A 144179-nucleotide genomic window follows, 5' to 3' on the forward strand; every position below is an offset into this window, starting at 1 on the left:
ACCCCACCTCTTTAAGGAATACCTAGGATAGGTTAAGTAATCCCTCTCACCCCACCCCCCCCCTAGTTTTAGATGCACTATTGTTAAGTGACTGTCCCACTGGATGTCATAAGGTGATTGCACCAATTTGTAAGTCGCTCTGGATAAGAGCGTCTGCTAAATGACTTAAATGTAATGTAAATGTAAATCTTGGCCAGGTCTCAGTTGCAAATGAGAACTTGTTCTCAACTAGCCTACCTGGTTAAATAAAGGTGAAATAAAAAAATAAAAAAATAAATAAAATCCTCAATTTTTAAGTCACCAACCTCCACTGGTATAGATTCAGATTCAGACCCAACATTAGGCCTGTACACCACCCACCCAGGACAGAAAACAACCCTACCAGCATGGAGAAAAACAACAACAAAAAAACAGATACTGCACTGTTTCCTCATCCCCACAGAACAGACAGCAACTTCCCAGGATCAAGGGACTGTTTGTTCCCCTGCAGCAGCGGTAGGTCAGTGTCATTTGTGGTTAGATGTTCCAGCTCTGACACATCTCCCCATAATCAGACCCTCACTCTTCTCCCAGTTCACCTTAGCTGATGCTGCCCCCTCAAACAACACTAAAGTCCTGGTAACCTCTTCTACATCTCCCTTCCCTCTAACAAACACTGTTACATCATCAGCATAAGCTGACAATGAAACCGACTTCCCACCTACTGCCCCTGGAACTGACAACCCCTGCAGCATCTCCATCGGCCTACACAGCAGGGGTTCTATGGCTAAACAGTAGAGCTGATCCGAGAGTGGACACTTCTGCCTAATCGCTCACCTAACTGGGACTTGCCGGCTCAGCCCACCTTCCACTTTTACATAACAGAAGCCCCACAGTACAATCACTAGACCCATGATCTAAACCCACTACCCAGGCGAAATACTTCCATGGTCCTAAACAGATATGCATGACACACTATCAAAAGCTTTTTCTTGACCTATCGAAATGAGTCCCCGATCCTGATCATACATCCTAGTAATGTCTATCACTTCTCTCAGAAGAAACAAGTTGTCCATTATTGTCCGCAGAAACACACGGTATGCCTGGTCCCTGTGAACTATTGTGTCCAAACAACCTTTCAGCTGATTTGTCTAACACTTGGACAGTATTTTGTAATCCAAGCAGAGCAAGGACAACGGCCTCCAGGTTAACAATAGAGCTAAGTCCCCCTTCTTTGGCAGTAGTGACAGCACTGCCTGCTGGCAGCTGATTGGTAGTATAGAGTTTTCAAAGGACTCACAAAGACCTCAAAGGTCCCTCCCCAATAGAAACGTTTCTGGGGTCTAACTCAGCTGTCAGTCCATTGACCCACGGTGCACGGCCTTGGGAGAGCTGCTGCACAGCCACTGTTAGTTCTTGAAACGAAAGATCACCATCCAGCCCAGCACTCTTCTCAGGCCCGAGCTTAGGCAGCCCCTGTAGAATCTCCTGAGCACCCTGAGGATCAGTGTAGGATCATATAGGTCTGTGTAGGAAACCATAGAAATCCTCTTCTCTGCTGGTTCGATGTGTGAGACTCTGAAGGACGCCGTAGATGGAGCTTCTGCTGCGCCGACTTCCTCTCCATTAGGGGTGTGCCGACTTGACCATACTCTTATTCGTAAACATATCCGTAAATTGGGTGGTGAGGGTAGGTAGCAACACATCTGCCACACTGATCCTCAACACTGGAGCCCCCCAGGGGTGCATTATCAGTACTCCCTGTTAACCCACAACTGCATGGCTAGGCACGACTCCAACACCATCATTATGTTTGCAGATGACAACAGTGGTAGGTGGGCCTGATCAACAACGAGACAGCCTATAGGGAGGAGGTCAGAAACCTGGACGGGTGGTGCCAGAATAACAACATATCCCCTCAAAGTAACCAAGACTAAGGAGATGATTGTGGACTACAGGAAAAGGAGGACAGAGCACACCCCCATTCTCATCGACAGGGCTGTAGTGGAGCAGGTTGAGAGCTTCAAGTTCCTTGGTGTCCACATCACCAAGAAACTAGAATGGTCCAAACACACCAAGATGGCCATTAAGGGGGCACGACAAAGCCTATTCCCCCTCAGGAGACTGAAAATATTTGGCATGGGCCCTGAGATCCTCAAAGTTCTACAGCTGCAACATTGAGAGCATCCTGATCGGTTGCATCACTGCCCGGTACGACAATTGCTCGGCCTCCGACCGCAAGACACCAGAGGGTAGTGCGTTTGGCCCAAGTACATCACTGGGGCTAAACTGCCTGTCATCCAGGACCTCTACACCAGGCGGTGTCAGAGGAAGGCCCTACAAATTGTCAAATTGTCCATCGCAAGCGGTAGTGGAGTGCCAAGTCTAGGACAAAAAGGCTTTTCAACAGTTTTTACCCCCAAGCCATAAGACTCCTGAATAGGTAATCAAATGGCTACCTAGACTATTTGCATTGTGTGCCTCCCCCCCACCCCCTCTTTTACGCTGCTGCTACACTGTTTATCTTGTATGCATAGTCACTTTGACTATACGTTCATGTACGTACTACCTCAATTGGGCCGACCAACCAGTGCTCCTGCACATTGGCTAACCGGGCTATCTGCATGGTGTCCCACCACCCGCCAACCCCTCTTTTACGCTACTGCTACTCTCTGTTCATCATATATGCATAGTCACTTTAACCATATCTACATGTACATACTACCTCAATCAGCCTGACAAACCGGTGTCTGTATATAGCCTCGCTACTGTATATAGTCTCGCTACTGTATATAGCCTCGCTACTGTATATAGCCTCGCTACTGTTTATAGCCTCGCTACTGTATATAGCCTCGCTACTGTATATAGCCTCGCTACTGTATATAGCCTCGCTACTGTATATAGCCTCACTACTGTATATAGCCTCGCTACTGTTTATAGCCTCGCTACTGTTTATAGCCTCGCTACTGTATATAGCCTCGCTACTGTATATAGCCTCGCTACTGTATATAGCCTCGCTACTGTATATAGCCTCGCTACTGTTTATAGCCTCGCTACTGTATATAGCCTCGCTACTGTTTATAGCCTCGCTACTGTTTTTCACTGTCTTTATACTGTTGTTTTTATTTCTTTACTTACCTAATACCTTTTTTGCACTATTGGTTAGACCCTATAAGTAAGCATGTCACTGTAAGGTCTACACCTGTTGTATTCAGCGCACGTAGCAAATAAACATTGACTTGAAATTGACAGTTGATAGTCAGATTGGATGATACTCATGATCTGACGTTTTCTTTATATGGTTAAGTAGATGTTGGCAAAATATCTCCTTGTACATTTATATGCCGGACAAGCTGCAGATTAGTTGTCTCCTCAACTTGCAATGGGTAGACAAGTTTGCTTCAGTTATAATGCACGTCGGCGTTTCATATTTTACCTCGCCCCACTTCAGACTACTTGTGGTCACATAAACCATGTAGGCTTTCCCCTCATACCTCACCTGATACTAAATGTCTAAAGTTTTTGTTGGTGGGTTTTTACATCCAAGTAATACCTCTGAGGGACTGGCACATTTCTTGTAACGTGCAAGCTACCGCATCAGGTCACCATCAGGAATGAACGTTGGATATAGTAGCCGTGGAGAAAAGTGGCATAAGTTGCAAAAAAATCCCAGCCAGGTCAGCTGTGATAAAAGACAGTATTCGACATCCATTCATGTCTGAGGATGTCAAGAGTGAGCGCTGTTACCTTCAAGTAAGTTTCGGTTTTGCTAAGGCAGTGTCAGTGGGGATGGTTTTGTTTTAAGTTAGCATTTCCTGCACATTTAGTTTCTTGCCCTAGCGCTACACAGTGGATACAAATAATTAGCTAATCATCCAGCTTTGATTATTTGAATCAGCTGTGTAGTACTAGGGGAAAAAACTGTTTTTAAGCTTTCCCTAACCATTACCTTAACCATTTGGAGTTAATGCCTGAACTTAACCTTAATTCGAGGTTAATGCCTAAACTTAACCTTAAACACCTTGAAATTTGACATTTGGAACAATTTAGGAATTTGACGTTTGAGAAACATGGATGAACATCTAATTCTGACGTAAGACTGAGCTGGTAGAAAAAAAACATTAATTTAGAGTAACACTTGTCTCAACCAGCCAGTTGACAGGTACTCCTGTTTCATAAACACAACCACTGCTTTATTAATTTACGAAGCAGTTGAACGATTTTTAGTCAATCTGGAGGAAAATCCTCCACCATCACATTTGGCTCAGGCATACACCTTAAACCGTGGCGGAGAGACAGGGACAGCTTCTCCATGTGAGATCCCATACCCACTCCCACCAAACAAATACCACCCAAGCAACTAACTCACCCTACAACGTAGACTATGTAACCACTCAAATAAAGCACTTACCCTAAATCAAGCAGGTGACAAAGAAATAAGAAAGAAATTACCAAAAAAGGGACCGCAAACCATCTCACCACCCACAGCACCCTCACAGAAGAGATTTATTTTTACTCATACAAAGCTGTTAATTTTAGTCTATTCAAACAGACCCCATTTCAAAGGAAACACTGTGCCTTTAAACAGCTTGGAAAATTCCATAATATTGTCATGGCTTTAAAAGCTTCTGATAGACTCGAATGATGTCAATTAGCCTATTGGAGGTGTGGATGTATTTCAAGGCCTTACCTTCAAACTTAGTGTCTCTTTTGATTTTCTCATGATGTCAAGCAAAATAATTTAAAATTGCAAATCAATCCCAGAACAACAGCAAAGGACCTTGTGAAGATACTGGAGGAAACGGGTACATAAGTATCTATATCCACAGTAAAACGAGTCCTACATCGACATAACCTGAAAGGCCGCTCAGCAAGGAAGAAGCCACTGCTCCAAAACCGCCATAAAAGCTAGACTATGGTTTGCAACTGCACATGGGGACAAAGATCGTACTCTTTGGAGAAATGTCCTCTGGTCTAATTAAACAAAAACAGAACTGTTTGGCCATCATGTTGTGGGGGTGCTTTGCTGCAGGAGGGACTGGTGCACTTCACAAAACAGATGGCACCATGAGGATGGAAAATTATGTGGATATATTGAAGCAACATCTCAAGACATCAGTCAGGACGTTAAAGCTTGGTCGCAAATGGGTCTTCCAAATGGACAATGACCCCAAGCGTACTTCCAAAGTCGTGGCAAAATGGCTTAAGGACAACAACGTCAAGGTATTGGAGTGGCCATCACAAAGCCCTGACCTCAATCCCATAGAACATGTGTGGGCAGAACTGAAAAAGTGTGTGTGTGTGAGCAAGGAGGCTTACAAACCTGACTGTTACACCATCTCTTTCAGAAGGAATGGGCCACAATTCACCCAACTTATTGTGGGAAGCTTGTGGAAGGCTACCTGAAATGTTTGACCCAAGTTACACAATTTAAAAGCAATGCTGCCAAATATGAATTTCATGTATGTAAACCTCTGACCCACTGGGAATGTGATGAAAGAAATAAAAGCTGAAATAAACCATTATCTCTACTATTATTCTGACATTTCACATTCTTAAAATGTGATGATGCTAGCTGGCCTAAGGTGTATGTAAACTTCAGACTGTAACAAGATGGAGGACAGAGTGTTTTGTTGATTCTGAGATCTGAATGTATATGCTTCTTGTGTTTTTTTTAATGGAAAGTTTGCTTCATTTTCTTAGAACAATTTGAGAACTACTTTAAATAGAACCATGAGGAAACCTGTAGGAAACGTAATGCTGAAGTACTGAAATACCCACTAAAGAAAGTAGTTTTTAACATTCTCTGATCTTTTGAAAACATTCACAATGTCAAACTAGTTGGAGATTGTTCATAGAACATTACCAAAAGTGAAATAAAATGTTACCATGTTTGAGCATTTAGGAAACATTCTGTTAAAGTAATGAAATGGCAAGTTTTTTTTGTATTTTTTTGTAAAGTTTCTTAAATGTGCAAAATATAAATAAAAGCCAAGCAACTATCATGCACCATTCAAAGAAAGTTGTGGGAAGGTTGTATGCATGATAACCAAAGGACAACCACTCTCTCACCAAACTTTAAGAAACATATGGTTTTCAGAACGTTATGTGCTTGTTGGCTAGTTAGGAATTCACCTCACCTGGTTGATTATACTGTATCTTAATTGAACACAAATTGAAAGAAAAAAGAAAAAACAGCAGACACACAGCCCTCCAGGAATTGAGTATAACACCATATCATTGCATGGCTTCACCACCAAGACCCCCTGTACAATTGAGTCCTGGACTTCCTGATGGGCCGCCCCCAGGTTGTGAAGGTAGGAAACAACATCTCCACTCCACTGATCCTCAACACTGGGGCCCCACAAGGGTGCGTGCTCATTCCCCTCCTATACCCCCTGTTCACCCATGACTACGTGACCATGCACGCCTCCAGGCTTGATTACCAACAATGACGAGACAGCCTACAAGGGGGAAATGAGGGCACTCGGAGTGTGGTGTCAGGAAAACAACCTCTCACTCAACGTCAACATAACAAAGGAGATGATTGTGGACTTTAGGAAACAGCAGAGGGAGCACCCACCTAACCACATCGACGGGACAGCAGTGGAGAAGGTAAACGTTTTAAGTCCCTCGGTTTACACATCATGGACAAACTGAAATGGTCCACCCACACAGACAGAGTGGTGAAGAAGGCGCTATGGTGCCTCTTCAACCTCAGGAGGCTGAAGAAACCCTCACAAACTTTTACAGATGCTCAATTGAGAGCCTCCTGTTGGGCTGTTTCAATGCTTAGTACGGCAACTGCACCCCCCTCAACTGCAAGGCTCTCCAGAGGGTGGTGCGGTCTTTACAACGCCTCACCGGAGGCAAACTACCTGCCCTCCAGGACACCTACACCACCTGATGTCACTAGAAGGCCAAAAAGTTTATCAAGGACAACAACCACCCGAGCCACTGCCTGTTCACCCCGTTACCATCCAGAAGGCGAGGTCAGTACAAGTGCATCAAAGCTGGGACCGAGAGACTGAAAAACAGATTCTATCTCAAGGCCATCAGAATGATAAACAGCCATCACTAACACATAGAGGCTGCTACCCTCATACAGACTTGAAATCATTGGAAACTTTAATAAATGGATCACTAGTCATTTTAATAATGCCACTCTAATAATGATGTTTACAAATCTTTAATTACCCTTCTCATATGTATATACTGTATTTTATGCCATCTATTGCATCTTGCCTATGCCACTCTGTCATTACCCATCCATATATATATATATATATATATATATATATATATATATATATGTGTATATTCTCTTATTCCATTCCTTTACTTAGATTTGTGTGTATTAAATAGTTGTGCGGAATTGTTAGACTACATGTTAGATATTGCTGCACTGTCGGGATTAGAAACACAAGCATTTCGCTGCATTCAAAACAAGATCAGCTAACCATGTGTATGTGACCAATACAATTTGATTTGATTGATCTGACCATAGTCATTGAGATTGTGTCTTTGCTTTGAGGTAACCCTGCAAATATGGTCAAAATGACCACCAGGTGTCAGTAGGGCTCTGCTAAAACTTCTCCATCATTTTCCAATCTCTCAGATTTAATGAATAGGACTATTGGGAAACCTGAATGACAAGCACATTCACAAGGATCTCCACAAATGCTAAAACATACACCTCCCAACCCCCACTCCCTATCTAGGATATGTGTTCTTTGATCATTTTTAGATGTAATTAATAATGTAAACCCTCTAAACAAGCAGTCAGAGAAGGTTGAAAAGCAACAAATAAAACTAGAATTACCCGATTGTTCCCAGTTGACAAGTATCAGTGGTAGATATTGCAGAACAGGAAGGACAGCCACCCAGACAGACAGATGGACAGTCATATGGGTGCAAAGCTTTGAGTCTGCCTGTCTGTGTGTCTGTGCTAGTACAATCGAGTTGATGACAGGTTTTCTAAAGGTAGAAACAATTGCCTACCCTCTCAGTCCTCAGTTGCCATGGCAACAAGCTAGGCTCTGGAACACAGGGGTAAGTTAGTCCCAGGAGTGGTCTGGTCCCAAAGAGGCGGGACGTAGATGGGACCAGACAAGCCACACACACACACATAGTTGTCATCTAGAATCAGTTGACTATTTTAGAGACAGAGCGGACCGGAAGGCACAGCTCTGGTCTGAGAGGCCCATTGGGAGTATTTCTTTGAAGGATTTTAAAGATATAAAGGAGGTTTGTCTGCGAGTCAAAAAAAACAATCACAAAGTCTGCGTCTCTAATTCTATAGGGCTGGTCAAAAGTAGTGCACTTTGTAGGGAATATGGTGCCATTTGAAGGATGATTTTGGGACGTAGGGAAACTTGTCCAGGGATTGAATTACTTGGTGCATGGTGGTTGATACTGTTTCTGGAAAGATCTTTATTTATTTAAACCTCTGGCTCACTCTATCCTTCTCTCTGTATCATCTCTCCAAGCTATACCAGCCAGCCAACCCCTCTCTCTCTTTATGTCTGTCTGTCTGTCTGTCTGTCTGTCTGTCTGTCTGTCTGTCTGTCTGTCTGTCTGTCTGTCTGTCTGTCTGTCTGTCTGTCTGTCTGTCTGTCTGTCTGTCTGTCTGTCTGTCTGTCTGTCTGTCTGTCTGTCTGTCTGTCTGTCTGTCTGTCTGTCTGTCTGTCTGTCTGTCTGTCTGTCTGTCTGTCTGTCTGTCTGTCTGTCTGTCTGTCTGTCTGTCTGTCTGTCTGTCTGTCTGTCTGTCTGTCTGTCTGTCTGTCTCCCAGTGCTGCTCTACAAATAAATCATTCTCTTTGATATGGGTGAACTTGGATTACCTACACCCAGAGTGGGTCCAGGTATACCCATGATGCACCACTGCCTGCCAAGGCACCCCCTGGCTCTGCATCAGACACCTGTGTAATGCGCTGGAGACACAACAGGAAGGAAGGAAGGATGTTTAGCACAACTTCCAGGGGACACCCCAAGGATTGTTGGGAATTTTACATATTTAAATATCCGTTTCCTTACCTTGAAAGCATTTGACTGAACTTAACCCTCACCTTCAAATTCAGAGTTAATGTCTAAACTGAACCTTAAACACTTTAAAACTTGACATTTGGAACAACTTTGAAATTTGAAGTTTGAGAAACATGGATGAACGTGTAGTTCTGAGGTGAAACTGTGAGAGCTGGTAGGGTTTTCTACCAACCGACGTAAATGTACTCCAACACATTCAACCATCCAGTTCTTTTATCCTTTCATCCATTTCTATCCTTTACATCCCTTTCCTTTAGCAAACCACTGAGGATGTATTATTAATGTCATGGAGGCATTAGCGACCATAATGAATTTAGTGTGATTCTTCAAGCCATATTAGTCTCTTGCCCTGGTCCCTTTTACCACACCAAGGTGCAGCTGTCTGACTGGGTGCTTCAGCCGGGTGGCTGGGCCATCAGACAAAGGTGTGTTTGTGCATGTGTGTGTAATGTGTATATCTTGCTCATTCAGTAGCAAATTGTGCTGCTGTTCTCCTGAATAATAGAAAATAATGACAACCATCCCCCCTCCATGTTTCCTGAGGTGAACGGTAGGCAAGTTAATGACATTGGGTCTCTCCATCCTCGCTTGGCTGGATCCCCGCTGGTAATTACTGGCTTGATTGTTACGGAATCGCCAGCTAGCGCTCAGCACACACACACACCACTACCCCTCCACCCCCTACAAGATGAACAGCCCAGCCGAATTATCTTTAGTATGCCTGGGCCCTGACATTAACTAACCTGAATTGAGTAATTACAATTTAGCTTTCAACCGATAGGCGCAGTCTGGGTTTTAATTTGCCATGCCTTAAATCTTTCGTGCAGTTTCTCTTTCTTTATTAAAGGTCCATTTAGCTGTGGCTTAGCTAGAGGGGGAAAGGGTTTAGCTAGAGGGGGAAGGGGTTTAGCAAGAGGGGGAAGGGGTTTAGCTAGAGGGGAAGGGGTTTAGCTAGAGGGGAAAGGGGTTTAGCTAGAGGGAAAAGGGGTTTGGCTAGAGGGGGAAGGGTCTTGGCTAGAGGGGGAAGGGTCTTAGCTAGAGGGGGAAGGGTCTTGGCTAGAGGGGGAAGGGTCTTGGCTAGAGGGGGAAGGGTCTTGGCTAGAGGGTGAAGGGTCTTGGCTAGAGGGTGAAGGGTCTTGGCTAGAGGGTGAAGGGTCTGGCTAGAGGGGGAAGGGTCTTGGCTAGAGGGGGAAGAGTCTTGGCTAGAGGGGGAAGGGTCTTGGCTAGAGGGTGAAGGGTCTTGGCTAGAGGGTGAAGGGTCTTGGCTAGAGGGGGAAGGGTCTTGGCTAGAGGGGGAAGGGTCTTGGCTAGAGGGGGAAGTGGCTGCAGGTAGGCAAGTGCACAGTAAGTGTCATCATGCAGTGTGTGTGTCCTGCATGGGAGTGTGCAGGTATGTGTGCACACGGACATGTCTTTAGGCCTGAATACAGACCATTTACAGGCAATTGACAGGTGTATTATAATAAGTATAATGTATCTGACAGGAAACTTATGGATTTTACAGACAACATATGTACTCCATATTTCTGTATTTTCCCCCATATTGTTCTTCACTCCTTCTGTTTACTGCTGCTCTCCCCTTAAGTAGAATTTATTCCATTTACTTTGTCTTGACGGCATCAAGCTTATATTGTATGTCATGAAGTCATCATTTATCATCTATATTCCTGTCTTTTCAGTGTGTTAAACATTTACCTAGAACTTCCTCATTCTCTTCTGTTCACTTCTTCATTATATCAAGCACAATGCAGGGAGATGTAATCAGTTGTACTAATTGATGGCTCTGATGCTGTAAGCCTGAAACCCACCTAGCATCTGTTCGTGAAGCCAGTACATCACACAGACACTCCACACGCCTTCTCTAAGACTCCGCACTGCCTCAGCCATTTCCATCATCCTATTACCAAAATGTTACAATGTCTGAGCTGGCTCTTTTAAGACACCGTAGGGTCACCGGTAGGGGGAAGAACTTGAGTTACAGGTTGCTGCATACGGCACTTATTGCGACGCCTACGTTCAACCTTTAATCACCCACTCAAAAAGACAGCGAGAAGTTTTCTGGAGCTCCCAATGTGTTGTCATTATCTATGATTTCAACCATCTGAAAGCACAGCCAAGTACAAATGGGAATACAATGTCAGATATTTAGTATTTAAACAACAACTTCATGTTTTATCACCGTGCTTCATCTAATAGCGCAACCAAATAACCTGGATTGCAGTTGAGATTACATTAAAAGTACATAGTGCAAGGGATCAACGCTTTTTGAGATTCTGTGCAGATTATAATAGCAATTGTGAAGATCTCCACAGACCTGTGACCTTAGCATGCTATCTTGAACATGCAGACTTTCTATGATTACATTAGAAGACATTTACAGTTACAGTAACTTCAAAATGTGGCAATATACTTTGTGTTATTTTAAAGTTGAATGAATTAATTCCAGTTTGTCTACAAATGAATCATTTCTATGTTGGATTCATGTCTCCTTCTCAACCAAAACTCTAAGTTAAAGAATAGGACTGAATCAAACTGTATTTAAAATGCATTTCATGTTTTGATTTGATATGTTGGATTTACTTCTCCATCTCAACCGAAAATCTAAGTTAAAGAATAGGACTAAATCAAATAAAACTTCCAAATAATATTTAATGAGTCTTTTACATCTTGGTTCTAATTGTTTTTTTGTCAGAGATTGTCAGTTGGATAAGTTCTCTGCAAGGCTTTGCATATCCTCCCTATCATATGAATATCCTTATCTGACTCAAATACGATTCCCTCAATATCACTCTAATGTCCAAAATATTTCAAATATACATTTTGTAATATGTAACTTTTAAATGCCATATTTTGGAAAGTATTTTCATTAGTCAGTCCAAAATTGCTTTTAATTCTACCACATTCTGAAGTAATTTTTGTCCCCCCCAGTTTTATAATTGGAATGTAATACAAAACTAGGCTTGGGTGTGCTTTAGAACCATGCAGACACCTCTGAGCGGTCGGGCAGGCTGTTTGGAGTGTTTATCCGACTGGAATAATTATAATAATTATGCCGCACCCCAACTTCTAAAACCAAAGTTGCGCCCCTGATTGGTATTACCGAAAATAAATACTAAAACTTTGGGAGCCAGGCCATTCTGAAGAGGTTTATTGTAAGATGCATTTGAATATTGTTCCATTTAATTAGATCTGCTTTCATAAGGTTGAGTAATGGAATAAAGTTATCTTTATATATTTGTTGTTTATTGTCACTTTAAGTATTTTGTCTTTTTTGTGGTCCACTTAAGGATTGATGTAGATTGTGAGTTGTTCTTTTTCTTTTCATTATTGCCATTATTTCATTTTTGCAAATAACTTTAGTTTATATTCATGTTTACTAACACTGATACCTGTTCTGTTTGGGTCGTGTCTAATTCTTTCTCCAAGGGGTTCAAGTGCCAGTGCAAACAGGAGGGGGAGAGGCGACATCGCTGTCTTGATAAATGCACTATAAATCAAGTTTGACTTGTTAAGTCCTATTCTTTAACTTACTTTTTAGGTTGAGATGGAGATGTCAATCCACCATATTAGTTATTAACTGGAAGATTGAATTTGAAATCAACCAAAGCTGAAAACCCTGGGCCTATATGTATTGTCTATTTGTAGTTGAACCGGGTCTAATTTAAACCCATGACTCCTCAAATACTATATATAGGCCTAAATAGTATCATTAATGATATATGGTTTATAAAGTATGCTTACATTTCATTGCTCTGTTAAAACTTTCCTTTGGAATTACTTCGATAGAAACAGTGAATATATTTAGTTATTATGCGATCTTTCAATAATCATTCTCATGATAGCACATTGGTAATAGTCAGTGACAAATATAAAAGCTGGGCTTGGTTGAAACTCTGGATGGGAGATCAAATGGATGAGGATAGACATCTCCAGTAGGAGGTGCTGCCCAGGCCATAGTTTATTTTTCTGATAGTGTATATACTGTTGAAGATCTGACATTTTTTCAAAGGTACAAATCCAACATATTTTATATAAGGGTTGTCTATGTTGAAAATTGATGACAAAATCCGGTGGTTGAAATGTTACCCTCAAAACAACAGTTGATGTCGATGACTTTTTTTCAAATCCAATGTATTTTCCACATAGATTCCACGTTACAATACGTTGACAAATGACATTGAAACAACGTTCATTCAACCATTTTGTGCCCAGTGGTTTGTCAACATCCTACTCTCTCCATACTCGTGTAGAGCGGTCACAATGGTCTGTCTAACAGGATGCAGCCTGCCTACCCTTAGCTCTAGCGGGGTATTCATGACACACACACACACACAAAATGCTTTTCCTGTTGGACAACGGCACCAATTGTATCACATGACGAACGCGAAAGATACCTTGTCTGTCTCCCCTTGAAATGTCAATGGGTGCATTCCAAATGGCACCCTGCTGCACCCTAATCCCTATATAGTGCACTCATTTTGCCCTAGTGGCCCGAGTCAAAAGTAGTGCACTATGTAGGGAATAGGTTGCCATTTGGGATGCAGACAATGTTGAAGAGATCTGAGATTTCCTGAAAAGGGAGAGAAAGAAGTTGAAACAGAAACAGAGAATGAGAGAGTTGTCTTACCAATAAGTGCTGATACATATTTTAACAGACATGAAGGACAGTGGCAGTTGTAAATGATAAGGACTGTTTTATATTTCATGACATCTAAAGACAGATCCCAGGTCCTTGGGGAGAGAGAGAGAGAGAGAGAGGACAGAAAGAGAAGACAGAGAGAGAGAGACAGGAAGGTGTAATGTGATGAACTGAATACATATACAGTTATTTCAGGATACAAAGCTGACTCATAATAACGTTAATGGTATTCCAAATAGTTTTTCCATTCATAATTATTTCTAAGCTTATCTCTAACTTAAGAGAATTGAGAGAAAGACCGGCAGAGAGAAAGAGAGGGAGACAGAGAGCAATAGAGGAGGATGTGAGTGAGACATAAACGACACCTATCCAAATAGCCACAGGTAATTTATCTTGTCTCATCAACTCATCATATTTCCGTGTTCCCTCATTCCTCACACCACAGACTGTCTGATGCCTACCTCTAAACCACACACAGTTCCTGTACACGTCATACTCTGCATGGTGTCCATATTAGGACAATCTAAGGAACATGGTGTTGATGAGGAATCACACAAACTCCTTGTGATTCTGTATCCAATATGGCTGCTGATGAGAAAGCTCTCTCTCACCCCCAATCCCTCATTGCAACAGACCGATGCCAAAAGAAGCCCTGAGATGATGGTGCCATTTCTCCCACAGAGCAGATTCAGCCTTATTGGGATAATTGCACCTGCAGGGATGCGTAATAGAATGATCAGACAGTGTTAGGATGGAGAGACACAGGTGTGAGCAGGCCAATTTCGAACGATTATACACCTGCACAAAACCTGCAAACGCTGTTGGAACATCTGGAGGAAGAATTTCAGCAGGGGCAAAACTAACAGAACATTCAGATTGAAGTTATTTGTAGGATAGCAAGGCTCATGGTCTTCCACAAGCAGTGTCAAGGTTTTATGGGAAAGATTGAACAAAACACCCTGTTGTAGTATTCGACGCTGTGGTAAGAGTTTGGTACAGATTCTTTGATACAGTTGATACGGTGGATAGCAGCGCTCATGGTCTAACACAAGCAATGTCAAGGTTTTATGGAGAATATATACAATACAGGGAATAGAGTACAGGAAGCAGAGTGATTCATACATACACTAACACATAATAGATGATTTCTCCCATATTATATTGAACATTGAAAGGTCAGAGGTTGTTCGAGGTTTGGAATTCTTTGATATACAGTTGCTGCTGAATCTAAGGAGCAAGGTTTCAAGGTTTCATCAGGAAGAGTGTACAATAGAGGGACTGGTCAGAGTGAACCTATATCAGTTGTTGTAGAAAACGTTTCACTCATTCTCTGCAAATACAGAGCATTTCTCCCTCATCATTAACATTTCCTCGTGCAATCTCTGAGAGTTTATTTACCGTGTTCCTTCTGAAACACAATTGTTTGGTCTCAGGTACTCTTGGCTGAAATTAGTACTTCACTCATATTTCATTATTTGTAGTATTTGTGCATGTAATCATTTACATGGAAATGCTCTTTATCCATTGGGGTTGTATTCTGTTTAAAATGGTATCACTTATCTTTCCAGCTCGAGAGAACATGTTAGCCATTCTGTATATATATCCCAAATAAACTGTGTGTGTGTGTGTGTGTGTGTGTGTGTGTGTGTGTGTGTGTGTGTGTGTGTGTGTGTGTGTGTGTGTGTGTGTGTGTGTGTGTGTGTGTGTGTGTGTGTGTGTGTGTGTGTGTGTGTGTGTGTGTGTGTGTGGATGGGTGTGGATGTATCAGGGTTGGTCTCAATTCGAATTGAAGGCAGTCAATTAAAGAAGTGATAAGAATTTGAAAACTCAAAATTGAAAAATTCATGACATATCTTCTCCTTTTCAGTTAATTGAGAAGTCATTCAAAATGGACGTCCCTTTTTCAATCACTGAATTTGAATTTCTGTTTACTTTCTGAATTGACTGGCTTCAATTCAAATTGAGCCTAACCCTAAATAATTAGGTGTGTTTGTGTGTCTCACAATTCTGAACCATACTACTGACTTCTGATTCCAACTTGCAACCTTTGGAATCAGAGGCAGATGCTTACAGAGGAATCAAAGACATGCTTATAGAGGAATCAGAGACATGCTTATAGAGGAATCAGAGACATGCTTATAGAGGAATCAGAGACATGCTTATAGAGGAATCAGAGACATGCTTATAGAGGAATCAAAGACATGCTTATAGAGTAATCAGAGACATGCTTATAGAGGAATCAGAGACATGCTTATAGAGGAATCAGAGACATGCTTATAGAGGAATCAGAGACATGCTTATAGAGGAATCAAAGACATGCTTATAGAGTAATCAGAGACATGCTTATAGAGGAATCAGAGACATGCTTATAGAGGAATCAGAGACATGCTTATAGAGGAATCAGAGACATGCTTATAGAGGTATCAGAGACATGCTTATAGAGGAATCAGAGACATGCTTATAGAGGAATCAGAGACATGCTTATAGAGGTATCATAGACATGCTTATAGAGGAATCAGAGACATGCTTATAGAGGAATCAGAGACATGCTTATAGAGTAATCAGAGACATGCTTATAGAGGAATCAGAGACATGCTTATAGAGGAATCAGAGACATGCTTATAGAGGAATCAGAGACATGCTTATAGAGGAATCAAAGACATGCTTATAGAGTAATCAGAGACATGCTTATAGAGGAATCAGAGACATGCTTATAGAGGAATCAGAGACATGCTTATAGAGGAATCAGAGACATGCTTATAGAGGTATCAGAGACATGCTTATAGAGGAATCAGAGACATGCTTATAGAGGAATCAGAGACATGCTTATAGAGGTATCATAGACATGCTTATAGAGGAATCAGAGACATGCTTATAGAGGAATCAGAGACATGCTTATAGAGGTATCAGAGACATGCTTATAGAGGAATCAGAGACATGCTTATAGAGGAATCAGAGACATGCTTATAGAGGAATCAGAGACATGCTTATAGAGGAATCAGACACACACACACACTGGTGAGGCCAAGTTGTTGAGGGTATGGGCTAGATCGATGGGAGTCATAAGGCTTTTTGTGCTACTGGTGTGTAGCTATATGGTGCGTGTGTACAGCTGACTTCTCAACTGTCTCAATGTCAGCACTAAAAGTATCTTTCTATTGAGTTGAATTTGCATAGCCTATATACTATCAAGATTCCTCCATTTTAAAAGTAACTGGGCAATTCCACGATAACAGGGTGATTATTTACGTTAAAATGTACTGTATGTCAACCAACAACCAATGATTGACTAGTAGTGCAGATGCAACCTTTGGTAACAGAATGGCAGCACAAACAGTCATTCTCTTCCCAAATGTTGCATCTGCACGGTTCTTCAAGTTAATGTGTTTTGTACAGTTTTCTGTGGAAATTGTTAAAAGTGGTCACATAGGGTTGTACTGTATGATTTGTTTAACTTTCAAATGATTGTTTTTTTTTGTTTAACATACATTTTAAAATGGAAACTGGGTCTCAGCATCACTGGGTTACCTGGGATTTGCCCACCTCGGACGAAGATAAGCAGTCATTTACAGTTACATTATACAGTGCTGTGTTAAAACCAATGTGGTGGCCTGTGGGTCTGTCGGGCCACAGAGTCCTTGTAAAACATAAAACCAATCTAAAGGTGAGGTTTGATTTGGTCACAACTCATAAATCTACTACTCCAGGAGGACAGGACACCTCAGCAGCTACCAGGACAAACTCATTACTGCACGCACGCACACACGCACGCACGCACACACACACACACACACAGTATATTACTGACTGGGTCACATTGGAAAACAGACGTTTTATGCAGACATGGCTCCTAGCTTCTCTGGCTTTCCAGAATGTACCAAAGCAGCATGCTCCTCAGCGGATAAAGTGTGTGTTTGTGTTGTGGTCAGGTCCTAATTTAGACCCATATATTTAGGACCTTAGCTTCTGAGGGAGTGCCTGTCGCCACAAGATTGATCTGATCCAGTCAGTGTGTGTGTCTGTGTATGTGTGTGCGGGTGTGTGTCTGTATGTGTGCATGAATGGTTACGCACAGTTTGTTTGTGTAGTTATGTAAATGTCTGTTTGTGTGTGTGTGTGCGTGTGTGTCAGTCTGTGCACAGGCATGTGTAGGAGTTTGTGTGTTCCAGGGTCTTTTTAGGACCATTGGGATTTTCTCTGACCCTTACCATCTGGTGGACGCAGTCAATACGTCCCTAAGCTACGTGTAGGACTTGCTGTGTGTGTGCGTGTGTTTGTGTGTGTCCATGCGTGCTTGTGTGTGTTTATGTGTGTGTGTGTGTGTGTGTGTGTGTGTGTGTGTGTGTGTGTGTAGGACTTGCTTGCTTCCCCCCCCCCCCCAGTTGACTCTAAAAGGTCACATACTGACCCATCAGGCATGATAAAACCATCAGTACAACCTGTACATCTAACAGAATGCCAATAACATGGCAGCCATTTTGAGCAGTTATCTTGGTTCACTGGTCATTGCCATGCGTTCAAAGCTCACAAAGGTCTTCAATGTTTCATCTGAATTTTTCTGACCTTGGATTGACTGCCTGGACCTTGAAATGACAGTAAATGTTACGAGTGTAGTAGTTCTTGTAATGTCATTGCTGTTGACAATGTCTCTCTATCCGTTCAATGCATTTTTTTTTTAGCAAAAGTTGGGTAAATGTTTTTGCAAATGAAAAAAGGTGTGTAAATGGTGTCTTAGGAGAGGGCAGCCTGCCGTCAACTGCAGAGGTAGACCAAGTAGTTTTCTATACTTGAAGGTGAGAGTTATGGGTATAAAGCATGGCAGCATGCCCCCCCCCCCCAGTAGTGTTATATATAGCCAGTTGCTGTTTGTGTGTGTGTGTGAATGTGTGTCGGTGCAGCGTGTGAGACCAGAACACTGTGCTAATTAATAACCAGTGGTTTTCTCTGGAGATGCATTTGAATATTCATAGAAAACTTGATCATTGAGACAACTGCTGCTAGTGACAGAGACAGATACCCTAACAATAATGGCTGGAACGGAGAGAATGGAATGGCATTAAACACATGGGAACTAGGTGTTTGAAATATTTGATACCATTCTACTGATTCCGCTCCAGCCATTACCATGAGCCCGTCCTCCCCAATTAAGGTGCCACCAACCTCCTGTGAAATACACAATGAGTAACAATAACTTGGCTATATACACAGGGTACCAGTACCGGGGTCGATGTGCAAGGGGTACAAGGTAATTGAGGTAGACATGAAGAAATAACTAGAAATAAAATGACAGATAAAGAACAGTAGCAGCAGTGTATGTGATGAGTCAAAAATGTTAGTCAAAAAGGGTCAATGCAGAAAGTCCTGGTAGCTATTTTGTTAATTATTTAACTAACTGTTTAGCAGTCTTATGGCTTTGGGGTAGAAGCTGTTCAGGGTCGTGTGAAAGGGAGCTTGGCCCCAGTGACGTACTGGGCCGTATGCACTACCCACTGTAGCGCCTTGCGGTCGGATGCCGAGAAGTAGCCATAGCAAGTGGTGATGCAGCCAGTCAAGATGCTCTCAATGGTGTAGATGTAGAATGTTTTGAGGATCTGAGGACCCGAGAAGTAGCCATAGCAAGTGGTGATGCAGCCAGTCAAGATGCTCTCAATGGTGTAGATGTAGAATGTTTTGAGGATCTGAGGACACTCTAATATCTAATAAGACGGAGACAACTACACCCTCCCCCCTCCAAAAGAGACAATGATTTGATATCCTTGAAACAAGGCTGGAGTTTTATGTGAATGAGGAGAAAGAGCATGTAGGTGCCAGATCTGTGGTGGAATGTTAACTGAAGACTCTGTTCCCAGGCTGTTGGACTTTTCATTTGTATTCAATGTGATTTGAATGCACTTCGAATTGTCCTCTAATACCTGATAAAATGAATGAACCCCATCAGAGCCCCACTTCCCCTCCCCTTCCTGCCTCAACCTCATCAGAGCCCCACTTCCCCTCCCCTCCCTGCCTCAACCCCATCAGAGACCACCACCCCTCCCCTTCCTGCCTCAACCCCTTCACAGCTCCACCTCCCTCCTCTCCCTGCCTCAACCCCATCACATCCCCAGCTCCCTTCCTCTCTCTGCCTCAAACCCATCACAGCCCCATCTACCTTCCTCTCTCTGCCTCAACCCCATCACAGCCCCAGCTCCCTTCCTCTCCTCTCTCTGCCTCAAATCCATCACAGCCCCAGCTCCCTTTCTCTCCTTGCCTCAACCCCATCACAGCCCCAGCTCCATTCCTCTCTGCCTCAACCCCATCACAGCCCCAGCTCCCTTCCTCTCTCTGCCTCAACTCCATCACAGCCCCAGCTCCCTTTCTCTCTCTGCCTCAACCCCATCACAGCCCCAGCTCCCCTCCTCTCCCTGCCTCAACCCCATCACAGACCCAGCTACCTTCCTCTCTCTGCCTCAACCCCATCACAACCCCAGCTCCCTTCCTCTCTCTGCCTCAACCCCATCACAGCCCCAGCTCCCTTCCTCTCTCTGCCTCAACCCCATCACAGCCCCAGCTCCCCTCCTCTCCCTGCCTCAACCCCATCACACCCCCAGCTCCCTTCCTCTCTCTGCCTCAACTCCATCACAGCCCCAGCTCCCTTTCTCTCTCTGCCTCAACCCCATCACAGCCCCAGCTCCCTTCCTCTCTCTGCCTCAACCCCATCACAGCCCCAGCTCCCCTCCTCTCCCTGCCTCAACCCCATCACAGCCCCAGCTCCCTTCCTCTCTCTGCCTCAAACCCATCACATCCCCAGCTCCCTTCCTCTCTCTGACTCAAACCCATCACAGCCCCAGCTACCTTCCTCTCTCTGCCTCAACCCCATCACAGCCCCAGCTCCCTTCCTCTCCTCTCTCTGCATCAAATCCATCACAGCCCCAGCTCCCTTTCTCTCCCTGCCTCAACCCCATCACAGCCCCAGCTCCATTCCTCTCTGCCTCAACCCCATCACAGCCCCAGCTCCCCTCCTCTCTCTGCCTCAACTCCATCACAGCCCCAGCTCCCTTTCTTTCTCTGCCTCAACCCCATCACAGCCCCAGCTCCCTTCCTCTCTCTGCCTCAACCCCATCACAATCCCAGCTCCCTTCCTCTCTCTGCCTCAACCCCATCACAGCCCCAGCTACCTTCCTCCCCTGCCTCAACCCCATCACAGCCCCAGCTACCTTCCTCTCTCTGCCTCAACCCCATCACAGCCATACAGCACATAAAGAGAGAGAGGATAGAGAGAAAGAAAGAAAGAGATGTGTACAGCTAAGCAGCTGTTCGCTCCAGAGCCCTCAAAGGGATACTTTCTGAAGCATCCATTTTTTATGTACGATCGCTTACTGTGACAGATACACATGTGTACAGGCTACAGTACAGCCACAGTAGTGGCACGATGAGCTCACAATGAGAGAGAGAGAGGAAGAGGGAGAGGGAGCTTGGAACATTATCAGGATGGAGTGAACAGTGTATCATGATGCAACAATATCTAATTACTGCACGAGATGAATCTTCAGCATGTAGACCACCTGACGTGGAGTTTAAAGCATTGCTGGGACATACAGAATTGACTCCTGTTGCCTGGATATTAAAATCCTGAGTTTCAATCATTCACTATCTACTTTTGCAATTTGATGGAAAGATGTTGTTGTGTGAGCTGTTTTTTGTGTATGATTGCGTTGCCTTCATAGTCATACATTGAATAACAACATCCCTTCCTTCCTTCCTTACACCACAGACAGGCAAACAAAACAACCAGTAGTTCTCCTGTTACACTATTTATATTTCAGTGAGAGATTTGATGTTACAGCTTCTTCCTCCTTCAGATAACTGGGTCCTTACAGCTTGTCTTGTGAGGTGGACTAGAAAGGTTTGGGGAGAAGCAAGAACAGAAGACTGATCCTGTAGCCTGGAAGATAAGGAAGCAGAAGGAGCACAACACGCCTCGCGTGGAAAGACAACTGGGACCTTTTGGGAGGTAGAGGAGAGGAGAGAAAGGGAGGCAGAGGAGAGGAGAGAAAAGGAGGCAGAGGAGAGGAGAGAAAAGGAGGAGAGGAGAAGAGGGCAGGGTTGGAGAGAGGAGATTAGAAAAGAGAGGAGGTTTGAAGAGAGGAGAAGAGGGGAGGGTTGGAGAGTAGAGATGAGATGAGATGAGAGGAGGGTTGGAGAGAGGAGATGAGCAGAGAGGAGGGTTGGAGAGAGGAGATGAGAAGAGGGGATGGTTGGAGAGGAGATGAGAAGAGAGGAGAAGAGAGGAGGGTTGGAGAGAGGACATGAGAGGAGAAGAGAGGAGGGTTGGAGAGATGAGAAGAGAGGAGAAGAGTGGAGGGTTGGAGAGAGGACATGAGAAGAGAGGAGGGTTGGAGAGATGAGATGAGAAGAGAGGAGAAGAGAGGAGGGTTGGAGAGAGGAGATGAGAAGAGAGGAGAAGAGTGGAGGGTTGGAGAGAGGACATGAGAAGAGAGGTGAAGAGAGGAGGGTTGGAGAGATGAGATGAAGAAGAGAGAGGAGAAGAGAGGAGGAGGGTTGGAGAGAGGAGATGAGAAGAGAGGAGGGTTGGAGAGAGGACATGAGAAGAGAGGAGAAGAGAGGAGGGTTGGAGAGATGAGAAGAGAGAAGAAGAGTAGAGGGTTGGAGAGAGGACATGAGAAGAGAGGAGGGTTGGAGAGATGAGATGAGAAGAGAGGAGAAGAGAAGAGGGTTGGAGAGAGGAGATGAGAAGAGGGGAGGGTTGGATAGAGGACATGAGAAGAGAGGAGAAGAGAGGAGGGTTGGAGAGATGAGAAGAGAGAAGAAGAGTAGAGGGTTGGAGAGAGGACATGAGAAGAGAGGAGGGTTGGAGAGATGAGATGAGAAGAGAGGAGAAGAGAAGAGGGTTGGAGAGAGGAGATGAGAAGAGAGGAGGGTTGGAGAGAGGAGATGAGAAGAGAGGAGGGTTGGAGAGATGAGATGAGAAGAGAGGAGAAGAGAAGAGAGGACGTCTCATTTGGATGCACTTAATTAGCCAGGCTGATTGATTTGATGATGGTGGCAGGGTGGGCTGGGAGCCTGGGACAGAGTGGAGGGGAGCAGCAGGGCCAAACTCACTGGACTGTGAAGGAGGCTAACGTTCCGGTCGATATTTACCTTTTAATAACAACATTAAAGGAAGGCTCAGTGAAGAAGACTCCAGTTCTGTCTGTCTATTGTTCTCTCTCTCTTTCTAAGTCTCAATCTCTCTCTCTTTCTAAGTCTCAATCTCTCTCTCTTTCTAAGTCTCAATCTCTCTCTCTTTCTAAGTCTCAATCTCTCTCTCTTTCTAAGTCTCTCTCTCTCTCTCTCTCTCTCTCTCTCTCTCTCTCTCTCTCTCTCTCTCTCTCTCTCTCTTCCTTTTATTTTTATTTTTACATTTTTGGGGGGTTTACAGGCCAGAGTGGACACCACATGTCAACAATTACGTCCTGTTGTTCAGTTGGAGACTGTCCAGTAGCGTCATAATCTGCTTAAATATCACCGGTCATCGAGGCTACTTATAAAAACGTTGTGCAGCACTTGACTGGACTTTTGTTTATTATATCTTATTTTAAGCCAAATTAAGGCCAGTATTCTATCCATAGCACAACACGCTAGACAGCCGACACTGCAGTTTTTAAAGGTAATATCTAATTGAGTTGACGTATACAGCGTTTTACTGTGAATGCAATCTCAGCGAATGCGGGAGCATAGCGTTTAAAAGCTGCATTGTGTACAACTCACGATTGGACTGAATCCCGGCCCAACAAATTTCAGATGGGCTGAAGATGTATTTTCATGCAAATTCATGTTTTGTGTCAAAGCTATTACTACGGCTTACTACAGATTGTATAGTAATGTGGTTGACGACTAATTTTCGCAAGCTTGCGTACTAACAAATATGCACTGCTTCTGTGACTACACACATGCTAATTGTCAACCTGAATGCGTATTGATGAACTGGAATACATTATCTATCAGTATAATTAGAATTGCCTGCTTTATCTGACCATTTGCTAACAGAATTTGCAGTTGGTGATGTCTCACTTTAGTCAGCATTCTACAGTCACTCTGTGATTGCATGCTAATTGTCAACCTTATACTAATTGGCAACCAAATTCATCAATGTGTATTGAAAATACACAAATGAAATACATTCTTTATCATTAAAATGAGCTTTTTCTGCTTTAGTTTACATTTGCTAACAGACTTCTCAAAGCTTTCTCTCATACTGCATTCCCAGAATGAACATTGACCACTCCGCAATCCTCACCATACAATTCTGTCATATTTTTTGGACATCTGAATTAAAACCAAGCGCCTTCCCAGAGGATTGTTTTACCAGTGTGGTATGTGTTCATGGCAGCTTTATCATGACAGTACGGGATACAGAGCAGAGCCTGGGGGAAACCCATCATTTACCTGAGGAAACATTCAATTGTTTTCTTTACATCAATCACACACACATGCATGCATGCATGAAAGCAAGAAGGCGTACACACACACACACACACACACACACACACACACACACACACACACACACACACACACACACACACACACACACACACACACACACACACACACACACACACACACACACACACACACACACACACACACACACACACACACACACACACACACACACACACACACACACACACACAGTAGTATTTGGGATTATTTCCCCAATCAGTCATCAATCAGAAGACACACCTCCTCTTTCAGGGGTGCAGGGGCTTGTGTTACCGCTGCCTGAGCCTTTTACCCATGTAGGGGATGTTGCTGCTCCTGTAAGCCCGTTGGTGTCTGATAATGAGGGCGAGGCTAAAGCTCCAGCCACATTGCCCCGTTTTATCCCCACTCCCCACTCTCAACCGGTGATGCCAGGAGGGATTTCCGTTCACTACAGTTCCAACTGGAGGCGGAAGAGAGCCCAAATTAGGCGAGAGAATCTCCAGTTGGAGATGTGTAAAATTGAGGCAGAAAGAACAGCGGCATTTGAAAAAGGGGAAAATTAAGGCAGAAAAAGAACGTCAGATGGAGTTCAAAATGCGCCAGATGGAACTGGAGGCAGACAGCGAGGCTAGCCTCCATTCCTGCTGTGCCTGTTAGTGAGGCATCCTCACCAGCTGTAGATTCCAACACTTTTCACATTAGTAGGCAGATTGCCTTAGTACCTTTGTTCAGAGTCAGAGGTTGACTCCTATTTTTGTTTTTGAACATGTAGCATAGAAATGGCCTGAAGAGATATGGTGCCTATTACTTCAGTGTAAATTAGCTGGTAAAGCCCAAGAGGTTTTGTCAGCGCTACCTCTTGAAGAGTTTGAATTATGAAGTGGTCAAAGCTACTGTTCTTCGCGCCTATGAGCTTGTGTCTGAGGCATACCGACAGAGATTTAGGTCTCATAGAAAGTCTTTTAGTAAGACTTATGTGGAATTTGCTAGAGACAAGGGAAATCTGTTTGATAAATGGCATGCTGCTAGCAAGGTAACTGATTTCAACTCTCTCCGGGAGTAAATCTTGTTGGAAGAGATTCAAAATTGCTTACCTGAACGCATTGTAGTTTACCTTAAAAAACAGAAAGTATCTTCCCTGACAGAAGCAGATGAGTTTGTGACGCACAGGAGCGTGTTTTCGGCTCATACTGAGTAGAGCCACTGAGTTGCCTACTTTTAGCCCTAGTTGGCCAGCAGTATATCAAGCACGCCAGAAAAATGAGCATCCCTGTTTCTATTGCCATAAGGTGGGACATATGATTAATGATTGCTTCCTGCTAAAACGCAAACAAGGGATGCCTCTACGTGCCAAGCCGCCAACAGGTGTTGGGCTAATTCGTACGGTTGTGAGGTCTGAAACGAAACCAGTGCCTCAGGGTAACTGTAATTTGAAAGTCCCAGACCCCGGCCGCAGTTATGAACCGTTCATTTTGGAGGAGTTTGTGTCCCTACCGAATGACTCAGCGTCCGGTTAAAATCCTTAGCGATACTGGTGCGGCACAGTCGTTTATATTGTCTGTGTTGCCCTTATCCGATGATACATACTGTGGTTCCAGTGTGTTATTTCAGGGTTTTGAAATGGGTTTTGTCCCAGTGGCATTGCACTTTGTGAGTGTACACTGAGTTAATCAGTGGAATATTCAGAGTGGGGGTACGTCCTATGTTGCCAGTAAAAGGTGTGACCTTTATAATGGGAAACGATATTGCCGGAAGAAAGGTCGTACCCGTAATGGATAAAAGTGACCATTCTCTCTCTAATGAGCTGGCACAGAGTTATCCACGTGTTCCCCGCTTGTGCTGTCACTCGTGCTCAGGCATGACGAGGGTGACGTGATAGATTTGCCGAACACTGTTCTTTTCAAAGAGGTTGATCAAGAGGATGGGAAGCTCTGGGAAGCTGATCACTTCTGACAAACAGCCCAGGGAAGAATCGAAGAATGTTGAACTTATTGCTGATGCAATACATTTACCAGTCACTCATGATCAGCTGATTGTTAACCAAAAGGTTGACAACAAGCTTGCTAAATGTTTTTCTAAGGTTGTCTCATTGGAAGAGGTAAAGAAGAAGAACGTGGCTTACTTCATTGATGGTAAACTCCTCATGCGTAAATGAACATCCCATGTTGACGCGGACGGAGATTGGAATGCTGTTTACCAAATAGTGATTCCTACAGCCTTTCGACAAAATGTGTTATCCCTTGCTCATGATCACCAGTGGTCCGGTCAATTAGGAATCACCAAGACTTATGATTGGATCCTTCGACATTTCTTTTGGCCGGGTTTAAAACAAGATGTGGCTCAGTTCTGTCGGACATGCCACATGTCTGATAACAGGAAAACCAAATCAGGTTATTCCTCCCGTTCCTCTTTGTCCAATACCTGTCATAGGTGAACCATTCGATCAAGTGGTGGTTGATTGTATTGGACCGTTCCCGCAAACTCGGGCAACCAGTTTCTGTTAACGGTTGTGTATGGCAACAAGATACCCCGAGGCCATTCCTCTGCAAAGGATTACAGCTCTGGTAGTAAGTAAAGCCTTAATTAAATTATTCACGACATTCGGGTTACCTAAGGTGGTATACAGTGATCAAGGTACTAATTTCCTATCAAAGCTATTCATGCAGGTGTTAAAATCCTTGTCAATTACGCACCGTGTGGCAAGCGCCTATCACCCAGAGTCTCAGGGTGCGCTTGAACGATGGCATCAGACACTGAAGTCTATGCTATGTAAATATTTTTGGGAATCTGAGAAAGATTGGGATGATGGAGTTCCTCTAGTTATGTTTGCTGCTCGTGAAACTGTACAGGAGTCCCTAGGGTTCAGCCCGGCTAAACTAGTGTTTGGTCACACAGTGAGAGGACCAATGAAAGTCCTTAAAGAACAGTTTTTGTCCCAGGAGTTGTGAGGGAGAGATGAGAATGTGTTGGACTACGTTAGTTGCTTTCGTGAGCGCCTACACCAAGCCTGTGCTCTCGCAAAGGAAGCTCCTCACAGAGGAGTATGAAAAGACACTTTGATAAACAGGCTGTTTCTCGTCCACTACAGCCAGGTGACCAAATACAGGTGTTATTGCCTATTCCAGGATCTTCACTGTCACCTCGTTTCTCTGGTCCTTATTTCATTGAAAATAAATTAAGTGAAACTGATTATGTGCTTCAAATTCCTGATAGAAAACGGCAATCTCGTGTGTGCCACATTAAGAAGTCTCTTTAATTCTGTGAATAACACTTGTATCTTTTATCAATGTTTATTATGAGTATTTCTGCAAAACCACCAGATGTTTTTTAATCAAAATATTACTGCACGTAACGCGCCAATGTAAACTGAGATTTTGGGATGTAGATATGCACATTATCGAACAAAACATACATGCATTGTGTAACATGATGTCCTATAAGTCATCTGATGAAGATCATCAAAGGTCAGTGAATCATTTTATCTATATTTCTGCTTTTTGTGACTCCTATCTTTGGCTGGGAAAATGGCTTTTTTGACTTGGCTATGACATAACATAATCATGTTTTGCTGTAAAGCATTTTGAAATCGGACATGATGGGTAGATTAACAAGATGTATATCTTTCATTTGCTGTATTGGACTTATTAATGTGTGAAAGTTTATATTTCTAAAAAACATATTGTTTTTTAATTTCGCGCACTGCCTTTTCAGCAGAATGTTGTCGCACGGAACCCCTTCGCTAGAAAGGTTAATGCAACCGCTGTGTCAGATTTAAAAAACTTTACGGAAAAAGCATCATCTGAGAACGGTGCTCAGAGCCCAAAACAGTCAGAGAAATATCTGCCATTTTGTAGTCAACAGAAGTTAGAACAAACACTAAATATTCACCTACCTTTGATCTTCATCAGAAGGCACTCCCAGGAATCCCAGTTGGACAATAAATGACTGTTAGCGTGTTCAGCCCAGTAATCCATCTTCATGAGGCGCGAGTACTTAGTCCAGACAAACTCAAAGTTCCATTACAGGTTGTAGAAACAAGCCAAACGATGTATGGAATTAATCTTTAGGATGTTTTTAACATAAATCAAGGTTCCAACAGGAGAATTTCATTGTCTGAAGAAAAGCACTGGAACGAGAGCAAACTCTGTCGGGAGCGCACATCACAAACCTGAGACACCCTGCCAGACCTGACTCAAAGAGCTCTCATGAGCCCCTCCTTTATAGTTGAATCCTCAAACCAGTTTCTAAAGATGTTTGACCTCTAGTGGAAGCCCTATGAAGTGCAACTTCATCCATATCTCACTGTGAATTCAATAGGGACTGGGTTAAATTGACCAACCTAAGATTTCTCACTTCCTGTTTGGATTTCTTCTCAGGTTTTTGCCTGCCATATGAGTTCTGTTATACTCAGACATCATTCAAACAGTTTGAGAAACTTCAGAGTTTTTTATCCAATACTAATAATAATATGCATATATTTGCATCTGGGACATAGTAGGAGGTAGTTCACTCTGGGCATGCTATTCATCCAAAAGTGAAATGCTGCCCCCTATCCCAAAAAGGTTAACATGTTGAAGGCATACCACACCCGACCCATCACCAAGTTAGATAGTAGTACCTTCTGCTGTTTTTGAACTCTCTGCTGCTATCATAGTGGTCTGTCATATTGATGTTGATGATGGATTATAGTTGTGCAATACTCAGCAGCAGTGTGTTAGATTGCCCAACTCAGAAATGCTGCTGTCTCTCCAATCAGGTCTGGTTCATTTAACAGACGGACAGACTGATATGGTGAGGCTACTACAGTTGTTCATGTCTCTTTAATGACATTCCTACTCGCACAAAGGTGTTGGAACATGACATTAATGTTGGAAATGCTGCCCCTATCAAGCAACACCGATATTGTGTCAAGGCTTCTAAGAGGAAGATAATGATGGATGAGGTGAGATATTTTTGGGAAAATGACCTGGCGATGCCAAATTCAAATTCATCCTTGGAGTTCTCCTTGCATTCTGGTTCCTAAACCTGATGGTACATCCAGGTTATGTACGGATTATCGAAAGGTAAATTCTGACACAATGCCAGATTTGTTCCTGTTACCCAGACTGGACGACTGTCTCGACACTGTTGGTCCTGCTAAGTAACTCAGTTGGACCTCTTAAAAGGTTAACCTCACGTGCTTCTGAGATTTCTGTCTTTGTGACCCCAGACAACTTCTTACAATACTCAGTCATGGCTTTTGGGATGCGGAATTCACCAGCCACTTTCCAACAGCTGGTTAACCTCTGAGCATGGAACCCGGTAGCGGGCTGAAATTCCACAACATTCGGTGATCGCTACATAAATAGTCATATTAAACATTCATGAAAATACAAGAGTCTCAAATGAATCGAAAGCCTAGAATCTTGCTAATCCAACTGCGTTGTCAGATTTAAAAAATGATTTTACTGCGAAAGAATACGATGCGATGAACTGCGTATAGAGCCCCATAAAAACAACAATTTCAACCAGCACAGGCATAACAAAATCACATACTGCATTAAAATAATAATCTTTGACGATCTTCGTCTGTTTGCAACCCCAATGTTCATTGTTACACAGTTAATGATCTTTTGTTTGATAAAATCCGTTTTTATACTCTAACACAAAACATTTTGTGAACCACTAGTGTCGTGAATTCCGTCTCATTCCATTTTTGATGCCACATTCCAGGTAAATAACCCACACAGAACGTGACTTTTCCAGTCATGTTTGGTTTCACTGCAATCAACTGCTTTGTTTGTAACACAATCAAACCTGATGGGTCATTTCGCAGGACGTATTGACTGAAAGAAACTGAAGACAACAAGTAATGACATCATTGTGCACCAATGATTTGCCCGCTGTTTCGTTGATTGACTGTATTTTAACCCAATGACCACTGATCGTCTTGAAATCTAGCCGGGTCGATGTTCAATGAGCTGAGGTAAACGGTGTTGCAAGACCAACCCATGTAGTAAGCTCCGGTGTAAAGAGAGTAATTCGCTATTGAAGTTTCATACCGGAAGGAGAAACACATTTTACGCACAGCATTGTTTTGCATATTCAGCATTTTATATATCAATTATTATGGTGACTAAGTCAGGGAAAGCTAAATCTAAGTCTAGATATACAGATGTACACACAATTTTAGAATAAATTGATTGGGAAAGTGAGACAGAGATTGTTGTAGAATGATTCATTTAGCGATTGTGGAGGAATATTTTTTTGAACACGAGAGGACATTGTTTTGGACTGGTAAGTTCTTCTCATGCTAATGCGATTGTTGGAAATTAATCATCTAAAATATTATTTATTATTTATTTTAATTTTTTAGAAGCAATATGTAAACATGTAATGTCATGAAATGTGAGATGCGTGTGTCTGCAGCCCCACCCCAACCCACATGAAATAGCCTATTTGAGGCTGTTGAGGGGAGGGCAGGCCCACAACAATGTCCAAAGTGAAATGGAGACAGTAGATGCAGCTGGTCTGTTGTAATATAATAAAGACAGTAGATCTAGCTGGTCTATCATAATATATTCAACCTTATGTTATACCTGTTGATACAGGGCTCATATGTGAAACTATTCTAACTGAACATTTTCTTTCACAGTGACACTGACTCAGAATGGCAGCCCCCAGGGCCAAGGTGCCCATCCCCCACTGGAGCTGGTTCATCCAGCTCCTGCCACAAGTGGTGTTCATCTGCCCAAATGTATTTCTGCAGGCATGGATGTGCCTCTGGGCCAAAAGGGCACAGCATGGAGGTGTCGCTGTGTTCTTTGGTAAATTAAGTCCCCCCTCACCTGCGCCACATGCTTGATGACCCTCTGCTTTACAGCAGAAAGAGACTGCAATGGCACCTGGCATCAGCAGCACAATATTGTGTAGAGCTTTGGCAAAGTGGGTGGGGTTATATCCTGCCTATTTGACCCTGTCCGGGGTTCTCATCGGATGGGACCACAGTGTCTCCTGACCCCTCCTGTCTCAGCCTCCAGTATTTATACTGCAGTAGTTTGTGTCGGGGGGCTAGGGTCAGTTTGTTATATCTGGAGTACTTCTATCTTATCTGGTGTCCTGTGTGAATTCAAGTATGCTCCCTCTAATTCTCTTTCTCCTGTCCTTGCTGCTGTTCCAGTTTCAACTGTTCTGCCTGCGGCTATGGAACCCTAAACTGTTCATATTTACTCTTGAGGTGCTGCCCTGTTGCATCCTCTACAACTACTGTGATTATTATTATTTGACCCTGCTGGTCATCTATGAACGTTTGAAAATCTTGGCCATGTTCTGTTGTAATCTCCACCCGGCACAGCCAGAAGAGGACTGGCCACCCCTCATAGCCTGGTTCCTCTCGAGGTTTCTTCCTAGGTTTTGGCCTTTCTAGGGGAGTTTTTCCTAGCCACTGTGCTTCTACACCTGCATTGCTTGCTGTTTGGGGTTTTAGGCTGGGTTTCTGTACAGCACTTTGAGATATTAGCTGATGTACAAAGGGCTTTATAAATACATTTGATTTGATAGAGGACTGAGGGTCTTCCAAATATTGAAAGTGTGTAAATAGTTACCCATGTTTTTTTGTAAATGTATATATATTTTTTCTTATTTTTTGGAGGGTGTGTTAGAATACCATTTTGGTATTTTGTATATAGTTATTTGTTTCAAAATGTATACCTTCACCAATTTGGCCACTTGGGTACATTTGGGCTACTTGTGTGGGACACCTGGGTGACTTCATGATAAAGGTCATGTAGCACACTCATTTTGGAAGTTATCATTCTGACACTTTGCACAAGTACTGTTGCCCTCTTATGTTTTTCACTGAAATTGTCCCCATCATCCTATCTGAATGTTTGTTTTTATCTTGTTCATTTTAAAGATTATATAAAAAATGTATGTTTTTTTCATTATATTATCTAAACCAGATCTATTGTGTTATATTCTCCTACATTCACATTTACACAAACTTCAGAGTGTTTTCTTTCAAATGGTACCAAGAATATGCATATCCTTGGTTCTGTGCCTGAGCTACAGGCTGTTAGATTTGTATATGTCTTCAGGCGCAAATTGAAAAAAGTAGGGGGGGTAGCTCTAAGAGGTTTTAGCTGGCGTTCCCGATTGTAGTGCCTGTCTTGATGATCTTGTAATTTATTTGTCTGAGTGGTCAGATCATGTTGACTCTAAGGGTAGTATGTGAATGTTTGGCAGCTGCTTCTCTAACCCTGAACTTGGCAACGTGTGAGTTTGGGAAGGCTACTGTTACCTATCTTGGCAAAGAGGTCGGCAATGGACAGGGTGAACCCTGTTGATGCCAAGCTCTTGGCTATAACTGCATTCCCCACAACTACCATCAGACGAGCGCTAGGCCGCTTTAGGGATGGTTGGCTACTACCGTAGTTTCTGTAACCATTTCTGCGGTAGTTGCTCCATTGACCGATTTTGCTCAGTCCAGCAAGATCATTTGAGTGGTCCCCTGATTGTAAAGGTAGCTTTTGGTACTCTTATGTAATACTCCTGTACTTGCTGCTTTGGATTTTGATCAACGTTTAAACTTGAGGTAGATGCTTGTGCCAGAGGTGCTGGTGCTGTTCTACTGCAGCAGGATTAGAGTGGATCATCCTGTTATTTTTCACAAATGTAACATGTCAGACAAACTATGTCACCATCAAACAAGAAGCTCTAGCTTTTATCTCTGCAATACTTTTGAAGTATATATTGGTTCCAGTGCCCTACCAGTGATTGTATATACTGACCATAACCCCTTAGTATTTCTCCACCGGATGTACAATCAGAACCAGCGCCTCATGCGTTGGTGCGCTTACTGTTCAAAATTATAATTTGGAGATCCGCCACAAAGGGTTCTGATAATGTATTAGCAGACGCTTTGTCTCGTGTGTAAATATGATGATTTTTGGTATGTTTTGTAAATACTGTGGTCTCAATTCCCCCCTATGGTTGCTCTTTTAAGGGTGGGAGTGTTACGGATACAGGTATCCTGTCTGTCCTGTTTCTTTTCTCTCCTTCTCCTCTCACAGGTGGCAATCATCATCAATCAAAAGAGACCTGTTTCCATTACCCAATCACATCCCCTTTCCCTTGGTTTAAAAACCTATTCAGTTGTTTTCTCTGGAGCTCAATCTGTCTCTCTCTATCTCTATCTAATATATAATAATATATATAATATATAATAATATATAATAATATATATAATATATGCCATTTAGCAGACGCTTTTATCCAAAGCGACTTACAGTCATGTGTGCATACATTCTGTATGCAGAGATCTCTCTTTTGTTTTTTGCAACTACATTTCACTCTGTCCGATATCCTGTGAGCTTTGTTATGGTGTTTGTTTGATGGTGGGGAAAGGGGGTACCAAGACAAGTTGCCCATGGGCATACACTACCCGTAGGTACACTTTGTCTAAATACACTAGTTAGAACTGCTAGCTGTTGTTGAAGGAGGTAGACTAGCTTAGGGGTGCTTATGATTTCTTTCCTTGGGTCCAGCTCAGCCCCTTTTCCCGCTTCCCTTTACCATGTGTTTAAAAATACCCCCCCCACCCCCTTCCCTAGACTGCCGAGCCAAAGGGATTCGTCACACACACACACACACACACACACACACACACACACACACACACACACACACACACACACACACACACACACACACACACACACACACACACACACACACACACACACACACACACACACACACACACACACACACACACACACACACACACACACAAACATTAACATTGAGTCCTTTACATCAATCATACCATGCTTCCTAATTTCCTGTGCCCGTACTTCACTTAGTTAACTGTGTTGGTGGTTTATGTATGCAAACTAGTTTACGTATCAATTATTTATGTTAACAGCTCCATGCCCTTCATGCTCCCACGACCACATGGAACACTAGTAGACTTTTGGTATCGGCAATGAATCTCTTCATAAATCCCGTGTGGGTCAGAGCGATGCCAAAGACATGGGTTCAATTCCCGCAAGGATCATGCACATGCTAAAGAGAAATGCACTCACTGTACTGTGTCTTTAGATAAGAGCATATGCAAACTGGCAAACATAATTATAGCATTACTCTTGACATTCCCCATAGATCTATTCCTAAAGCATTGACATGGCTACAGTATCTAGTGGCATCTGACCACAGAGCAAAACTGTGACTGTTTTCCTGAACATATGCCAGCATTGTGTAGTATGTAAGTCAACCCATTACTCTAGTGTGTGGTAATATGCAATACAAGCGTCCTGATGATTGTGATGTATGATAGATAATGTTCCATTTCCTGCCAGAGGTTCCAGTTGCAACAGTTCCAAGAGGTGCTCCAGTAGTGTAGACATATGGCATCACAAGTAGGCTATTATCCATCTGGCTCAGACAATACTCCTTATCTGCTACCCAGTGAGACACAACTCTCTTTAAAGGGCCAAGAGATAAAGATACATTTTATTTCCTAACACAGACAAACTCTCACTGTGCACAAGCTTGACATAAGTACATAAAAAATGTGGAAGCTTATCAGTGCGCGTCACATTTATGCAACCCTTTGTACTGGTATAGTCCTGCAGAGAAGGCTTAGATCGGCAGGAATGTCAGTTGGGGTCTTTACTTTCACAACTATGTTATAAATGTAGCAGAGATGGCCCCCGCTTTGGCTGTGCTGTAATCTTGTCAGCCATTTGACAACATGACCCTATGGCTACCTTAGACTACACTAATCTCTGTTAATTAAAAGGAGCGATCTAAAATTCAAACAATAAAGAAAATTTATGGCTGTATCACATCTGCTCCTGCCACACCCCTTAGTGATCATACAGTGTCTGCTTGACCTGCAGCCATTCCCCAGTACTCTTTCTCTCTCTCTCCCCCTCCCTTTCTGATTGTGTGGTTGGAGACAGGTGTGCTGGAGTTGGAGCAGATCCCTCCCTACCAGCTGCAACTCATTCCATTACCAAGACCTCTACAAACTCAGTCCTGCCACTTCCACTCTGCCAAATCGTAATCTCTGCTCAGTCAGTTTATGCTTCTAGCCATAATTATTCAAGATCCTGTTAGCCTGCTGTACTGGGTTTCCCTGCCTGACGCTGTTTATCCTCTCACTGCAGTTTTTCCACTCTGGCTCATGTCTCCTGTTCCACACCTCATCACCCTGCTACCTTGTTCTGGACCCACCACTCCCTTGGATTCAGATCCAGACCTGTTTCCTCTGTCCAAACCCAGCTCACTCCAACCTCAGCCTCCACTTCTGGTTTCCTACAACTCATCCGAGCTTCCCTGCATCTGCACTTCATCTCTCCCTGTGTACAAGAAATCTTGTTTCATTCATCCCTGTTTCCTGGTCTGAGTCTGCTCTTGGGTTCCACTGTGCTGCTCTGCCTGACAGTGACCCAGATGGCCCCTTTCGCAATGTTAAGCATATTGTCACTGTCTGATAACCTGTTTGGGGTTGGGGGCAGCATTTTCACTTTTGGATAAATAGTGTGCCCAAACTGAACTGCCTCTTACTCTGTCCCAGATCCTAATATATGCATATTATAAAACTGTTTGAATCATGTCTGAGTATAACAGAACTTATTTAGCAGACGAAACCCTGAGGACACTGTCTTTTCAATATGTTTTCTTGGGGAATCCAGAATTCTAATCGACTTTCCTGCCTTTCCTACCACTTCCACTGGATGTCACCAGTTTGTAGAAATTGGTTAAGGTTTTTCCTTTGTGTAATGAAGAAGTACCATTGCTCAGAACGAACGTCACTTCATGTGAACCTTTTGATAGAGGTGCGTAACCAGAAAAGTCTGTTTTTCAGTTTGTTTTGCTCCTGTATTGAACACAGATCATCCCATCTTCAATTTGATTTATATACACGTTTAGAAATACCTAAAGTTGTATTACAAAAGTAGTTTGAAATGTTTTGGCAAAGTTTACAGGTAACTTTTGAGATGTTTTGTAGCGAAGTTGCGTAAGTTGGAAGCGTTATTTTTCTGGATCAAACTCTCCAAATAAATGGAAATTTTGGACATTTATTGACGGAATTAATCGAACAAAAGGACCATTTGTGATGTTAATGGGACATATAAGAGTGCCAAGAAAAGAAGCTCTTCAAAGGTAAGGCATGATTTATATTTTATTTCTGCGTTTTGTGTCGAGCCTGCAGAGTTGAAATATGCTACTCTCATTGTTTACTGTTGTGCTATCATCAGATAATAGCATCTTATGCTTTCGCGAAAAGCCTTTTTGAAGTCTGACATGTTGGCTGGATTCACAACGAGTGTAGCTTTAATTTGCTATCTTGCATGTGTAATTTAATGAAAGTTAGATTTTTATAGAAATGTATTTGAATTTGTCTCTGCATTTTCCCTGGCTATTGGCCATGTGGGACGCAAGCGTCCTGCCTACCCCAGAGAGGATAACCTCTTATTTCAAAACTGTGTGTGTGTGTGTGCATGTATGTATGTTTGTATGTATGTATATATATTAATTAAGCACCAGGGGAAAAACCATTTTAAAACTTTTATTTTAATTGTATTTTTCTTTTCAAATGTATTATTACTAATTTTTTTTACTTTTCTTTTTTTAAGCCTGTCACATCTGTGAATGTGGAATGTGTCTTGTTGGTTGATTGAAAAACAAGAACCTAACTTTAAATTGAAAAAAAAACTTTTCAGGAAATTGAAAAATGACCATAAGTAAATGATGTCAATTAACGAACATACAATTATGACACTTTAGAAGCTATTTTGTATACAATATATACAATATATTGGTCCCAGAGTCATAATGTTCTGCCGGGGTGTTAAGCATATCCCAGTTTAGGTCACCTATCAGAACGAACTCTGAACATAGATGGGGGGCAATCAATTCACATATGGAGTCCAGAGCACAGATGGGAGCTGGGTGGGTCTATAACAGGCAGCAACAGTGATGAAACCTTGGCAAACATTTTGTTACAATGTCCACAATCTAAGCTAGATGCCCTCAATCTCACACACATTATCAAGGAACCCACCAGGTACAACCCTAAATCTGTAAACATGGGCACCCTCATAGATAGGTGCTTCTACACCTGCATTGCTTGCTGTTTGGGGTTTTAGGCTGGGTTTCTGTACAGCACTTTGAGATATCAGCTGATGTACGAAGGGCTATATAAATAAATTTGATTTGATTTGATAGTACCCTGACCAACCTGCCTTTCAAATACACCTCTGCTGTTTTCAATCAGGATCTCAGCTATCACTGCCTCATTGCCTGCATCCTCTATGGGTCCGCGGTCAAACGACCACCGCTCATCATCGTCAAACGCACCCTAAAACACTTCTGTGAGCAGGCCTTTCTAATCAACCTGGCCCGGGTGTCCTGGAAGGATATTGACGACATCCCATCAGTCGAGGATGCCTGGTCGTTCTTTAAAAGTAATTTCCTCACCATCTTAAATAAGCACACCCCTTTCAACAAATGTAGAACTAAGAACAGATATAGACCTTGCTTCACTCCAGACCTGACTGCCCTCGACCAGCACAAAAACATCCTGTGGCCGACTGAACTAGCATTGAATAGTCCCCGTGATATGCAACTTTTCAGAGAAGTCAGGAACCAATATACACGCTAGAGGTCGACCGATTAATCGGAATGGCCGATTAATTGGGGCCGTTTTCTTAACAATCGTTCTTTTTGGGCGCCGATTTGCCATTTTTAAAAATTGTTATACCTTTTATTTATCAAGTCAGTTAACACGTTCTTAAATTCAATGACGGCCTAGGAACGGTGGGTTAACTGTCTTATTCAGGGGCAGAAGACAGATTTTCACCTTGTCAGCTCGGGGGATCCAATCTTGCAACCTTACAGTTAACTAGTCCAACGCAATAACGACCTGCCTCTCTCTCGTTGCACTCCACAAGGAGACTGACTGCCTGTTACGCGAATGCAGTAAGCCAAGGTAAGTTGCTAGCTAGTTAAACTTATCTTATAAAAAACAATCAATCATAATCACTAGTTAACTACACATGGTTGATATTACTAGATATTATCTAGCGTTGCATATAATCTGACTAAGCATACAAGGAACTGAAACGTTAGCTTTCTTACGTACTTTCTTCTCTAACACTTTGTTTTTGCATTATTTAAACCAAATTGAACATGTTTCATTATTTACTTGAGGCTACATTGATTTTATTGATGTATTATATTAAGTTAAAATAAGTGTTCATTTAGTATTGTTGTCATTGTCATTATTACAAATATATATATTTTTTTAAATCAGATGATTTTAATCGGTATTGGTCCTCCAATAATCGGTATCAGTGTTGAAAAATCCTAATCAGTCGAACTTTAATACACTCAATCAGTCAGGAAAGCAAAGGCTAGCTTTTTCAAACAAATTTGCATCCTGTAGCCCTATCTCAAAAGTTTTTGGACACTAAAGTCAATGGAGAATAAGAGCACCACCTCCCAGCTGCCCACTGCACTGAGGCTAGGTAACACTGTCACCACTGATAAATCCACGATAATCGAGAATTTCAATAAAGCTTTCTCCTCTCCTGGCCATGCTTTCCTTCTGGTTACCCCAACACGGGCCAACAGCTCTGCACCCCCCGCAGCTACTTTCCCAAGCCTCCCCATTTCTCCTTCACCCAAATCCAGATAGCAGATGTTCTGAAATAGCTGCAAAACATGGACCCGTACAAATCAGCTGGGCTAGACAATCTGGACCCTTTCTTTCTAAAATTATCCGCCGCCATTGTTGCAACCCCTATTTCCAGTCTGTTCAACCTCTTTCATATCGTCCGAGATCCCTAAAGATTGGAAAGCTGCTGCAGTCATCCCCCTCTTCAAAGGGGGTGACACTAGACCCAAACTGTTAAAGACCTATATCTACTCGGCCCTGCCTTCCTAAAGTCTTTGAAAGCCAATAATAAAGAGATCACTGACCATTTACAATCCAACCGTACCTTCTCCGTTGTACAATCCAGTTTCCGAGCTGATCACGGGTGCACCTCAGCCACGCTCAAGGTACTAAACTATATCATAACCGCCATCGATAAAAGACAGTACTGTGCAGCCGTCTTCATCGACCTGGCCAAGGCTTTTGACTCTGTCAATCACCTTGGTTTCTCAAATGACTACCTTGCCTGGTTCACCGACTACTTCTCAGACAGAGTTCAGTGTGTCAAATCAGAGGGCCTGTTGTACTTTTTGGAGAAATGTCCTCTGGTCTGATGAAACAAAAATAGAGATGTTTGGCCATAATGACCATCGTTATGTTTGGAGGAAAAAGGGGGATGCTTGCAAGCTGAAGAACACCATACCTACCGGGAAGCACGTGTGTAGCAGCATCATGTTGTGGGAGTGCTTTGCTGCAGGAGGGACTGGTGCACTTCACAAAATTGATGGCACCATGAGGATGGAAAATGATGTTGATATATTGAAGCTACATCTCAAGACATCAGTCAGGAAGTTAAAGCTTGGTCTTAAATGGGTCTTCCAAATGGACAATGACCCCTAGCATACTTCAAAAGTTATGACTTAAGGACAACAAAGTCAAGGTATTGGAGTAGCCACCACAAAGCCCTGACCTCAATCCTATAGAAAATTTGTTGGCAGAACTGAAAAAGTGTGTGCGAGCAAGGAGGCCTACAAACCTGATTCAGTTATTCCAGCTCTGTCAAGAGGAATGGGCCAAAATTCACAATTCATTATTGTGGGAAGCTTGTGAAAGGCTTCCCGAAACGTTTGACCCAAGTTAAACATGTTTAATGCAATGCTACCAAATACTAATTGAGTGTATGTAAATGTCTGACCCACTGGGAATGTGATGAAAGAAATAAAAGCTGAAATCATTCTCTCCACTATTATTATTACATTTCACATTCTTAAAGTTTTGATCCTAACTGACCTAAGACAGGGACGTTTTACTAGGATTAAATGTCAGGAATTGTGAAACTGAGTTTAAATGTATTTGGCTACGGTGTATGTAAACTTCCGACTTCAACTATATATCTCACTGGTCATCCCCAAAGACAACACCTCCTTTGGCCACCTTTCCTTCTAGTTCTCTGCTGCCAATGACTGGAACGAATTTCAAAAACTTAACTTTAAACATCAGCTATCTGAGCAGCTAACCGATCGCTGCAGCTGTACATAGCCCATTCAATCTACCTTCCTCATCCCCATGTTGTTTTTATTTACTTTTCTGCTCATTCGCACATCAGTATTTCTACTTGCACATCATCTGCACATCTATCACTCCAGTGTTAATTTGCTAAATTGTAATACATTCGCTATTATGGCCTATTTCTTGCCTTACCTTCTCATGCCATTTGCACACGCTGTATATAGACTTTTTTATTGTGTTATTGTTATGAGTAATGAGTGAAGAGGTGTGGAGTCAGGCGCAGAGAGCAAAGGATGTGGGAAAAACAACACGCTTTAATGTCCTGGAAACATAACATGTACAAAAGTGGAAACACAAATGAACAGAAATATAAACGGACAGCGTGAAACCCAAAATGCCAACAAAAATACACTCAAACAAGGAAACAGGAGAACAAGCCCGCACGAAACAGAAGCGGGCCGAACAGACTATATATAACCCTATCCTAACAACCAAACTAGAAACAGGTGCTACCAATTAGACAAAACTAAACAAACACAGAACAACGGATCGGCGATAGCTAGTAGACCGGCGACGACGACCGCCAAGCGCCACCCGAACAAGAAGGGGAGTCACCTTCGGTAATATTCGTGACAGTTATTGACTGTACACTTGTTTATTCAATGTTTAACTCTGTTTGTGTCGCTTTGCTTTATCTTGGCCAGGTCGCAGTTGTAAATGAGAACTTGTTCTCAACTAGCCTACCTGGTGAAATAAAAAATGTAATAAAAATCAGACCGCAACGATATGAGACATTGATTATCTTGTTGTAAAGCTGTGAGTCTCAAGGGAAGAGAAGCATCATGCTGTTCATAGGCCAGGTACTGTAGAGCTCAGAGTAGACCAAGCCATTTGTCACAGTCTGCTAATGTGTTTACCATGGAAGACACCACTTCCCCCTTTTTTAGCTCCCCTGGGGAGTAGCAGCCTAGCCTTGGTCTGGCCCTGCAGTCTGACTTACTCCCACTTGGTCTCCAAGCTGCCTCTCTTATTCCTACATGGTCCCCCTCAGGGGCAGATTGGCCATCTGACAATTCTGTCAAATGCCAGATAGGCTGGACATTTTTTGTTGTTGGATGGGCTGACATACACAAAAACATGTTCTCACCCCCCCCCCCCTTTAAGATTTAGATGCACTATTGTAAAGTGACTGTTCTACTGGATGTCATAAGGTGAATGCACCAATTTGTAAGTCGCCCTGGATAAGAGCGTCTGCTAAATGGCTTAAATGTAAATGTAATGTAAATGTTTTAATATAAAAATAAAACCATGAAAAAGGTATCATGGCTGGTGTTAAGATGTTTTGTCATTCCCCCCCTCCCGCACTTTCGCAATTGTTATACCTTATATCTATAATGAGCATTTGGCTGATCAGTTGGCAATGGCTGGCCCCCATGCCAAGATAAGCTGGCCCGGTTTTCTGATAGACTGAGATGAGGTCACTCAAACTCATTCAAAGGGATCGGGCGTCATTGTTTATGTAAATACATAAAAGTAAAATGCAGCATTAGCAAAGAGACCAGATCCGACTCATCAGTTAGACAGCCAAGATCAAGGGTAGTAAAAAACAAAGTGTGCCTATAAATGTAGAAAGAGCATATTCTACATTGTCACCTCACTCAAAACATCCTATTACTTTGGGAGGCTAAAACCATGATTTGGTTAAACAGTAAAGTGCATTATCCTCATGATTTATGTAATGAAAGTGTCTGCCCTGTGCTCTTTCTGGGCCCTGTGCCCTTTCTGGGCCCTGTGCCCTTTCTGGGCCCTGTTGCCCTTTCTGGGGCCTGTTGCTCTGATGAGCGAGCCACTTTGCTGTCCTCACATGTGCTCGAGAGAAATGCATTCTGATCATATAACATTTCAAATGCGGGAAAACACATCTCTTTGTTATGTGTCAGCACTACTGCCGGAATCGGGTTGTGTGTATGGCTAGTGGGGGAGTGACGCCCCCAGTGATGTGGGCTGGTATGGATAAAATTCAGGGCCATATTCTTGTCCCAGTCGTCCTCTGATTGAAGTTGAAAACATTGTTAAAAGCCCTGTTTGCGTGTTTGTGTAACCAGTTGCACCGGCTTTTGTAGTTATGTTTCCTAAATAATAATTCCTGATTGAATGAACTTATGAGACACGCTGAGAAAACGCATCATTTTAAGTTGGCTGAAACTTTTGCCTGAGTTTTCTCTAGTGAAGTTTGGGCCACCTAAAGATGACACTTTGACCGAAATGTAAGTAAACTAAAAAAGACTGGAATCAGTGACATTAAGGTCTTTGGGCCTTTTCTCCCTCTTTCGCTCTCCATCTCTTTATCTTCATCTCTCTCTCGTGTTCTTTCTCTCTCTCTCTCTCTTTATTTCTCTCGCTCTCTGTTAAGCGTGATATACCAGACCTTATGCAGATTGTAAACAACCTCAGGGCCTCCCTCCTACTTGAGCCTAACATTCTTCTCCTGCCAATCACTTATAATTGGATAAGCAACAGAAAAACATGGACAATTTATTAATAATTTCAAATAAAAATAAGACCCTATGGGATATCAAAGTAAGCAGGCACACACACGCACACGCACACGCACACGCACACACACACGCACACACACACACACACACACACACACACACACACACACACACACACACACACACACACACACACACACACACACACACACACACACACACACACACACACACACACACACACACACACACACACACACACACACACACACACACACACACACACACAAGACAATATGTGTGTGGTTGCTATTAGATAGTCAACAGAAAATGTGCTCTTTCTAACTTCCTTTACCAGAATGGTGTTTTCTGTTTTGGGATCCCTCACCCCTTCATACCTCCCTAACAGAGGCCACTGACTGTAATGCACCCATCTGTCACTGGTAACTTTTCCATATGCAGCAGCAGTGTCAGACTCCCTCAGACACCCCTCAGCCAGCCATATTTATTAAGCAACATCCTACCCTCCCATACGCTTCAATACTCTTCCACCTCTATTTTAAGAGTCAAGGTGTTTCCATGACAACTCAGAGGTGAGGTGTGGGCATCACGGGTATGTTGCTGGTGTTTATTTTAAGGTCTAGCCACAAAGTCTGGATTTTGAAACAAGAAAATATGAGAGGTATCGGAAACAACAATCAATCATCCTTGTCAAACTGAAAAACCTGCTCTCTGAAAACATTAAACTGATTGAAACAACGATGGATAAATGAGAGTTGAGGAATGTGTCTCAAAAGGTCAATTAGGGGGTATTTATATTTGTCCTGTTTCACACATGTACAAGTGTGTAACCTGTACAAGTGTGAAATAATGTTTTTTTTTGCAGACACCCTCGTCCGAGTTAGGGTTGGCCGGGGTTCTTAACTGACTTGCCTGGTTAAATAAAGGTTAAATAAAACATCTAAAATGGGGACACAACCAGGGATCAGCCATTATGGACAGTAACCCTGGACTCAAGGACAGATTGACAGAGACTTCACCTAGTCAGCTTCAACTAGCAACCTTAGGTTGCTGGCCCAACGCTCTAACAGCTAGGCTATCTGCCGTGTGTGTGTGTGTGTGTGTGTGTGTGTGTGTGTGTGTGTGTGTGTGTGTGTGTGTGTGTGTGTGTGTGTGTGTGTGTGTGTGTGTGTGTGTGTGTGTGTGTGTGTGTGTGTGTGTGTGTGTGTGTGTGTGTGTGTGTGTGTGGACTTGTTTAACTTTACTTGTGGCGACTAGAACTCCTCATGGCCTAGACTGGATCCCTAGCCGCGACCTCAAAGCTTGTGGCAGACCAGGTGGTTTGATCTTGACGTTTTGTTTTGTAATGTTTGGTCTTCCTTCGCTGTTGGAGCTAAGAACATAATCATTACGCTACTCCCGCGATAACATCTGCAAAATATCGGTATACAATGTATGCAACAAATTAAAATATGTTTGCCATCTGAGCAAGAATATCAGCCATTTTGTAATCTCTTACAGTGCATTTGGAAAGTGTTCAGACCGCTTGACTTTTTCCACATTTTGTTACCTTATAGTCTTATTCTAAATATAATTACATTGTTTTTTTCCTTCATCAATCTACAGCCCATGATGGCAAAACAAAAACAGGTTTTTAGCAATTTTGGCAAATGTGTGTATATATAACATTTTAAAAATGAAATATGACATTTCCATACATTTTCAGACCCATTACTCAGTACATTCTTGAAGCACCTTTGGCAACGGTTACAGCTTTGAGTCTTCTTCGGTACGAAGCTACAAGCTTGGCGCACCTGCATTTGGGGAGTTTCTCCCATTCTTGTCACGCCTGCTCCTGCTCTCCCTTTCTGGCGCTTGAGGTCACCAGTCTGCCCATCATTACACACACCTGTCACCATCATTATGTGCATCAGTGCTCATTGGACTCACCTGGACTCCATGTTGTTGATTGCCCCCTTTATATCTGTTTGTTCCTCAGTTTGTTCCCCATGTCAGCATTATCGTTGTCATATCGTTTTGTTCCCCCCGTCCAGATGCTGATCTTGTTTTGTTTGATGTCCGTTTTACATTATTTTCACTTCCTGTACTTGCGTCACGTCTCCAGGGGAGGTCCTTACAGAATGCTGACACCACTATTTGAAGCTGTCAGGGAGTTCTTTTTTTGGTTTTGGGGATGACGTCCGGGCACCGCCGCCGATAGAACCTGGGCTGCCTCAGCTGCCTCGTCGGGCTTCCACGCCTTAGCTGGCTTGAGAGGTTTCCTTGCCAAGGTTGGATCGGCAGGCTCTCATCTCACATCATGCCTCAGCCGGACCGTCGGGTTCCCACTCCTCAGCCGGATCGTTGGGCTCTCATACTTCAGCTGGATTGTCGGGCTCCCATGCCTCAGCCAGATAGTCGAGCGCCCATGCCTCGGCCGGCCCGTCAGGTTCGCCCAGGTGAGATGCTGGGTGGGGGTACTGTCACGCCTTCTCTCGCTCTGCCTTTCAATACGCACACCTGTCACCATCATTATGCACATCAGCGCTCATTGGACTCACCTGGACTCCTTCACGTTGTTGATTGCCCCCTCCATATCTGTTTGTTCCTCAGTTTTGTTCCCAGTGTCAGCATTATTGTCTTCATGTTGTTTTGTTCCCCCCGTCCAGACGCTGTTCTTGTTTTGTTTGATGTCCATTTTCCGTTAAATGTTCACTTCCTGCAGTTGCTTCTCATCTCCAGTGTCGGTCTTTACAATTATTTTCTGCAGATCATCTCAAGCTCTCTCTGGTTGGATGGGAAGCGTTGCTGCACATCTATTTTCAGGTCTCTCCAGAGATGTTCGATCGGGTTCAAGTCCGGGCTCTGACTGGGCCACTCACGGACATTCAGAGACTTGTCCCGATAATTCCTTTGACATCATGGCTTGGTTTTTGTTCTGACATGCAATGTCAACCGTGGGACCTTATATACACAGGTAGACTCCAAACAAGTTGTAAACACATTTCAAGTATAATCAATGGAAACAGGATGCACCTGAGCTCAATTTCGAGTTTCATAGCAAAGGGTCTGAATACTTATGTACATAAGGTTTTCTGTGAATTTTTTAAAAACATTTGCAAACATTTATAAAAAACTGTTTTTTCCCTTGTCATAATGGGGTATCCATTTTAGAATAAAGCTGTAATGTAACAAAATGTGGAAAAAGGGAAGAGGTCTGAACACTTTCTGAATGCCCTGTAACTGGTATCGTAGCATCTGTCAACAGGCTGTGGGATGCCACGACTTAACAGGCTGTGGGATGCCACGACTTAACAGGCTGTGGGATGCCACGACTTAACAGGCTGTGGGATGCCACGACTTAACAGGCTGTGGGATGCCACGTGCGTGTTTAGTCCCCTCCTGTACTCTCTGTTCACCCAATGATTGCGCGGCCGCGAACGACTCCAATACCATCATTAAGTTTGCAGACGACTCGATAGTGGTGGGCCTGATCACCGAATACGATGAGACAGTCTACAGGGAGGAGGTCAGAGACCTGGCTGTATGGTGCCAGGACCACAACCTCTCCCTCAACATCAGCAAGACAAAGAAGCTGATCGTCGACTACAAGAAACCGAGTATACCCCCATCCACATCGACGGAGCTGTTGTGGAAAAGGTCAAGAGATTCCTCTGTGTCCACATCACTAAGGATCTATGTATGGTCCACATACTTCAACACAGTCGTGAAGAGGGCATGACAATGCCTCTTCTCCTTCAGGAAACTGAAAAGATGTGGCATGGGCCCTCATCCTCAAAAAACTGTAAAGATGCACCATTGAGAGCATCCCCGCTTGGTATGGCAACTGTTCAGCATTCGACCACTAGATGCTACAGACGGTAGTACGTATTGTTCCAATACATCACTGGGGCTGAGCTCCCTGCCATCCAGGACCTCTATACCAGAAGCTGTCAGAACAGCCCTAAAAATTGTCAAGAACTCCAGCCACCCAAGTCATAGACTCTTCTCTCTGCTACCGCACAGGAAGCGGTACCGATGCACCTAGTCTGGAACCAACAGGACCCTGAACAGCTTCTACCCCAAGCAATAAGATAAATTATTAGTTAAATAGCCAATAGCTACCCGGAATATCTGTATTGACCCTTTTTTGCGCTAATCTCTTTTGACTCATCACATACATTGCTGTTACTGTTTATTATCTATCCCATTGCTTAGTCACTTTATCCCTGTAATATTTGTGTTGTGGAGAAATGACCAGGCAGGAGACGGTTAGTTTTCGTTTAGTCAAAACACCTTGTGCTCTACAGTTCGCGGCACCCCAGTGCGCATGTGCATTGCCTATTAGGTGTAGTAACGTAACACTGCCGTAATGCATTACTGCTTAGTAACAGCACAGTAACTAATATAAACAGATGTAGATCCCAGATACTACAATCCCTACCTATATTTACATTTACATTTAAGTCATTTAGCAGACGCTCTTATCCAGAGCGACTTACAAATTGGTGCATTCACCTTATGACATCCAGTGGAACAGTCACTTTACAATAGTGCATCTAAATCTTAAAGGGGGGGGGGGGGTGAGAGGGATTACTTATCCTATCCTAGGTATTCCTTAAAGAGGTGGGGTTTCAGGTGTACCTTCAGAAAGTATTCACACCCTATGTGTCACGTTCTGTCCATCGTTCGTATGTGTTTTCCTTGTTTTAGTGTTGGTCAGGACGTGAGCTGAGTGGGCATTCTATGTTGTGTGTCTGGTTTGTCTATATCTATGTTTGGCCTGATATGGTTCTCAATCAGAGGCAGGTGTTAGTCATTGTCTCTGATTGGGAACCATATTTAGGTAGCCTGTTTTGTGTTGGGTTTTGTGGGTGATTGTTCCTGTCTCTGTGTTCGCACCAGATAGGACTGTTTAGGTTTTCACTTTTCTTGTTTTGTATAGTCTGTTCATGTATTGTCGTCTTTATTAAAAAACATGAATAACCACCACGCTGCATTTTGGTCCGCCTCTCTTTCACCAGAAGAAAACCCTTACACTATGACCTTTCCACATTTTGTGGTGTTAAAGCCTGAATTTTAAGTTCATACAATTTCAAACATTTTGTCACTGGTCTACACACACAATACCCCATAATGTCAAAGTGCAATTAAGTTTTACATTTTTTTTTTACAAATTAATTTAAAATGAAAAGCTGAAATGTCTTGAGTCAATAAGTATTGAACGCCTTTGTTATGGCCTAAATAAGTTCAGAAGTAAAAATGTGCTTAACAAGTTATGTAATAAGTCGCTCTGGATAAGAGCGTCTGCTAAATGACTTAAATGTAAATGTAATGTAATAAGTTGCGTGGACTCATTCTGTGTGAAATAATAGTGTTTAGTGTTTTAGTTTAGGAATGACTACCGCTTATCTGTAACGTCCCTCAGTCGAGCAGTAAATTCCAAACACAGATTCAACCACAAAGAACGGGAAGGTTTTTCAAGAAGGGCACCTATTTGGTAGATGAGTCAAAATAAAAAAGAACACATTGAATATCCCTTTAAGCATGGTGAAGTTATTAATTACACTTTGGTGTATCAATACATTTCACAATGAGGCCAATGGTGACTTTAAACAGTGTGAAAGGAGAAAACTGAGGATGGATCAACAACATTGTAGTTACTCCACAACACTGTTACTCCACATCCTGTGCAGAATACAATATTCCAAAACATCCATCCTTTTTGCAACAATGCTCTAAAGTAATACTGCATAAAAAATGTGGCAAAGCAATTACAAAGTATTATTTTGGGGGCAGATCCAATACAACACATTACTGAGCACCACTGTCCATATTTTCAAGCATAGTGGTGGTTGCATCATGTTATGGATATGCTTTTTAATCGTTAAGGACTGGGGAGTTTATCAGAATAAAGAAAAAAAAAAAAAAAAAAAAAAAATATATATATATATATATATATATATATATATATATATATATATATAAACAGAATGGAGCTTAGCATAGACTAAATCCTAAAGGAAAACCTAGTTTAGTCTGCTTTCCACAAGATTAACTCACCATTCACCAGGACAATAACCTGAAACACAAGAATAATGACTATAATCTACTTGAAAATCTGTGGTAAGACCTGAAAAAGCTTATCTAGCAATGATCAACAACCAATTTGACAGAGCTAGGAAAAGTATGTTTTCCCTGTCATTTGGACAAATCGCAGGAGTTCACATCTTTTGAATTTCAAAGAATTTTGGCCCATCCTTTCACATCATTATAAGGCTGTGTCGAGACAATGACTTATCAGTGACCCGAGCCCAGCACAGCTAATCCCAACCATTGTGACGCAGAGTTGTCATATTGTTTCAGAAGATGTACATTATACCAGGGGCGTTGGTAGACGTAATGTAAGTAACCTTATTTATGTCCCTATAACTGTCCTAAATGCCTCTGCTGATCCTACAGCTATTGTATGCATTAATCATGTGCCTATGAACCATATTTACACTGTTAGCACTGAGGTTGTGTGCCCTAGGAGGAAGTCCACCGTGTGGACTGCTCTAATATAAATAACATGAGCATATCTACTTCTGCTAAGCTTCCTTGTAAAGCAATGAAAACAAGTAACCATCCCAGAAAATGCTCAAAATATTTTTAAGTAGGCAAGTCAGTTAAGAATAAATTCTTATTTACGATGATGGCCTACCAAAAGGTAAAAGGCCTCCTGCAGGGACGGGGGTCTGGGATTATTTTATTTTTTGCCCACGTTAACATATGTAGCTTAAGAAACACTGCTAATGAAATCAATAATTTGCTAGTAACAGATGACATTCATATTCTGACTACACTATCGTTCAAAAGTTTGGGGTCACTGAGAAATGTCCTTGTTTTTGAAAGAAAATCTTTTTTTTTTGTCCATTAAAATAACATCAAATTGATTAGAAATACAGTGTAGACATTGTTAATGTTGTAATTTACTATTGTAGCTGGAATATCTACATAAGCATACAATATAATGGAATATCTACATAAGCATACAGAGGCCCATTATCAGCAACCATCACTCATGTGTTCCAATGGCACGTTGTGTTAGCTAATCCATGTTTACCATTAGAAAACCTTTTTGCAATTGTTAGCACAGCTGAAGACTGTAGTGCTGATTAAAGAACGAATAAAACTGGCCTTCTTTAGACTAGTTGAGTATCTGGAGCATCAGCATTTGTGGGTTCAATTACAGACTCAAAATGGCCAAAAACAGAACTTTCTTCTGAAACTCATCAGTCTATTAAGACATGAAGGCTATTCCATATGAGAAATTGCCAAGAAACTGAAGATCTCATACAACGCTGTGTACTATTCCCTTTCACAGAACAGTACAAACTGGCTCTAACCAGAAGAGGAGTGAGAGGCCCCGTTGCACAACTGAGCAAGACGACAAGTACATTAGATTGTCTAGTTTGAGACACAGACACCTCACAAGTCCTCAACTGGCAGCTTCATTAAATAGTACTTGCAAAACACTAGTCTCAACATCAACAGTGAAGAGGTGACAACGGGATGCTGGCCTTCTGGGCAAAGTTGCATAGAAAAATCCATATCTCAGACTGGCCAATAAAAATAATATATTTATATGTGCAAAAGAATACTGACACTGGACCATCTGACACAACTACACAACATTTTAGCTCTGGGTTTCCAGAATATGTATTTTTTTGTAACACCTCCAAATTTTTCACTATATGACGTTTTAAGTCAGTTCCATCCACTACAGCTCTTAAATTGACAGTGACTCATTTTTGAGGTGGGACTGAAATGGCACTCTATTCCCTTAATATTGCACTCTTTTTCCCCAGTGTCTTGTAACTGGGCTTCAGTCAAAAGCAGTGCACTATGTAGGGAATAGGTTGTCACTTCAGACGCACGCCAAGACTGAGTCAACAGCAAATGCCATTGAAGAGCTATAGTGGGTGGACATAACTTTAAACATCATCATGAAGAGTTTGGAGGTATTATTAAAAAATGAGTCAACATATAGTGCCATTTAAAATGTAGATCTTCCAAGGGCGCGGCCTAGACGGCTATTTGTATTCGTCGAGGCTGGCTATTTTAGTGTTAGGAGCTTACATGGTTTGAGGTGACTTTCAGACTTTAATTTCAGAATTTCATTCTGACATGATGTGTCTGAGAGGAATGCAGAAAGAATAACGTTTTCCTGTCCTTTCACTTGAACATAATGTTGGTATGACTCAGGGTATGTCCCAATTTTTTACCACATTCCCTATATAGTGCAGTACATTTCACACAGCCCTGGTCAAAAGTACTGCACTATTCAAGGAATAGGGTGCCATTTGGGACTCAAGCTTAGTATATAACCCATGTACTGGTCCGAGGAACTATTTATCCATCAGATTATTTGTGTGTGTGTGACTGTCAGTGTGTCAGTGTCAGCAGCAGCATCCTCTGACCCTGTGTGATCCCTTAGAGAAGCCCATCAGGAGAAGAGACAACACTGTATTGATTGTCAGCTTCACACTCATCAACAGGAGAAGCAATGAAAGGGGAGCGAGAGAGAGAGACAGGGAGAGAGAGAGAGACAGGAAGAGAGAGAGAGAAAGAGAGAGAGAGAGCACTTATTCCACTGTCTAGAGAAATGGTAATGCATGTTAAAATATGTTAATTGATGCAAATACAGGTTGCTTCACAACCACACTCACAACGGAACTCTGCACCTGTGTGTGAATCATCTTTCATTGTCTTTTTAGTGCAATAAGCTTTGTGGTTTCTTTCTTTAACACAAGAAGTCAGATGATAATGCTCCGGATGAATCTACAAATGAAAAATTTAATTAACATTTTGCCCTGTTGATGTTAAGCTGTGTATCTGTTGTGTTGGTGTATCTTTTTTATATATACAGTATATATATTTTTAAATATAGTTAACCTTTCTAGCGCAGGGGTTCCGCTAGTTGAACACCTCGACAACATTCCGCTGAAAAGGCAGCGAGCGGAATTCGAATATATTTTTTTGAAATATGTAACTTTCACACATTAACAAGTCCAATACAGCAAATGAAAGTTAAACATCTTGTTAATCCACCCTTTGTGTCTGATTTAAAAAATGCTTTCCAGCTAAAGCACAACATATGATTATGTTAGATCACCGCCAAGTCGAAAAAACACAGCCATTTTTCCAGCCAAAGATAGGAGTCACAAAAAGCAGAAATATAGATAAAATGAATCACTTACCTTTGATGATCTTCCTCAGATGACACTCACATTGTTCAATAATGTGCATATTTATATTTAAAAAATCTCAGTTTACATTGGCGCCTTACGTGCAGCAATGTTTTGATTCCAAAACATCTGGTGATTTTGCAGAAATAATAAACATTGATAAAAGATACAAGTGTTATTCACAGAACTAAAGATAGACTTCTCCTTAATGCAACCGCTGTGGCAGATTTTAAAAAAACTTTACGGAAAAAGCATAATCTGAGAACGGCGCTCAGAACCCAAAACAGCCAGAGTAATAGCCGCCATTTTGGAATCAACAAAGTTAGAAACAACACCATAAATATTCACTTACCTTTGATCTTCATCAGAAGGCACTACCAGGGATCCCAGTTCGACAATAAATGACTGATTTGTTCCATGAAGTTTCATCATTTATCTTTATCTTCATGAGGCGTGAGCATTTCATCCAGACAAAAACTCAAAAAGTTGCGTTACAGTCCTTTAGAAACATGTCAAACAATGTATGGAATCAATCGTTAGGATGTTTTTAACATAAAAGATTCAGTGAGAACAGTGTATCGGTTGGCATCCTGTTTCAGAAGGAGGATTCAGTGAAGACAGTGTACACTGTCCTCACTGAATCCTCCTTCTGAAACAGGATGCCAACCGATACACTGTCCTCACTGAATCCTCCTTCTGAAACAGGATGCTTACTGTACACTGTCCTCACTGAATCCTCCTTCTGAAACAGGATGCCTACAGTATACTGTCCTCACTGAACCCTCCTTCTGAAACAGGATGCCTACTGTACACTGTCCTCACTGAATCCTCCTTCTGAAACAGGATGCCTACAGTATACTGTCCTCACTGAACCCTCCTTCTGAAACAGGATGCCTACTGTACACTGTCCTCACTGAATCCTCCTTCTGAAACAGGATGCCTACTGTACACTGTCCTCACTGAACCCTCTTTCTGAAACCTGAATGCCTACTGTATACTGTCCTCACTGAGCCCTCCTTCTGAAACAAAATGCCTACTGTACACTGTCCTCACTAAACCCTCCAGTAGGTATCCTGTTTCAGAAGGAAGGCTCAGTGAGTACGGTGTAGTAGGTGGAGGAAGGAAAGAAGGAGTGCAGATACAGTTAGCCATCCACTTCTTTTACAGAAGAAAGAAAGAGGGACCCGTTTCCGAGGATGACCCAGGAGGAGGATTCTGCAATGTATAGTTGCAGGATATTAAAGGGTTAGAGATTTTGGCAATTAAAGAGCTTATGTTGACTTCAACGGTAATCAGCAAAAGAGGAACACAGATACTGTACAGTAGACCCCCACTTCTTTTGCAGACAGAAATAAGCTGTCCCCTGTTTCCCTGATCAGTAGTCTTTGGTGGCAGATATACATATATACGGAACAAAAATATAAACGCAACATGCAACAATTTGAAGATTTTACTGAGATACAGTTTATATAAGGAAATCAGTCAATTGAAATAAGTTAATTAAGCCCTAATTTATGGATTTCACATGACTGGGCAGGGGCGCAGCCATGGTTGGGCCTGGCTCCCAAGTGGGTGGGCCTATGCCCTCCCAGGCCCACCCATGGCTGCGCCCCTGGGATCATCTGAGACCAGCCAATCAGAATTAGTTTCCCCACTGGCTTTATTACAGACAGAAATACTCCTCAGTTACATCAGCTTTAAGGGTGGCTGGTCTCAGATGATCCCACAGGGGAAGAAGCAGGATGTGGAAGTTCAGTGAGGACAGTGTACATGTGGTCTGTGGTTTTTAGTCCGGTTGGATGTACTGCCAAATTCTCTAAAATGACTTTGGAGGCGAATTATCGTAGAGAAATGAACATTCAATTCTCTGGCAACAGCTCTGGTAGACATTCCTGCAGTCAGCATGCCAATTGCACGCTCCCTCAACTTGAGACATCTGTGTCGTTGAGTTGTATGACAAAACTACACATTTTAGAGTGGCTTTTATTGTCCCCAGCACAAGGTGCAACTGTGTAATGATCATGTGTTTTAATCGGCTTCTTTATATGCCACACCTGTCAGAATTATCTTGGCAAAGGCAAAATGCTCACTAACAGGGATGTTAACAAATTTGTGCACCAAATTTGGGAGCAATAAACTTTTTGTGCGTATGAACATTTTCTGGGATCTTTTATTTCAGTTCATGAAACATGGGACAAACACAGTATAGATAGATCTCCAACTATTAGATCTAGATTATTTCTCTGTCTGACTCATCATAATGAGACTGTGTCCCAAATGTCACCCTATTCCCTAAATATTATATTATGGGCCCTGATCAAAAGTATTGTACTATTAAGGGATCAATGTGCTATTTGGAACGCAGACTGTGTTTCAGAGCTGTGTGTATTAGGTAGTTGTTGGGGAATTGTTAGATGTTACTGCACTGCACACTCATCTTCTGCACATCTATCACTCCAGTGTTTAATTGCTATTTTGTAATTATTTCGCCACTATGGCCTCTTTATTGCCTTACCTCCCTTATCCTACCTCATTTGCATACAGTGTATATAGACTTTTTTATATTGTATTATTGACTGTATGTTTCTTTATTCCATGTGTAACTCTGTGTTGTTGTTTGTGTCGCACAGCTTTGCTTTATCTTGGTAAGATAGTTGAGAACTTGTTCTCAACTAGCCTACCTGGTTAAATAAAGGTGAAATAAATAAAAACTGTCAGAACTAGAAACACAAGCATTTCGCTACACTCACATTAACATCTGCTAACCATGTGTATGTGACCAATAACATTTGATTTGATTTTGAGCTCATTGTCTCATTCAAGTAATATGAGAGGCTGTATCAGTGCCAACAATATACCTTACGTAAACTGATTCCACTTTCAGTACCAGTTCCCTGTCTAACACCTTCTCCAATTTTAGTCTCTTGTTTGCATGCCAACGCCCAGAGTGTATGTGTGCATGTGTGTGTATCTAATTGTGTTAATTGTGTGTGCGCATGTTTGAGCATGTACTGTATATGTGTGCATGCAGATGTGTTCCATGCTTGCATCTGTGCACGTGTGTGTGCCTGTCTGTGTGTGTGCCTGTCTGTGTGTGTAAACAACGTGCATTTTAATGTGAGCTTGTTAGCCATCTTTCCTCTTCCCTGAGGCATGTGTCCCTATCTATCCCAGCACTTACTCATGCCCCGCGTCTGAAATTACCCCATATTCCCCACACAGTGGGGACCAGAGTGCCATTTGGGATGTAGACATGGTTCTACTTCAACAAGCACTGCCGGTGGAGGGAGGCCACTGAGAGAGCAGTGAAATATTGCAGTCAACGTACATTTTGCCTGTGTTCTAATTGCCAAACCTTTCCCTTTATATTGCACTACTTCTGACCAGAACTCTATTGGCCCTGGGCAAAACTAGTCCAATCTCTAGGGAATAGGGTTGCCATTTGAGATGCAGCCTTTATGTGCTACAAAGTGCAAATGAGGATCATCCATTTGTAAGGACCCCCAATCCCAGTAGGTGACTGATAGGCCAACAGGGAGGCTAAGGCCACGACGTACCACACTTGTTAACACCATATACTTACATATTGTTTTTTTATATATATAATTTTGATAAACATGGTTGGCCACTCAAGCCTTATAACTACACTACAAGCTGCCCATTATAACAGAAAAGTGGTGCCGAGAACCATTCCAGTTAAATGCTGATATTGTTTTCCTCTTTATTGTACAAGATGAGAAAAAAAGAAGCCTGCTCATTGCTCTTGATAGGTAAAGCTTATTAAAGAGCAGTGATACTATCAGCCTCACGGCCTTTGTCAGAGCTTTAAAAAAATAAAAAAAGCTCTGACGAAGGCCTTAAGGCCGATACGTAAAGTTTATTAAAGAGCAGTGAATCTAGCAAGAGTAGTGTGCAGGTTTCTTCTTTTTTTCTCATATTGTTCAACTGTTACCATGCATTTGCAAAAAAGATAGCTCAGATGTGCGAGTGCCTTTTGAATTCCTCTATATTGCACAAAATATTGTTTCACATGTAGCTCAAGGCAGCACTAGAATTTGTTGACTAACTTATTCCTTGCTATCCATTCCGAAACGAACTGCAGCTCTTTGTTTAGTGTTGCAGTCATTTCAGTCGCTGTAGTAGCTGACATGTATAGTGTTGAGTCATCCGCAGCCTTACTCAAAGCCAGTGGCTAGTTGTTAGTAAAGATTGAAAAAAGCAAGGGGCCTAAACAGCTACCCCGGGGAATTCCTGTTTCTACCTGTTGAGAGGCTTCCATTAAAGAAAACCCTCTGTGTTCTTTAAGTGTCCTTCCCTATATGCGTGCTGAAAGTCTGTTGTCAATTTTTACTGTGAAATAGCATTGTATCTGGTCAAACACAATTTTTTCCAGAAGTTTACTAAAGGTTGGTAACAAGCTGATTGGTCAGCTATTTGAGCCAGTAAAGGGGGCTTTTCTATTCTTGGGTAGTGGAATGACTTTAGCTTCCCTCCAGGCCTAAGGGCACACACTTTCTAGTAGGCTTAAATTGAAGATGTGGCAAATACGAGTGGCAATATCATCCGCTATTATCCTCAGTAATTTTCCATCCAGATTGTCAGACCCCGGTAGCTTGCATTGTTGATAGACAACAGTCATTATTTTCACCTCTTCCCCAGTGACTTAATGGGATTCAAAAGTACAATTATTCTCTTTCATAAATCTGGATCCCCTACAGGATCACAGTGGCTCTAATAGGTTTGAGTAATGACTACAACATAATTTTATGTACAGTGTCATAAGAAAGTATTCACACCCATTGACTTTTTGTTGTTGTGTTACACCTTGAATTTTAAAGGGATACAACTGAAATGTTGTGTCACTGGCCTACACACAATACCCCATAATGTCACAGTGGAATTGATATTTAAAATGTTCTATGCATTAATAAAAAATGAAAAGCTGAAATGTATTTTGTCAATAATTATTCAACCCCTATGTTATGGCAAGCACAAATAAGTTCAGGAGTAAAAATGTACTTAACAATTCAAATAATAAGTTAATAGTTATTGTAGCGTGTTTTCTGTCGAATTATAGTTCTCATCTTGCTGATTTATGAGGGGGTGGGACATCTGCCCAGGATTTGAATATCACACCTAGGATATAAATACACTACATTGCAAAAAGTATGTGGACACCCCTTCAAATTGGTGGATTCGGCCATTTCAGCCATTCCCATTGCTGACAGGTGTATAAAATTGAGCACACAGCCATGCAATCTCCATAAGACATTGGCAGTAGAATGGCTGGTACTTAAGAGCTCAGTGACCTTCAACATGGCACCGTAATAGGATGCCACCTTCCCAAAGGGTCAGTTGGTCAGATTTCCACCCTCTAGAGCTGCCCCGGTCAACTGTAAGTGCTGTTTTTGTTAAATGGAAACGTCTTGGAGCAACAACGGCTCAGCAGGAAAGTGGTACGTCACACAAGCTCACAGAACGGGGCCGCCGAGTGCTGAAGCACGTAGTGTGTAAAAATCATCTTTCTTCGGTTGCAACACTCACTACTGAGTTCCAAACTGCCTCTAGAATAACTTCAGCACAATAACTATACGTTGGGAGCTTCATGAAGTTGATTTGGGCAGCCGCATACAAGCCTAAGATCGCCATGCGCAATGACAAGCGTTGGCTGGAGTGGTGTAAAGTTCGCTGCCCATTGGACTTTGGAGCAGTGGAAACGTGTTCTCTGGAGTGATAAATCATACTTCACCATCTAGCAGTCCAACAGACGAATCTGGATTTGGCAGATGCCAGGGGAACACTACCCTATGCATAGTGCCAACTGTAAAGGTTGGTAAAGGAGGAATAATGGTCTGGGGCTGTTTTTCATGGTTCAGGCTAGGCCCCTTAGTTACAGTGAATGGAAATCTTAACGCTACAGCATACAATGGCATTCTAGATGATTCTGTGCTTCCAACGTTGTGGCAACAGCTTGGGGAAGGCCCTTTCCTGTTTCAGCATGACAATGTTGTTGAGATCGGTGTGGAAGAACTTGACTGGCCTGTACAGAGCCCTGACCTCAAAGCAATCAAACACCTTTGGGTTGAATTTGAACGCCAACAGCGAGCCAAGCCTAGTCTCCCAACATCAGTGCCAGACCTCACTAATGCTTGTGGCTGAATCGAAGCAAGTCCCCACAGCAATGTTCCATCATCTAGTGGAAAGCCTTTCCAGAATAGTGGAGGCATTTATAGCAGCAAAGGGGTGACCATATTAATTCCTATGATTTTGGAATGAGATGTTCGACGAGCAAGTGTATACATCATTTTGGCAATGTATCAATGTGTATCACACCCATTGTTCTGAGTGAATAGGATTTGAAATTCGGCTGGGGCATGACTCTATTGTTGTATGTAAACATCATAACCATTGTTCTGAGAAGCCGGCGCATTGCAACATGTTGTATGTAAACATCACACCCCACTGTTCTAATGTGAGCAGGGGTCCTAGTGCCTGCAGAAATGTTGTGAAAGTTGTTGGTGGGGTGACAGAGACTATTGTGTTGATTAAGGGGCTATTTCCCATGGGAGTTCCTTCCATTCTTCTCTGCAGATCCTCTCAAACTCTGTCAGGTTGGATGGGGAGCGTTGCTGCACAGCTATTTTCAGGTCTCTCCAGAGATGTTCGATTGGGTTCAAGTCCGGGCTCTGGCTGGGCTACTCAAGGACATCCAAAGACTTGTCCCTGAAGCCACTCCTGTGTTGTCTTAGCTGTGTGCTTAGGGTAATTGTACTTTTGGAAGGTGAAACTTCGCCCGCCTGAGGTCCTGAGTGCCCTGGAGCAGGTTTTCATTAAGCATCTCTCTGTACTTTGCTCCGTTCTTCTTTGCCTCAATCCTGACTCGTCTCCCAGTCCCTGCCGCTGAATCGCATCCCCACAGCATGATGCTGCCACCACCATGCTTCACCATAGGGACGGTGCACGGTTTCCTCCAGATGTAACGCTTGGCATTCAGGCCAAAGAATTCAATCTTCATCAGACCAGAGAATCTTGTTTCTTATGATCTGAGAGTCTTTAGGTGCCTTTTGGCAAAGTCCAAGCGGGCTGTCATGTGCCTTTTACTGAGGAGTGGCTTTCGTCTGGCCACTCTACCATAAAGGCCTGATTGGTGAAGTGCTGCAGAGATGGTTGTCCTTCTGAAAGGTTCTCCCATCTCCACAGAGGAACTCTAGAGCTCTGTCAGAGTGACCATCGGCTTCTTGGTCACCTCCCTGACCAAAGCCCCTCTCCCCCGATTGCTCAGTTTGGCCAGGCGGCCAGCTCCAAGAAGAGTCTTGGTGGTTCCAAACTTCTTCCATTTAATAATGATGGAGGCCACTGTGTTCTTTGGGACCTTCAATGCTGCAGAAATGTTTTGATACCCTTCCCCATATCTGTACCTTGACACAGTCCTGTCTCTGAGCTCTACAGACAATTCTTTCGACCTCGTGGCTTGGTTTTTGCTCTGACATGCACTGTCAGCTGTGGGACCTTGCATAGACAAGTGTTTTTCCCCCCAAATCATGTCCAATCAATTGAATTTACCACAGGTGGACTACAATAAAGTTGAAGAAACATCTCAAGAATGATCAATGGAAACAGGATGCACCTGAGCCCAATTTCGAGTCTCATAGCAGAGGGTCTGAATACTTATGTAAATAGGGCATTTCTGTTTTTATTATTAATACATTTGCAAAAATGTTTAAAATAAAAAGGTTTTGCTTTGTCATTATGAGGTGTTGTGTGTAGATTGATGAGGATTTTTTTCTATTTAATCCATTTTAGAATAAGGCTGTAACGTAACAAGATGTGGAAAATGTCTAGGGTTCTGAATGCTTTCTGCACCGGTGTGAAGTCACACCTAGGTGTGATTTTCAAATCTTAGGCAGAAGTCCCGCCTCTCTCATGAATCAACTAGGTGTGAAAATGACATTGTCTACTTTTGTTGCATCGACTTTGTGTATATTAGTGTTTAACATCATTTGTGAAGTACTACCTCATCTCTTTACCACACACATAAACATTTCTGTAAGGCCTCTCAGTCGAGAAGTGAATTTCAAATACAGATTCAACTACAAAGACCAGGAAGGTTTTCCAATGCATCGCAAAGACTGACACGGGTGTGATCGTTCTACAGTGGTCCCTGAAGCTTACGATCACACCCGTGTGATTAGAACGCTTATTTATAACGTTTATTTAGAACGGCCAGTTTCGAATGATGCAACAATCAGCATTTGAGCTGGCCACACTTTTTTCAGAAACTATTTACACAAACAGTCCTTACAAAGTTATGTCCAGAATATAAGCAGTTTATTTTTGGATGTTCAGATATTCACAGAAGTATCTATAGCATAACACAATCATCCTAACCGGAAAAATGTAGGCTACATTTGTCCTAGCGCTAACTGAGGAAAGATTGACATAAACTACAATATGAATTAGCAAATATAAATTACTATGTATAATTAATCGCATCACGGGTGAACTCACCGTTGATCAAAATAACTGAGTAAAACACTTTCTAGAAATCAAAAGTAATCCAACGATGACTAGTTTCAGCCGCAGACATGCTTTTTTCTCTCTCACAGAAACCAAAGATAAGAGAAGACAAGATGAGTTTGGTCTGTTTATAGTATGCATGTTCAAGGGGTGTGTCATCTACCATCTCTCACATCTCACCATTCACTTCCTGAAGTTATAAAAAAAATGAGTGAACCCTTACTTACCTCATTTTGTTATAGAATCTTTGGTCCGATTACGTAAAACCCAGAATGCATTGTATGTCAATAAACATGGCTCCACACACATAGCTGGAATGCACCAATTTGTAAGTCGCTCTGGATAAGAGCGTCTGCTAAATGACTTAAATGTAAATGTAAATGAATTAGCTTAGCTCATCATAATCAGTACAACCTTCAAAAAGTATTTTACACGCACACTATTTGCCCATTACAATATATGCAAGAATTGGAATGCATGATGTATCACTGGTAATTGAAAAACATGAGAATACAGTTAATATATCAATAATTACCAAACAAAACATTTTCTGCTATTGATTTATTGATACAAATGGCACGTGCAGGCAGTCAACCACGTAACCTCTCACTTCCACTCTGAGCCATTCAGTGTCAATGTTTATGTATGTAGCTTGTGAGCTAAGCTGTAGCATTAGCAATGTCTTTCAAAACAACTCGAGACAACTCACAAATGCGGACATTCTGGAGATTTTAAAAATTCTGACAATGAGTCTGAAAGTCAGGAATCAGATTCTGACAGTGAGGAGCTGCCCCCCCAGCCATTGATAACCCTGAATCTGAGGACCCCTTGACTGACAAAGTCCCAGTTCCCTTTGAAGATGCTGGTGGTGATGGAGGCAGACTGACAATGGATGAAGTACAGGAGTTCTGTGGTATCTGGAAGGCCGCCAGCCATTTCATCCCTCCTGGCCTTGGTGTTTGCTTTGATGAGTCCCAGTCTGGAGTGCAATGCCCCTTGCCATTTCCATCTGAGTGCTTCAAGTTCTGACAGAGAGCTGGTGGAAGACATAGCAGAGACCAATCGCTATGCCTTGGAGCTACAGGAGGAGAGAGAGCCAGGAGTGTGTGGGAGGGGAGGGGGGGGGGGCAAACCACAATTTGTGAAATGAATACCTTCCTGGTGACAGTCCTTCTCATGGGGATAGTGAAGAAGAACTCTCTAAGAGAATTCTGGAGCACAGATTTTATGTTTGCAACTCCCTTCTTTGCCACCCTCTTTTCCCAAGACTGCATTTCATCAACAACGCTACCGCCATCCTAAATGACCCGTTATACAAAATAGGAAATGTCAACAGCTGGCAGTAAAGTGGCATGACAAACGAGACATCCATGTCCTCTCCACTGTCCATACAGTAACCGTGTCGGCCACAGGGAAGGTGGACCACCTGATGGGAGAGAGAAAAATCTAACCAGACTGTGTGCTTGACTATGACCTCAAAATGGGGGCAGTGGATAAGGCGGACATGAAAAACAGCTTTGTGGAATGTACTCAGAAAACGAAAGAGTGGTATCAGAAGATGTTTTAACATTTCTCCAGGGTAGCTTCAAACTACAACAAGCCAATAATTCTCTGACGCAATTAGCGTTGTTTTAGAAGAATAATAGAAGAATGTAACTAGCTACATAAGCACGATTGAATATAACACCATAAAGGTTATGAAATTTGTAACGTTACCTCGCGTGTCCGCGGTTATAAGGAATGTACACAAATATATTATGTTCCATACACACAGTGAGCTACAGTAGAACACGACATACAGAAACTATTATAACGTTATAAGGCACTTACTTTGATAGAAACACAGTCTGGATTTGAACATGGGTGTCTGTAGTGATGCATCTAGCACTGAGACGCTGTGCCTTAGACAGCTGCGCCACTTGGGAGTCATGTGGGGGGTTTGTATAATTTGATTTACACAAAATTCCTACCACTTATAGCCCATAGAAATGCATTGAATAGTACATTCTTGTGGAGGCCGTAGAGCAAAATAGAGAACACCATTGTGTTTGTGAGAGTCTCCCCTTTCCATAGAGTGGTAATAGTTTGTAGGTCAAACCGTTCGGACGTTATAGATGTTTTGGTGAGAAGACCAATTTTCTGGATGTCTCATGGTCTGACAAGCACCGCTGTATCTTGGCCACCATCCACTGCAGATGCTAAACGTTGTGATAGGAGGAATGCGTTGGATTAAGACGCAACCCAAGCTAAAAAAACAGATATCTCTAGTGGAAATTTACGGATTTTGATGGGTATTTTTTATTATTAGGTTAGAGATCAATTCACGTAAGTGGGTTTACCTTAAAGTGAGGGACAGATGTAAATTAATCACCAATCATGAAATAAATAATAATCTTCAGAAATTACTTTGTCAAATCAACAAAATAACGACAGTGGCTTGCAAAAGTATTCATCCCCCTTGGCATCTTTCCATTTACATTTACATTTACATTTAAGTCATTTAGCAGACGCTCTTATCCAGAGCGACTTACAAATTTTGTTGCCTTACAACCTGGAATTAAAATGTATTTTGGGGGGTTTGTATCATGTGATTTACACAAAATTCCTACCACTTTGAAAATGCAAAATATTTTTATTGTGAAACAAACAATAAACAAACAGAAAAAACAGAAAACTTGAGCGTGCATAACCATTCACCTCTCCAAAGTCAACACTTTGTAGAACCACCTTTTGCAACAATTACAGCTACAAGTCTCTTGGGTTTGTCTCTATAAGCTTGGCACATCTAGCCACTGGGATTTTTGCCTTTCTTCAAGATAAAATGCTCCAGCTCCTTCAAGTTGGATGGGTTCTGCTGGTGTACAGCAATCTTTAACCTCACTAGGGTAGGGGGCACTATTTTCACCTCCGGATGAAAAGCGTGCCCAAAGTAAACTGCCTGTTACTCATGCCCAGAAGCTAGGATATGCATATAATTGGTAGATTTGGATAGAAAACACTCTAAAGTTTCCGAAAATATTTGTGAGTATAACAGAACTGATATGGCAGGCGAAAACCTGAGAAAAATCCATCCAGGAAGTGGTATTTTTTTGTTTGTATTTTTCCATTGACTGCCATTACATTACTTAGGACTCAGATTGCACTTCATATGGCTTCCACTAGATGTCAACAGCCTTTAGAAATGGTTTCAGGCTTGTATTCTGAAAAATGAGAGAGTAAGACCACTCTGAGTGAGTGGATAGTGGAAAGTACAAGTGTACTGAGATCATGTGACAGAGCATGTGACACTTAGATTCCACCTGTGTGCACTTTCTTTATCTAATTGTGTGACTTCTGAAGGTAATTAGTTGCACCAGATCTTATTTAGGGGCTTCATGTGTATGTCCATTACATGAAATCCAAATTAAATCCAAATTAATCCAAATTAAAATCAATTTAAATTACAGGTTGTAACGCAAACAAATTGGAAAAACACCAAAGGGGATGAATAATTTTGCAATGCACTGTAAGGCTTTACATTGCAATTATGATGAAAACTTGGAGAAATGTTTAAGGTTAAGTGAGTTAAAATCTGACTAGAATTCACAAAGGGTGCAGAGAGTGACATACTGAGACATACTTCCCCTTTTTCCACTGGGATTCTCTGCCTCTAACCCTGTTACGGGGGCTGAGTCACTGGCTTGCTGGGGCTCTCTCGTGCCGTCCCTGGGGGGGGATGCGTCACCTGGGTGGGTTGATTCACTGTTGTGGTCGGCCTGTCTGGGTTCCCCCCCCCCACCCCTTGGGTTGTACCGTGTCGGAGATCTTTGTGGGCTATACTCGGCCTTGTCTCAGGATGGTAAGTTGGTGGTTGAAGATTTCCCTCTAGTGGTGTGGGGGCTGTGCTTTGGCAAAGTGGGTGGGGTTATATCCTTCCTGTTTGGCCCTGTCCGGGGGTGTCCTCGGATGGGGCCACAGTGTCTCCTGACCCCTCCTGTCTCAGCCTCCAGTATTTATGCTGCAGTAGTTTATGTGTCGGGGGCTAGGGTCAGTTTGTTTATCTGGAGTACTTCTCCTGTCCTATTCGGTGTCCTGTGTAAATCTAAGTGTGCGTTCTCTAATTCTCTCCTTCTCTCTTTCTTTCTCTCTCTCGGAGGACCTGAGCCCTAGAACCATGCCCCAGGACTACCTGACATGATGACTCCTTGCTGTCCCCAGTCCACCTGGCCATGCTGCTGCTCCAGTTTCAACTGGCCTGGGCCCTAGGACCATGTCCCAGGACTACCTGACATGAGGACTCCTTGCTGTCCCCAGTCCACCTGGCCATGCTCCTGCTCCAGTTTCAACTGTTCTGCCTTACTATTATTCAACCATGCTGGTCATTTATGAACATTTGAACATCTTGGCCACGTTCTGTTATAATCTCCACCTGGCACAGCCAGAAGAGGACTGGCCACCCCACATATGCTCTCTCTAATTCTCTCTTTCTTTCTCTCTCTCGGAGGACCTGAGCCCTAGGACCGTGCCCCAGGACTACCTGACATGATGGCTCCTTGCTGTCCCCAGTCCATCTGACTGTGCTGCTGCTCCAGTTTCAACTGTTCTGCCTTATTATTATTTGACCATGCTGGTCATTTATGAACATTTGAACATCTTGGTCATGTTCTGTTATAATCTACCCGGCACAGCCAGAAGAGGACTGGCCACCCCACATAGCCCGGTTCCTCTCTAGGTTTCTTCCTAGGTTTTGGCCTTTCTAGGGAGTTTTTCCTAGCCACCGTGCTTTTACACCTGCATTGTTTGCTGTTTGGGGTTTTAGGCTGGGTTTCTGTACAGCACTTTGAGATATCAGCTGATGTACGAAGGGCTATATAAATACATTTGATTTGATTTGATTTGATTTGATGTTTAGCCATGTGAAAAATCTGATTTAAAAACAGCTAACTTCCTACAATTATACACATTTTGACATCGGGCCATTACATTTGTTTGTAGTTGTATAGCTAATCTGATGCTATTATACACATTTTGAAATGAGATAATTGTGTCACGACTTCCTCCGAAGTTGGCCCCTGCCTGTTCGGGCGGTGCTCGGCGGTTGTCATCACCGTCCTACTAGCCGCCACCGATCCCTTTTTCGTTTGTCTGTTTGTTTTGTCTTATTAGTTTCACCTGTGTTTCTGTTGTTTGGCTTAATGAGCTTCCCTATATTTAGTAGATAGACCCGCCCTTATTTTGTGCGGGATTGTCTTTATGTTATGTGTGTGCATTTTAGGTAGAGGTGGATTTATTTTCAGAACTTGGCACCCTGTGTTCTTTGTGTTGTCACGTTGTATGTCCGCGCCCTGTATTGCTGGGCTTATCATTTTGTGTGCCGAAGTAAAGATCACTTTTCCCCAGTGGAACACTCTGCGTCTGATTCCTTCACCCACCTAGTCCCGCGTGACAAATTGTGCATTGTAAAGCTAATTTCCTTTTTCTATGGCTGACATGCCACTAGGGTCTCTCCCATGACGGAGGGATGGAGGGATAGATAGAAGGAAGGATTTGGTTGTGGAGGGATGCATTTCTATTATTCCTCTCTGTTTAGGTGGCCATTTTATTTACTTTTTATTTAACTATTAAGAACAAATTCTTATTTTCAATGATGGCCTACCATGCCACTAGGTTCTGTCACGCCCTGACCATAGAGAGTATTTTTATTCTCTATTTTGGTTAGGTCGGGTGTGACTGGGGTGGGTAATCTAGGTTATTTTATTTCCATGTTGGATGGGTATGGTTCCCAATCAGAGGCAGCTGTTTAGCGTTGTCTCTGATTGGGGATCATATTTAGGCAGCCATTCCACCCACTGTTTTTTTGTGGGATCTTGTTTTGATTTAGTGCATGTAGCACCTCTGATGTTACGGTGCGTTGTTTGTTTCTTTTTTGTTTGGAAGTTTTGCATAAATAAATATGTGGAATTTTATTCACGCTGAGCCTTGGTCCGTCTCTCCACACAACCGTGACAGGTTCCCTGTATGTGGGATGGATGAATGGAGAAATGGAGGTATGGAGGGAAGCAGCGATGCAGGGATGGAAGGATGTATTTCTGTATTGGCCCAGGTGGCAGGGCCCGTCATTAATGATGCCCTGCTGGCCTGGGGCCAGTAAAAACATGTGTTGGACTGGTGGATGTCGTCAGTCACTGGCCTGACCGGGCCATTAACTTCTCTGTGCATTTTCATTGTTCCAGTTTGACATGTATCTGCTCTGTTGCAGTCTGCCATTGAAAACCATTGAAGACTACACTCTGAAAAGTCATGCTATTTGTATTTGAGCAATATGATTGGCCTTTCATACAACCACGCTCCTCTGGAGTCACAACTTCTCCTACAGTACATGAGTTCATGTGTTCACACGGCAGCTTTCCTGAATAAAAACAAGGGCTCATCAATCCACTTGCTGAGCATATTTATTTTTGGGATATTGATTTACAAAAGTAAACTTTCAATAGTAAATATACTAACAATATGCTGGCTATGGTTGATAGTCTACATAAAGAAAGCTACAAAAAGACACCTAGCATTCGTCTTGGCTAGCTAAATCAATATTTATTTTGAAACGCAGCATCAGCGTCCTATTTTGAAATGTAAAACAAAAGTCTCAAAATGACATACTGTACTTTAGAAACAAAAGTCTCAAAATGACATACTTGTACTTTAGAAACAAAAGGGAATGCAATTAATACAATGGAATTCTAAAGAAGAAGAGTAATGACTTACTGTGCTAGATTATACTTCACTGCTTTTTAATATGTACTATAATATATAATAACCAAATGTAGCCTATTACAAGCTGAATACAGAGAGAAAGCATGCCAACCTATAGGCCCTGCATGACCCCAATGCGTTTTAATTGCACCATTTCTGGGCCAGTAGAAATTCTGTTCAGGCTGGTTGATGTTTGGCCAACTGGAACGACCAGGCCCTCTGTAATGATGAATTATGAATGGGGACATGTTATGGTGAAATAACTAGTCCCACATTGAGGGATGGAGGGAGGTCCTTCGTTTAGCTTCTAATACATAAGTGAACTGACAGGGGGCTAAAAGAGTGAGGCCATAGAACATATAAAAGTAATGCAGAAGGTAGAAAAAAACGAATTGAAGACTTAGACCTCGAAGGAGAGGAGAGGAAAGGAAAGGGGCAGAGAAAATCACTTCATGAATTAACAATCCCTGTTCGTTGGTAATGGATCCCAAGGTCTCATTGCTATTTCTGACAGAGGCAGCCATGCATTCACTGTGCTTATTAGGGACAGGAATGGAGAGACAACGCAGTCTCTTTGATTAATGCCCCTGCACTCGGTTGAAGAGGGGTGTGTGTGTGTGTGTGTGTGTGTGTGTGTGTGTGTGTGTGTGTGTGTGTGTGTGTGTGTGTGTGTGTGTGTGTGTGTGTGTGTGTGTGTGTGTGTGTGTGTGTGTGTGTGTGTGTGTGTGTGTGTGTGTGTGTGTGTGTGTGGGAGGGTGGGGGGGGGGGCAAAACAAAGATCCTCTGAGAAGAACACAGAGATTATCCAAGAGAGGATACAAAACACAACATGCTTCTTAACTGAGGTCGTCCCAAATGGCACCTTATTTCCTACATAGTGCACTACTTTTGACCAGAACCTAGGCCTTGATCAAAAGAAGTGCACTTTATAAGGAATATATGGTGCCATTTGGGACACAAGCTCTGACTTTGCAGAGAGAAATTTTGCAACCAGACTGATTAGGAGAGAGAGAGCACCCGGCCTCACCCTACTAAAATCTTAAGTCAAATGTCTACTGTTTGCTGATGATCTGGTGCTTCGATCCCCGGCTAAGGAGGGCCAAAAGCGGCACCTAGAACTTTGACACAGATTCTGTCAGACCTGGTCCCTGGCAGTATATCTCAGTAAGACAAAAATAATGGTGTTCCAAAAACTGTCCAGTTGCCAGGACCACAAATACATATTCCATCTAGACTCCGTTGCCATAGAGTCCACAAAAAACTATACACACCTCGACCTAAACATCAGTGCCACAGGTAACTTCCAAATAGCTGGGAACGATCTGAGAGACAAGGCAAGAAGGGTCTTCTATGCCATCAAAAGGAACATAAAATTCGACATACCAATTAGGATGTGCCTAAAAATACTTTAATCAGTTATAGAACCTATTGCCCTTTACGGTTGTGAGGTCTGGGGTCTGATCACCAACCAATAATTTACAAAATGGGACAAACACCAAATTCAGACTCTGTATGCAGAATTCTGCAAAAATATCGTCTGTGTACAACGTAAAACAACAAATAATGCATTCAAAGCAGAATTAGGCCAAAACCTGCACATTATTTAAATCCAGAAAAGTGCCGATTCCCAAACCAGTGAAAAACAAAACCTTTGTAAACACAACCCATATTTGTGTTGACTTATTTACCCTATTTTACTTGAACTATTTGCAGATAACATGAAATTTGAAATGTCTTTATTCTTTTGGAACTTTTGTGAGTGTAATGTTTGCTGTACATTTTTTATTGTTTATTTCACGTTTGTTTATTATCTACTTCATTCCTGTGCCAATAAAGCCCTTAAAATGACATTTAATTTAGAGAAAGAGAGAACAGAAGGGAAGAGTATTTTGATATTTGAGTCTTAGAGAAAGTCAATGTCTTGGCTGTCAGAAAACATTGAAAGTGTGAAGCACTTCTTATAACGCGTGACATAAGTATTGGTTAATTAATAATCATAAGCATTGTCGCCTTAATTTATACATTCTGTTGTTCCTATTCACACAATCTTACTTGACTTGAACCTCTTTGTCCCCTTAGGAACATAGGGTGTCCACCATGGCACCATGTAGCCAAGTACAGCAAGGAAAGACCTAGTTACACACAGTTACCCTACCAGACATGCCACCAGGGTCTTTTCACAGTTCCAAAATCCAGAATAAATTCAAGAAACCTTACAGTATTATATAGAGCCCAGCAAGATCAGCTGCTGCTTTTGCAACAGCTGATGGGGATCCTAATAAAGTACAAAATACCATCTTGCTCTCTTCTGGGCAAAGGCTTTTGCCTCTAGCCAGGAGATCCCCACTGCTCAGCGTGGCGCATCTCTAATGGTTTTTTGTCCTTCCCTGCTTAGTTTTTCCTTGTGGGTTGTAGTCCAGTGCTTCTCTTGTTCTGGTTGATGTCTGTTTCCTGAGTGTGTGTCCAATCCATCTCCATTTCCTTCTCCTGATTACACTGCTGATGGCCTCCTATTTTGTTTCGGCCACTCAGAGCATCAGAATTCCCACTAAACTCTTACTTTGTGACATCACATTCTATTCACTTTGACTCCACTCTGAAGGGCTCTAGAGGGGTGGGAGGACGGGAACGGTTCACTCTCAATCCCATGACCTGGTTTCACAGGATCACGTCCAGGCAGACTTGCTCACATTGATTTTAGACTAAAAGACCGCAGTGACTTTTTTATGCAATAGAAGACTAAATTAGATTAGATTAAAACACACACACACGCACACACACACACACACGCACGCACGCACGCACGCACGCACGCACACACACACACACACACACACACACACACACACACACACACACACACACACACACACACACACACACACACACACACACACACACACACACACACACACACACACACACACACACACACACACACACACACACACACACACACACACACACACACACACACACACACACACACACACACACAATAGATTAAAACACATACTTGCAATATCAAGAGAGAGAGAGAGAGACACTGACTGACTGACTGACTGAGGGGACTGTCTGAAAGATTGCTGCTCTCTCTGTTGTCTCCGCACCAATCCACCTTCAAACGAGCTCACACTCTGACTAGCTCCCACTCTGACACACAGCTCCCACCCTCCTCTCCTCCTCTCAGTACTTTTTAGGATGAGGAGGATGACGCGACCTGAGTGGAGAAGCCCTGTGGATTAGGTAACCATAGTAACACGGACGGAGATGTCAGAGCCTGGTCTCCAACCCATCCCACTGACATGATGAGGTAGAGTAGAGGTCTAACAACACGTCCCTACAGTGCAAAAGGTCATTGTTGACATTATTTAATGGAATATTATTATTTTATCATCATGAATTGTCAATCAATATTTCTCAGTTAATACACTTCACAGTTCCCATCAATTATAATTCAAAACCAATCTTTCTCACTGTTTGAATCAATATTTAAACAGCACTAATCAATATATATGATCAGTCAATAAAAATGACATTAGAAGATTTAGGGGCGTAATTTCAGTGACAAGCTATGATTATCAGTAATCATATTACACCAGATAGATTGGCAGTATTGATCTCAACCAAGGCAAAGCCTGACATTCTGGAGAATCAGTCTGGAGAATACTTGAAAGTCACCCAATAAGCCACACCATCTAAAGCTAATAAACGTGTATGAAATCCACGGAAATTAACTGTAATTCAAACAAAATTATTTAATCTAAAAGATAATGAACTCCTTAAGTGCTAACTATAATTAGCAAATGTCATATAAATGTCAAATCACAGAGAGTTTGTGTGCTCAGTGTGTGTGTGTGTGTGCTCAGTGTGTGTGTGTGTGTGTGCTCAGTGTGTGTGTGTGTGTGTGTGTGTGTGTGTGTGTGTGTGTGTGTGTGTGTGTGTGTGTGTGTGTGTGTGTGTGTGTGTGTGTGTGTGCTCAGTGTGTGTGTGTGTGTGTGTGTGTGTGTGTGTGTGTGTGTGTGTGTGTGTGTGTGTGTGTGTGTGTGTGTGTGTGTGTGTGTGTGTGTGTGTGTGTGTGTGTGTGTGTGTGTGTGTGTGTGTGTGTGTGTGTGTGTGTGTGTGTGTGTGTGTGTGTGTGTGTGTGTGTGTGTGTGTGCTCAGTGTGTGTGTGCTCAGTGTGTGTGTGTGTGTGTGTGTGTGTGTGTGTGTGTGTGTGTGTGTGTGTGTGTGTGTGTGTGTGTGTGTGTGTGTGTGTGTGTGTGTGTGTGTGTGTGTGTGTGTGTGTGTGTGTGTGTGTGTGTGCGAGTGCGAGTGCGAGTGCGAGTGCGTGTGCGTGCTTGTTTGCCTACATGTAATATACATTATGTGTGTGGTGTGTGGGAGAGAGAGAGAGAATAAATCCAAGCACTCGATATCATAGCAATAATTATAGTAAGAAGAAAGATTATTATTGCAGAACATGAGTGCACTATATAAGGACACATGCCCAGATAAAACTATGCAGGCTTCCTAGTCAGGTGTATTTGGGGCATCTGTGTACCATCCTCTCTGTCTCCTCTCCACTCTGTGTCCCTTCCTGACTCTGTCTTCTCCTCTCTCTGTGTCCCCTCCTGTCTGTGTCCCCTCCTGTCTGTGTCCCCTCCTGTCTGTGTCCCCACCTCTCTGTGTCCCCACCTCTCTGTGTCCTTTCCTCTCTGTGTCCTCTCCTCTCTGTGTCCTCTTTTCCTCTCTCTGTCCTCACCTCTCTGTGTCCTCTGTTATTTCCTCTCTGTCCTCTCCTCTCTGTGTCCTCTCCTCTCTGTGTCCATCTTCTCTGTGTCCCCTCCTTTCTGTGTCCTCTACTATTTATCTGCCTCATCTCCTCTGTGTCCACTCCTCTCTGTGTCCCCATCTCTTTGTCCTCTCCTCTCTGTGTCCTCTCTTCCTCTCTGTGTCCCCTCCTGTCTGTGTCCCCACCTCTCTGTGTCCCCACCTCTCTGTGTCCTCTCCTCTCTGCGTCCTCTCCTCTCTGTGTCCTCTTTTCCTCTCTCTGTCCTCACCTCTCTGTGTCCTCTGTTATTTCCTCTCTGTCCTCTCCTCTCTGTGTCCTCTCCTTTCTGTGTCCATCTTCTTTGTGTCCCCTCCTTTCTGTGTCCCCATCTCTTTGTCCTCTCCGCTCTGTGTCCTCTCTTCCTCTCTTTGTCCTCTCCTCTCTGTGTCCACTCCTCTGTGTCCACTCCTCTCTGTGTCCTCTCCTCTCTGTGTCCTCTCTTCCTCTCTTTGTCCTCTCCTCTCTGTGTCCACTCCTCTGTGTCCTCTCCTTTCTGTGTCCATCTTCTCTGTGTCCCCTCCTTTCTGTGTCCTCTACTATTTATCTGCCTCATCTCCTCTGTGTCCACTCCTCTCTGTGTCCCCATCTCTTTGTCCTCTCCTCTCTGTGTCCTCTCTTCCTCTCTTTGTCCTCTCCTCTCTGTGTCCACTCCTCTGTGTCCACTCCTCTCTGTGTCCACTCCTCTCTGTGTCCTCTACTATTTATCTGTCTCATATTCTCTGTGTCCACTCCTCTCTGTCCTCTCCTCTCTGTATCCACACCTCTGTGTCCCCTCTGTGTCCTATACTATCGGTCTATTCTCCTCGCTGTGTCCTCTCCTCGCGGTGTCCTCTCATCCTCTCTCTGTCCCCTCTGTGTCCCCTCCTCTGTGTCCTCTCCTCGCCTTGTCCTCTCTTCCTCTCTGTGTCCCCACCTCTCTGTGTCCTCTCCTCTCTGTGTCCTCTATTCCCCTGTGTCCTCTTTTCCCCCGTGTCCTCTTTTCCTCTCTCTGTCCTCTCCTGTCTGTTATTTCCTCTATGTGTCCTCTCCTCTGTGTCCTCTCCTCTCTGTGTGCTCTCCTCTCTGTGCCCACTCCTCTCTGTGTCCACTCCTCTGAGTCCTCTACTATCTGTCTCATCTCCTCTGTGTCCACTCCTCTCTGTGTCCATTCCTCTCTGTGCCCACTCCTCTCTGTGCCCACTCCTCTCTGTGCCCACTCCTCTCTGTATCCACTCCTCTCTGTGTCCATTCCTCTCTGTGCCCACTCCTCTCTGTGCCCACTCCTCTCTGTGCCCACTCCTCTCTGTGCCCATTCCTCTCTGTGCCCACTCCTCTCTGTATCCACTCCTCTCTGTGTCCATTCCTCTCTGTGCCCACTCCTCTCTGTGCCCACTCCTCTCTGTGCCCACTCCTCTCTGTGCCCACTCCTCTCTGTGTCCATTCCTCTCTGTGCCCACTCCTCTCTGTGTCCATTCCTCTCTGTGCCCACTCCTCTCTGTGCCCACTCCTCTCTGTGCCCACTCCTCTCTGTATCCACTCCTCTGTGTCCTCTACTATCTGTCATCTCCTATGTGCCCACTCCTCTCTGTGCCCACTCCTCTCTGTATCCACTCCTCTGTGTCCTCTACTATCTGTCATCTCCTATGTGTCCTCTACTATCTGTCTCATCTCCTCTGTGTCCTCAACTATCTGTCTACTTCCTCGCTGTGTCCTCTCCTCCTCTCTCTGTCCTTTCTTCCTCTCTATGTCCTCTCTTACCCTCTGTGTCCCCTCCTCTCTGTGTCCCCTCCTTTCTCTGTCCCCTCCTCTCTCTGTCCTCTCTTACCCTCTGTGTCCCCTCCTCTCTGTGTCCCCTCCTCTCTCTGTCCCCTCCTCTCTCTGTCCTCTACTATCTGTCTACTGTCCTCGCTGTGTCCTCTCTGTGTCCCCTCCTCTCTCTGTCCCCTCCTCTCTCTGTCCTTTACTATCTGTCTACTGTCCTCGCTGTGTCCTCTCTGTGTCCCCTCCTCTCTCTGTCCCCTCCTCTCTCTGTCCTTTACTATCTGTCTACTGTCCTCGCTGTGTCCTCTCCGTGTCCCTTCGTCACCGTGTCCCTTCCTCTCCGTGTCTTTTCATCTCTGTGTCTTTTCATCTCCGTGTCCCTTCCTCTCCGTGTCTTTTCATCTCCGTGTCCCTTCCTCTCCGTGTCCCTTCGTCTCCGTGTCCCTTCCTCTCCGTGTCTTTTCATCTCTGTGTCCTCTCTGTGTCCCCTCCTCTCTCTGTCCCCTCCTCTCTCTGTCCTCTACTATCTGTCTACTGTCCTCGCTGTGTCCTCTCTGTGTCCCTTCCTCTCCGTGTCCCTTCCTCTCCGTGTCCCTTCCTCTCCGTGTCCCTTCATCTCCGTGTCCCTTCCTCTCCGTGTCCCTTCCTCTCCGTGTCCCTTCATCTCCGTGTCCCTTCCGTGTCTTTTCATCTCTGTGTCCCTTCCGTGTCTTTTCATCTCCGTGTCCCTTCCTCTCCGTGTCTTTTCATCTCCGTGTCCCTTCCTCTCCGTGTCCCTTCCTCTCCGTGTCCCTTCATCTCCGTGTCCCTTCCTCTCCGTGTCCCTTCATCTCCGTGTCCCTTCCTCTCCGTGTCCCTTCCTCTCCGTGTCCCTTCCGTGTCTTTTCATCTCCGTGTCCCTTCCTCTCCGTGTCCCTTCCTCTCCGTGTCCCTTCCTCTCCGTGTCTTTTCATCTCCGTGTCCCTTCCTCTCCGTGTCCCTTCCTCTCCGTGTCCCTTCCTCTCCGTGTCTTTTCATCTCCGTGTCCCTTCCGTGTCTTTTCATCTCCGTGTCCCTTCATCTCCGTGTCCCTTCCTCTCCGTGTCCCTTCCTCTCCGTGTCCCTTCATCTCTGTGTCCCTTCCGTGTCTTTTCATCTCTGTGTCCTCTCCAGTGGAGTAGGATAGGAAAGGAGCAGTATAAACTGCGGTAAACCTACCAAACCGCAACCAGACAACTTTTCCATCCATTCTAAACCTCTTTTCACTCCCACTGCAGAAATCACCCTCTGCATAAATAATGCATTTATTTCTACTTATTTATTTATTACGACTGCTGGCATCTTTACAGATATAGACTTTTTATGCATTTCTCGTTTTCTGTCTCTATCTCTATTGCTCCCTCTCTCTGACTCTTTCTATTTCATTCCTTTTCTCTCTCTCTCTCTCTCTCTCTCTCTCTCTCTCTCTCTCTCTCTCTCTCTCTCTCTCTCTCTCTCTCTCTCTCTCTCTCTCTCTCTCTCTCTTTCTCTCTCTTTGTCTTTCTCTCTCTCCTCTCTCCTGCCAGCGAGTTTGCGGTTTATCTGGTTGACTTGAGAGATCAAGTTCCGTTCTTTCTGCTGAATATACCCGGTTTCCTGTTTCTTTACCAACCTCCTCTTTATCATTGTCTTGAATGATAAACATTACATTTTGCCTATGTTCCATTAGCATGTATGTTCCATCCACCGTGTTGTACAATTCTCATTACGTAACAATACCGAGAAAACTCATTTGAAATGAGTGTTGCTTTTCTCAATCCTGTTTAATTTACCAAATGATCTCAACACATTGAACTGAAAACAAGTGACCCTCTCAGCTTCAACCTCTCCTACCTCTGTACTGTATGTGCCCTGATGGAGACACAGTTAACGGTAACCTCAGTATTGTATATAAGGACGCAGAATGCGTAACTAATTATACTGATTGTAGCAAAGACTGTGTTTATCGTGCCGTACATAACAACTGAATGTGAACTCAAATGAAGTCTGTCCATTTTATTTTATTCAGCTGGAAACGCAAGAAAACAGACATCAAGGTTACATCCCAAATGGCTCTCTATTCCCTTTATAGTGCCCTCGTTTTGACAAGGGCCAATGGGGCTCTGCTCAAAAGTAATGCACCATGTAGGGAATAGGGTGCCATTTGGGATGCAGTTTAAACAGACGTGGAGGTTTTACAATTTCATTTAACACACACTGAATGGGCTGACTGTGTACATGTTCTTTTCTGAAAATTGTCTAATACTGCTCTTCACAACAACAAGCTGTTATTGTGCCACAATGTCCCCCTACAGGGCAAACAATTAGGACTGTCTAAAGGGCTCTGTGAGCTTGGACTGTTAGGAGCATCAATCCTTTAGTTAAATAATATGAGATGTAATACATGACAATGGGGAGACTTTGCATTCTAGTCTATAGTATTTGTACTTCCAGGCTTTGTCCAGTGTATTCTATTGGTTTAGGGAAAGTTAAGGGATGCTGCTTTGCATGACAATTTATTTAGAGCTGTCCTCATTCAAATTGTGAGATAACATTCTTAAACCAACACAATGCAATACTGTCTATCTTTATTGTATTTACTAACCATTGTAGGGAAGGTTTCAGGAGATATGTATTTCAATATCAACATTTATTCAAAGTGAAATTTCTTAAACAACTTTATTACAATACACTTTTAAAAAAAAGTTTCAAAAGGAGGGAGAAAAGGCAAGAGGGAATAAGGAAAGGGAATTAGTTTGATTCGATTTGTGTACTTATTTCATGTATTTTCTCATAGCTGGACACTATTTTCTTGTTAAAATGTAGAATATTGTATGATGTTTGGATAGTGAGTCTGGTAGCCCAAAACATCCCAGGTCTAGCCCATACAGGATGCCTGAGAATGGCTCTGTCTTGCACCCCCTTGTATCCTCAGGGAATGGAATGAGAGATAACACAGAATGTGAGAGATATGCCCTGATTCATGAACACCTCTTGCAGGGTTCCCCAACTATTTCATTGTTGGACATAAAAGATTGTAATACACCTAGAAATCGGTTCCAAGGGAATTTCATTTTGGACACAAATATTCCTACACATAATAGAAAGACACATGACCGTATACAAATGTAATCAAGGCTTGAATGTATTATGTTTCAGTCAAATGTTATATCTGTTTGGGCTTCTTGCGGTCAAGTTGCAGTCAACAACTGATTTGTAATTATATTCAGGCCCCCGACCATCCTCTCAAGAATATGATCGTCCTGTGGCTGAATCTACAGTAGTTGATGACCTATTGTATGTCCAGTAGTTGTTTCCCCCTGTCAATAGATGTACATACATCTACTCACATGTTACATCATCCTGTTCCTGTTGGTAAAGAAAGCAACTTCCTAGAACATTGAATTCTCTGAAATGAACATGGAATAATCTCACCTTCTTGTCAAGTTATCTAAAACTCAAACTCGTTGAACTTCTTACACTACCATAAAAACACTAAGACAGCTGAAGCAAGGCACGCAATTTTTATTCAGGAAAATGTATTATATCTTTTGTAGTTATATAAGGTTGTAGAATAATCTATGTTAATGATATCAGGAAAAAAGGTCATAGTCACATGGATGAGGCCTCCCCGCTGTCAACTATAGTCCTATGTCTCCCCATGTATTCTTGTCACTACAGACTCCCCTCTGTTGACAGTCCTGAGGGATGGGAACAAGGGTATGAGCCCAGCGGTAACCAGGGGTAGGTAGGCAGGGAGTGGGGCCTCTGGCAGGCTGGGACAAGCAGAGATGAGGCAGGGGGAGGCAGGGGAGGCAGAGGGGAGGCAGGGGGAGGCAGGGCCTCCAGCAGCCTTCCCCTGTCATGGACCACTCACCTCTCACTTCTCCATGGAGGATAGTTAAAAAGAGATACAGAGAGGCTAGAGGGGTGGGGTGAGGGTAGTTGCAGCTTCTACCCCCAAGCCATAAGACTGCGAAATAGTTAGTTAAATAGTTAACCAATAACTACCAGGACTTTCTGCATTGACCCTTTTTGACTAACATTTTTGACTCATCACATACACTGCTGCTACTGTTCATTATCTGTCATTTTATTTCTAGTTATTTGTTCATATCTACCTCAATTACCTTGTACCCCTTGCACATCGACCCCGGTACTGGTACCCTGTGTATATAGCCAAGTTATTGTTACTCATTCTACATTTATTATTACTTTTATTATTATGTGTTTTACTTTCTATAATTTGGGAAGGTCCGTAAGTAAGCATTTCACTGTTAGTCTACAGTTGTTGTTTAAGAAGCATATATGATAAATAGAATTGGATTTGATCTGAATTGAGAGTGACATTATGATAGTACTTTCCTGGATAACTTTCCTATTAAGGATTCTATTCAGGGCATGAGCCATTGATGAATTGGGAAAATGGGCAAACAAGGATCTGGGATTAAACAGAAAATGTATGAATTAGATGGGGGACATACTGTATTTGACACACTGCTGCATGGTAAGCTCAAACAAGACTGTGCCTTTTAGGAACTGAAATGCATACTTTTCCAAGATGTTTTTCTGCCCTGCTTTTAGTCATCTATTTTCCACCTCTTATTCCCATGAATTTTGCAGTAATATGTCATTCTTGGAGCAGATGCATTTTTTTTGCAGGTCAGTGGTTGTGGCTGGGGATAGTTGTGTGCGCCCCAAAGGACACCCTATTCAGTACATAGTGCACTACTTTTGACCAGAGGCCAATGAGGCAATTGAATGTCCTTAGTGGAGCCAAATGAAGCAGGGAACTCCTCACTACCACCACCCACGTCACATCAAGGATAGAGGCCTTTCAACAAATAAAATATGAATGACAAACCATTCAAGCACTTGTAAATGTGTGTGTGTGTTCGTATGTATGTGTGTGCCTGATTGGGTGAGTGAGTGTGTGTTCACATTATGTCATGCCAAATATACAGTGCCTTTGGAAGGTATTCAGACCCCTTGACTTTTTCCAAATTTTGTTAGGTTACAGCCTAATTTAAAAATGTTTTAAATTGTTTTTTCACCCGTCAGTAATCTACACACCATAATGAAAAAATAAAACAAGTGTATATTGTTTTGCAAATTTATGAAAAACAAGAAACTGAAATATTACGTATTAAGAATTCAGACCCTTTACTCAGTGCTTTGTTGAAGCAGTTTTGGCAGCGATTGCAGCCTCAAGTATTCTTGGGTATGATGCTACAAGCTTGGCACAACTGTATTTGGGAAGATTCTCCCATTCTTCTCTGCAGATCCTCTCAAGCTCCGTCATGTTGGATGGGGAGTGTTGCTGCACAGCTATTTTCAGGTCTCTCCAGAGATGTTCAATCTCGTTTAAGCCCGGGCTCTGGCTGGGCTCTGTCAGAGTGACCATCGGATTCTTGGTCACCTCCCTGACCAAGGCCCTTCTCCCCCTGATTGCACAGTTTGGCCGGGCAGCCAGCTCAAGGAAGAGTATTGGTGGTTCCAAACTTCTTCCATTTAAGAATGATGGAGGCCACTGTGTTCTTGGGGACCTTCAATGCTGCAGAAATGTTTTGGTACCCTTCCCCAGATCTGTGCCTCGACACAGTCCTGTCTCGGAGCACTATGGACAATTCCTTGAACCTCATAGCTTGTTTTTTGCTCTGACATGCACTGTCAACTGTGTTATATAGACAGGTGTGTGCCTTTCCAAATCATGCCCAATCAATTGAATTTACCACAGGTGGACTCCGTTCAAGTTGTAGAAACATCTCAAGGATGATCAATGGAAACAGCACGCACCTGTGCTCAATTTTGAGTCACATAGCAGAGGGTCTGAATATATATGTAAATAAGGTATTCTGTTTATACTTTTCAATACATTTGCAAACATTTCTAAAAACCAGTTTTCGTTCTGTCATTATGAGGTATTTTGTTTAGAATGCTGAGGATTTTTTTTATCAATCATTTTTAGAATAAGGCTGTAACGTAACAAAATGTAGAAAATGTCAAGGGCTCTGAATACTTTCCGAAGGTACTTTATACACAATGACTCAGTAATCTGCAATTTGTTCATAACACTCCTAATACCCAGCTAAGCTGCAATATTTTTTTTTGTGTTTTTCAAAGCACAATTTGGATCCTTTAATTTCAAAATGTTAGTGACTATTTAATAAGCAGGCCTAAAATGATGGCTATGTATTGTATTTGTGTTGCTGGTATTGCCATTTTACAATGAATAAGGATCTGCCTACAAATTGGACAGTATTTGTAGCCACCCATGTTCAGTTTGTGATTCAACTCACTGTTGTAATGGGGGGAAGAGGGAGAGTGGAAAAAGAAGGAAGAGAGAGAAGATGCAATGAAACAGAAGAAAATCATAGGGGATTTTATGAATGACCTTTTGAAGAGCTGTTTTCATATTTAAAGTTCTGCTCTGTGATTTCTACAACTAACAATGAAGTAAAACAGAGTCTCAATACATGGTTAACGCCATCATGTAGTACTCATAGACTGCCATTCCTTGTCTCCATAGCTACATATATGAATTTGTTTCCATTTCTCCAGACCCACCCCACAGCTTTACAGCAAAACAGGTGGTGGGCATGCTGTTTTGCTGAAAAATGCATACCAAACAGACTGTAGCTTTAATAGCTGTATTTACAAGTTGAGTAAGTCTTCTCCAACGCATAGATTGTAGGTGGATGACTCGTGAAACCTTTTTAGATATTATTGCTGTATCTTAGATAACGAAGCAACAATCTCATTACGAGGTTCACAGAAACCGTGTCGGTGGACAAGGGACATTATAAATACAAATATAAATAAAAACATCAACAAACAAATGAGAAACAGATTTTTAATGTGTTGTTATCTGAGGGATAATTATCTCTCCTACAAAATTATCTTGCAATACAAGATTATAAACTTCCATTACTGTATGAGAATAAATCCTTTCACTAGAAATGACTTGAGGGAAAGTACAAAAAATACTGGAAGTGGCTTTTTGAAGTGGCAGCAATTTTTGTGGGGCCCCTCCCAAATGGTACCCTATTCCCCTTTTTAGTGCACTACTTTTGACTAGACCCCTATGGGCCCTGGTCAAAATTAGTGGGCTACTGTATATAGGGAATAGGGTGCACTTTGTGACACAGCCCTAGCTAGTATCAGTGTTTACCTTATGGATAGTCAAGGGACTTCTTTCAGTCTCTTCCAACGATTGATCAAGGAGTGTTTTTGACAGTTTGATGGAAAATGTGATGGATGTGTGTGTGTGTGTCTTTTTATATGTGTGGGTGTGTAAGTGTGTGCGTGCGTGCAGAGTGTGTGTGCGTGTGTGTTTGATGGGTTTGTGATGGATAGTCATCCTGGACTGTACGTTACCGGTCAGGTGGAGAATAAATTGTCCATCCCATCAACACTCACCTTTGATCCCTGCTTGTGGAGATAGCAAACAGGCCAGCAACCAGAAGAGGAGGACTATGGAGATAACAAGCAGCCAGGCACCAGGGAGAGGAGGACTATGGAGATAACAAGCAGCCAAACACCAGGGAGAGGATTGTGGTGCCAAGTGCCAAAGCATCAAGTATTTTGGACAAAGCAAGGGAGACTGACATTTCAACTTTTGGAGATGCTTCCTTGTCCACAGACATGCAGTTGACATGTTACTGATAGCCAGCTATCACATTTAATTTCTTGGATGGGGTGAGAATGTATGTTTTTGGTTTCCCGTTGGTTCTGGAAACAAAGCCATACATTTCCTGACCGGTAAAACTGTTAATGTTTTAACGTTCTCAGAACGTAAGTGAACATTTAGCCTGTTCTGGGGACATCCATTTTTTAGGTTTCGGGAGTTTGAGAGCATTTTTGTCATGCAGGTGAAAGAGGACCCAAACGCGACTTAACAGAAACAGAGTTTATTAAAGTCCAAAACGGAATAACAGAAATCCTCTAGATTTGTAGAGGAAAACAACTGGAGAAGCGGCCACAGACTGCAGGTCGCTTCGGGTAGGCGCAGGCCGTAGTCGACTGAGACACCTGCTCACACGCAGCGTCTGATGAAGGCACAAAACACGACAGGACAGGGTGATACACAATCACGGCAAAAACACGACAGGACAGGGCGAAACGCAATCACAGCATGGTGAATACAATACAAGGAACCGACGGAACAGGAACGGATCACAAAGGAATAAATAGGGACTCTAATCAGGGGAAAGGATCGGGAACAGGTGTGGGAAGACTAAATGATGATTAGGGGAATAGGAACAGCTGGGAGCAGGAACGGAACGACAGAGAGAAGAGAGAGCTATGGTGCGTGTTATTGATTAAAAGAGAGAAAAAGAGAGCACACGAGAGAAATATACATTTGGGTGAATTTGTCAGGCTATGCTTATTCTAACTCGCCTTTAGAGTGAGAGAGGGAGGGGAGAGAGAGGGATAGAACCAAACAAGACCAGCAGAGGGAAACGAATAGCATGGGGAGCACAGGGACAAGACATGACAATAAATGACAAACATGACAGTACCCCCCACTCACCGAGCGCCTCCTGGCGCACTCGAGGAGGAATCCTGGCGGCAACGGAGGAAATCATCGATGAGCGAACGGTCCAGCACGTCCCGAGACGGAACCCAACTCCTCTCCTCAGGACCGTAACCCTCCCAATCCACTAGGTATTGGTGACCCCGTCCCCGAGAACGCATGTCCATAATTTTATGTACCTTGTAAATAGGTGCGCTCTCGACAAGGACGGGAGGGGGAGGGAAGACGAACGGGGGTGCGAAGAAAGGGCTTAACACAGGAGACATGGAAGACAGGATGGACGCGACGAAGATGTCGCGGAAGAAGCAGTCGCACAGCGACAGGATTGACGACCTGGGAGACACGGAACGGACCAATGAACCGCGGAGTCAACTTACGAGAAGCTGTCGTAAGAGGAAGGTTGCGAGTGGAAAGCCACACTCTCTGGCCGCAACAATACCTTGGACTCTTAATCCTGCGTTTATTGGCGGCTCTCACCGTCTGTGCCCTGTAACGGCAAAGTGCAGACCTCACCCTCCTCCAGGTGCGCTCACAACGTTGGACAAACGCTTGAGCGGAGGGAACGCTGGACTCGGCAAGCTGGGATGAGAACAGAGGAGGCTGGTAACCCAGACTACTCTGAAACGGAGATAACCCGGTAGCAGACGAAGGAAGCGAATTGTGAGCGTATTCTGCCCAGGGGAGCTGTTCTGCCCAAGACGCAGGGTTTCTGAAAGAAAGGCTGCGTAGTATGCGACCAATCGTCTGATTGGCCCTCTCTGCTTGACCGTTAGACTGGGGATGAAACCCGGAAGAGAGACTGACGGACGCACCAATCAAACGACAGAACTCCCTCCAAAACTGTGACGTGAATTGCGGACCTCTGTAGCATTTGCTTTATCTGAAACGGCGTCTAACGGGAGGCCATGAATTCTGAATACATTCTCAATAATGATTTGTGCCGTCTCCTTAGCGGAAGGAAGTTTAGCGAGGGGAATGAAATGTGCCGCCTTAGAGAACCTATCGACAACCGTCAGAATCACAGTCTTCCCCGCAGACAAAGGCAGACCGGTAATGAAGTCTAAGGCAATGTGAGACCATGGTCGAGAAGGAATGGGAGCGGTCTGAGACGACCGGCAGGAGGAGAGTTACCCGACTTAGTCTGCGCGCAGTCCGAACAAGCAGCCACGAAACGGCGCGTGTCACGCTCCTGAGTCGGCCACCAAAAGCGCTGGCGAATAGACGCAAGAGTGCCTCGAACACCGGGATGACCCGCTAACTTGGCAGAGTGAGCCCACTGAAGAACAGCCAGACGAGTGGAAACAGGAACGAAAAGGAGGTTACTAGGACAAGCGCGCGGCGACGCAGTGTGCGTGAGTGCTTGCTTAACCTGTCTTTCAAATTCCCCAGACTGTTAACCCGACAACACGCCCATAAGGAAGAATCCCCTCGGGATCAGTAGAAGCCACAGAAGAACTAAACAGACGGGATAAGGCATCAGGCTTGGTGTTCTTGCTACCCGGACGGTAAGAAATCACAAACTCGAAACGAGCGAAAAACAACGCCCAACGAGCTTGACGGGCATTAAGTCGTTTGGCAGAACGGATGTACTCAAGGTTCTTATGGTCTGTCCAAACGACAAAGGAACGGTCGCCCCCTCCAACCACTGTCGCCATTCGCCTAGGGCTAAGCGGATGGCGAGCAGTTCACGGTTACCCACATCATAGTTGCGCTCAGATGGCGACAGGCGATGAGAAAAATAAGCGCAAGGATGAACCTTATCGTCAGACTGGAAGCGCTGGGATAGAATGGCTCCCACGCCTACCTCTGGAGCGTCAACCTCGACAATGAATTGTCTAGTGACGTCAGGAGTAACGAGGATAGGAGCGGACGTAAAACGTCCATTTTTAGAAGATCAAAAGCTCCCTGGGCGGAACCGGACCACTTAAAACACGTCTTGACAGAAGTAAGAGCTGTGAGAGGGGCAGCAACTTGACCGAAATTACGAATGAAACGCCGATAGAAATTAGCGAAACCTAAAAAGCGCTGCAACTCGACACGTGACCTTGGAACGGGCCAATCACTGACAGCTTGGACCTTAGCGGAATCCATCTGAATGCCTTCAGCGGAAATAACGGAACCGAGAAAAGTAACGGAGGAGACATGAAAAGAGCACTTCTCAGCCTTTACGTAGAGACAATTCTCTAAAAGGCGCTGTAGAACACGTCGAACGTGCTGAACATGAATCTCGAGTGACGGAGAAAAAATCAGGATATCGTCAAGATAGACAAAAACAAAAATGTTCAGCATGTCTCTCAGAACATCATTAACTAATGCCTGAAAAACAGCTGGCGCATTGGCGAGACCGAACGGCAGAACCCGGTACTCAAAATGCCCTAACGGAGTATTAAACGCCGTTTTCCACTCGTCCCCCTCTCTGATGCGCACGAGATGGTAAGCGTTACGAAGGTCCAACTTAGTAAAGCACCTGGCTCCCTGCAGAATCTCGAAGGCTGATGACATAAGGGGAAGCGGATAACGATTCTTAACCGTTATGTCATTCAGCCCTCGATAATCCACGCAGGGGCGCAGAGTACCGTCCTTCTTCTTAACAAAAAAGAACCCCGCCCCGGCCGGAGAGGAAGAAGGCACTATGGTACCGGCGTCAAGAGACACAGACAAATAATCCTCGAGAGCCTTACGTTCGGGAGCCGACAGAGAGTATAGTCTACCTCGAGGAGGAGTGGTCCCCGGAAGGAGATCAATACTACAATCATACGACCGGTGAGGAGGAAGGGAGTTGGCTCGGGACCGACTGAAGACCGTGCGCAGATCATGATATTCCTCCGGCACTCCTGTCAAATCGCCAGGTTCCTCCTGAGAAGTAGGGACAGAAGAAACGGGAGGGATGGCAGACATTAAACACTTCACATGACAAGAAACGTTCCAGGATAGGATAGAATTACTAGACCAATTAATAGAAGGATTATGACATACTAGCCAGGGATGACCCAAAACAACAGGTGTAAACGGTGAACGGAAAATCAAAAAAGAAATAGTCTCACTGTGGTTACCAGATACTGTGAGGGTTAAAGGTAGTGTCTCAAATCTGATACTGGGAAGATGACTACCATCTAAGGCGAACATGGGCGTAGGCTTATCTAACTCTCTGAAAGGAATGTCATGTTTCCGAACCCATGCTTCGTCCATGAAACAACCCTCAGCCCCAGAGTCTATCAAGGCACTACATGTAGCACCCGAACCGGTCCAGCGTAGGTGGACCGACAAAGTAGTACAGGACTTTGATGGAGAGACTTGAGTAGTTGCGCTCACCTGTAGCCCTCCGCTTACAGATGAGCTCTGGCTTTTACTGGACATGAATTAACAAAATGTCCAGCAACTCCCAATAGAGGCACAGGCGGTTGGTGATCCTCCGTTCCCTCTCCTTATTCGAGATGCGAATCCCTCCCAGCTGCATGGGCTCAGTCTCAAAGCCAGAGGGGGAGATGGTTGCGATGCGGAGCAGGGAAACACCGTTGATGCGAGCTCTCTTCCACGAGCCCGGTGACGAAGATCTACCCGTCGTTCTATGCGGATGGCGAGAGCAATCAAAGAGTCCACATCTGAAGGAACCTCCCGGGAGAGAATCTCATCCTTAACCACAGCGTGGAGTCCCTCCAGAAAACGAGCGAGCAGCGCCGGCTCGTTCCACTCACTAGAGGCAGCAAGAGTGCGAAACTCAATGGAATAATCCGTTATGGACCGTTCACCTTGGCATAAGGAAGCCAGGGCCCTAGAAGCCTCCCACCAAAAACTGAACGGTCAAAAACCCGAATCATCTCCTCTTTAAAGTTCTGGAAATCGTTAGAGCAAACAGCCCTTGCCTCCCAGATAGCTGTGCCCCATTCTCGAGCCCGGCCAGTAAGGAGTGAAATGACGTAAGCAACCCGAGCTCTCTCTCTAGAGTATGTGTTGGGTTGGAGAGAGAACACAATCTCACACTGCGTGAGAAAGGAGCGGCACTCAGTGGGCTGCCCGGAGTAGCAAGGTGGGTTATTAACCCTAGGTTCTGGAGGCTCGGCAGGCCAGGAAGTAACAGGTGGCACGAGACGTAGACTCTGGAACTGTCCAGAGAGGTCGGAAACCTGAGCAGCCAGGCTTTCCACGGCCTGGCGAGCAGCAGACAATTCCTGCTCGTGTCTGCCGAGCATGGCTCCTTGGATCTCGACGGCAGTGTAACGAGCGTCTGAAGTCGCTGGGTCCATTCCTTGGTCGGTTCCTTCTGTCATGCAGGTGAAAGAGGACCCAAACGCGACTTAACAGAAACAGAGTTTATTAAAGTCCAAAACGGAATAACAGAAATCCTCTAGATTTGTAGAGGAAAACAACTGGAGAAGCGGCCACAGACTGCAGGTCCGCTGAAGGCATTCGGGTAGGCTAAGTCGACTGAGACACCTGCTCACACGCAGCGTCTGATGAAGGCACAAAACACGACAGGACAGGGTGATACACAATCACGGCAAAAACACGACAGGACAGGGCGAAACGCAATCACAGCATGGTGAATACAATACAAGGAACCGACGGAACAGGAACGGATCACAAAGGAATAAATAGGGACTCTAATCAGGGGAAAGGATCGGGAACAGGTGTGGGAAGACTAAATGATGATTAGGGGAATAGGAACAGCTGGGAGCAGGAACGGAACGACAGAGAGAAGAGAGAGCGAGAGAGTGAGAGAGGGAGGGGGAGAGAGAGGGATAGAACCAAACAAGACCAGCAGAGGGAAACGAATAGCATGGGGAGCACAGGGACAAGACATGACAATAAATGACAAACATGACAATTTTACTACAGTTCCCTAAAAGTTTTCCTGGGAGATTTTATTAACGTTCTGAGAATGGAAATTATAGGTTAATTGGAGATTTTTGAGTAACTTCCTTAAAACGTTCACTGAATGTTTCAATTAGACTTTTAATAACATTTCTATCTTAGGTTAACTGTTTTGAACTCTAAGCACAGATAGGACACATGGAAAGTAATTTATTCTTTAATCTTGGATTCTTGTAAACACATTTATTTTTTATTGTGGCACAGCTTCAGTCAAATTCAAATGAATGATTTTCTATTATCTATCCATGGAATTATTCCACTGCACCGAATGATAAAAGGTTTCTAATTGCGTGATTAACTGAATCAAGCAATTATTAACTCATAAACCTGGGGCACCATGTGAAAATTAGTTTTATTGAGGTTCTATTTCCCAAATTAACTCAAAGAATATCAGAATATCAATTTTACAACAGCCGCTAATTAATCAGTTACCTCTACAATCTCGCTCTGAATGTCGCATAATCCGGGAATCTGCACGGACCCGGGTCTCACCAATGAGTTCGTACCGCACCAATCTTAGTTGAGTATTTATTTACTAGAAAGCTAAAATGCTGATAAAAGATATGCATACACAAAAACACATTCTAGGCTATTGATTAGAACGAAGTATAACGGGCCAACACCCAATGGTGCGTGTTACCCAATATGGGGATTTAAAAGAGAGAGAAAAAGAGAAAGTACACGAGAGAAATATACATTTGGGTGAATTTGTCAGCTATGCTTATTCTAACCCTCGCCTTGCCCCAAACTGCTGCTCTTATGGGTTTGAATATAATGATGTAATTACATGGGGAAGGTTTCTGTGGATTCTCCGCGTGGACCGTTCGGGCTGCTCAATGATGACTTCGGTGATGTCATCTACAAAATAGCTTCCAACACTCTACTCAGCAAACTGGATGCAGTTTATCACAGTGCCATCCATTTTGTGACTAAAGCACTTTATACCACCCACCACTGCGACCTGTATGCTCTAGTCGGCTGGTCATCGCTACATATTCGTCGCCAGACCCACTGGCTCCAGGTCATCTACAAGTCCATGCTGGGTAAAGCTCCGCATTATCTCAGTTCACTGGTCACGATGGCAACACCCACCCGTAGCACGCGCTCCAGCAGGTGTATCTCACTGATCATCCCTAAAGCCAACACCTCAACCTCATTTGGCCGCCTTTCCTTCCAGTTCTCTGCTGCCTGTGACTGGAACAAATTGCAAAAATTGCTGAAGTTGGAGACTTTTATCTCCCTCACCAACTTTAAAAATCTGCTATCTGAGCAGCTAACCGATCGCTGCAGCTGTACATAGTCCATCGGTAAATAGCCCACCCAATTTTTCTGCTCTTTTGCACACCAGTATCTCTACCTGCACATGACCATCTGATCATTTATCAGTCCAGTGTTAATCTGCTAAATTGTAATTATTCGCCTACCTCCTCATGCCTTTTGCACACAATGTATATGGTCTCTTTTTTCTTTTTTCTACTGTGTTATTGACTTGTTTATTGTTTACTCTATGTGTAACTCTGTGTTGCTATCTGTTTACACTGGTATGCTTTATCTTGGCCAGGTCGCAGTTGTAAATGAGAACTTGTTCTCAATTGGCATACCTGGTTAAATAAAGGTGAAATAAAAATAAAATAAAAATGTTTGTTTTGTTAGATAAAATCCTTCTTTATATTTCCAATTGTGACTCCCAGTACAAAAACTCAAAATTCTTCCTCGTTTTGGAAGAAACAAGCCTGAAACCTTGAACAAAGACTGTTGACATCTAGTGGAAGCCATAGGAATTGCAATCTGGGATTTGGAAATGCATAGGACCCATAGCTTTCCATTGTAAGAGTATGGGATTTCCAAAAATATATATTCTGGTTGGTTTTTCTTTGGATTTTATCCTACCATATCAATTGTGTTATAGTCCCATACATTCCACAAACTGCAAAGTGTTTTCTATCCAATGGTACCAATCATATGTATATCCTGGCTTCTGGGCCAGAGTAACAGGCAGTTTACTTTGGGCACGTCAGTCAGGCGGAAATTCTGAAAAAAGGACCCTAGCCCTAACAAGTTTGGTCTGAGAACATGACTTTAAATAGAACGATGGGGAAACCTGCAGAAAACCTTATGATGAAATGCTGAAATTCCCAGTAAAGAAAGTTGTTTCTTAATATTCTCAGAACAATTTGAGAACATTACTTTAACCTTTTTGGGATAGGGGGCAGCATTTTTCACTTTTGGATGAATAGCATGCCCAGAGTGAACTGCCTCCTACTCTGTCCCAGATGCTAATATATGCATATTAGTATTGGTGTCACGTTCTGACCTTAGTTCCTTTGTTATGTCTTTGTTTTAGTATGGTCAGGGCGTGAGTTGGGTGGGTTGTCTATGTTCATATTTCTATAATTTGGGATTTCTGTGTTCGGCCTAGTATGGTTCTCAATCAGAGGCAGCGGTCAATCATTGTCCCTGATTGAGAACCATATTTAGGTAGCCTGGTTTCACTTTTCACTTTTGAGTTGTGGGTGTTTGTCTTCCGTGTCAGTGCTTGTTGCCGCACGGGACTGTTTCGTTAATTCACGTTTATTGTTTTGTTCCAGTGTTCTGTTGTGTTTTGATTAAACATTATGGACACTTACCACGCTGCGCATTGGTCCTCCGATCCTTCTCGCGACTCCTCCTCAGAAGAGCAGCGATCTCTGGACTCCTGGACATGAGAGGAGATTCTGGATGGCAAGGGACCATGGGCACCCCAGGGCAGAGCTAGAGGCAGCGAAAGTCGAGAGGCGGCGTTATGAGGAGGCAGCACGGCAGCGCGGCTGGAAGCCCGAGAGGCAGCCCCAAAAATGTATTGGGGGTGGCACACGGGGAGTATGGCGAAGTCAGGTAGGGGACCTGCGCCAACTTCCCATGCTTACCGGAGAGCGAGAGGGACCGGACAGGCACCGTATTATGCGGTGGAGCGCATGGTGTCCCCAGTACGCGTGCTTAGCCCGGTGCGGTACATTGCAGCGCCTCATATCGGCCGGGCTAGAGTGGGCATCGAGCCAGGTGCCATGAAGCCGGCTCAGCGCATCTGGTCTCCAGTGCATCTCCTCGGCCGGTGTACATGGCACCAGCTTTACGCATGGTGTCCCCGGTTCACCAGCACAGCCCAGTGCGGGCCATTCCACCTCACCGCACTGGCATGGCTACGGGGAGCATTGAACCAGGTAAGGTTGGGCAAGGTCGGTGCTCAAGAGCTCCAGTGCGCCATCATGGTCCGATCTATCCGGTGCCACCTCCACGCACCAGCCCTCCGGTGGCAGCCCCCCGCACCAGGCTGTCTCTCTGTCTCCTCCCTACAGGTGCTCCCGCCTGTCCAGCACTGCCAGAATCTCCCGTCCATTTGGGAACTATTGCTCGGTTCCCCAGTCTGGGGTCGCCGCTCGAGGCCACGGCGGCGGTTGAGGAGGCGGACAAAGACTATGGTTGAGTGGAGTCCACGTGTCGCACCAGAGCCGCGACCCCGGACAGACACCCACCCAGACCGCACCTTTGGGGGTACTGTCAAGTTCTGACCTTAGTTCCTTTGTTATGTCTTTGTTTTCGTATGGTCAGGGCGTGAGTTGGGTGGGTTGTCTATGTTCGTATTTCTATAATTTGGGATAGTTCGGCCTAGTTTGGTTCTCAATCAGAGGCAGCTGTCAATCGTTGTCCCTGATTGAGAACCATATTTAGGTAGCCTGTTTTCCATTGTGTTTTCTGGGTGGTTATTTTCTGTTTAGTGTTGTGTTGCACCTTACAGGACTGTTCGTTGGTTGTTTATTGTTTTGTTTTCAGTGTTCATTAAAATATTTAAAATATGAACACTTACCACACTGCACCTTCGTCCTCCTCTCCTTCCCCAGACGACAAGCGTTACAATTGGATAGAAAACACTCTGGAGTTTTTAAAACTGTTCAAATGATGACTGTGAGTATAACAGAACTCATATGGCAGGCGAAAACCTGAGAAAAATCCAACCAGGAAGTGGCAAATCTGAGGTTTGTAGTTTTTCAAAGCTTGTCCTACCGTATACACAGTGTCTATGGGGTCAAGTTGCACTTCCTACGGCTTCCACTAGATGTCAACCGTCTTTAGAAACTTTTTTCAGGATTCTGCTATAAAGGAGGGGGGAATGGGAGCTGAATGAGTCATGTGTCTGGCAGAGTGTCTCAGGTTCGTGACGCGCTCTCCCAACAGAGTTAGCTCTCGTTCCAGTGCTTTTCTTCAGACATAGCAATACTCCGGTTGGAACCTTATTGTGAATTTATGTTAAAAACATCCAAAAGATTGATTCCAGACATCGTTTGACTTGTTTCTACGACCTGTAATGGAACTTTTCGAGTTGTTGTCTGGATGAAGTGCTTGCGCCTCATGAAGATGGATTACTGGACTGAACACGCTAACAACAAGTGGCTATGTGGACATAAATGATGGACTTTATCGAACTTTATGGAACAAATCAGTCATTTACTGTCGAACTGGGAGTCCTGAGAGTGCATTCTGATGAAGATCATCAAAGGTAAGGGAATATTTCTAATGTTATTTCTAACTTCTGTTGACTCCAACATGGCGGATATTTCTTTGGCTGGATTGGGCTCTGAGTGACGTACTCAGATTATGCTGTTTCCGTAAAGTTTTTTTGAAATCTGACACAGCGGTCCTTTTAAGGTATAGGGGGCAGCATTTCCACTTTTGGATAAATAGCGTGCACAATTTCAACTTCCTGCTACTCATGCCAGGAATATATTATATGCATATGATTAGTAGTTGTGGATAGAAAACACTCTGAAGTTTCTAAAACTGGTTCAATCATGTCTGTGACTATAACAGAACTTATGTAGCAGGCAAAACCCAGAGGAAAAACTGTCCAGAATTATTTATCTATTTTTCCTCTGACCGTTCCCTCAGTTGTCTTTGCCAAGGGAAATTTGATAGCGCCCATTTTACAGTTCCTACGACTTCCACAGGATGTCACCAGTCTTTGGAATTGGTTTGAAGTTAATCATTGGTGAAACGAAGAAGAGGCACATCCTGGAACAACGTTACACTGTTGAGAGTTACGCAAGAGGGAAAAAGGGGCATGTGTTGTTTACTTGCTCTATCATACAGATTCCCCTGTCTACAATTTGATCGATTATTAACGTTTAAAAATACCTAAAGTTGTATTACAAAAGTAGTTTGAAATATTTTGGCAAAGTTTATAGGCAACTTTTGAAATGTTTTGTAGTGACGTTGTGTTTTGGAAAGCTGTTTTTTTCCGGATCAAACCTGCTTTATAAATGGACATTTTGGGTATACATGGACGGAATTAATCGAAAAAAAGGACCAATTGTGATGTTTATGGGACATATTGGAGTGCCAACAAAGAAGCTCGTCAAAGGTAATGCATGTTTTATATTTTATTTTAGCGTTTTGTGTAGCGCCTGCTACGCTAGTTCTTTTGTTTACAACTGTTTTCAGCTGGTTCAGGGGGGTGCATGCTATCAGATAATAGCTTCTCATGCTTTCGCCGAAAAGCATTTTAAAAACCTGACATGTTGGCTGGTTTCACAACGAGTGTAGCTTTAATTGAGTACCCTGCATGTGTGATTTAATGAAAGTTTGAGTTTTATCGCGTTTTATCGCACTTTATCGCGTTTTATCGCACTTGAGATGTTAGCGTCTCACTATCCCCAAGAGGTTTTAATTAAGGAGAAGTCTATCTTTAATTCTGTGAATAACACTTGTATCTTTTATCAATCAATGTTTATTATGAATATTTCTACAAAACCACCGGATGTTTTCGAATCAAAACATTACTGCACTTAACGCGCCAATGTAAACTGAGATTTTTGGATATAAATATGCACATTATTGACCAAAACATACATGTATTGTGTAACATGATGGCCTATGAGTGTCATTTGATGAAGATCATCAAAGGTTAGTGATTAATTTAATCTATATTTCTGCTTTTTGTGACTCCTATCTTTGGCTGGAAAAATGGCTTTGTGTTTTTTTGACTTGGCTATCACCTAACATAGTCATATGTTGTGCTTTCGCTGTAAAGCCATTTTAAAATCAGACACGATGGGTAGATTAACAAGAAGTGTATCTTTAATTTGCTGTATTGGACTTGTTAATGTGTGAAAGTTACATATTTCAAAAAAATATTTTGAATTTTGCGCTCTGCCTTTTCAGCGGAATGTTGTCGAGGGGTTCCGCTAGCGGAACGCCTGCCCTAGAAAGGTTTTAAATGGACCCATGAGGAAACCTGGTGGAAACGTTATGCTGAAGTGATGAAATTCCCACAGGAGAACGTTGTTTCTTGACATTCTCGGAACTATTTGAGAACCTTCCCAATGTCAAACCAGTTGGAGAGCGTTCCTAGAACATTACCAATATTTTAATAAAATTTAACCATGTTTGAACTTTTGGAAAAAATTATGTTAAAGTAATAAAATACCAAGAAAATAACAGCAGATGTTATTGCGGATGTAGCAAAATGGTTGTGTTCCAAGCTCCAACAGTGCACTAAAATCTAACAATATGCAGCAATACACACAAATCTAAAATAATAGAATTATGAGGTATATAAAAAATATTAGTATGGGCAATGTCAGAGTCTGGAGTGTTAAGACAACCTCCAATTCAGCTAAACCAGCCCATCTTTAAAACCATTTCAGTTTGAAAAAAAAGCTATTTGCTCAGGTAGCCCAGTGGTTAGAGCATTGGGCCAGTAACTGAAACATTGCTAGTTCAAATCCCTGACCTTTACAAGGTAAATCATCTCTCAATATGCCCCTTAATTAAGCAATCCATGTAACTCTTGTTGCTGGCTGCGACCCCACTCTCTGAGGGTGTCTCAGGGGGAGTTCAAATATGCAAAAACCACATATCCAATAAAAATAAGAAAATAAAACACACACTGTAGAAGCACCCACCACAGAAAAAATACCCATCCCTATAAAAGCCACCTACCTTATTACCCTTAGTGATACAGTTTCTAAGTTTCTTACATTAGTGTATGATGTACTGTGGTTGGAATTATATAAAACTTGTGTATACTTTAGTTGAACAGTAGCAAATCATTTTGGACTGTGGAAAACCGTTTTGCAACGGACACTGTTTACTCCAAACAGAAAATATTTTGAAACAAAAACAAGTTTCTTTTGGACAAAATTGGTTAGGTCATTCCCTGTTTGCTTCTGTTTGGTTCCTAATGAATACAGCCCTGGTATTCACTGAGTATACCAAACATTAGGAACACCTTCCTAATATTGAGTTGCACCTCCACATTTTGCCTTCAGAACAGCCTTAATTTGTTGGGGCGTGGACTCTACAAGGTGTTGAAAGAGTTCCACAAGGATTTTGACCCATGTTAATTCCAATGCTTCCTACAGTTGTGTCAAGTTGGCTGGATGTCCTCTGGACCCTTCTTGATACACACGTGAAACTGTTGAGCATGAAAAACTCAGCAGCGTTGCAGTTCTTGACATAAACCGGTGAGCCTGGCACCTACCACCATACCCCATTCAAAGACACTTACATTTGTTGTCTTGCCAATTCACCATCTGAATGGCATACATACACAAACCATTCATAAACTGTCTCAAAAGGATCGGTTTCCCACTAGGGGGACAACTTCCGGTGAAACTGGAAGGCGCTTATTTTCAAATAAATTTGAATATTTATTATAGTGGTTAAACATTTATGTTGGCTGAATGCTTAACTTCTTGTTAATCTAACTGCACTGTCCGATTTACAGTAGCTGTTACAGCAAAAACATGCCATGCCATTGTTTGAGGAGGGCGCCCCACATCAAAATATTTTTCCACTGGCACAGGTTTCAGAAATTCACATATAAAGAGTGATTCACTTATGTTTTTAAATTCTTCCTCTGATTTGTCATCCAAAGGGTCCCACTGATAACATGTAGTGTCGTTTTGTTAGATACAATCCTTTTTTATATCCCAAAAAGTCTGTTTAGTCTGTTTAGTTTACAATATGAGCTTTCTTTTGCATTTCTAAGAGGATGGTCTCTCAAAATAAATACATTTCGGGTTGGTTTTTCTTTGGATTTTCTCCAACCATATCTATTGTGTTACATTCTCCTACATTATTTTAACATTTATACAAACTTCAACGCGTTTTCTTTCCAATGGTACCAATTATATGCATATCCTGACTTCAGGGCCTGAGCTACATGCAGTTTACTTTGTGCACGTCATTCAGACAGGAAGGGGAGAAAAAAGGGGCCTAGTCCTAAAAAGAAATTAAACATAAGAATGAGTGTGAGTTTTTGTCACAACCCGGCTCATGGGAAGTGACAAAGAGGTCTTATAGGACCAGGGCAAAACTAATAATATAATAATAATGAATATTTTTCTTCTTTATTTAGCCAAGGCAGGACACTCTGAGCGCAGCCCAATCCAGAAATCTGGCAGAGGCTTCTGATAAAATTTGATTTTCACAGAACCTCTTGTTGCAATTTTGATGAGGCTCTCTTGTTCAGATATAGGTAAGTGGACTGGAGACAGGGCATGAAGGAGATAACGAATCCAGTTGTTTGCATCGTCCGTTTTGGACAAGTACCTGCGTAATTGCGCACCCAGCTATATCACATTTGACGTTGTCCGTAAGCTTGAGTTCATTTGCACACAAAACAAATCATGCAATGATGGAAAAACCTGTGTGTTGTCCTTGTTAACGCAGACAGAGCAGAGCTCCAATTTCTTAATCATAGCCTTAATTGTGTCCTGCACTTTGAATATAGTTGCAGAGAGTCGCTGTAATCTTAGATTCTGCCACGTTGTTCGTAATAATAATGGTTGGAACAAGCATGTTGAGTTCAAATCAAATTTATTTATATAGCCCTTCGTAAATCAGCTGATATCTCAAAGTGTACAGAAACCCAGCCTAAAACCCCAAACAGCAAGCAATGCAGGCGTAGAAGCACGGTGGCTAGGAAAAACTCCCTAGAAAGGCCAAAACCTAGGAAGAAACCTAGAGAGGAACCAGGCTATGTGGGGTGGCCAGTCCTCTTCTGGCTGTGCCGGGGGGAGATTATAACAGAACATGGCCAAGATGTTCAAATGTTCGTAAATGACCAGCATGGTCAAATAATAATAAGGCAGAACAGTTGAAACTGAAGCAGCAGCACGGCCAGGTGGACTGGGGACAGCAAGGAGTCATCATGTCAGGTAGTCCTGAGGCATGGTCCTAGGGCTCAGGTCCTCCGAGAGAGAGAAACAAAGAGAGAAAGAGAGAATTAGAGAGAGCACACTTAAATTCACACAGAACACCGAATAGGACAGGAGAAGTACTCCAGATATAACAAACTGACCCTAGCCCCCGACACATAAACTACTGCAGCATAAATACTGGAGGCTGAGACAGGAGGGGTCAGGAGACCCTGTGGCCCCATCCGAGGACACCCCCGGACATATTTTAATGAAAGTGAAACTTTAAGCAAATACAATAAACTAACCCGTGATGTCAATGCAGTGCTAACCAGCAACTGAACATAAACAATATCACATAACTCACAGGTGGAAAAAATGGGAATCATACACAAACACCAACATAGAAAAATAAACCTAGAACCCCACATAGAAATAATAAACTAGACTAAACAGCCCTAGTCACGCCGTGACCTACTCTACCATAGAAAATACAGGCTTTCTATGGTCAGGACGTGACAGATTCAGATCTTTCAGGCGAGAAAAAACATCACCCAGATAGGCCAGTTGTGTGAGAAACTCGACATCATGCAAGCGGTCAGAAAAGTGAAAATTATTGTCAGTAAAGAAAACTTTAAGCTTGTCTCTCAATTAAAAAAAATGTGTCAATACTTTGCCCCTTGATAACCAGCGCACTTCTGTATGTTGTAAAAATGTTACATGGTCGTGGCCCATATCATTGCATAATCCAGAAAATACTTGAGAGTTCAGGGGCCTTGCTTTAACAAAATTAACCATCTTCACTGTTGTGCCCAAAATGTCTTTCAAGCTGTCAGGCATTCCCTTGGCAGCAAGAGCCTTTTTGGTGGATGCTGCAGTGTACCCAAGTGGAAACGGGAGCAACTGCTTGTTACCACTCCACTATGTCTCCCTGCCATGGCTTTCGCGCCATCAGTACAGACACAAACATATCTTGGCCACCAAAGTCCATTTGATGTCACAAATCTGTCCAGTACTTTAAAAATATCCTCTCCTAAGTAATCCCTCTCACCCCCCCTTAAGATTTAGATGCACTATTGTAAAGTGGCTGTTCCACTGGATGTCATAAGGTGAATGCACCAATTTGTAAGTCACTCTGGATAAGAGCGTCTGCTAAATGACTTAAATGTTAAATGTTAAATGTGAATGTTCTGGTTTCCAGTCGTTTGCAGAAGAGGATGTCTTCCTTAATTGACCCCCCATAAACATAACGGACATATACCAGGAGCTGTGCCAGGTCGGCCACATCTGTTGACTCATCCAGCTGTAACGCATAGAGTTCACTTGCTTGTATGCGAAGCGGTAATTGCTTCAAAACGTCTCCTGCCATGTCACTGATGCATCATGAAACAGTGCAGGTGTAGTACTGCTGTTAGTAGCAGTAGAGCTGGTATGTGTCTATGGAAGAGGGCCTTACTTTTTTTAACCATTTATCCATTTTCGAGCAAACGGAATTAGCAGCAGCTACATTTGGCTACATACGGACCATTAGAGGAATTACTGCTAGAGAGTAACATTTAATGTGATTGGATGTTAATTATTTGACTAGGCTATTTGTATTTGACATTGTGTTGTTATTTCGCAGAACACTAGATGGGTGAATTTTATTTTTGGCAGTGAAACGAGGCAAATCAGGCAAGAAAAAAACATCACCAAAATGTGTAGCCCCGTTGGAAAATCTAAATGGACCGTTTGAAAATGTGAATCACATTTTTATTTGACGTACCTCGGAAGGCATTGTGCGTACCCCCGTACGCCAGTTTGGGAATAGCCAATCTACACTACAGGTTAAAGTGGATTTAACAAGTTACATCAATAAGGGATCATATCATTCACCTGGATTCACCTGGTCAGTCTATGTCATGGAAAGAGCAGGTGTTCCTATGTTTTGTATACTCAGTGTAAACTCTGACAAATAAATAGTCTTGTGTGTGGGGTTTGACAACTCCATGCGAAGTAGATATGTACATAAGTAAGCAAACAGATTGTGAAGTGTAATCCATCGTGGGAGCGTTTGGTGTCAGAGTTGTCAGACATACTTAAAACAGGCTTTATCCCTAAGGCAAACATAACGCTAAGACAAACCACTAAATACACTCTCCTCTAACTACCACGGGATCTACCATACCCCACTCACCCCTACCTCCTCCACTTCCACGCTTTCCACATTACCCACTCTCCCCTACTACACCTCCCTCACCCACTCTTCCCCGCCTCTCCTCTCTCCCCCACTCCCCATACACACACACACATACCCTCCCCAGCAGATTCACTGTGGGCCTCTGGGTCCTGGCTAAAAGTAATACACTACATAGAGAATACTGTGTCATTTGGGATGCATTCTGAGACTCCAGCCAGGCTAGTGAATGGAATCCATGAAAAACGACAAAGTCTTCCATGACTCTGCATCAAGCAAAGTGGCAGTGGTGAAAGTAAAAGACAAGGATTAAAAGAAAGGGGGAGGAGAAAAGAGGAGATGAATGTGTTGATGACAGACACGGTCAGACGTTGTATGTATACCTGCTGTCAAGTCTGCTATCTGGAGATAGGCCATCCTCAGATATCCTTTCAAACGGATGGTGATGCAAAGCTCTGAGTAAAATCGTTTGTTAAAGGGTTTTAGCAAACAAAATAGATGATCAAAAGAGTTAGTACATATTTTATTGACCAATTTCAGTGAATAGAGCAGGAGTCTTCAACCTTTTCTTGCCTAGGGACCCAGGGAAAACTGTGACTCAGGGACACCCATCATAAGTTTAGCAACAACAAAAAATCACATGCCATGTCTTATCATCAGGGGAATGATAATGGCAAGGATAAGTAATCAACATTATAAAATGAGTAGATTTGGTTTATAGTTTTCATTATTTTGACCTCCCCACATTATAATTAGAAAAGAAAGTGTAAACTCTAACATAGTATATTAGCTAGAAAGGTAACTCCCAAGGTTATTATAGTAAATTAAAAATGTAACATTTGAACAACTATTTAGTCAATTGAAATAAAATAATTAAGTAAAACTTTTGAAAAATTAAAACTATACTGAAACTATTGTCATTGACAACGTAGGGCAAAAAATGTAATGGGTTTTTCAAGCTTTATTTCTAATGCGGTTTTCGTGCTTCTGGGTTGGCGCCCCCCCTTGGGTTGTGCCGTAGCAGAGATCTTTGTGGGCTATACTCGGCCTTGTCTCAGGATGGTAAGTTGGTGGTTGAAGAAATCCCTCTAGTGGTGTGGGGGCTGTGCTTTGGCAAAGTGGGTGGGGTTATATCCTGCCTGTTTGGCCTTGTCCGGGGTATCATCGGATGGGGCCACAGTGTCTCCTGACCCCTCCTGTCTCAGCATCCATTATTTATGCTGCAGTAGTTTATGTGTCGGGGGGCTACAGTCAGTCTGTTATATCTGGAGTATTTCTCCAGTCTTATCCGGTGTTCTGTGTGAATTTAACTATGCTCTCTAATTTTCTTTCTCTCTCTCTCTCTCTCGGAGGACCTGAGCCCTAGGAACATGCCTCAGGACTACCTGGCATGATGACTCCTTGCTGTCCCCAGTCCACCTGGCTGTGCTGCTGCTCCAGTTTCAACTGTTCTGCCTGTGGCTATGGGGAACCCTGACCTGTTCACCGGATGTGCTACCTGTCCCAGACCTGCTGTTTTCAACTCTCTAGAGACAGCAGGAGCGGTGGAGATACTCTCAATGATAGCTTATGAAAAGCCAACTGACATTTACTCCTGAGGTGCTGACTTGTTGCACCCTCGACAACTACTGTGATTATTATTATTTGACCATGCTGGTCATTTATAAACATTTGAACATCTTGGCCATGCTCTGTTATAATCTCCACCCGGCACAGCCAGAAGAGGACTGGCCACCCTTCATAGACTGGTTCCTCTCAAGGTTTCTCCCTAGGTTTTGGCCTTTCTAGGGAGTTTTTCCTAGCCACTGTGCTTCTACACCTGCATTGCTTGCTGTTTGGAGTTTTAGGCTGGGTTTCTGTACAGCACTTTGATATATCAGCTGATGTAAGAATGGCTATATCAATAAATTTGATTTGATTCTGAATCTGGTAGGAAAATGCTGCCAGTAGATGGCGATGTTTCATATAGACCTAGCTTGTGCATCACTATCACTTGCTACCAGTAACTAAAGGGGAGACATCTGAGGGCGAGCGCGGTGCCCCTCCTCCAACAAGGCACAGCATGCTTTGCTAAACCTCCATTATAAGCTTCGCAAAAAATTAAACGTCCTCTCACTTTCAACTGTGTTTATCTTCAGCTAACTTAACATCTATAAATTATTGTATGAACATAACTATATTCAACAACTGAGACATAAACTGAACAAGTTCCACAGACATGTGGCTAACCGAAATGGAATAATGTGTCCCTGAAGAAAGGGGCGGTCAAAATCAGAAGTAACAGTCAGTATCTTGTGTGGCCACCAGCTGCATTAAGTGTGGCCATAGCCCTCACCCTCCGATCCAACTGGTCTCAGAAGTGCTCAATGGGATTGAGATCCGGGCTCTTCGCTGGCCATGGCAGAACACTGACATTCCTGACTTGCAGGAAATCACGCACAGAACGAGCAGTATGGCTGGTGGAATTGTCATGCTGGAGGGTCATGTAAGGATGAGCCTGCAGGAAGGGTACCACATGAGGAAAGAGGATGTCTTCCCTCTAACACACATCATTGAGACTGCCTGTAATGACAACAAGCTCAGTCCAATGATGCTGTGAGACACCGCCCCAGACCATGACGGAGCCTCCACCTCCAAATCGATCCCGCTCCAGAGTACAGGCCTCGGTGTAAAAATCATTCCTTCGACAATAAACGCGAATCCGACCATCACCCCTGGTGAGACAAAACTATGACTCGTCAGTGAAGAGCACTTTTTGCCAGTCCTGTCTGGTAAAGCGATGGTGGGTTTGTGCCCATAGGCAACGTTTTTGCAGGTGATGTCTGGTGAGGACCTGCCTTATAACAGGCCTACAAGCCCTCAGTCCAGCCTCTCTCAGCCTATTGCGGACAGTCTGAACACTGATGGAGGGATTGTGCATTCCTGGTGTAACTCGGGCAGTTGTTGTTACCAACCTGTACCTGTCCCGCGGGTGTAATGTTCAGATGTACCGATCCTGTGCAGGGTTTGTTACACGTGGTCTGCCACTGCGAGGACGATCAGCTGTCTGTCCTTTCTCCCTGTAGCGCTTTCTTAGGCATCTCACAGTACGGACATTGTAATTTATTGCCCTGGCCACATCTGTATTCCTCATGCCTCCTTGCAGCATGCTTAATAACCTCTTGATTCTAGCCATCCCGGATCCGGGATCGTGAATACAGCCTCAAGCTCATTACCATAACGCAACGTTAACTATTCATGAAAATCGCAAATTAAATGAAATAAATATGCTAGCTCTCATGCTTAGCCTTTTGTTAACAACACTGTCATCTCAGATTTTCAAAATATGCTTTTCAACCATAGTAAAACAAGCATTTGTGTAAGATTATTGATAGCTAGCATAGCATTTAGCGTAGCATTCAGCATGCAACATTTTCACAAAAACAAGAAAAGCATTCAAATAAAATAATTTACCTTTGAAGATCTTCAGATGTTTTCAATGAGGAGACTCTCAGTTAGATAGCAAATGTTAAGTTTTTCCCAAAATATTATTTGTTTAGGACAAATCGCTCCGTTTTGTTCATCACGTTTAGCTACGAAAAAAACCTGTATCCAGGAGTGTAATTATCCCGCAAGCTCATTAGCATAACACAACGTTAACTATTCATGAAAATCGCAAATGAAATGAAATAAATATATTAGCTCTCAAGCTTAGCCTTTTGTTAACAACACTGTAATCTCAGATTTTCAAAATATGCTTTTCAACCATAGCAAATCAAGCATTTGTGTAACGGTATTGATAGCTAGCGTAGCATTTAGCATTAGCATTCAGCGGGCAACATTTTCACAAAAACAAGAAAAGCATTCAAATAAAATAATTTACCTTTGAAGAACTTTGGATGTTTTCAATGAGGAGACTCTCAGTTAGATAGCAAATGTTCAGTTTTTCCAAAAAGATAATTTGTGTAGGACAAATCGCTCCGTTTTTGGTTACCCCAAAAAAAAAAAAAAAATTCAGTCATCAAAACGCTGAACTTTTTTCCAAATTAACTCCATAATAACTCCATAATATTGTTGTTTAGAATCAATCCTCAAGGTGTTTTTCACATATCTCTTTGATGATATATCGTTCGTGGAAGTCTCCTCTCTCCTCTGAATCACATGGATGAATGGGTGCAGCTTGGAGATTACGCACCAATTTCGACAAAGGACACCGGGCGGACACCTGGTAAATGTAGTCTCTTATGGCCAATCTTCCAATGATATGCCTACAAACACGTCACAATGCTGCAGACACCTTGGGGAAATGGTAGAACGTGTAGGCTCGTTCAGGGCGCATTCACAGCCATATAAGGAGACAATGGAAAACAGCGCCTCAAAAATTTAGCTCATTTCCTGTTTGAAGTTTCATCTTGGTTTCGCCTGTAGCATCAGTTCTGTGGAACTCACAGATAATATCTTTGCAGTTTTGGAAACGTCAGAGTGTCTTCTTTCCAAAATTGCCAATTATATGCATAGTCGAGCATCTTTTTGTGACAAAATATCTTGTTTAAAAAGGGAACGTTTTTTCATCCAAAAATTAAATACTGCCCCTAGTGTTCCAAGAGGTTAAGGCATGTTCACGCAGATGAGCAGGGACCCTGGGCATTTTTCTTTTGGTGTTTTTCAGATTCAGTAGAAAGGCCTCTTTAGTGTTCTAAGTTTTCATAACTGTTAGTGTCTTAACGACCGTTCCACAGGTGCATGTTCATTAATTGTTTCGGGTTCATTGAACAAGCATGAGAAACAGTGTTTAAACCCTTTACAATGAAGATCTGTGAAGTTACTTGGATTTTTACAAATTATCCTTGAAAGACAGGGTCCTGAAAAAGGGACTTTTCTTTTTTTGCTGAGTTTATTTAGCATACAGATACCGGAGGTCATTGACTGCACATTGGGTACTGTCACATCTTCTCCTGCAATGCCCTCTACTGCTCATCCTGTGTCTCCTTGACCTGCAGCCACTCCCCCAGTAATCTCTCCCTCTCCCTCTCTGTGTGTGTGTAATTGTGTGGGCGGAGACAGGTTTGCTGGATTCAGAGCAGATCTCCACAAAGCTGCAACCTCTTCCATAATCAAGACCTCTACAAATACTCAGCCCTGCAACTTCCACGCTGCCAGATTGTAATCTCTGCTCATTCTGCCCGCTCTGACTCTGGTCCCTGTCTCCAGTCCCACATTTCGTCATCCTGCTACTCTGTCCTGGATTCCCCACTCTACTACTTCCCTGGATTCCCCTCTGGACCTGCTTACCCTGTCTCAACCCCTCTCGCTCCAGCCTCAGCCTCCGCACCTGGTTTCCAGCAACCCGCCCAAGCTTCCCCTGACCTGCACTCTATCTCCCCCCTGTGTTTCAATAAATACCTTGGTTACTTCATCCCAGCCTCCTCGTCTGAGTCTGCTCTTGGGTCCCCTGTTCCACTCCGCGTAACAACTATAGTAACTTGTAACCTTAGTAACTCCAAACACATTTCGGTAACACTTTACTTGACAACCATAATATGTCATAAAACAGCTGACGTAACTTGTCATAATATGATCACAACACTATCATGACGGATATATTTACACCTGTTGTGACATATATTGCATTATTTTATAGCTGGTAATGACACCTACATAAGAGTGTCAAAACAAATTTATTCAAATGAGTTTTTTCCTTGCCAAGAAGTTTCCTTTCATTTTAAATCCTTTGTTGCTGTAATGAATTATGTACAGTTTGTCTACATGTTTTAAATAACTTGTAGAATATACACTTTGTCACTGTCATGAAGCATTATGACCATCCTGTGACACTTTACTTGGACTAAGAAAATACACTTCATGACACTGTCAAGAAACAGTATGACCATCGCAATCATATAAGCTAGAAAGGCCTATCACACTCTAAACTGTGGAGTTTTGCTGCACAACACAATGCCACAGACATCTCACGTTGAGGGAGCATGCAACTGGCATTCCAAAGCTGCTGCCATAGCCTCTAACATTGCTTTTTATAATTTTGCAGTATGTCCATCCGGCCTTACAACCGCAGACCACGTCAGCCCCAGTACCTCCACATCCGGTGTGTAATGAACTTCGTCTGCTGTTAGAAGAGAGGCAGACCGAAATGCAGCGTGTAGGTTACTCATGACCTTTAATAAAGATAAAGCGGTACATGAAATAATTGAAAATACAAAAACAACAAACAAGTGAAACAAAATACAGCCTATCTGGTGACTAACACTAAGACAGGTACAATCACCCACGAAATACAACGCGCACTCAAGCTACCTAAATACGGTTCCCAATCCGAGACAACTAGAATCAGCTGACTCCAATTAGGAATCGCCTCAGGCAGCCAAGCCTAACTAGACACACCCCTAATAATACACACTCCCAATTAATACAATCCCAATACGAAATAACAACATATAAACCCATGTCACACCCTGGCCTACCCAAACTTATAACAAAAACACAAGATACAATGACCAAGGCGTGACACGGTGTCTTCACCTGCGGGATTGTCTAAAACAAGCCACCCGGACAGCTGATGAAACTGGGTTTGGACAACTGAAGGATTTCTGCACAGATTGTCAGAAACCATCTCAGGGAAGATCATCTGCGTGCTCATCGTCCTCACCAGGGTCTTGACCTAACTACAGGTCAGTATACTTACCGACTTCAGTGGGCAAATGTTCACCTTCGATGGCCACTGGCACACTGGAGAAGTGTGCTCTTCATGGATGAATCCCAGTTTCAATTGTACCAGGCAGATGGCAGACAGCATATATTGCATTGTGTGGGCAAGCGGTTTGCTGATGTTGTGAACAGAGTGCCCCAAGGTGGCGGTGGGGTTATTGTACGGGCAGGCATTAGCTACGGACAACTAACACAATTGCAGGGAGTTTTTTGCTTTTGTGTTGGAGGTGATGTCGGGTCCAGGTGTCAGGACCGAGGCAACCGGGGAGGTCTCAGTCAGCTCATCAGGCTCTCACTCCTCAGCCGGTTCATCAGATTTCTGTGCATCAGTGGAGGCGACCGGTCTGCTCCTGATCCCCAGGATCTTCCCTGTGGTTGGCGTCCTGGGGCTGGAGCTGAACGCGCTGGGGAGGGGGTACTGTCACGTATGCTCTCACTCCGGGACTCTAGGTCGCCATGCTCCTGCACCTCAGCTGGATCGACAGGTTCAGAGGTGACAGATCCACTCCTGATCCCCGGGATCGTCATCTTGGTTGGCATCCTGCGGCTGGAGACGCACGTCGGGGAGGGGGTACTGTCAAGTGTGCTCCCTCTCCGGGCCTCTAGGTCACCAGGCTGCTCGTTAACCTCTTGGAACCACCCATTCCGGATCCACTGGAAATAGCGGTCACGACAACGCAGACAAAAATTCCAAATTATATCCATAATATCGACAGAAACATGGCAACTGTTTTTTATAATCAATCCTCAAAGTATTTTTCATATTCGATAATATATCAACCGGGACTGTTGGCTTTTCACTAGGAACGAGAGGAAAAATGGCTACCTCTCTGTTTTGCGCAAAAATCACACTGAGAGCCAATAACAGACCACTTACGCAATGTGGACGTTTATGCTCATTCTTCAAAATAAAGGCCTGAAACTACGTCTAACGGCTGTAGACACCTTAGGGAAGCCACAGAAAATGGAATCTGGTTGATATCCCTTTCAATGGGCAATAAGGATGCATAGAAAGACAGGGGTTTAAGAGTCGCTTCCTGATTGGATTTTTCTCAGGCTTTCGCCTGCAATATCAGTTCTGTTATACTCACAGACCATATTTTTACGGTTTTGGAAACTTTAGAGTGTTTTCTATCCTAAGATGTCAATTATATGCATATTCTAGGATCTGGTCCTGAGAAATAGGCAGTTTACTTTGGGATCGTTATTTTTCCAAAAATAAAAATAGTGCCCCCTAGCTTCAAGAGGTTGCACACCATCGTTACGCACATTAGCGCAATATGTCATTCACCTGGACTCCATCACCTCCTCCATTACCTGCCCTATATATGTCACTCCCCTTGGTTTCTTCCCCAGGTGTCATTGTTTCAGTTTCATGTCTGTGCATTGTTCGTGTTTCTTGTTTTGGATTATGTTACGTTTTTCATTAAAACACTCACTCCCTCAATTTGCTTCCCGCACAACGTTACAATGTTATCCTGTCTAGGGCCCCGTTCCGCTAGCGGAACCCTTCGCCAACAGCCAATGAAATTGCAGGGCGCCAAATACAAATCAACAGAAATCTCATAAATCTAATTTCTCAAACATACAAGTATTAGGCACCATTTTAAAGACAAAATTCTTGTTAATCCAGCCACAGTGTCTGATTTAAAAAATGCTTTACAGCAAAAGATCCACAAACGATTATGTTAGGTCACCACTAAGCCACAGAAAAACCCAGCCATTTTTTAGCCAAAGAGAGCAGTCACAAAAAGCACAAATAGAGATAAAATGAATCACTAACTTTTGATGATCTTCATCAGATGACACTCATAGGGCTTCATGTTACACAATGCATGTATGTTTTGTTCGATAAAGTGCATATTTATCAAAAAAAATCTCATTTTACATTGGCGCATTATGTTCAGTAGTTCTAGAACATGCTGTGATTGTGCAGAGTGCCACGTGAATTCACAGAAATACTCATTATAAATGATGATGAAAATTCAAGTGTTTAGATAAACTTCTCCTTAAAACCTCTAGCGACTCCCCATCCCGCATGAGGGAGCGTAATCATTGACTGACACTAATTAGCATAATGCAACGGACATAAATATTCCTAGAAAATATTCCTATTCATGAAAATCACAAGTGAAACATATTGAGACACAGCTTAGCCTTTTGTTAATAACCCTGTCATCTCAGATGTTCAAAATATGCTTTACAGCCAAAGCTAGACAAGCATTTGTGTAAGTTTATCGATAGCATAGCATAGCATTTTGTCCAGTTAGCTGCAGGTAACTTGGTCACGGAAATCAGAAAAGCAATCAATTAAATCGTTTACCTTTGATGAGCTTCGGATGTTTTCACTCACAAGGCTCCCAGTTAGATAGCCAATGTTGTAGGCGAAATAGCTCCGTTTGTTCTTCACGTTTGGCTGAGAAATCACCCGGAAATTGCAGTCACAAAAACGCAGAAAAATATTCTAAATTAGCTCCATAATATCAACAGAAACATGGCAAACTTGGTTTATAATCAATCCTCAAGGTGTTTTTCAAATATCTATTCGATAATATATCCACCGGGACAATTGGTTTTTCAGTAGGACCGATTTGAATAATGGCTATCTCTGTATTTTACGCGAGAGTCACTCTGGGAGCCATCAGGTGACCAGTTGCGCAATGTAGCCGCTTATGGGTATTCTTCAACATAAATGCGTAAAACTACTTCACAATGCTGTAGACACCTTGGGGAATACGGAGAAAAAGTAATCTGGTTGATAGCCCATTCACTGCTCAATAGGGACACATTGGAACGCAGCGCTTTCAAAACATGAGGCACTTCCAGATTGGATTTTTCTCAGGCTTTTGCCTGCAACATCAGTTCTGTTATACTCTCAGACAATATTTTTACAGTTTTGGAAACTTTAGAGTGTTTTCTATCCTAAGCTGTCAGTTATATGCATATTCTAGCATCTTGTCCTGACAAAATATCCCGTTTACTACGGAACGTTATTTTTCCAAAAATGAAAATACTACCCCCTAGTCACAAAAGGTTAATGCAACCGCTGTGTCAGATTTCAAAAAAACTTTACGGAAAAAGCATAGTCTGAGTACGGCGCTCAGAGCCCAAACCAGCCAAATGAAATATCCGCCATGTTGCGCAGTCGACATTAGTCAAAAATAGCATTATAAATATTCACTTACTTTTGACGATCTTCATCAGAATGCACTCCCAGGAATCGCAATAAATGTTTGTTTTGTTTGATGATGTCAATCATTTATATCCAAATAGCTTCTTTTGTTAGGGCGTTTGGTAAACAAACGCAAAAAGTTATATTACAGGTCGAAGAAACTTGTCAAACTAAGTATAGAATCAATCTTTAGGATGTTTTTATCATAAATGTTCAATAATGTTCCAACCGGAAAATTACATTGTTTTTAGAAAAGCAATGGAACGAGAGCTACTTCTCATGTGAAATGCGCGTGACTGAGAACGAGGCTGCTGCCAGGCCCCTTAGTCAAACAACTCTCATCCGGCCCCCCTTCACTGTAGAAGCTTGAAACAACGTTTTAAAGACAGTTGACATAGGATGTGCAAAATAACCCATATCCCACTGTGTATTCGATAGGGACTGAGTTCAAAAACTACAAACCTCAGATTTCCCACTTCCTGGTTGTTTTTTTTCTCAGGTTTTTGCCTGTCATATGAGTTCTGTTATACTCAGACATCATTCAAACAGTTTTAGAAACTTCAGAGTGTTTTCTATCAAATACTACTAATAATATGCATATATTAGCATCTGGGACTGTGTAGGAGGCAGTTTACTCTGGGCACGCTATTCATCCAAAAGTGAAAATGCTGCCCCTATCCCAAAGAAGTTAACAGAGGTGCAGCGAAATGCTTGTGTTTCTAGCTCCATCAGTGCATTAATACCTAACAATATACACATAATCCAAAATGTATGCTTCCCACAGTTGTGTCAAGTTGGCTGGATGTCCTTAGGGTGGTGGACCATCCTTGATACACAACGGGAAACTGTTGAGAGTGAAAAACCCAGCAGCGTAGCAGTTCTTGAGACACTCAAACCGGTGCGCCTGGTACCTACTATCATGCCCCGTTCAAAGGCACTTAAATTTTTAGTCTTGCCCATTCACCTTCTGAATGGCACACATACACAACTGTCCAAATTGTATCCAGGCTTAAAAATCCTTCGTTAAACTTTCTCCTCCCCTTCATCTACAATGATTGAAGAGGATTTTATTAACATGTGACATCAATAAGGGATTATAGTTTTTACCTGGTTTCACCTGGTCAGTCTGTCATGGAAAGAGCAGGTGTTCTTATTCTTAAGCCTAGGCGTCCTGCTAGCGGGACAACTTCCGGTGAAACTGGAGGTTGCGCAATTAAATCAATAATCATACAAATTATGGATATTCAACATTTAGGTACATACAAGTGTCTTATATCGGTTGAAAGCGTAAATTTGTACATTCTTATTTACAGTAGCTATTACAACGAAACATGCCATGCGATTGAGGACGGCGCCTCACATCAAAATGTTTTTCCACCGGCACAGGTTTCATAAATTCGCAAATAGCGATTAAATATTCACTTACTTTTTGAAAATTTTCCTTTGATTTTTAATTCAAAGGGTCCCACCTATAACATGTAGTGTCATTTTGTTAGATAAAATCCTTCTTTATATCGTAAAAAGTCTGTTTAGTTGGCGCCATCGATTTGAGTAATCCACTTGTTCAACGTGCAGAGAAGGGATTCCAAAAATCTACCGCTAAACTTCGTTTCGACATGTCAAAATACATTTTTATTTACTCCTCAGATACCCTAAAATGTAATCAAACTATAATATTACTTAAGGAAAGAAGTATGTTCAATAGGAAACCAATTTTAGCAGGTGCGTCCTGTCTTCATGGCGCGTGCAAACACACATTTCTAAGACTGTGTCCCTGTACTAAAACGGATATTTCTTATTCTTAGACTGCTGACTCCTTGTGGAAATCATAGGAAAGGAGTGTCATGCCCTGACCTTAGAGAGCCGTTTTATTTCTCTGTTTGGTTAGGTCAGGGTGTGATGTGGGGTGGGCATTCTATGATTTGTTTTTCTATGATTTTGTATTTCTATGTTTTGGCCGGGTATGGTTCCCAATCAGTGACAGCTGTCTATCGTTGTCTCTGATCGGGAACCATACTTAGGTAGCCCTTTCCCTCCTTTCTTTGTGGGAAGTTAACTTTGCTTGATGGCACTATTGCCTTAAGCTTCACGGTTGCGTTTGTAGTGTTGGTTTTTCTTTGGATTTTCTCCTACCATATATATTGTGTAATATTTTCCTACATTATTTTAACATTTCTAAAAACTTAAAAGTGTTTTCTTTTCAATGGTAACAATTATATGCATATCCTAGCTTTAGAGCCTGAGGAACAGGCAGCTTACTTTGGGCACGTCATTCAGGCGAAAATTGAGAATAAAGGAGCATAGCCCTAAGAAGTTTTTAATGTTTTCTACACTCAGTGTATATCTGGAGAGAGACATCATTCCATAAAACAGATTATGTTACAGTCCCTAATGTCTCTCTGAAAGCAGATCTTCTCCCTGAGCTCGTCTACTTTACTTTCTGACTCTCTCCGAATGCTCCAGATACTCAACTAGTCTAAAGAAGGCCAGTTTTATTTCTTCTTTAATCAGCACAACACTTTCCAGCTGTGCTAACAGAATTGCAAAAGGGTTTTCTAATGATCAATTAGCCTTTTAAAATGATAAACTTGGATTAGCTAACACAATGTGCCATTGGAACACAGAGTGATGGTTGCTGATAATGGGCCTCTGTACTCCTACGTAGATATTCCATTAAAAATCTACCGTTTCCAGCTACAATAGTCATTTGCAACATTAAGAATCCACAGTCTCCACAGCATTTCTGATCAATTTGATGGTATTTTAATGGATTTTTTTGTGTGCTTTTCTTTCCAAAACAAGGACATTTCTAAGTGACCCCAATTTTTGAACGGTAGTGTACATATGAGATGAGTAATGCAAGATATGTAAACATTATTGAATTGGCCAATGATTTCAAGTCTGTATGTAGGCCGCAGCCTCTCTGTGCTAGTGATTGCTATTTAAAAGTCTGATGGCTTTGAGATAGAAGCTGTTTTTCAGTCTCTATCTCCCAGCTTTGATGCACCTGTACTGACCTCGCCTTCCGGATGGTAACGGGGTGAACAGGCAGTGGCTCGGATGTTTGCTGTCGTTGATGATCTTTTTGACCTTCCTGTGACATCAGGTTCTGTAGGTGTCCTGGAGGGCAGGTAGTTTGCCTCCAGTGATGCGTTGTGCAGACCCAACCACCCTCTGGAGAGCCTTGCGTTTGTGGGCGGTGCAGTTGCCATACTAGGCGGTGATACAGCCCAACAGGATGCTCTCAATTGTGCATCTGTAAAGGTTTGTGAGGTTTTAGGCACTGTTGCGCCTTCTTCACTACACTGTCTGTGTGGGTGGACCATTTCAGTTTGTCCGTGATGTGTACGCCGATGAACTTAAAACTTTCCCCCTAGGGCTGTGGCAGTCATGACATTTTGTCAGTTGGTTATTGACATGCAAAAGCCTGCCAGCCACACAGTAATTGACCGTTAATTAACATGAACATGTTTAGCATCCCAGGCCTCCATGCATACAAGACACTGAATATCTACATTTAAACATTTCTAATTAATCAATTTAATATACACCATCACAATTAATCACTTATATACACTACATATACACCAAAGGTATGTGGACACCTGCTCGTTGAACATCTCATTCCAAAATCATTTGCATTAATATGGATTTGGACCCCCTTTGCTGCTATACCAGCTTCCACTCTTCTGGGAAGGCTTAGTTGTTGGAACATTGCTGTGGGGACAAGCTTCCATTCATCCACAAGAGCAATAGTGAGGTCGGCACTGATGTTGGACGATTAGGCCTGGCTCACAGTCAGCGTTCCAATTCATCCCAAAGGTGTTTGATGGGGTAGAGGTCAGGACTCTGTACAGGCAAGTCAAGTTCTTCCACACCGATATTGACACACCATTTTCTGTATGGACCTCACTTTGTGCACGGGTGCATTGTTATGCTGAAACAGGAAAGGGCCTTCCCCAAACTCTTGCCACAAAGTTGGAAGCACATAATCGTCTAGAATGTCATTGTATGCTGTTGAGTTAAGATTCCCCTTCACTGGAACTAAGGAGCCTAGTTTAAACCATGAAAACAGCACCAGACCATTATTTCTCCACCAAACTTTACAGTTGGCACTATGCAATCGAGCAGGTAGCGTTCTCCTGGCAAACCCAAATTTATTCGCCGGACTGCCAGATGGTGAAGCGTGATTCATCACTCCAGAAACGTGTTTCCCTGCTCCAGAGTCCAATGGCGGCGAGCTTTACAACTCTCCAGCTAACGCTTGGCATTGCGCATGGCGATCTTAGGCTTATGTGTGGCTGCTTGGCCATGGAAACCCATTTCATGAAGCTCCTGACGAACAGTTCTTGTGCTGATGTTGCTTCCCGTAGCTGTTTGGAACTCGGTGGTGAGTGTTGCAACCGAGGACAGAAGATTTTTCGGTCCCGTTCTGTGAGCTTGTGTGGCCTACCACTTTGTGGCTGAGTAATTGTTGCTCCTATATGTTTCCAATTCACAAAAACAGCACTTACAGTTGACCGGGGCAGTGTAGAAATTTGACAAACTGACTTGTTGGAAAGGTGGCATCCTATGACGGTGCAACGTTGAATGTCAATGAGCTCTTCAGTACAGATCATTCTACTGCCAATGTTTGTCCAATGAGATTGCATGGCTGCATGGTAGATTTTATACACCTGTCAGCAACTGGTGTATGTATTTTATTAGAACACAAGATGATTTGGCCTATTGTCTCAGCCTCCAGTATTTATGCTGCAGTAGTTTATGTGTCGGGGGGCTAGGGTCAGTTTGTTATATCCGGAGTACTTCTCCTGTCCTATTCGGTGTCCTGTGTGAATCTAAGTGTGCGTTCTCTAATTCTCTCCTTCTCTCTTTCTTTCTCTCTCTCGGAGGACCTGAGCCTAGGACCATGCCCCAGGACTACCTGACATGACTCCTTGCTGTCCCCAGTCCACCTGGCCATGCTACTGCTCCAGTTTCAACTGGCCTGGGCCCTAGGACCATGTCCCAGGACTACCTGACATGATGGCTCCTTGCTGTCCCCAGTCCACCTGACTGTGCTGCTGCTCCAGTTTCAACTGTTCTGCCTTATTATTATTCGACCATGCAGGTCATTTATGAACATTTGAACATCTTGGTCATGTTCTGTTATAATCTCTACCCGGCACAGCCAGAAGAGGACTGGCCACCCCACATAGCCTGGTTCCTCTCTAGGTTTCTTCCTAGGTTTTGGCCTTTCTAGGGAGTTTTTCCTAGCCACCATGCTTTTACACCTGCATTGTTTGCTGTTTGGGGTTTTAGGCTGGGTTTCTGTACAGCACTTTGAGATATCAGCTGATGTACGAAGGGCTATATAAATACATTTGATTTGATTTGATTTGTATGCCATCTGGCTATGCACCATGCCATAGGCTAAAAGGCTTGTTCATTTAGCAGACAATATATGCTTATATTTCCCTTGCCATTATTTTATATTATATTATTTTATATTAAGAACTTACCTGAATAAAATATAAATAACATTTTTCCTATTCCGGAGTGAGTGCCCACATGAAGTGGCTATATTGAGCATAAAAGTGATCATTTGAAACAGGTCCTATATGCTAGATTTACAATTATTTGGAAAATTTAGTTGTGAATGATACAAACCCTAGAATGACTTAGAAAGCAAAACATATGTGGGCTGCATGATGCGACTATCGGCTAATTGATGATTTGAGAAAGTCGCAAAAAAAGCTTGCACTATGTTCCTTGCTGTTCCCTCATCAAGTGATCATATTTTCACCCATTAGACTATTCTCAATTTGATCTTGTCCTTACTAATATGTCAAATTAGTTTAGATTTAGAATGCCCATTATCAAATGGGCAGGAACAGGGGTAGGGGAAATAAGACATGTCATCTGTACGCACTGGAATAGCAAATGGAGGCCACTTATTTCACTCCACACAACAACCACTGTTTGAGGAGCATGCAGCCTCTCCTTGTGCGACAGGTGATATTCCACACGAACTCTGTATGCCATGGGCTCTCCAACCCTGTTCCTGCAGCTACCCAGTGCTTCATTTGTGAAATCAAGGGAAATCTGTTCGGGAACATTGATAGTAACATGTTTTCAGAACAAAACATATTTCATTGAACTATTGACAGGCCCTCTCTTTTTGCGCTTGAGAAAGTCATGAAGGATGAGGGGATGAGATGGAAATGCACAGTGGTGAGATATTCTGTAGCTACATTTAATGTCAGGCTATTACTAGGCTATTCAAAATCAAATACAAAGCCACACTGCACAATCAATGAACCAATAGCATCGCCTAGACCTATACATTCTCTCCCAGACTCAGAAAGTTTGGGGCATAGCATAAGGTAACCAGTCCATCCAGTATGCATAATAATTCAGTCCACACTCAGAGGCAATTACTAGAATCGGTTTAATTTGTTAGTATAAGCCAGACCAATTATGTACCAGACATCTTCAATCTGTTTTTCTGCCATATGTATAATATGCAGTAGGCTATGTATTGTATAACGGCACAATCACTATTTAAAATCAGGTCTTTTTTCGGGGCTTTGGCTCATATATAGGCCTATACTATACTATACTATACTATGCATAAACTCTAATAAGCTTATGGGAGTTTTGAATGAATCATCACCTTAGAAAGCGTTGTCCATTTTGTTGTGTTAGGCTTTGAAACAACATCCACAACAACCATGTTGTTGTTGAACTTCTTTCTTCAAATTGATAAATCTCTGTGAGGTGAATCTTAAAAGGACATACTGTTTTTATGAAAATGTGTTTGATGTGATTTTCAATGTTATTTGCATTGATGTCAGAGTGGTTAGAGGGACAATAGAGCCCTGAGTACCAGGCCATTAGTGACCTGATGTTCGTAAGCGAGTTGGGTACTACCAACTCATGTCCAGAAGTGGAGATTACCGTGACTCGACGGTCACGTAGAATTGTACTGTGGTCATGACTCATGACTGCCGGTGTGGCAGTTATATGGTCTCCGCAACAGCTCTAATCCCCCCTTCACAAGCTTGATGTTTGGAGTCCCATTTCCTATGCAACAAAACACAACTAGAGATTTTATGCACTAGCATGCAATGCCGTGATACATATTTGATGCGGGTATTTACTTTGCAACATGTATTGTCATTGCCTAGAACAAAATGTAATTGTATGAGCTATGCATATGTGTACCAGAGTATTTGTACCCCTCTACTAGATAACTAGATGGGGCAGTCCAGTCCCAGATAGGCAGTCCGTTCTACATGCCTTCTTGACTTCGATACAATGTGTCATCATGCATTTGTGTATACAGACTGGTAACTGTCATAGCTATCTTGCTAGCCAACTTATGCACGATGGCACTTATTAAAGCCTAGGATCTCATAGGGACTTCACTTTCACCACTGGTCATCTAGCTAGCCGTTAGTCAGCAGGGTTGTATCGGCTTCCATTGGACTAAAGCTTGCTTGGCTGACTAGTTAGGTAGCTAACACTAGCTAGCTAACAAAGGCTGATTATCATATAGCAGCCTATGCTGACTAGCATTACTAGCATTCTAAAGTTAGCTAGCTAGTTATTGTCGATACACCATAGTTTTGGGTCTGCAAAGTCAGATTGTACTTTTTGGACAAATGTCCTCTGGTCTGATGAAACAAAAATATAACTGTTTGGCCATAATGACCACCGTTATGTTTGGAGGAAAAAGGGAGACGCTTGCAAGCCGAAGACCACCATCCCAGCTGTGAAGCACAGGCGTAGCAGCATCATGTTGTGGGGGTGCTTTGCTGTAGGAGGGACTGGTGCACTTCACAAAATAAATGGCATCATGAGGGAGGAAAATTATGTGGATATATTGAAGCAACATCTCAGGACATCAGTCAGGAAGTTAAAGCTTGGTCGCAAATGGTTCTTCGAAATGGTTAGAGCCTGTAAGTAAGCATTTCACTGTAAGGTCTACATGTTGTATTCGGGGCACGTGACAAATAAACGTTGATTTGATTTGATTCATCAGAAGCTTCTAAAGCCATGACATAATGTTCTTGAATTTCAAAGCTGTTTAAATGCACAGTCAACTTAGTGTATGTAATCATCTGACCCACTAGAATTGTGATACAGTGAATTATAAGTGAAATAATCTGTCTGTAAACAATTGTTGGTAAAATAACTTCTTTCATGCATAAAGTAAATGTCCTAATCGACTAGGCAAAACTACAGTTTTTTAACAAGAAATTTGTGGAGTGGTTGAAAAACGGGTTTTAATGACTCCAACCTAAGTGTATGTAAACTTCTAAACTGCGCCTGGGCTGGAATATTACATTATGTGTTATGCAGGTAAATGAGGACCCAAAAGCGACTTGGCGAAAACAGAGTCTTTATTCCAGTAAAGGAAATAGGCAATACTCCTGGACAATCAGAGCAGAAAACAAAACATAAAAAACGAATTCCACTCGTAGTGACGAGGACAGACTGGAGACTCGACCATTAACTGTAGGTTGCCTCGGGAAGGCACCGACCGTAGCAGACTCAGACACCTGCTCACACGCAGCATCTGAGGGAAATAAGACACGACAGGGCGAGACAAAGACACAGCACGGCGAACAATATACAAGGATCCGACAGGACAGAAACGGAAGACAAGGGGAGAAATAGGGACTCTAATCAGAGGGCAAGATACGGAACAGGTGTGAAAAGATTAGATGATTGAGTAGGGGAATAGGAACAGCTGGGAGCAGGAACGGAACGATAGAGAGAAGAGAGAGAGGGAGGGAGAGAGAAAAAAGGGAACGAACCTAATAAGACCAGCAGGGGGAAAACGAACAGAAGGGAAAGCAAAATGACAAGACAATATAAGACAAAACATGACATTATGGCCTTTCTTTTACATTTCATATGATGGTACAAAAAAATACAAAAGAACGGTAGTTTTTTGCATTGTATTATCTTTTACCAGATCTATTGTGTAATATTCTCCAACATTCCTTTAACATTTCCACAAACTTCAAATTGTTTCTTTCAAATGGTACAAAGAATATGCATATCTTTGCTTCAGGGCCTGAGTTAAAGGCAGTTAGATTTGGTTATGACATTTTAGGCGAAAATTGAAAAAAAGGGCGTCTCTTTGATTAAGTTTGCTAATGACACAACAGTGGTTGGCCTGATCACCGACAACGATGACGCAGGCTATAGAGAGGAGGTCAGAGACTTGGCAGTGTGGTTCCAGGATGGCAACCTCTCCCTCAAGGAGCTGATATAAGACTACAGGAAAAGGAGGGCCAAGCACGCTCCCATTCTCATCGATGGGGCTGTTGTGGAGCAGGTCGAGACATTCAAGTTCCTTGGTATCCACATCATCAACAAACTATCATGGTCCAAACACACCAATTCAGTCATGAAGAGGGCACAACAACTCCTATTCCCCCTCAGGACACTAAAAAGTTTTGGCATGTGTCCTCAGATCCTCAAAATATTCTACAGCTGCTCCATCGAGAACTTCCTGACTGGTTGCATCACTGCCTGGTATGGCAACTACTCAGCATCCGACCGCAAGACGCTACAGAGGGTAGTGCATACGGCCCAGTGGGGCCAAGCATCCTGCCATCTAGGACCTCTATGCCAGGCGGTGTCAGAGGATGGCCCTACAATAATATATAATATATGCCATTTAGCAGACGCTTTTATCCAAAGCAACTTACAGTCATGTGTGCATACATTCTACGTATGGGTGGTCCCGGGGATCGAACCCACTACGCTGGCGTTACAAGCGCCATGCTCTACCAACTGAGCTACAGAAGGACCACTACAAATTGCCAAGGACTCCAGCCACCCTACTCATAGACTCCAGCCACCCTACTTCTCTCTGCTACTGCTTTGTAAGTGGTACATTAGCGCCAAGTATAGATCCAAAAAGCTTCTTAACAGTTTCTACCCCCAAGCCATAAGACTGCTGAACAGCTAATCAAGTGGCTACTCAGACTATATGCATTGAACCCCCCCTTTTTTATGCTGCTGCTACTCGCTGTTTATTATCAATGCATAGTCACTTTACCCTTACCTACATGTACATATTACCTCAATTACCTCAACTAACCTGTACCCCCGCACATTGACTCGGTACCGATACCTTCTGTATATATAGCCTCATTATTGTTGTTTTATTGTGCTAGTTTTTTGTACTTTAGTTTATTTAGTAAATATTTTCTGAAGTCTTTCAAAAAAACGGCATTGTTGTTCAAGGGCTGGTAAGTAACCATTTCACGGTAAGGTCTACCTACACCTGTTGTATTCGGTGCATGTGACAATTTGTTGTTGTTGTTGATTTGATGATATTTTATATGGCGCCTCATGACCACTCCGTCTACTTTACTGTCCAGGGACTGAACGTCATCGAGTAATATACTTGGATATATAGTCTATTATCCAAATGTTTGTTTCGGCTATAGGTAATAATTGAAGAGCCGTTCTGAGCAAATAATATAAGAAATAACAAATCTGTCAGCACCATCTTGCTGCCATCTTGCTGCCATCTTGCTGTAAGAATCTATACATACAATTGCAAACACATTTCCTGAACCCCTTTAAGTCATCCTAATGTTATGCCATCTTTAAATGACCAATCAACTTCTGCTGGGAGACAAACGCGTTGTGCCATTGGCTATTCTTTACAATGAGTACCCATCTGTTGACCGTTCATATCTCTCTATTTATTCAGACATCAATGATCTTTCTCTGAAATCGGTAAGTTCCTAGTTAATTGAAACCGTTGGGATGTACTTTATCTAACTGCTTTACTGTGTCGGTGGATCCGTGTGGACCCTAAATGAAGAACATTCCGGTGATCTAATTAGTCCATCAATGATAGGTGTTAGACATTAGAATAAAACCTGTGGCGAGATGGCAGAGTAGGTGATCCTCATCGCTCTCCCAAAACCGGGTCCAAATACTTTTTGAAATCATTTCTGTGCTTCTTTATGCTTGTCTGGCTTAATGGACTAATAGAATATTCCTAAAAACGCCAACCCCAGCCATTTGGGACTCTAGGCAGGCTAAGAAATTGAAAGATTTCAAATAGTTTTTGAACCCATGTCTTATTCCCCACTCCTCTACAAGTTGATTACTGTTTACCCTCACAGAGGCAATTGCAGATGCCACCACCGACCGCTGTTACAATAGATTACAGCTTGTCTGTCTGATTTCTATTGGCAATTAATAATGCTTAATTTCACACTCAACAGCCCCTGTACACTTGATTGCACTTTTGATAGTGAGCTATATGGATCACTGCTCGCTTAGTGGCAATGACACAGACAGGGGTGTGTGCACACACACACACACAAACACACCTCCTGTGAATACTTTGTTTTACCCTAAGCCACCTCATATCAACCAGTTTCTCCTGCTGTGTTATATTTTATATATTTCATCGCTTTTTGTTCTATATTTACAATTATGCGGGGAATTTTCAAAACTCTTTGTACAAAACTTCAAACTGGTAAATTTTATATTCAAAAACTTTTAGTCTGCATTAATTTTGTATGGAAACATGTTTCACCACACATCCATTGATCCAAAATCTAAGTTTACTGTGGAATACCAGGGGAACAAAACCCCTAGACATGCAAAAACCATAGACATACAAAAACCCTGGATCTACAACAACCCTAGACATACAAAAACCCTAGACATGCAAAAACCATAGACATACAAAAACCCTAGATCTACAACAACCCTAGACATACAAAACCCCTAGACATGCAAAAACCATAGACATACAAAAACCCTGGATCTACAACAACCCTAGACATACAAAAACCCTAGACATGCAAAAACCATAGACATACAAAAACCCTGGATCTACAACAACCCTAGACATACAAAAACCCTAGACAATACAAAAACTAGCGTACCCACCCTAGTTACACCCTGACCTAACCAAAATACAAAGAAAACAGAGATAACTAAGGTCAGGGCATGACAAATAAATATATTGTTCAGATGTAATTACATTGTAGGTGTACTGTAAACAAATGAAACTGTAATCAAATTAAATGAATGAAACAAACGTTTCATAACTGTCACAGTTATGAGTGAAGAGGTGTGGAGTCAGGCGCAGAGAGCAAAGATGTGGGAAAAACAACACGTTTAATGTCCCAAAACACAACATGTACAAAGTGAAAACACAAAATAACAGAAATATAACCGGACAGCGTGTAACCCAAAATACAACAAAATACACTCAACCAACAAAACAGACGAACAAGCCCGCACGAAACAGAAGCGGGCTAAACAGACTATATATACCCTATCCTAACAATCAAACTAGAAACAGGTGCTACCAATTAGACAAAACTAAACGAACACAGAACAACGGATCGGCGATAGCTAGTAGACCGGCGACGACGACCGCCGAGCGCCACCCGAACAAGAAGGGGAGTCACCTTCGGTAATATTTGTGACAATAACATTTAGAAGGCACTAGTGTGAATCAAGTCTGTCTTGAACATTTGGTCATAGGCTCTCATCAACATCACAGTAAATGTCCTCATTGTTCATGCACCTGGAGAAATCCTTTTGGCAAGGAGAATCCAAGCCTGACATAGATCTAGATCGATGTCATTGCATGCAATCATACACCTTACAACTGTAATGTAATTATGTGGTGTATTTTACAGTATTGTTTTTTACTTTTGTGTTGTAGTGGTCCTGTGTGGCTCAGTTAGCAAGAGCATGGTACTAGTAACATCTGAGTTGTGGCTTTGATTCCCACTGGGGTCAAAAACATGTGTGGACTGACTGTTGTCACTTTGGATAAAAGCTCCTGCTACCTAAATGGCATATGTTATGGTATCACTGTCTTGGCCAATGTCATTTTTGTAAAGCTGTGTTACATTCAGTACTTCTCTAATCTTGTCAATGTCTGATGTTTAGTTTTTACTTCATAAGACCCATCATCATATAGTACTTTACAGTATTATACTTTATGTGTTTGTATTTTAGAGACATACATTTTAATTATTTTTTGTTCTCAAAATCTGTAGTAGATAAACCACTTAATTTAGAAACATGCCTGCCAGTTTAGAGTTCACATCTTTCAGCTTTACACTCATTACGATGTCATTGCAAACAGTTTTGCCTGCTGGGCAATAGCTTTTCTTCTGCTACTTTCAGCCTCTCACTAATGCCAGTAGTACAGTCATAGTTAATAACTCCACCTTCTGTACCTGTACGTTCTCTCCCCCCATCTCCCATCTCCTCACTTTCACTTCCAACAACACAAAGTTGTGAAAGCCATAACATGTACAACCTCAAGCACATATTTCATCACCGCTCTGTCAGATACAATTATGCTTTTGTTTCATGACCCTCTAAATAATTAAAATGTTTAAAAAAAAGGTAAGGAAGAAAAGAAAAACTCATATATAGAACCTGCATATTTCTTTCATATGGGCTTGGAAAACAGAGAGAATTAACAGTGTCCCGGAATACTTGGTAGAATCTAGAAATAGTGGAGAAAAGAAACAGTAAAGGAAATGAAAATGTAAGCTTCCTGCTTCAATATAACCGCACTGAAAAGCAGAACCTGTTTCTCAATTTTTTTTTTTTGATGAATGGCCGTTTCATGTATCGAGGAACTAACAGTTTATCTTTCAATAATGAAACAGACATAGTTGGTGTCTTAAATGCCACCCTATTCCCTATAGTGTTTTACTTTTGACCAGGGTCCATAGTCCTGGTCAAAAGTAATGCATTAGATAAGGAATAGAGTGCCATTTAGGAGACAGACGTATTAGCCCATTGACTGATTCTACTCTGCCTCTACTAAAGATATATTTGTTTATGTTGCTCTCTACTACATAAACATTAATACATCTCAGTTTCCTGTTTATATCCTAATTGCCAAACCAAATAGAAATGCGTGTCACACCCTGACCCGAGAAAGCTTTTTTATGGCTCTATTTTGGTTTGGTCAGGGTGTGATTTTATGTTCTAGTATCTATGTTTTTGAATTTCTTTTTTTTGGCCTGGGTATGGTTCTCAATCAGGGACAGCTGTCATCCGTTGAATCATACTTAGGCAGCCTTTTCCACTTTTTGTCAGTGTGGGAAGTAGACTTGTGTTAGTGGCACTTAGCCCTCGTAAGCTTCACGGTTGTTTATCTTGTTTCTTGTTTTGTTGGCGTCATTCCATAATAAAGGGAAATGTACGCTCACCACGCTGCACTTTGGTCCACTTCTTTTGAAGGCCGTGACAATGCTTGGGTGATTTGTACTATGACTCGTGCCTAGGTGAGAGTATATCATTCTTACCTTGCACCTTGTGTGGGTGCCAGTCTGTTTCTGCTCTCTTGCCAACTCCTAATGTAATTGTCATGCCAAACCAAGTTGGCTTGACAATGGAGTAGGCAAAAGCACAAACAGATCTGGGACCAGGCTACCTTGTGCCCAGACTCATTGCGACAACTCAGCTCATCTAGGATCCATATACTGTATATATACTGTATAACAACCCCCATGGCTTGTCTCTCCCTCTTTCTTTACAGTCATCTTGAGATTTTCATCTGAGGTGTAGCTCATGTCTACCATCAAGGTTCGACCATGCAAAGCACAGTAGATCCGTCCGGAGCCACTTAACAATGGAACCTCCTGCAGAAAACATAAGAGGGCAAATACCATATATATACTGTATATCTGGAAATATATTTATTTTATTTTGTATTATACCTTTATATAACTAGGCAAGTCAGTTAAGAACAAATTCTTATTTTCAATGACGGCCTGGGAACAGGGTGTTAACTGCATGTTCAGGGGCAGAACGACAGATTTGTACCTTGTCAGCTCGGGGATTCGAACTGCAAAACCTTTCGGTTACTAGTCCAACGCTCTAAGCACTAGGCTAACCTACCCTGAAATGATTTCCCATCTGTAGTAGGCTTACTCCAATTACCTCTCCGCAGGGACTGAGAATACAATCTGGCGAAGGAGTATAACATATGGTCAGAAAAACATAATGACGTTTCTGAATCTGAATTCAGTTTTTCAGTTCAGTAAAGCAGTGGTTCTCAACATTTTTGAGTTACCCCACAAAAGTTCTCAACATGTTTTGGTTACTGTACACCTAAACATATTTTGCTCTGCCCCAAGTACGCCCTCATGTGCAACTGATCACTATATCCAAGTACTCATATTCCTATAAATTGGTCAGTTATCCCTAGGTTGAGAACAGAAGAGGCTGGTGGGAAGAGTTATTGGAGAACAGGTTTCATCGTAATGGCTGGAATGGAATACGGTGCCGTGAGAACAGAAGAGGCTGATGGGAAGGGTTATTGGAGAACAGGTTCATCGTAATGGCTGGAATGGAAACTGGAATGCCGGTGAGAACAGAAGAGGCTGATGGGAAGAGTTATTGGAGAACAGGTTCATCGTAATGGCTGGAATGGAATACGGTGCCGTGAGAACAGAAGAGGCTGATGGGAAGAGTTATTGGAGAACAGGTTCATCGTAATGGCTGGAATGGAATACGGTGCCGTGAGAACAGAAGAGGCTGATGGGAAGAGTTATTGGAGAACAGGTTCATCGTAATGGCTGGAATGGAATACGGTGCCGTGAGAACAGAAGAGGCTGATGGGAAGAGTTATTGGAGAACAGGTTCATCGTAATGGCTGGAATGGAATACGGTGCCGTGAGAACAGAAGAATGGGAAGAGTTATTGGAGAAAGGTTCATTAATGGCTGGAATGGAAACAGGTTCATCGTAATGGCTGGAATGGAATACGGTGCCGTGAGAACAGAAGAGGCTGATGGGAAGGGTTATTGGAGAACAGGTTCATCGTAATGGCTGGAATGGAAACGGTGCCGTGAAAAAGTATTGTCCCCCTTCTATTTTTTAATATTTTTGATACTGAATGTTATCAGATCTTCAACCAAAACCTAATATTAGATAAAGGGAACCATATTTGTACAAATAACAAAAAAATATGGATACTTATTTATCTATTGAAATAACAGAGTAATCTTCCATTAAGGCACGTTTTAATGTACAGTTGAAATCGGAAGTTTACATACACATAGGTTTGAGTCATTAAAACTCGTTTTTCAACCACTTCACAAATTTCTTGTTAACAAACTGTAGTTTTGCCAAGTCGGATAGGACATTTACTTTATGCATGAAACAAGTAATTTTTTAACAATTGTTTACAGACAGATTATTTCACTTATAATTCACTGTATCACAAGTCCAGTGGGTCAGAAGTTCACATACACTAAGATGACTGTGCCTTTTAAACAGCTTGGAAAATTCTAGAAAATTATGTCATGGCTTTAGAAGCTTCTGATATGCTAAGTGACATAATTTGAGTCAATTGGAGGTGTACCTGTGGATGTATTTCAAGGCCTACCTTCAAAGTCAGTGCCTCTGCGCTTGACATCATGGGAAAATCAAAAGAAATCAGCCAAGACCTCAGAAAAAAAATTGTAGACTTCCTCATGTCTGGTTCATCCTTGGGAGCAATTTACAAACGCCTGAAGGTACCAAGTTCATCTGTACAAACAATAGCACGCAAGTATAAACACCATGGGATCACGCAGCCGTCATACCACTCAGGAAGGAGACGCGTTCTTTCTCCTAGAGATGAACATACTTTGAGCAAATCAATCACAGAGCAACAGCAAAGGACATTGAAGATGCTGGAGGAAAGATGTACAAAGTATCGACATCCACAGTTACACCAGCTCTGTCAGGAGGAATGGGCCAAAATTCACCCAACTTATTGTGGAAGGCAACCTGAAAAGCTTGACCCAAGTTAAACAATTTAAAGGCAATGTTACCAAATACTAATTGAGTGTATGTACACTTCTGACCCACTGGGAATGTGATGAAAGAAATAAAAGCTGAAATAAATCATTATCTCTACTAATATTCTGACATTATACATTCTTAAAATCAAGTGGTGGTCCTAACTCACCTAAGACAGATACTTTTTACTAGGATTAAATGTCAGGAATTGTGAAAAACTGTGTATAAATGTATTTGGCTAATGTGTATGTAAACTTCCGACTTCAACTCTAATCATTTTGGTCACCCAGCTTCAGCTCACAGACGGATGGCCTGACATTGACCTGTAGAATTCTCTGATACAGAGCAGAGCAGAATTCATGGTTCCTTCTATTAAGGCAAGTCATCCAGGTCATGAGGCAGCAAAGCATCCCCAAACCAACACACTACAACCACCACCACCTAGCTTGACCATTGGTATGAGGTTCTTACTTTGGAATACATTGTTTGGTTTTTGGCAAGCATAATGTGACCTATTTCATCCATAAAGTTATACGTTTGACTGTCCATAGAACATTCTTCCAACAGTCTTGATGACCTTCCAGGTGCTTTTTGGCAAACTTGAGTCAACTTTTTGGACGAGATGGGTCCCATTATGTCTGGTGAAAACCAAACACTGCATTCCACAGTAAGAACTTCATACCAAAGCATGGAGGTGAAAGTGTTATGGTTTGGGATGCTTTGCTGCCTCATGACCTGGATGACTTGCCTTAATAGAAGGAACCATGAATTCTGCTCTGTATCAGAGAATTCTACATGTCAATGTCAGGCCATCCGTCTGTGAGCTGAAGCTGGGTGATGCAGCAAGACAATGATCCACAACACACAATCAAGTCTACATGAAAATGGTTCAAAAGCAATATATTAAACATTTTGGAATGACTTAGTCAGTCCAGACCTAATCCCAATTGAGATGTTGTGGCAGGACTTGAAACAAGCAGTTCATATTTGAAAACCCACAAATGTCACTGAGTTAAAGCAGTTCTGCATGCAAGAGTGGGCCATAATTCTTCCACAGCGATATGAGTGACTGATCAACAACTACAGGAAGCGTTTGGTTGGAGTCATTGCAGCTAAAGGTGGCACAACCAGTTATTGAGTGTAAGGGGGCAATTACTTTTTCACACAGGGGATATGGGTGTTACATAACTTTGTTCATTAAATAAATAAAGCACACATTTTTTTGTTATTTGTAAACTCAGATTCCCTTTATCTAATATTAGGTTTTGGTTGAAGATCTGATAACATTCACTATGAAAAATATGCACAGCACTGTACATGGAACGGTATCGTGAAACCACATGTTTGATGCCGTTCCATTCATTCCATTCCAGCCATTCCAAAGATCCCGTCCTCCTGAAGCCACCAGACTTCTCTGGTTGAGAACCATTGCAGTAAGGGACTTTTGTCATGATATCTATATGCATGTTCAGCTACACTGTTCCTACGACCATAACATAGTTTCTGAATGCAGTTGTTTTCAGAGTCTTCTATTTTGATCTCATGTCTACATGTGGCTAACTTTACTGTTTGTATATAATAGTATGAGATAATAGTATAGTATTAAGCTGTCAATCAAAATCCCATGTTTTCAGCTGACATCTCACTGAGTGTTCACCCCATGGAGTGTTTATGTGTTCTTTTCAAGTACAGTTCAGCTGCATAGAATGATAAGTTGCCCTTGATAGGGTGCCCTTTGATAAGTTGCCCTTGATAGGGTGCCCTTTGATAAGTTGCCCTTGATAGGGTGCCCTTTGATAAGTTGCCCTTGATAGGGTGCCCAACCTAAAAGCAAATTGGTCTTAGGCCTCCCAAAATGATTTTATGTTAGGGAGATATTGTCAGTGCCAGAGCAGTATTCAGCAGAGCTACTTTTAATAAAATGTCCCTGGAATAACTTCCTCCGGCAGCTATAGCCTCGTTTCATCCTCTGAACTGATCTTCAGATAAAAAGTTTTGCCCTGTGAGAGTAATAAATTATCCCTCTCGTCCTCTTTTAGTTTTCGTTGCCACCTGCGCCATCTAACACTCCATCCCAAATGGCACCCTATTCTCTTTATAGTGCACTACTTTCAACGAGCACAATAAGGCTCTGGTCAAATATACTTCACTATAAAACTGTAGGGAATAGGTTTCCATTTGGGATGCATCCTAACACTGTGCATTCCTTGCATCTTGAGGTGGATTGTGGTTGGAAATAACATGACACAGTGTTCTGCTGTAGCACCACAGTGCTGTGCTGCCCAAGGTCTGTTCAATGACTCCTGTCTAGTATGCATGCTGTGTCCAGATTGTGTGGTAAAGGCCTGACTGTCTCTGGACGAGTATCACTCTTCTATGGGTGATGACTTACCTTTTATGCATTCACATTAGCCTATATGTCTACAGTGTTTATATACTGGCAGAAGAGGGGTTATTTCTGGCATTGGAGTTAACAATAAACATATCATCAGTTTTGGAGAAGGGACATGAAACATGAATTGGTTTCAGGTTTCATGTTTGATGAACATGTGCTGGTATGTAAGATCGTAAACACTTAAAGGGGCAATCTGCAGTTGCAAGAACAAGGCATCCACCCACCACTGTTTTGGTAAACAGCTGAAGGATGAAGCTAGACAAACATTGAGGACTTTCAGCTTTTCATGCTTGACAAGAAACCGTAGCCATAAAAACATCATAAATAATGTAGGCGTTCTTCAGTAATCCCTACAGTCTCCCTCTTTATACGCTCTCAGAAAAAAGAGTTCCAAAAGAGTTCTTCGGCTGTCCCCATAGGAGAACCCTTTTTGGTTCCAGGTAGAACTATTTTGCGTACATTGAACCCAAAAGGGTTCTACCTGGAACCAAAAAGGGTTCTTCAAAGAGATCTTCTATGGGGACAGCCGGAAAAAAAACGTTTAAGTTCTAGATATAGCACTTTTTTCTGAGTGCATTGTTCGAATGCAGTCAGTCCCTGTGGATCACTTTCATGATGTGCAATCTTTAAGCAACAAACACAAACATAATACATTATTCAAGCCTTAAAGCGTTTCTAACCTGTGGTGAACACCACCACATTTAACCCCAGGATAATTGCACCAAACTATAATATTAAAAGTGCTTAGCTCATTAGGGAGCACAGCTAGGCGTCGTTTTCTTTCGTTTGGCTTGCTATGGAAACTAAATAGAATGCTTTAACCACTCTCTCTACTTCACTCATTCTCTCTCTCTCTCTCTCTCTCTCTCTCTCTCTCTCTCTCTCTCTCTCTCTCTCTCTCTTTCTCTTCTCTCTTTCTCTTTCTCTTTCTCTCTCTTTCTCTCTCTCGCTATCTCTCTCTCTTTCTCTCTCTCGCTATCTCTCTCTCTTTCTCTCTCTCTCTCGCTATCTCTCTCTCTCTCTCTCGCTATCTCTCTCTCTCTCTCTCTCTCTCTCTCTCTCTCTCTCTCTCTCTCTCTCTCTCTCTCTCTCTCTCTCTCTCTCTCTCTCTCTCGATCTTTTTCTCTCGCTATCTCTCTCTCTCTCTCGATCTTTCTCTCTTGCTATCTCTCTCTCTCTCTCTCTCTCTCTCTCTCTCTCTCTCTCTCTCTCTCTCTCTCGCTCTTTCTCTCTCGCTCTCTCTCTCACTCACTCGATCTTTCTCTCGCTATCTCTCTCTCTACTCTTTCCTTCTTTGGTGGGACCGAGTGCACTACCTGAGCACTTACCTCTCCAACAGATGTGCAGTGTGTTGTGTATAAACATCAATACGAGTGGGGAGTGATGATGTTCATTCTAAGACTGTCATGTTTTGTCTTATATTGTCTTGTCATTTTGCTTTTCCTTCTGTTCGTTTTCCCCCTGCTGGTCTTTTTAGGTTCGTTCCCTTTTTTCTCTCTCCCTCCCTCTCTCTCTTCTCTCTATTGTTCCGTTCCTGCTCCCAGCTGTTCCTATTCCCCTAATCAATCATTTAGTCTTTCCACTCCTGTTCCCTATCTTTTCCCCTGATTAGAGTCCCTATTTCTCCCCTTGTTTTCCGTTTCTGTGCTGTCGGATCCTTGTATATTGTTCACCGTGCTGTGTCTTTGTATCGCCCTGTCGTGTCGTGTTTCCCTCAGATGCTGCGTGGTGAGCAGGTGTCTGAGTCTGCTACGGTCAAGTGCCTTCCCGAGGCAACCTACAGTTTATGATCGAGTCTCCAGTCTGTTCTCGTCATTACGAGTGGAATTGTTTTTTATGCTTTATTTACCGCTCCGATTTGTCTAGGAGTATTGCATATTTCCTTTACTGGATTAAAGACTCTGTTTTCGCCAAGTCGCTTTTGGGTCCTCATTCACCTGCATAACAGAAGGATCCGACCAAAGAATGGACCCAGCGACTACAGACGCTCGTAACACTGCCGTCGAGATCCAAGGAGCCATGCTCGGCAGACACGAGCAGGAATTGTCTGCTGCTCGTCATGCCGTGGAGAACCTGGCCGCTCAGGTTTCCGACCTCTCTGGACAGTTCCAGAGTCTTCGTCTCGTGCCACCTGTTACTTCCTGGTCTGCCGAGCCTCCTGAACCTAGGGTTAATAACCCACCTTGTTACTCCGGGCAGCCCACGGAGTGCCGCTCCTTTCTCACCCAGTGTGATATTGTGTTCTCTCTCCAACCCAACACATACTCTAGAGAGAGAGCTCGGGTTGCTTACGTCATATCACTCCTTACTGGCCGGGCTCGAGAGTGGGGCACAGCTATCTGGGAGGCAAGGGCTGATTGTTCTAACAATTACCAGAACTTTAAAGAGGAGATGATTCGGGTTTTTGACCGTTCAGTTTTTGGTAGGGAGGCTTCTAGGGCCCTGGCTTCCCTATGCCAAGGTGATCGATCCATAACGGATTACTCTATAGAGTTTCGCACTCTTGCTGCCTCTAGTGACTGGAACGAGCCGGCGCTGCTCGCTCATTTTCTGGAGGGACTCCACGCAGTGGTTAAAGATGAGATTCTCTCCCGGGAGGTTCCTTCCAGTGTGGACTCTTTGATTGCTCTCGCCATCCGCATAGAACGACGGGTAGATCTTCGTCACCAAGCTCGTGGAAGAGAGCTCGCCTCAACGGTGTTTCCCTGCTCCGCATCGCAACCATCTCCCTCCTCTGGCTCAGAGACTGAGCCCATGCAGCTGGGAGGTATTCGCATCTCGACTAAGGAGAGGGAATGGAGGATCACCAACCGCCTGTGCCTCTATTGCGGACTTGCTGGACATTTTGTCAATTCATGTCCAGTAAAGCCAGAGCTCATCAGTAAGCGGAGGGCTACTGGTGAGCGCTACTACTCAGGTCTCTCCATCTAGATCCTGTACTACTATGTCGGTCCATCTACGCTGGACCGGTTCGGGTGCTACATGCAGTGCCTTGATAGACTCTGGGGCTGAGGGTTGTTTCATGGACGAAGCATGGGCTCGGAAACATGACATTCCTTTCAGACAGTTAGACAAGCCTACGCCCATGTTCGCCTTAGATGGTAGTCATCTTCCCAGTATCAGATTTGAGACACTACCTTTAACCCTCACAGTATCTGGTAACCACAGTGAGACTATTTCTTTTTTGATTTTTCGTTCACCTTTTACACCTGTTGTTTTGGGTCATCCCTGGCTAGTATGTCATAATCCTTCTATTAATTGGTCTAGTAATTCTATCCTATCCTGGAACGTTTCTTGTCATGTGAAGTGTTTAATGTCTGCCATCCCTCCCGTTTCTTCTGTCCCCACTTCTCAGGAGGAACCTGGCGATTTGACAGGAGTGCCGGAGGAATATCATGATCTGCGCACGGTCTTCAGTCGGTCCCGAGCCAACTCCCTTCCTCCTCACCGGTCGTATGATTGTAGTATTGATCTCCTTCCGGGGACCACTCCTCCTCGGGGTAGACTATACTCTCTGTCGGCTCCCGAACGTAAGGCTCTCGAGGATTATTTGTCTGTGTCTCTTGACGCCGGTACCATAGTGCCTTCTTCCTCTCCGGCCGGGGCGGGGTTTTTTTTTGTTAAGAAAAAGGACGGTACGGTGCTCCCCTGCGTGGATTATCGAGGGCTGAATGACATAACGGTTAAGAATCGTTATCCGCTTCCCCTTATGTCATCAGCCTTCGAGATTCTGCAGGGAGCCAGGTGCTTTACTAAGTTGGACCTTCGTAACGCTTACCATCTCGTGCGCATCAGAGAGCGGGACGAGTGGAAAACGGCGTTTAACACTCCGTTAGGGCATTTTGAGTACCGGGTTCTGCCGTTTGGTCTCGCCAATGCGCCAGCTGTTTTTCAGGCATTAGTTAATGATGTTCTGAGAGACATGCTGAACATCTTTGTTTTTGTCTACCTTGTAATATTGTAATATATGCCATTTAGCAGACGCTTTTATCCAAAGCGACTTACCTTGACGATATCCTGATTTTTTCACCGTCACTCGAGATTCATGTTCAGCACGTTCGACGTGTTCTCCAGCGCCTTTTAGAGAATTGTCTCTACGTGAAGGCTGAGAAGTGCTCTTTTCATGTCTCCTCCGTTACTTTTCTCGGTTCCGTTATTTCCGCTGAAGGCATTCAGATGGATTCCGCTAAGGTCCAAGCTGTCAGTGAGTGGCCCGTTCCAAGGTCACGTGTCGAGTTGCAGCGCTTTCTAGGTTTCGCTAATTTCTATCGGCGTTTCATTCGTAATTTCGGTCAAGTTGCTGCCCCTCTCACAGCTCTTACTTCTGTCAAGACGTGTTTTAAGTGGTCCGGTTCCGCCCAGGGAGCTTTTGATCTTCTAAAAGAACGTTTTACGTCCGCTCCTATCCTCGTTACTCCTGACGTCACTAGACAATTCATTGTCGAGGTTGACGCTTCAGAGGTAGGCGTGGGAGCCATTCTATCCCAGCGCTTCCAGTCTGACGATAAGGTTCATCCTTGCGCTTATTTTTCTCATCGCTTGTCGCCATCTGAACGCAACTATGATGTGGGTAACCGCGAACTGCTCGCCATCCGCTTAGCCCTAGGCGAATGGCGACAGTGGTTGGAGGGGCGACCGTTCCTTTTGTCGTTTGGACAGACCATAAGAACCTTGAGTACATCCGTTCTGCCAAACGACTTAATGCTCGTCAAGCTCGTTGGGCGTTGTTTTTCGCTCGTTTCGAGTTTGTGATTTCTTACCGTCCGGGTAGCAAGAACACCAAGCCTGATGCCTTATCCCGTCTTTTTAGTTCTTCTGTGGCTTCTACTGATCCCGAGGGGATTCTTCCTTATGGGCGTGTTGTCGGGTTGACAGTCTGGGGAATTGAAAGACAGGTTAAGCAAGCACTCACGCACACTGCGTCGCCGCGCGCTTGTCCTAGTAACCTTCTTTTCGTTCCTGTTTCTACTCGTCTGGCTGTTCTTCAGTGGGCTCACTCTGCCAAGTTAGCTGGTCATCCCGGCGTTCGAGGCACTCTTGCTTCTATTCGCCAGCGCTTTTGGTGGCCGACTCAGGAGCGTGACACGCGCCGTTTCGTGGCTGCTTGTTCGGACTGCGCGCAGACTAAGTCAGGTAACTCTCCTCCTGCCGGTCGTCTCAGACCGCTTCCCATTCCTTCTCGACCATGGTCTCACATCGCCCTAGACTTCATTACCGGTCTGCCTTTGTCTGCGGGGAAGACTGTGATTCTTACGGTTGTCGATAGGTTCTCTAAGGCGGCACATTTCATTCCCCTCGCTAAACTTCCTTCCGCTAAGGAGACGGCACAAATCATCATCGAGAATGTGTTCAGAATTCATGGCCTCCCGTTAGACGCCGTTTCAGACAGAGGCCCGCAATTCACGTCACAGTTTTGGAGGGAGTTCTGTCGTTTGATTGGTGCGTCCGTCAGTCTCTCTTCCGGGTTTCATCCCCAGTCTAACGGTCAAGCAGAGAGGGCCAATCAGACGATTGGTCGCATACTACGCAGCCTTTCTTTCAGAAACCCTGCGTCTTGGGCAGAACAGCTCCCCTGGGCAGAATACGCTCACAACTCGCTTCCTTCGTCTGCTACCGGGTTATCTCCGTTTCAGAGTAGTCTGGGTTACCAGCCTCCTCTGTTCTCATCCCAGCTTGCCGAGTCCAGCGTTCCCTCCGCTCAAGCGTTTGTCCAACGTTGTGAGCGCACCTGGAGGAGGGTGAGGTCTGCACTTTGCCGTTACAGGGCACAGACTGTGAGAGCCGCCAATAAACGTAGGATTAAGAGTCCAAGGTATTGTTGCGGCCAGAGAGTGTGGCTTTCCACTCGCAACCTTCCTCTTACGACAGCTTCTCGTAAGTTGACTCCGCGGTTCATTGGTCCGTTCCGTGTCTCCCAGGTCGTCAATCCTGTCGCTGTGCGACTGCTTCTTCCGCGACATCTTCGTCGCGTCCATCCTGTCTTCCATGTCTCCTGTGTCAAGCCCTTTCTTCGCACCCCCGTTCGTCTTCCCTCCCCCTCCCGTCCTTGTCGAGAGCGCACCTATTTACAAGGTACGTAGGATCATGGACATGCGTTCTCGGGACGGGGTCACCAATACTTAGTGGATTGGGAGGGTTACGGTCCTGAGGAGAGGAGTTGGGTTCCGTCTCGGGACGTGCTGGACCGTTCACTGATTGATGATTTCCTCCGTTGCCGCCAGGATTCCTCCTCGAGTGCGCCAGGAGGCGCTCGGTGAGTGGGGGTACTGTCATGTTTTGTCTTATATTGTCTTGTCATTTTGCTTTTCCTTCTGTTCGTTTTCCCCCTGCTGGTCTTTTTAGGTTCGTTCCCTTTTTTCTCTCTCCCTCCCTCTCTCTCTTCTCTCTATCGTTCCGTTCCTGCTCCCAGCTGTTCCTATTCCCCTAATCAATCATTTAGTCTTTCCACTCCTGTTCCCTATCTTTTCCCCTGATTAGAGTCCCTATTTCTCCCCTTGTTTTCCGTTTCTGTGCTGTCGGATCCTTATATACTGTTCACCGTCCTGTGTCTTTGTATCGCCCTGTCGTGTCGTGTTTCCCTCAGATGCTGCGTGGTGAGCAGGTGTCTGAGTCTGCTACGGTCAAGTGCCTTCCCGAGGCAACCTACAGTTTATGATCGAGTCTCCAGTCTGTTCTCGTCATTATTCCTTTGTGTGCAGTCTGTGGCACTTCTCTTGTTATTCCCCTCTACAGACTAGAGGATTTCGAGTGGAACTGTTTTTTATGCTTTATTTACCGCTCCGATTTGTCTAGGAGTATTGCATATTTCCTTTACTGGATTAAAGACTCTGTTTTCGCCAAGTCGCTTTTGGGTCCTCATTCACCTGCATAACAAAGACACTGACCTAATGGTTGGTAAGTAAAGTAAGTAAGGGATGTCTGTCTCCTTCCAGATAGCAGAATTGGACCGGCCAGTCTGATCTGTAGGCCTACTGACTGTTGGGAAAGGGATAACTGCCGGGACAGCCCAGAGAAACTCCTAACTAAGGCATATGCCTAGATTGTTATGCAGGTGAATGAGGACCCAAAAGCGACTTGGCGAAAACAGAGTTTTTAATCCAGTAAGAAACTTTACAAAACAAAAAGCATAATACTACTCGTAAGAACAGACTGGAGACTTGATCGAGAACTGCAGGTTGCCTCGGGAAGGCACTTGAACCTAGCAGACTCAGACACCTGCTCACCACGCAGCATCTGAGGGAAACACGACACGACAGGGCAAAACATAGACACAGCACGGTGAATTATAGATAAGGATCCGACGGGGCAGGAATGGAACACAAGGAGAGAAATAGGGACTCTAATCAGGGAAAAGGATCGGGAACAGGTGTGGGAAGACTAAATGATTGATTAGGGGAATAGGAACAGCTGGGAGCAGGAACGGAACGATAGAGAGAAGAGAGAGCGAGAGAGTGAGAGAGGGAGGGGGAGAGAGAGGGATAGAAAGAGGGAAAGAACCTAATAAGACCAGCAGAGGGAAACGAATAGAAGGGGAAGCACAGGGACAAGACATGATAATTAATGACAAAACATGACAGTACCCCCCCACTCACCGAGCGCCTCCTGGCGCACTCGAGGAGGAACCCTGGCGGCAACGGAGGAAATCATCAATAAGCGAACGGTCCAGCACGTCCCGAGACGGAACCCAACTCCTCTCCTCAGGACCGTAACCCTCCCAATCCACTAAGTATTGGTGACCCCGTCCCCGAGAACGCATGTCCATGATCTTACGTACCTTGTAAATAGGTGCGCTCTCGACAAGGACGGGAGGGGGGAGGGAAGACGAACGGGGGTGCGAAGAAAGGGCTTGACACAGGAGACATGGAAGACAGGATGGACGCGACGAAGATGTCGCGGAAGAAGCAGTCGCACAGCGACAGGATTGACGACCTGGGAGACACGGAACGGACCAATGAACCGCGGAGTCAACTTACGAGAAGCTGTCGTAAGAGGAAGGTTGCGAGTGGAAAGCCACACTCTCTGGCCGCAACAATACCTTGGACTCTTAATCCTGCGTTTATTGGCGGCTCTCACAGTCTGTGCCCTGTAGCGGCAAAGTGCAGACCTCACCCTCCTCCAGGTGCGCTCACAACGTTGGACAAACGCTTGAGCGGAGGGAACGCTGGACTCGGCAAGCTGGGATGAGAACAGAGGAGGCTGGTAACCCAGACTACTCTGAAACGGAGATAACCCGGTAGCAGACGAAGGAAGCGAGTTATGAGCGTATTCTGCCCAGGGGAGCTGTTCTGCCCAAGACGCAGGGTTTCTGAAAGAAAGGCTGCGTAGTATGCGACCAATCGTCTGATTGGCCCTCTCTGCTTGACCGTTAGACTGGGGATGAAACCCGGAAGAGAGACTGACGGACGCACCAATCAAACGACAGAACTCCCTCCAAAACTGTGACGTGAATTGCGGGCCTCTGTCTGAAACGGCGTCTAACGGGAGGCCATGAATTCTGAACACATTCTCGATAATGATTTGTGCCGTCTCCTTAGCGGAAGGAAGTTTGGCGAGGGGAATGAAATGTGCCGCCTTAGAGAACCTATCGACAACCGTAAGAATCACAGTCTTCCCCGCAGACAAAGGCAGACCGGTAATGAAGTCTAGGGCGATGTGAGACCATGGTCGAGAAGGAATGGGGAGCGGTCTGAGACGACCGGCAGGAGGAGAGTTACCCGACTTAGTCTGCGCGCAGTCCGAACAAGCAGCCACGAAACGGCGCGTGTCACGCTCCTGAGTCGGCCACCAAAAGCGCTGGCGAATAGACGCAAGAGTGCCTCGAACACCGGGATGACCAGCTAACTTGGCAGAGTGAGCCCACTGAAGAACAGCCAGACGAGTGGAAACAGGAACGAAAAGGAGGTTACTAGGACAAGCGCGCGGCGACGCAGTGTGCGTGAGTGCTTGCTTAACCTGTCTTTCAATTCCCCAGACTGTCAACCCGACAACACGCCCATAAGGAAGAATCCCCTCGGGATCAGTAGAAGCCACAGAAGAACTAAACAGACGGGATAAGGCATCAGGCTTGGTGTTCTTGCTACCCGGACGGTAAGAAATCACAAACTCGAAACGAGCGAAAAACAACGCCCAACGAGCTTGACGGGCATTAAGTCGTTTGGCAGAACGGATGTACTCAAGGTTCTTATGGTCTGTCCAAACGACAAAAGGAACGGTCGCCCCTCCAACCACTGTCGCCATTCGCCTAGGGCTAAGCGGATGGCGAGCAGTTCACGGTTACCCACATCATAGTTGCGCTCAGATGGCGACAGGCGATGAGAAAAATAAGCGCAAGGATGAACCTTATCGTCAGACTGGAAGCGCTGGGATAAAATGGCTCCCACGCCTACCTCTGAAGCGTCAACCTCGACAATGAATTGTCTAGTGACGTCAGGAGTAACGAGGATAGGAGCGGACGTAAAACGTTCTTTTAGAAGATCAAAAGCTCCCTGGGCGGAACCGGACCACTTAAAACACGTCTTGACAGAAGTAAGAGCTGTGAGAGGGGCAGCAACTTGACCGAAATTACGAATGAAACGCCGATAGAAATTAGCGAAACCTAAAAAGCGCTGCAACTCGACACGTGACCTTGGAACGGGCCAATCACTGACAGCTTGGACCTTAGCGGAATCCATCTGAATGCCTTCAGCGGAAATAACGGAACCGAGAAAAGTAACGGAGGAGACATGAAAAGAGCACTTCTCAGCCTTTACGTAGAGACAATTCTCTAAAAGGCGCTGTAGAACACGTCGAACGTGCTGAACATGAATCTCGAGTGATGGTGAAAAAATCAGGATATCGTCAAGATAGACAAAAACAAAGATGTTCAGCATGTCTCTCAGAACATCATTAACTAATGCCTGAAAAACAGCTGGCGCATTGGCGAGACCAAACGGCAGAACCCGGTACTCAAAATGCCCTAACGGAGTGTTAAACGCCGTTTTCCACTCGTCCCCCTCTCTGATGCGCACGAGATGGTAAGCGTTACGAAGGTCCAACTTAGTAAAGCACCTGGCTCCCTGCAGAATCTCGAAGGCTGATGACATAAGGGGAAGCGGATAACGATTCTTAACCGTTATGTCATTCAGCCTCGATAATCCACGCAGGGGCGCAGAGTACCGTCCTTCTTCTTAACAAAAAGAACCCCGCCCCGGCCGGAGAGGAAGAAGGCACTATGGTACCGGCGTCAAGAGACACAGATAAATAATCCTCGAGAGCCTTACGTTCGGGAGCCGACAGAGAGTATAGTCTACCCCGAGGAGGAGTGGTCCCCGGAAGGAGATCAATACTACAATCATACGACCGGTGAGGAGGAAGGGAGTTGGCTCGGGACCGACTGAAGACCGTGCGCAGATCATGATATTCCTCCGGCACTCCTGTCAAATCGCCAGGTTCCTCCTGAGAAGTGGGGACAGAAGAAATGGGAGGGATGGCAGACATTAAGCACTTCACATGACAAGATACGTTCCAGGATAGGATAGAATTACAAGACCAATTAATAGAAGGATTATGACATACTAGCCAGGGATGACCCAAAACAACAGGTGTAAAAGGTGAACGAAAAATCAAAAAAGAAATAGTCTCACTGTGGTTACCAGATACTGTGAGAGTTAAAGGCAGTGTCTCAAATCTGATACTGGGAAGATGACTACCATCTAAGGCAAACATGGGCGTAGGCTTGTCTAACTGTCTGAAAGGAATGTTATGTTTCCGAACCCATGCTTCGTCCATGAAACAACCCTCAGCCCCAGAGTCAATCAAGGCACTGCATGTAGCACCCGAACCGGTCCAGCGTAGATGGACCGACATAGTAGTACAGGATCTAGATGAAGAGACCTGAGTAGTAGCGCTCACCAGTAGCCCTCCGCTTACTGATGGGCTCTGGCCTCTTACTGGACATGAATTAACAAAATGTCCATCAAATCCGCAATAGAGGCACAGGCGGTTGGTGATCCTCCGTTCCCTCTCCTTAGTCGAGATGCGAATCCCTCCCAGCTGCATGGGCTCAGTCTCAGAGCCAGAGGAGGGAGATGGTTGCGATGCGGAGCAGGGAAACACCGTTGATGCGATCTCTCTTCCACGAGCCTGGTGACGAAGATCTACCCGTCGTTCTATGCGGATGGCGAGAGCAATCAAAGAGTCCACACTGGAAGGAACCTCCCGAGAGAGAATCTCATCTTTGACCACTGTGTGGAGTCCCTCCAGAAAACGAGCGAGCAGCGCCGGCTCGTTCCAGTCACTAGAGGCAGCAAGAGTACGAAACTCTATAGAGTAATCCGTTATGGATCGATCACCTTGGCATAGGGAAGCCAGGGCCCTAGAAGCCTCCCCACCAAAAACTGAACGGTCAAAAACCCGAATCATCTCCTCTTTAAAGTTCTGGTAATTGTTAGAACAATCAGCCCTTGCCTCCCAGATAGCTGTGCCCCACTCTCGGGCCCGGCCAGTAAGGAGTGAAATGACGTAAGCAACCCGAGCTCTCTCACTAGAGTATGTGTTGGGTTGGAGAGAGAACACAATATCACACTGGGTGAGAAAGGAGCGGCACTCCGTGGGCTGCCCGGAGTAGCAAGGTGGGTTATTAACCCTAGGTTCCGGAGGCTCGGCAGGCCAGGAAGTAACAGGTGGCACGAGACGAAGACTCTGGAACTGTCCAGAGAGGTCGGAAACCTGAGCGGCCAGGTTCTCCACGGCATGGCGAGCAGCAGACAATTCCTGCTCGTGTCTGCCGAGCATGGCTCCTTGGATCTTGACGGCAGTGTTACGAGCCTCTGTAGTCGCTGGGTCCATTCCTTGGTCGGATCCTTCTGTTATGCAGGTGAATGAGGACCCAAAAGCGACTTGGCGAAAACAGAGTTTTTAATCCAGTAAGAAACTTTACAAAACAAAAAGCATAATACTACTCGTAAGAACAGACTGGAGACTTGATCGAGAACTGCAGGTTGCCTCGGGAAGGCACTTGAACCTAGCAGACTCAGACACCTGCTCACCACGCAGCATCTGAGGGAAACACGACACGACAGGGCAAAACATAGACACAGCACGGTGAATTATAGATAAGGATCCGACGGGGCAGGAACGGAACACAAGGAGAGAAATAGGGACTCTAATCAGGGAAAAGGATCGGGAACAGGTGTGGGAAGACTAAATGATTGATTAGGGGAATAGGAACAGCTGGGAGCAGGAACGGAACGATAGAGAGAAGAGAGAGCGAGAGAGTGAGAGAGGGAGGGGGAGAGAGAGGGATAGAAAGAGGGAAAGAACCTAATAAGACCAGCAGAGGGAAACGAATAGAAGGGGAAGCACAGGGACAAGACATGATAATTAATGACAAAACATGACATAGATGATGCACGAAACCCCCTGAACCTGGTCCTTAGAGCAGGATAGAGCTTGGAAGTGAAGAAAACCAATTATGATTTGCTGGGTTTCCTTATTTGTATGCTGTTTTGCATGGTGGCCCTGTGTAAAGTCACTGAACCCTCATTAAGTTTTCATACAAATGTACCTCATCTAAACATTTTACCATCTGCTTTTGAACGTTTTAGAAATTCATAGACCATGGACTTACGGATGCATATTTTTATATTTTGTTCTACTGACTCTATGCACAATCACAGGACTCTACACACACACTCTCTCTCTCTCTTTCTCTCTCTCTCACACACACACACACACACACACACACACACACACACACACACACACACACACACACACACACACACACACACACACACACACACACACACACACACACACACACACACACACACACACACACACACACACACACACACACACACACACACACACACACACACACACACACACACACACACACACACACACACACACATACATTCTACAGACACTCACATACAATCATCATATACGCTTTCGCTACTCTGTTTATCATGTATTCTGATGCCTAGTCACCTTACCCATATACAAATATACCTCTACCACTCCAGTATCCCTGCACATTGTAAATATGGTAATAGATCTGACCCTGTATGTAGCTTACTTACCTTCTCGTGTTCATCATATTTCGATTTCCTGTGAGTTTTTGTTCTACTTTAATTTATTTTATAGTGTAATATTTATACTACTGATGTTAATGACTGCATTGTCGGGAAAAAGCTATCAAGAAAGGCATTTCACTGTACTTGTGTGCGTGACAATACATCTGGTCATAGATAGGCTTTTATTCTCTATTTTGGTTAGGCCAGGGTGTGACTAGGGTGGGCATTCTATGTTCATTTTCTATGTTTTGGATGTATTTTTTGTTTGGCCGGGTGTGGTTCTCAATCAGAGGCAGCTGTCTATCGTTGTCTCTGATTGAGAACCATACTTAGGTAGCCTTTTCCCACACCTAGGTTTTGTGGTTTTTGTGTCTGCACCAGACAGAACTGTTTCGGTTTCGGTCATTCTCTTTGTTTTGTTATTCAGTGTTCAGTTCAAATAAACACGTAACACGCCGCACCTTGGTCCTCACCTTCTTCCACCTACAGCCGTTACACATCTTGAAACTTGATCATACCCTGAATGTTATCAAGATAGAAGAGAATAATAGAGATGCTACATATTCAAATCTATGTTATGTATGCAATTCTCTGTCTGTAAAACACTAAAACAGATGGTGAAGTCCCCTCTATAGGACAGTTTTATGATGATTCTCTATTGTGTTGAAAAGCACATTGAACTAGAACACTGATCTACTGTAACGGCGTTCGTCTGTTGAAAGAAGAGAGTCGGACCGAAATGCAGCGTGTTGGTTACTCATGACTTTAATTACATGAATCGCGGTACATGAAATAACTGAATACTAAATACAAAAACAACAAAACGGAATGTGAAACTTATTACAGCCTATCTGGTGAATACTACACAAAGACAGGAACAAACACCCACGAAATACAAAGCAAAACTCAGGCTGCCTAAATACGGTTCCCAATCAGAGACAACGAGAATCACCTGACTGATTGAGAATCGCCTCAGGCAGCCAAGCCTATACAACACCCCTAATCAGCCGCGATCCCAAATACTACAAACCCCAATACGAAAAACAACATATAAACCCATGTCACACCCTGGCCTACCCAAACATATAACAAAAACACAAAATACAATGACCAAGGCGTGACATCTAATTTCTGTTCCAAACATTTATCTGCAGACCAGAAGAAAATATTAACTAATTTATTCACGTGTATAGGAAGTAATAGCAGAGAGAAAACGATCTTCAAGAAGTACTTTCTTCCCCCTCTGGTAATAAGAGCTTATGTGATTATATTTATGAAGATACAGGAAAACAATTCTAAAAGATAACAACAACCTTCTGTTGAAGAATTACCAAGAGAAATCTATCAGCCTTGACTGCGAGCTGGAAAGGACTCGGGCATTGTTTTTTTCTCTTCCCTGTATTGATTGTTAGCCAGGTAATCGTGGCCTTGATACAGTAGTTATCTGTGAGTGACACCTTGTTCAGAGGAGAAGGGAGACAGGGATGAGACAGGGATGAGACAGGGATGAGTAGGATCAATGATGAAGAAAGAAAGATGAGCCTTTGGATATTGTTATTGTGCAAAACACACACACACACACACACACACACACACACACACACACACACACACACACACACACACACACACACACACACACACACACACACACACACACACACACACACACACACACACACACACACACACACACACACACACACACACACACACACACACACACACACACACACACACACACACACACACTGACAATTCAGATGCACAGCGTGCAAGCTAATTAGCCTTTCCTCTGGTACTCTCTATAGGGCTGTGAAGAATATTTCCCCCTCTGTAATTTGTATATTTTTTATATGGAATGTTGTCAGATCTTCAACACAAACCTAATATTAGATAAGGGGAACCTGAACAAATACATCAATTATTTACTTATGTAATTTATTTCATAAGGAAAGTTATGCAACACTAGACGCCCCTGTGTGAAAAAGTAATTGCCCCCTTACTCGATAACTGGTTAAGAACAAATTCTTATTTACAATGATGCCTACCCCAGCCAAATCCTAACCCAGATGATGCTAGGCCAATTGTGCACCTCCCTATGGGACTCCCAATCACCGCCAGTTGTGATACAGCCTTGAATCAAACCAGGGTCTGTAGTGACACCTCTAGCACTGAGATGCAGTGCCTTAGACCGCTGCGCCACTAGCTACAATGACTCCAAAGCTTCCTGTAGTTGATGATCAGTCTCTCACGTCTCTGTGGAGGAATTCTGGCCCACTCTTCCATGTAGAACTGCTTTAATTCAGCAATATTTGTGGCTTTTCAAGTATGAACTGCTTGTTTCAAGTCCTGCTACAACATCTCAATTGGGATTAGGTTTGGACTAAGTCATTCCAAAATGTTTAATATATTAATTTGAACCATTTTCATGTAGACTTGATTGTGTGCTGTGGATCATTGTCTTGCTGCATCACCCAGCTGCACGTCAGCTTCAGCTCACAGACGGATGGCCTGACATGGTCCTGTATAATTCTCTGATACAGAGCAGAATTCATGGTTCCTTCTATTAAGGCAAGTCATCCAGGTCATGAGGCAGCAAAGCATCCCCAAACTATCGCACTACCACCACCACCACCTAGCTTGACCGTTGGTATGACGTTCTTACTGTGAAATGCAGTGTTTTTTTCCCCACATGCATAATGTGACCCATGTCGTCCATAAAGTTATATTCTCGACTCATCTGTCCATAGAACATTCTTCAAAGAGTCTTGATGATCATCCAGCCGCCTCCAGGTGCTTTTATGGCAAATTTGAGTCAACTTTTTGGACGAGATGGGTCCTAGTATGTCTGGCGAAAACCAAACTATCTCCCTCCTCTCTCCAGTCTTCATTTTCGCTCTTTCTCTGCCTCTCTATTGCCCCCCCCCTCTCTCCTTTCCCTCACCCTCTTTCTATCTACCTCCCCAGTCTCTCCATCTCACCTTGAAACAAAGGGGCAGGGGTTCACAGGTGTGATAACTTATGAATCCTCTCCTCCCTGTCATCCCCCTCTCCTCTAGATCCCTGTCACAGAGATGTCAGTGCACCTGTCATTTTCCACCCATCAGATTTCATTAGGTACTCGAGTCTCTGGACACCTCACAGCAGTGCACACACACATACACACTCTCTCACACACACTCTCTCTCTCTCTCTCACACACACACACACACACACACACACACACACACACACACACACACACACACACACACACACACACACACACACACACACACACACACACACACACACACACACACACACACACACACACACACACACACACACACACACACACACACACACGCACACACGCAGTAGGGAAGGCAGCAGGTGGCCAGGGAGACATCCACTCTCTGTGTCCCAAATAGCAACCTATTCCCTATATAGTGGACTACTTTCGACCAGGTGCCATTTAGGATAAACCAAAGCATT

Source organism: Oncorhynchus gorbuscha, linkage group LG07 (assembly GCF_021184085.1).
Source record: "Oncorhynchus gorbuscha isolate QuinsamMale2020 ecotype Even-year linkage group LG07, OgorEven_v1.0, whole genome shotgun sequence".
In the NCBI taxonomy this organism is placed as follows: domain Eukaryota; kingdom Metazoa; phylum Chordata; class Actinopteri; order Salmoniformes; family Salmonidae; genus Oncorhynchus; species Oncorhynchus gorbuscha.